General features: G+C 45.7%; 1 protein-coding gene across 1 annotated transcript; it reads left to right on the top strand.

Moving 5' to 3' along the window:
• The first annotated feature begins 38,374 nt into the window (after positions 1-38,374).
• On the top strand, positions 38,375-142,784 carry TRIM14 (tripartite motif containing 14). Its single transcript, XM_075338615.1, has 6 exons — positions 38,375-38,991; positions 98,847-98,942; positions 104,864-105,097; positions 126,515-126,677; positions 135,407-135,499; positions 139,586-142,784. The coding sequence occupies exons 1-6, from the start codon at positions 38,383-38,385 to the stop codon at positions 140,119-140,121; spliced, it is 1,731 nt and encodes a 576-aa protein (XP_075194730.1). The 5' UTR covers positions 38,375-38,382; the 3' UTR covers positions 140,122-142,784.
• Positions 142,785-144,179: the final 1,395 nt, after the last annotated feature.

Genomic DNA, 144,179 nt, shown 5'->3' with positions numbered 1-144,179 from the left:
AGAACTTTTGGTGAATACTTTTTATGTTGGTAGACTCAGGATTCTGAATGGCATGCTACATAGTATTCCTTATCAAAGGTCATATTTACAGTGTGTGTTTGCACGTATCAATTTCCACGTCAGCGGGCGTCTAACAATGAACTACCTACAGCCCCAATGAAATATGAAATGACTAGAAGGGAAAGGCAATGGTTGACACTGAGCAAATTGACAGACTAGATATTCTAGCCTTATATTTATGAAATGACATAACTAAATATGGGGTTTACCATTAATGATATCACAGGAAAGGTTACTAGTGATCAGTCAGTACCTAGAAAAGTAAAAAGATGCAAAGAATAAAACAGACTTAACCGATTTATCGAATAGGTGCAGAAGATCTGCAACATCAAAAACTCTTAAGGGTGCTTTACACGCTGCGACATCTCTAACGATATATCGTTGGGGTCCCGTCGTTAGTGACACACATCCGGCGCCGTTAGCAACATCGTAGCATGTGACACCAAGGAGTGACGATCAACGATCGCAAAAACGTCAAAAATCGTTGATCGTTGACACGTCGCTCCTTTTCATAATATCGTTGGTGGTGCATGCCGCTGGTTGTTCGTCGTTCCTGTGGCATCACACATCGCTATGTGTGATGCAGCAGGAACGACGAACATCTCCTTACCTGCGTCCACCAGCAATGAGGAAGGAAGAAGGTGGGTGGCATGTTCCAGCCGCTCATCTCCGCCCCTCCTTTGCTATTGGGCGGCCGCTTAGTGACACTGAGTGACGTCGCTATGACTCCGAACGCACCTCCCCCTTGAAGGAGGGATTGTTCGGCGGTCACTGCGACATTGCTGAAAAGGTATGTGCGTGTGACGCTGCCGTAGCGATAATGTTCGCTACGGCAGCAATCACCAAATGTCGCAAGAACGACGGGGGAGGGTGCTATCGCGAACGACATCGCTAGCTATCGCTAGCGATGTCGCAGCATGTACCGCACTCTTAAGTGGGAACATAGCCTTAGATACTGTACATCATTCTGGGATTGGCCATTTCGAAAGTGCTTTACTTTTCCAGGTATCTGGCAAATCTCAAAGTCAAAACCTTTTGTATGTGAGACAGAATCCCTAAATGAGCCACAGGTGGCAGCGTGGTTACAGAAATTAATATCTCTTCCTAAATTCTGAGGTGAAAATGGTCCTCATTGCATTAAGGGGATCCAGCAGGTGTATGATGTATTACAGGTAATGGTCGATAGGAAAAAAATATGAAAATTAATTCCTTTTTATATTGTTTCAAGGCTTTCCTATGAGTTCTATATTATTATAGCACAATTTTTACATGTAAAAAGGGGTATACATAAAACAAGAACAAAACTGATGAACAATACAAGGCACAGACAGGTGCAGGAGGAGAAAGGACCCTATCCATGAGGGCTCAGAATTTACAGGTATATTGACTACCTATAGCACTATATAGCAGATCATTATCATCAGGACAGAGCCAAATAACATACTTTTCCCACAAAAGCATTTTTGTAAAATTCTTTACATCAGATGGATCTCCATAATAAGAAAGACTACCATTATAGCTGCATCAAGAGCTGTATTGTAGTATGTATAGTTGAAACCAGAAGTTTACATACACTATCTAAAACGTTTTTCTCACTATCTGACATGAAATCAGAATAAAACTTTCCCGTTTTAGGTCAATTAGGATTACCAAAATTATTTATATTTGCCAAATGCCAGAATAATGAGAAAGAGAGAACGTTTTAAGGCATTTTTATTAATTTATAGAAAGTCAAGAACTTGCATACATTTCATTATTATTTGGTACCATTGCCCTTAAACTGTATGACTTGGGTCAAACGTTTTGGATATCCTTCCACAAGCTTCTCACAATAGTTGGTAGGAATTTGGGCCTATTCCTCCTGACAGAACTGGTGTAACTGAGCCATGTTTGTAGGTCACCTTGCTCGCACTTGCCTTTCCAGCATTGTCCATAAATTTTTAATAGGACTGAGATCAGGGCTTTGTGATGGCCGCTCCAAAATATTGACTTTGTTATCCTTAAGCCACTTTGTAACCAGTTTGGCAGTATGCTTCGGGTCATGTCCATTTGGAAGACCCATTTCTGCCCAAGCTTTAAGTTCCTGACTGATGTCTTGAGATGCTGCTTCAGTATTGCCACGTAATTTTCTTTCCTCATGATGAAATCTATTTTGTGAAGTGCAACAGGCATTCATGCAGCAAAACAACCCCACAACATGATGCTGCCACCCTGTGTTTCACAGTTGGGATGGTGTTCTTAGGCTTCAAAGCTTCTCCCTTTTTCCTTGAAATGTAATGATGGTCATTATGGTCAAATGGTTCAATTTTAGTTTCATCAGACCACAAATCATGTTTCCAAAAATTAAGGTCTTTGTTCCTGTGTGTATCTGCAAACATTAATCTGGCTTTTTTATGTTTCTTTTGGAGTAATGGCTTCTTCCTGGCAGAGTGGTTTTTCAGCCCATGTTGATACAGTGCTCGTTTGACTGTGGATAATAACACAATCTTACCAGCTTCCGCCAGCATCTTCACAAGGTCTTTTGCTTTTGTTCTTGGGTTGATATGCACATGTGTGACCAAGGCACATTCATCTCTGGTACACAGAACCCATCTCCTTCCTGAGCAGTATGATAGCTGGACATTTCCACCTTGTTTGTACTTGTATATAATTGTTTGTACAGATGAACGAGGCACCTTCAGTTATCTGGAAATTACACCCAAGGATGAACCAGACTTGTGCAAGTCCACAATTCTCTTCCTGAGATCTTGGCTCGTTTCTTTTGACTTTCCCATAATACTATACAAAGAAGCAGTGTGTTTCAGGTGTGCATTAAAATACATCCACAAGTGTGTCTCTGATTAACTCAGATGTTGCCAGTCAACATATCAGAAGCTTCCAAAGACATGACATCATCATATGGTCTGTCCCATATTGTCTAAAGGCATAGTACTCTTAGTGTATGTAAAGTTTTGACTATTCGTACTCGCTATACTCCTAAGGAGTACTGTCTAATACTTGCGTATTTATTCCGAATAGCGTGTGCAATGCAAGCCAATGGGGAAAAATTCGCAATGTAACAAGTAACCTGAATGCCATACTATTTGCTACTCGCAAAAAAGTGCCAGCGCTGTCACCAGTGAAGTATCTGCCCCCACTGTCGTGACTGCTATATGCCCCCACTGCTGTATATAACATCAACTTTCCCCAGTGCTGTATGTGCCCCCAGTGTCCCCAGTGTTGTATATAACCACAGCCCTTCTCCATGATGTTTATACCCCAGCGCCGATGTAGACTGTGCTCTTGTTTCTATTTACGTGAGATATGTATATGTAATGAAAAAAAAGGCAAATTTAATAAGACTGCATTACTTGTTTTTGCTAATAGGGGAATCATAGCCGTTTAGATTTTTTTATTATGTAAGAAAATATTAATGGCTTGCTAGCCCTTCCCAGTGATGTATATGTCCCCAGCATCTCCTGTGATGTACATGCACCCAGCTTTTCCTGTGATGCATATGCCATAAGCCCCTCCTCGATGTATATGCCTCAGTATCTCCTGTGATGTGTATACCGCAGTCCTAGCATCTCCTTTGGGATGTCTACGATTTACAAAACTTATTATCACAAAGAGTTGACTGTACTCCAGACTGACGCAAACCTGGAAAAGCAGTTGTGAGAAGCAATATGATTAATATCACAGCCGCACCAAAGAGAAACAGTTCCAGCCATCACAGTAGGGGTGAATTAATACATTATTTGCCCAAATATAGGAGGGTAATTTTCAAGTTGATAATTTTGTGCAGCCCCCGAATAATGGTAGAAATATCCAAATGGCCTTTGGCAGAAAAAAGGTTCCTCACCCCTGAAATAAAGGCTCAAAAGGATCTCTTAGGGTACCGTCTCACTAAACGACTTACCAGCGATTCTGACCACGATATGACCTGGTCAGGATCGCTAGTGCGTCGCTACATGGTCGCTGGTGAGCTGTCAATCAGGCAGATCTCACCAGCAACCAGTGACCAGCCACCAGCCAGCAGCGACTCGTGGAAACAATGCTGCGCTTGGTAACCAAGGTAAATATCGGGTAACTAAGCAAAACGCTTTGCTTGGTTACCCGATATTTACCCTGGTTACCAGTGCACACCGCTTAGCGCTGGCTCCCTGCACTCGTAGCCAGGGTACACATCGGGTTACTAAGCAAAGCGCTTCACTTAGTTACCCGATGTGTACTCTGGCTACGAGTGCAGGGAGCCAGCACTGGCAGCCTGAGAGCGGCGTACGCTAGTAACAGAGGTAAATATCGGGTAACCAAGCAAAGCGCTTTGCTGCTTAGTGTCACACACAGCAAGATCGCTAATGAGTTCACTGGTACGTCACAAAACCTGTGACTCAGCAGCGATCTCGCTAGCGATCTTGCTATGTGAGAAGTACCCCTTATGCCAGGGGTGGGGATGACATTTAATGCGGCCCCCGGGCACATTCCAGGCTACCCCAGTGCTCGAGCGGCACTTGCGCTTTTGCCAGCCGCCGGCCCTTTAAAATCCCAGTGCGTTATGGGTAGATGCTAGAATGTACGGGCTATTTACAGATCCTGATTGCAGCCCGTACTAGAATGTACGGGCTCTTTTCGGGACCTGACTACAGCCCATACATTCTAGACTGAACCCGGGACTGTGCTCGCATGCTGAGGGTTTACCTTGAGGGCGGGGTAAACAGCGCGCTGTGCTCCAGTCACAGCAGAAGAGGTGCAGCAGATGCCTTCCTGCTGTACATGCCTCCCGGACCTGTGCTATGTGACTCATCCTCCTCCCCTTGTACTGTGAGTATGCAACCCATCGCTGCCCCCCCATCCAGTGCTGTGTACCCCCTAGTACTGTGTGTAGCCCCAAGTGCTGTGTACCCCCCAGTACTGTGTGTAACCCCTCAGTGCTGTGTAATCTGTGCAGCCTCCTAGTGCTGTCAGTGCTGCCACATCGTGCTCTCCCTGCTGCCTCCTAGTGCTGTCACCTAATGCTCTCCATGCTGCCTTTTAGTGCTGTCACTGTCAGTGCTCTTTGTGCTGCCACCTAGTGTTCTTTGTGCTGCCACCTAGTGCTCTTTGTGCTGCCACCTAGTGCTCTTTGTGCTGCCACCTAGTGCTCTCTGTGCTGTCACTGTCAGTGCTCTTTGTGCTGCCACCTAGTGCTCTCTGTGCTGCCACCTAGTGCTCTCTGTGATGTCACTGTCAGTGCTCTTTGTGCTGCCACCTAGTGCTCCCTGTGCTGCCACCTAGTGCTCCCTGTGCTGCCACCTAGTGCTCCCTGTGCTGCCGCCTAGCGCTCTCTGTGCTGCCGCCTAGCGCTCTCTGTGCTGCCCATTGTGCCACCTAGTGCTGTCCATTGTGCCGCCTAGTGCTGTCCATTGTGCCGCCTAGTGCTGTCCGTTGTGCCACCTAGTGCTGTCCGTTATGCCGCCTAGTGCTGTCCGTTGTGGTGCCGCCTAGTGCTGTCCGTTATGCCGCCTAGTGCTGTCCGTTGTGCCGCTGCCTAGTGCTGTTCGTGCTGCCACCTAGTTCTGTCCGTGCTGCCGCCTAGCGCTCTCTGTGGTGCCGCCTAGCGCTCTCTGTGCTGCCGCCTAGCGCTCTCTGTGCTGCCGCCTAGCGCTGTCCGTTGTGCCGCCTAGTGCTGTCCGTTGTGCCGCCTAGTGCTGTCCGTTGTGCCGCCTAGTGCTGTCCGTTGTGCCACCGCCTAGTGCTGTCTGTGCCCGCCACTAGTGCTGTCCATGCTTAGCATCTCCTGTGATCTATACGCTCCTCCTGTGATGTATACGCCCCAGCCTGTCCTGGGATGTATATGCCTCAATGTTTCCTGTGATGTATATGCGCCCCAGTGTCTTCTGTGATGTATATGCCCCAGCTTCTCCTGGGATGTGTATGCCCCCAGCCTCTCCAGACCAAGACAAACCTGGAAAAGCAGTTGTGAGAAACAAAATGATCAATATCACCGAACATCACAGCCGCTCCAGCCACCACATTAGGGGTGAGTTAATTAATTGTTTGACCAAATATAGCCTGGTCGTTTTCAAGTTGATAATTTGGTGCGGCCCCCGAAGGTTGGTAGAAAATTCCAAATGGCCCCCGGCAGTAAAAAGGTTCCCCACCCCTGCCTTATGCTTAGCTGAGCCCTGTATGAAGTGAGAGATAGTGGGGGTTAAACCACTATATGGAGTGAATAGATACAAAGGGTGTTAATTGTATATAAATACTTTTATGGTACTGGTGCCTGGGAGTAGGTGAATCTGCTCTGAAGTCAGTGGCCACATGTGGTGCTCAAAGCAGCATTGTAGTGAGACAGCTGAGCGGGGGTATGCGGCAGGCACTCAAGTGGCAGGAGCAGGTGCTCAGGCGGGTAACTTACTGTCAGCTAAGGGTGCTTTCACATCAGCGTTTTTTTAACTGTGGCACAAATTGATTTTTTGCCGCAAAGGATCCTTTAGAAATGCGTTGTCATTTCAATGCATTTGCAATGGAATTGTGGCAATATGCGGTCACATGCAGTTGTGTGCGGCACACACTGGATCCGTTGCTTTGCGGTATTTTACATTTTTTCAAAAACGCTACTTGCAGCATTTTTGTCCTCGGGCAAAATACTGTATGTCAATGGATCTGTTAGATTTCTGCGGTACCTGCAATGTATTTCAAAGGGCGTCGGATACTGCTCTACCGGAAGTCACCGCATTCTGTTAGGCAGGATCCTGTTTTCTGTACTGAGCATGCCCAGAAAGCAGCCTGGCATGGTCAGTACAGAAATATCTCTCGCTCTTTCTCTCTCAAACAGAAGACCAGGATCGTGGAGGGGTGAGAGGGAGTAATAAATCTGGAGTCCCTAAGTCTGTGTATTTATTTCTAATAAAGTATTTTTTCTCTGTGTGATGTCTTTTTCTTAACCCTTTATTGGAGATTCTTAATGAACGGGGCAAACTTGGCCTGACATTAAGAATCTCGGGCTTTATACCAGCTGGTAAAGCAAAGTTGGTATTAACCCCTTATTACCCAGTGTGCCACCCGGCACCAGGGCCGCTGGAAGAGTTGGATACAGCACCAGAAGATGTCTCTTCTATGAAAGTGTTATTTTCTGGGGTGGCTGTGGACTGCAATTCGCAGCTGTGGGGCCCAGAAAGCTTGGGCCACCCTGCGCTGTGGATTCCAATTCCCAACTGCCTATTTGTACCTGCCTGGACACAAAAATTGGGCAAAGCCCACGTCGTTTTTTTTATTATTTCATGAAATTCATTAAATTATTAAAAAAAGGGCTTTCCTATATTTTTGTTTCCCATCGCAGCAGCCATAAAAAGTAGAAGGATCCGGTAAAATAACAATTGCAGTTGCATGCGTTGCACATTCAATCCACAAGATCCGGTCATAAGTGGTTTGCGTTTTTTTTTGCCTACAGGCAAAAAAACGCTCATGTGAAAGCACCTTAACATGTGCAGGGGAAAGCAGTGATGTCACTAGCTGACAGGCTGGGATTGCCTGTACGGGGAGCACAGAGGCAAAAAACGGACGCATTTCAAAAGCCTGTGGGATTTCTTCATCAGGGAGTATCCATAAAAAAAGTGCCAAAGTCTTAAATAGCCACATCAGGGGACCACGTAATTAGGGTGGAAAACACATTTCTTTCTATATTGTGAATATATTCCCTAAGACAAGGAGCAGAAGATCGGGACTCATTATGCAGTTACTTGGGTCCCATGTTAACCATACATCTCAAGCTTATGGAGTCTGAGGTAAAAATGTAAAATACTACTATCAGGTAAAAACTCATGTGGCACTACTAATACAGAACTATAATAAAGGTTTGGACTTCATTTAGAAAGACATTACTCAATAATATTTATAGAATAAGAATAAAAAAAATTGAAATAAGAATAAAAAAAATCTTAATAGAAAATTTATTTTGTTTATTAAAAGTACAATATCAAAAATTAATTGCTATGAAGTATATATAAATATATATAAAACACGCATACACATATATACATACTGCATATATATATATACATGCATACACAAAAAACACTTCTTTTTTTTCCCCTCTCTTTTCTCTTTCCTTTCTTTTTCTTTTTTCCCTTTCTTTCCCTTTCTTTTTCTTTGCATATTTCATATTACAACATTTACATCAATCCATAAAATAAAGTTGTTGTTTTTTTTTTTGAGTACTGTATATGAAAAGTTGATCAATAAATTACATGTGCCCCAAAATTGTCATAAAAAAAGCAAAAAATGTATACTCGTCCAGCAAAAAAATACAAGACGTAAGATTCTGAGGATGAAAACTGTTGGTCATGACAGCCGTACCAGACTGGAACACGGTGTTCACACTATGTATAAATGCTGTAGATTTTTTCTGATGCTATTCATCCACATATCTTCTGTAGGTGTCTGTTCTATAATACACAATGATATTATCTCTGATTACTGCACTTTCGCTGCATTTTCCACATAGTTTGATGCATTTTTGGTGCAGATTTGAAGCAGTGTTTTATACAAAAAAAAAAAAAGCTTTGATTCTGTACAGGAGCTTTTTACATGCATTTTTTTCAGGCTCCTTGTGGAAGCCTGCAGAGAAAAAAAACCATTAAAAAATGTAAAGTTCAACAGTGCCTTTAGACGCACAGCGTTTTCATGAGATCACATACACCTTGCTCTTAGGCTGTGTGCCCACGGGGCAGGGGTTAACCCCTTCAGCCCCCGGGCATTTTGTGTTTTTCCGTTTTATTTTTTTCCTCTCTTTCTTCCGAGAGCCGTAACATTTTTATTTTTCTGTCAATCTTGCCATATGAGGGCTTGTTTTTTGCGGGACGAGTTGTACTTTTAAATGAAACCATAAGTTTTACCATATAGTATACTGGAAAACTGCAAAAAAATTCCAAGTGTGGAAAAACTGCAAAAAAAGTGTGATCGCACAATAGGTTTTGGGATATTTTGTTCACCGTGTTCACTATATGGTAAAACTGATGTGTCGTTGTGATGCCTGAGGTCAGTGCGAGTTTGTAGACACCAAACATGAATAGGTTTACTTGTATTTAAAGGGTTAAAAAAAATTCACAAGCTTGTCCAAAAAAAGTGGCGCACGTTTTGCGCCATTTTCTAAAATCCATAGCGTTCTCATTTTTCGGGATCTAAGGCTTAGTGACGGCTTATTTTTTGTGCCTCGAGCTGACGTTTTTAACGGTACCATTTTTGCGCAGATGCTGCGTTTTGATTGCTTGTTATTGCATTTTGCGTAAAATTTGCGGCGACCAAAAAAACGTAATTTTGGCGTTTGGAATTTTTTTGCCGCTACGCCGTTTACTGATCAGATTAATTGATTTTATATTTTGATAGATTGGGCATTTCTGAACGCGCGATACCAAATATGTGTATATTTTTTATTTTTTTAACCCTTTAATTTTCAATGGGGTGAAAGGGGGGTGATTTGAACTTTTAGGTTTTTTTATTTTTTTTAAATTTTTTAAAACTTTTTTCTTTACTTTTTTTTTATTTTACTAGTCCCCCTAGGGGGCTATAGCGATCAGCAATCCGATCGCTCTGCCCTATCTGCAGATCACAGCTACAGAGCTGAGAACTGCAGATTTGGTGCTTTACTTTCAATGCCGGCTGTATTCCGGCATTGAGAGGAAGTGACTCATGTTAGCTACAGGCATCATCACATGACCCTGTGCTACCATGGCAACCACTGAAAGTCTTGTGATCATGTCACGTGACTTCCGATGGGGCGGGGTAAGTCACTGTCATGGTGCGCGCATATACATCTCTCTGCCAGATTTTGGCAGTAAGATGTAAGGGGTTAATGGTCGCGGGTGGAAGCGATTCCACCCGCGACTAGCAGGCACACATGTCAGCTGTTGAAAACAGCTGATATGTGCGCGGATCGCCGAGACCTGCCCACGGCAGGGGGCGGGGATTAACCTCACACGATCCATGACATACCCAGTACGTTATGGGTCATTAAGGGGTTAAATGTACTCGTCGCCGGGTCCGTGATGTCGGGTATGTGATGTTACGGGTGGCCCTGCCCAGCTTCGTGGCCAAGAGGTGTATAATGAAAGGGAGGAGGATGGAGCATGGGATGATGGTGGGATGATGGAGGTGGAAGAGGTTGGGAGTAGTAGTTGTCTCATGACGCCACCTGTGGTACGCGGCCAATGATTAACCACCACTGCAGGTGATGTCCTCCGGGGCTGGTGGTGTCTCAGCAAGGATGGATCTGCTCCCCACAGGTGGAGCGGGCCCCGGGAGGATGATGAGGGCTGTAATGGCCGTTGGCGCCGGAGTAGCGTGAAGGTAGAGAGAATATGCCTGGACCGAAGTCCCAACTGTGTTCCTCAACCCAAGCTGTACCCGGGGCTAACTGACTATGTGTGAAGATGCTCCTTCCTTTTCCCCAAGTGGTGCCCGCCCCCCTGTGGTTGTCCTAGTGACTGGGAAAGTCCCATGCCTCGTGATGGCCACTCCTCTGTCTACCCCAGGCCAATCCCAGTGGGAAAGCACCTGACTGTGTGAGGTTTGTGAATGTGGGAAACACCAGCAATTAACCTCTTCCTTACCCGAGATAAGTACCACACCTTAGGTGAGGTGCAGTACCCTGTGGTGACTAAAGCCTTAGGGGCGCCACACAAGCGAGAGACCGCAGCGCACTGAACCCTGATCGTGGTCATGAGCAGCTGTGGTCTCCTGTGTTCTCCTGCAGAGGAGTCTCGCAGCCCCGCAGGTCAGGACCCGCACATCCAGGACGCAGCAAGTCCTGATCGCTGAACGTACCCTAAAGGCGGCATTACACGCTACGATTTATCTGACGATATATCGTCTGGGTCACGGATTCCGTGACGCACATCTGGCATCTTTAGCGACGTTGTTGCGTCTGACACCAACGAGCGACTCCGAACGATCGCAAATAGGTTGAAAATCGTTGATCATTGACACGTCGCTCACTTTCAAAATATTGTTCATCGTTTGGAACACAGCAGACATATTGGTACGTTTGACACTCTACAAACGACGAACAACATCCACACGGCCGCCTTGGTCAAACAATATATCGCTGAACGAGTTTGCGTCGCTTGTGAGATCATTACGTGTGACTGCTAATAAACGACCTATGAGCGATCTTGGCATATCGTAACTACGATCTGGGCGTGTCACATCGCTAATGAGATCGTCAGATAAATCGTAGCGTGTAAAGCGGCCTTTACAGTTAAATGCAGCAGATTTTCTGCACACAAAAATGCAGTGGAAATAACAGCATTTGTTCATGTTTGAACATAGCTTAAAGGGTCAAGAATACTATACTAAGCCTTCCTGTGAGTGGAAACTACTTTCCAAAGTTTACCTTTAACCTAGCAATATATTTCAGGGTTTTTTTTATAGAACTCTATCCACAAATAGCATTTTAAGCAGTTTGTAAAATGATTATTAACCAGCACTGCAAAGAAATCTAGGGGGACTTCTTTAACACTCTGGTCACCGTGCTCTGTTTAGATCCTAAAATGTACTTTTATGATCAGTGCACTGGGTAGACTTATGAACTTTGCTTTTTTCTTATCTTGTACAGTTACATTTCCTGATAAGGAAGCCAAGGCTATAAAAAAATAGTTTCAGGCGTTACAACTTTTCCTTTGTCTAATGCTGAAATATATTAAGTGACTGAATTCAGTCTCAGGATATTTTCAATAATACCTCCTTTATCTTCCATTGCTTGTATACATTCCAAATCCCAGCCAGCATCATGTATCATCATGCAAGGTGTTAAAAGGAACCTGTCATCAGAAATTTAGCTTGAAACCTAAAAGATTCCCCCTCTGCAGCTCCTGGGCTGCATTCTAGCAATGTTCCTGTTGTTTATGTGCCCCCTTTCTGACCAAAATAAAGACTTTGTAAAGGGGTACCTTTTTGCATTCAGATCTTGATAATGGTACACGGGGGTGGGCTCTCTGGTGGCCGTTAGTCTGCCTCCTGTCGCTTTAGGCCATCCCCCATCGCTCCATTCCATTCTTCAGGACGCCACCCACTGCGCCCGAGGACCCGTGCTCGCGAGGACTTCTGGTCACGTGTGCGCAGGCACGAGATTATGGGCGGTGCTGTGATTGCATCGCAAGTGCCCGCCCATCATCTCATGGCCACACTCTCCCCTCTGCCTCCAGCGTTCTGCGCAAGCGCTGGCCAGATGACCCAACGTTGGAACGTTCTGCGCAGAACGCTGGAGGCAGAGGGGAAAGGGCGGGCACGAGATGATGGGCGGGCACTTGCGATGCAATCACAGGTACTTCCTGCAGGGTGCGCGTCATCGCTGCTGAGGACTGCAGAGTGGGAGCGTAACCTACCATCATCATTTTCAGTGACGCAATTAGTATAATAGCAACCATGGGTCTTAGGGTCGCGGTGAGTTAGCGCCCGTGCAGAATAAATCAGCGGTCTAGTTAGTGTGTAAACCTGCATGGGTGCCATGTAGGGGAATAAAGAGTAGGAGAAGGTAGTGGACAAGGAACAGAAAGTATGAGCAGACAGTATTGGGTATATTTAAACAAGAATAAAGGCTTTAAATCTAAAAATGCTGTAATAGTTTATGCCAAACATGCTTTAGAAGAAAATGTAATGTACATTGAATAGACCACTAATATTCAATACAATAGACATACTGTACATAATAGTGCTATAAAAGTATAGTTAATCATTAACATAGCGATCAGTGTGGAGGTTTAGAGGAAAAAGATTGTCTTAGGGAATAATCCCGTAGGGAAAGGGACAGAGTAAAATAGGTTAGATATAAGGCAGGACAGACGCAACCTAGGAGAAAAGAGATTAGTTTCCCTAGTCTACTCACCTACCAGGGCCATATGGGAAGAGGGACTGGAACCCTCATGGCTCTTGGAGCTGTGGCTAGGGAATAAAAGGTTAGCCAGTCTATTTCTCAACCCTTTAGGGCAGGGTTCCCCAACTCCAGTCCTCGAGGGCCACCAACAGTGCATGTTTTCAGGATTTCCTTAGCATTGCATGGGTGTTGGAATCATCAACTGTGCAGGTGGTTAAATTATCACCTTTGCAATACTAAGGAAATCCTGAAAACATGCACTGTTGGCGGCCCTTGAGGACTGGAGTTGGGGACCCATGCTTTAGGGGATAGAGTTTGTAGTGTGTAGATCCAGTAGGTTTCCCTCTGTTTAAGTATACGTACTGTATATGATTGCCCACCCCCGGGGGTCTGGGTATCTGTTCTAATAATTGAAATAGTAACTGGGCTACTGAATGTCTGGCTTCCTTGAAGTGGTGTGGTAATGGTAACCATGACCATGTCTTATTACACTGTATGTGTACCGCCCCCGTGTCAGCGGCCGAGCCGCTCGGATCCGGAACCGCGGTGGCTCGAGGGGTCTCCGGACCCGGGAAGGGGTCGTTCGGACACTCGAATTTAAAAGGGGGGATATGTACAGGGGAGTTAGAAGTTCGTGACGCCACCCACGGTGCGTGGTAAGATGGAGTACCAACGCTGCTGTTGGGAGCGCCCGGTGGCGGTGGTATGGCAGCAAGGTGTTTAACCCCTCTGTGGGTAGGGGTTTTGCCTTGGGGCCCGGTGATGGTAGTGAAGGGGTGCTGTTGGGGAGGAGAGGGTTTTCTGCATACTCACTCAGTCCAAGAATACTGACACCGACACCTTGTAAACCAGAATTCTGAGCACCGCTGCAGCAGGGAGGAAGGACGCGTGGATCCGTGCCCCTTGGTGTTGCTTGTTAGCCTGTGACCTTTTCCGTGGCACTCTCTTCACTATTTGGACCCTGTAGTGTGGAACTAGTAGGGTCCCGCTCACCCGTATGGCTAACGGAGTGAGCTTGCTCTCAGGGTTCATGCTTGGGATTTTCTGGACTGTGGATTGGGAAAGTCCTATCCCCTTGTTGCGCTAGTACCCTGGTTTTGGAGTGGGTGAAGGATGAATCTTGAAGACTTCACCCTCGTCAGGTAAATTACCGAGCTGCGTAAAGCTACTTCCTGGCCTAGGGTCCACGTACCCAGTCATGCCCTGGACCCTGCCCGGAGATGGCTCAAGGCCACCGGCTGCCCTCCTCAGCAGATCCGTCCCCCTTGACCAGTTCCCCTGCGACCGGGATTCCAGCTCCTACCAGGCCCAGACCAACGTCTGCCACTTAGTATTCTACAGGGAGCCCTGCTCCTCACCTCCTCCAACTACTTGTGACCTCTCCTCACGAGACTCACCGCACACTCTACTGCTCCTAACACCTCTCACTCTCCCCTACCAGGTCCCCCAATGTTGTGTCTGGTGGGTGTGGTGCAGAGTGTTCCTAGGGTTTTGACTGGCTCTGCTGTTAGCAACACCGAAGGACAGGGACCCGTAACCAAGGAGGATTTGGATACCGTGCAGAAGGGCAGATTGCACATAGGCCAGGCGTCACATATGTTGGACATATGACTGGTGATCTGATCTTTAATGTGTTGGGCAGTCTCACCTACATAAAGAAGTCCACATGGACACTTTACTACATAGATGACGAATTTAGAGTCACATGACAGAAAGCCTCTTATTGGGTATGATTTTCCCATCCTAGGGTGAATTTTCTCTCCAACCTTAATGATGTTCGAACAAGCTGCACAGTTCAAACAGGGGAAAGTGCAGAATCTCTGGGTGTTTAGTAAAAGTTGTTTGGGTAATTTGAGGGTATTGCCAACATCGGCCCTGACTATGTTAACTTTTAAGTGTGTGGTTTCAGGGGCAACATCGGTACATACCTGAGACGATCAGATTGAGAGTACTGCAACTCGTTCATGACTCGAAGATAGCTAGACACAGAGGAGTTCCAAAGACCCAAGAGTTCCTTTCTCATTTCTTTTGGTTGCCCACTTACAGAAAAGATGTTCTAAATTACGTTACTTCTGTGATGTCTGTGCGAGACTCATGACACCAGGTTATTCGCTTACAGGTCTATTACAGCCCCTACCCATCCCATCCCGTCCATGGGATTCCATTGCAATGGACTTTATCGTAGAATTGCCAACCTCAAAAGGGAAGAACACTATTTTGGTGGTGGACCGTCTAACAAAGGCAACTCATTATATCCCCTGTGTCTGCTTACCCACTGCCATTTTTGGCATAAGCTTTTAACGACCGCTGGTAGTAATATTACGTCCCTGCGGTCATAGTGTTAATCCTGCTGCTGTAGGCTGCAGGCGGGGATCTGCGCACATGTCAGCTGATTTGTACAGCTGACATGTGTGCCTCGCAGAAACGAGTGGAATCGCTATCCACCCATACCTGTTAACCCCTTAAACGGCACTGTCAAGATGTGACAGTGCCATTTTAATGGCGATCGCGGCAATTGCATGCTCACAGGCTTGCACCGGAAGTCACATGACGTGATCACAATAATCTGATGATTGTCATGGTAGCACAGGGTCTTGTGATGACTACTGTAATTCACATGACTCAGGTTCTGTAAGAAACAGCTGAATACTGCCTGTTACAAGAGATGATCATTTCTCTCTCGGAAAAATGAATGAGCGATCAGACTGCTGATCCTTATAGTCCCCAAGGGGTACTAGTAAAATAAAAAAAAAGTTTAAAAAAAAGTTGTGAAAAATTAAAAAAAAAAATAAAAAAACCTAAAAGTTAAAATCACCCCCCATTCTCCTCTTTGACAATTAAAGGGTTAAAAAAAATACACATACTTGATATTGCAGCATTCAGAAATGCCCGATCTATCAAAATATAAAATCAATTAATCTGATCAGGAAACGGAGCAGCACCAAGAAATTCCAAACGCCAACATTTTTTTGGTCAACGCAGATTTTGCGCAAAATGCAATAATAGGCACTTAAAACGTAGCATTGGAGCAAGAGTGATACCATTAAAAACATCAGCTCGAGATGCAAAAAATAAACCATCACTGAGTCATAGATCCTAAAAAATGAGAACGCTTTGGGTCGCAGAAAATGGCGCAAAAAGTACGCCACTTTTTTTGGACAAACTTCTGATTTTTTTAACCCCTTAGATAAAAATAAACCGATTTATGTTTGGTGTCTACGAACTTGCACCCACAAATCGGTTTTCCCATATAGTGAACACAGTGAATAAAATATCTCAGTGCAATCACATTTTTTTGCAATTTTCCAGTACACTTTATGGTAAAATTCATAGTTTCATTTAAAAATACATCTCATACATAAAAAGTTATGGCTCTCGGAAGAAGGAAGGCGAAAAAAACCACGAAATCCGCTGGTCGTGAAAGGGTTAATCTGTTTATTCCCTTGGCCATCTTTTTTCCTGTTCTGCTGCACACACCTTCCCTTCAATCAATATGGGTTCCTCAGCTTCTACATTCCCGCCCTGTATTCTGTCAATTACCTACTTAAGCCACCTCAGCTGATTGACCAGTGCTTCTGAATCCTGTTTGTAGCCTGTGTTTTACCTGGTCTCCTGAAGGCTTGTGGATAGGAATGGGCGAACCCGAACTGTAAAGTTTGGGGTCCGTACCGAACACATGGTGTTTGTGCACATGATACCGATCACGAGCTTTCCTGGTAAGCTTGTGTTACAGTTTGGGTCCAGGGGCTGTAAAAAAAAGCACATTATTAAAAAACATTATGATCATACTTACAGGTCCCACGATGCGTCCTGTAGACTCTGTCTCCTGGCCGCTTCCACGTCAGTCTGATCATTTCTGCTTCTTCCATGTAACCACAATGACCAAAGGACCTTCCGTGACGTCATGGCGATGTGATCAGTCAGGTGTGCATGTTGTATTACCTCATTGGCTACAGACTGGTCACATGACTATGATGTCATCAAAGGTCCTAGTGCACCGTGATGCAAGTGTCGCATCGCATCACGATGCACAATCTCCTGACAGCAGCGGGTCAGCTGCGTTTATTTCCATGCAGCTGAGGCGCTCCTGTTCTGAGAGTGGGGTGATGCAATGCGAGATGCAAGTGCAATCTTACCCTCACTGACAGCCTGCTTCGCGCTCTGTGCAGAGTGATATAGCAGAGCTGACATGGGTATTTTTGCTTCTCACTCTGTATAGACACTGTCTGTGCACTGTCTGTGTGTGATGAAGCAGAGTTGACATTGCTGTCCCTGTGGATTACGTCGGACTAAGGATTTTTTTTAGAATAAAGATGGAGTGCTAAATGTTGTTTTGTTTTATTTCAAATAAAAAAATGTTTCTCTGGGTTGTGTTTTTTTTACCGTTTCCTAGAAATTCATGGTGGCCACGTCTAATTTGGCGAGACACAATGAATTTCGGGCTTAGTACCATCTGAGAATACAAAGCTGGTATTAACCTCTTTATTACCCAGCATGCCACCCAGCACCAGTGCCGCTGGATGAGCCAGGTAACGGGCCTGGAAATGGCGCTAACAAACAATGCGACAATCCCAGCCCCCAGCTGCCTGGCCTTACCTTGGCTGGCAATCAAAATACAGTGAAGCCTATTTTTTTTTTTTTTAGTTTTTTAATTAATTTTTTAGTTATTTAAAAAAATAATTAAAAAAAAATAATGTGTGGGCTTTGCCATATTTTTGTTTGCTAGCCAGGTACAGCAGGCAGGTACGGGCTGTCCCCAACCCCCAGCTGCCTATTTGTACCCAGCTTGGAACCAAAAATATAGGGAAGCCATTTTAATTATTTCATGAATTTCATGAAAGGGATGAATTTTATGAAGGGATCAATGCCCTTCATATTCCACAGTTAAGAACTGGGTTGCAAAATTTAAAACAGGCCACTTCAGCACCAATGATGAGGAACGTTCTGGACAACCAAGAGTGGTTGTTGTTTCGGAGATTGTCGATGCTGTGTGTGCCGCCCCCATGCCAGCAGTCGGGCTGCTCGGATCCGGATCTGCGGTGGCTCGAGGGGTCTCCGGGGTCGTGTGGCCACTCAATAAAGGGAGAATATGTACAGGGGATTTAGAAGTTTGTGACGCCACCCATGGTGCGTGGTAAGATGGAGTACCACCGCTGCTGTTGGGAGCGCCCGGTGGCGGTGGTATGGCAGCAAGGTGCTTGACCCCTCCGTGGGTAGGGGGGATGCCCCGGGGCTCTGTGATGGAAGCAGGGCTGCCATCAGGGCATTACTACTGGGACTCCTGTACTGGGCCCGGTGAGCAGCAGGCAGGAGGGGGGGCCCGGACACGCTGACAGGCCCCTCCCCTTTCAATCCTCTGCTCACCGGGCCCTAGGGCAGGGGGCGTTGACAGTACATTTCGCAGGGCGGGCTGGTCGTGCAGTGAGCAGGAGGCGGGACCCGGACACGCTGACAGCCCGGGCCCCTCCCCTTTCATTTCTTTGCTCATCGGGCCCCATGGGCACAGGGCGGAGACGTTGCACTTACAGCACCTGCAGCCACACAGGGGCCCCAAGCGGGAGCGGGCCCCTAAAGCCTGAAAACGTGTTAACCCCTTAGCAACCTATGACGTACTGGGTACGTCATGGCTCCCTGGTACTTAAGGACCCATGACATACCCAGTACGTCATGGTGAGATCACGGCACTGGAGGCTGTGATCGCTGCAAATATCCTAGATTCGGGGATGAGGGGCCCTCTGCCTGACTTCAGGAGGGGTGGTGTGTGGCGCCCTGGACAAGCCAGGACGTCACAGGTACTACAACAACACACCCCACACCCCGGTTAGGCACATCAGTCATACACACAAATCCTTGTTGCCTCCCTCCAGGGGCTGATGTCCACTCCAGGTGGGGTGGACCAGGTGGTTGGCCCCACCCACAGAGGAGTTCACAGTCCTGGAGGCGGGAAAAGGAGGGCAGAACAGTTTGGAGAGTTGAGGGAAGTGGTAGTGGAGCAGACTGGCCGTGTCCGGGTACGTGGCCCGAGGACAAACAGCAAGGTTGGCAGACGGTGGTGACCGTCTGCAGGCGAGGCCGATCGACACACAACCGTAAGGACCGGGGATGGGCGGTGGCCTGCCGGTACCGGACCGGGGAGCGAAGAGAAGCCAGCACCATTCGGCAGGGCCTACGGACCCCGACCAGGCTTGGATTCGCCGTTAAACCGGTCAAATCCGTCAGCGACGGGAACCTCCGGGGTTTCCCAGCTTCAAAGACCTGACTGAAGGCAACCGCTCAACCGTGAAGGGAAATACAGCTACCGCCACAGCTAGAGTTCCCAGGGCCAGAGCCTGCGGGCATAAAGGGGCTCCTCTGGCAAATACACCGCTGGGAAGCGGGTTACTGGTGGGAAGCCATCGGAGCCGACAACACAACACAGGTGCAGGGAGAGACAGTCACCGCCAACCTACCGGGAGTGGCCATCGCAGCCGGCTGCGGGACCCATCCCTCCAGCCGTTTGTTTTACCAGAGACTCCGTTTACATCATTGGCTGAGTGAGTACCATCGTGCCGTCTGGCGCCGCGCTACCCTCCCGCGACCCTGCACCTCACCAACCCCGCCATCCACCTTTCAGTCACCATCATCGGGCCCCGGGACTACTAAATCCCCTACCCACGGAGGGGAGAGAAAAACATCTCGGCTGCTCCCTGTCATCGCTCCCGGGATCCCCGTCCAGAGCAGCGGTGGTGTCCCCAACCTCACCACAACCGTGGGTGGCGTCACGGACTGACTTCCCAAACTCAAAAATTATCCCCTTTCACTCACGGGCGAGGAGCGCCGCTCAAGTCCCCGGATCTGGCCCACCGCTCGAGCCACCGAGCAGCAGCAGCAGCAGCGCCGGACCCGAGCGTGGTGAGCGCAGCGACCTCCCCGCCCGCGACAACTTGATGTCACAAACAGGATCGGACCCCTCTACATACCAGTAGAAGTACGCCTTGTGTCCCGCTGGAGGTGTCCGGCCGAAAATTTTCAGAAGCCGCCATCTTGGGCGCGAAAAGTTCCCCGCTCAAGCGTCTTCCCGAGCAGTGGTGGAGGCGCGAAAGCCGAAGCTCCGCCCCTGAAGAGGAGGTGCCGGAAAGAAACCAAGGGGGGACGGAAACAAGATGTCTGCGCCCGACGGAGCCGCTGGAGGAGCGGTGGACGTGGCCGCAGAAGTGCCGGTAGATGGAAATGAGCCCGGCCGTGCTCTGGCCGCAGGAGCGGGAGGGGCCGCTCAGGTGATGCCGTTCTCCTTGCCCTATGTGCCCGGAGCTACCTGGCTGCTGCAGAACGACGGGAAACCTGACACCTTGCAGGTCTTCCGAAAGAAGCTTAGCCCGCTCCTAGAACTGTATCCCCTGACTGATAAGCAGCGTGCAGCGGTAGTGCTGGGGCAGCTAACCGGCGCGGCTGAGCAGGAGACGGAGACCTGGGCCGAGGGGGACTGGTCCTCCATGGCCACTATCTTCGAAAAGCTATAGATTGCCTTTGAGACTCGCACCGGAGCTGAGCTGCGAATGCAGTTTTACCAATGCCGACAGCGACCTACCGACAGTATCAGAGACTATGCCCTGCGTCTGCAAACTTCTCTCCGTACGCTGAAGCGGGTGGATACCATCAATGATGCTGACAGTAACAAAATGCTGGTAGAGCAGTTTGTGCAGGGGATGAGATCCCCAGAGGACCGCAAATAGCTTCGGTTATGGGCCTTAGAGCACCCTGATGTGGACTTTGCCGTGTTGAAAGAATGGGCGATTAAAGCTCTGCAGCCCCTGGCGTCCGATGTCCCTGGAGCGGCCCCGTGGCCAGCTGAGACGGCTCCCATCGTAATAGCCCCTTCTCCCCCAGCTCCCGCAGCGCCTGCAACTTCTGGCGGAATGATGGAGGAACTGGCTGCCCAAGTCCGTCGCATGGATGGAGACCTCGCCAGAATCCTCGCCGCACTTCGGCCTCCAACGAGGCCCAGGCCCCCGGGGGAGTTACAGCTCGCCGACCGCCCAGATGACGTCCCCTGGATGCAGCGGAGGAGGGCTAATGATCCACGGTATGGACCCCCAATCTGTTACAGGTGCAGCAAGCCCGGCCACTACTCCCGACGGTGTCCGTTAAACGAGCAACACCTGGGGCCAAGGGCCAATCCTCAGGAGTAGAACCCAGTGGCCCCCCCAACTGGCGGGACCGGTTCATCGGGGCCCGCCCCATCATCCCTCTGGCTGTGGACGGCGGTCCGCTGATGGCGCTCCTGGACACTGGATCTCAGGTAACCACGATGCCATATACACTGTATCACCAGTATTGGGGGGATGATGAACTTGCCCCTCCAGACGGCAGCATGACATTGATCGCTGCTGATGGCCTCCCCTTGACTCAAGTGAGGGTACAAACGAGTGGCTATGACTGTGGGGCGGACCGAGCTGCAGCACCAAGGAATGATCGTGATAATGAATGACCCCAGCGATCATAACCCGAAGGTAGTGCTAGGAACTAATGTAATGGAGCATTGCATGAGTGAGGTGCTGACCCTACTACAACAGCTGGCCGCCACCGCAGCAGGAGGCCGACAGAGGGCTGTGCAGCGCGAGATTCGGGCCTTGATGTATCGGCAGCAAGTAAACTCTGCGGGAAGAGAGATTGGGGGAGTGAGAGTGATGGATGTGGCCCCTTTAATTGTGCCTCCCCGGAGCGAGATGATGATTTGGTGTAGGGCAGCGGTAGGTCCCCAGGGGCGTGATTAGAGCCTATGCTCTCCGAACATTGGCCCACTGTAATGGTCGCCCGGGGAGTGGTAGACGTTAAGAAGGGGAGAGTGCCCGTGAGGGTGTTAAACTGTGGGGAGGAAGAGGTTAGGCTTCCCCGGTACGCTACCCTTGCCAAGCTGCTTACCCTGGACCCCCACGCCATCCAAGAGGCTGTGTCCCCGACCTCCCCACCTGCTGCCAGTCACCACCCGTCCCCTGAACGGTTAGATGAGTGGTGTCGAGAGTTACACATAGGCACTGACGATACCCCCACACATCACAGAGATGGGGTATACCGGGTAGTGCAGGAATATGAGCAAGTTTTCAGCAAACACCCGCTGGATTTTGGGCGGATTAGAGGGGTCCAACACTACATCCCCACCGGCAAACTCCCCCCCATTAAGGAGAGGTATAGACCTATCCCGCCCGCACACTATCAATGCGCCAAAGACATGTTGAAGAACATGAAAGAGGCGGGGGTTATTCGGGATAGCTGCAGTCCCTGGGCAGCTCCGCTGGTGCTGGTTAAGAAAAAGGATGGCACCATGAGAATGTGTGTGGATTACCAGAAGATTAACCAGATAACGCATAAAGATGCCTACCCTCTGCCCCGTATTGAAGAATCTCTAGCCGCGCTGAGAACCGCTAACTACTTCTCTACCCTTGACCTCACCAGCGGGTACTGGCAGGTGGCCGTGGCACCCGATACCATGAGAAGACCGCCTTCGCTACTCCCATGGGGCTCTGCGAGTTCAACAGCATTCCGTTCGAGCTGTGCAACGCCCCTGGAACCTTCCAACGGCTAATGGAATGCTGTCTGGGACATCTGAATTTTGAGACCGTCTTGTTGTACCTGGACGATGTAATCGTGTACTCACAGACGTATGAAGCCCACCTGGAGCACCTAGCTGAGGTGTTCGCGTCCCTTGCCAAGTATGGGATGAAGTTGAAACCCTCTAAGCGTCACCTGTTGAAGCCCAGGGTGCAGTACCTCGGACATGTGGTGGGCGCGGAAGGCGTCGCCCCAGATGCAGAGAAGATCACTACCATACAAGACTGGCCGAGACCAACCACGGTGAGGGAGGTGAGACAGTTCCTGGGTCTGGTGGGCTACTACCGCCGCTTCATCAAAGGGTACACGAAAATGGCTGCCCCCATGCAAGACCTCCTCGTGGGACAAACCAAGGGTGGTAGACCTCCTGGAACCCCGTTGGCGTGGGGGGAAGAGCATGAAGAGTCTTCCGCCAGCTGAAGACGGCTTTGACCGGGGAAGAAATCCTAGCGTACCCCGACTACAGCCTCCCATTCATCCTCTACACCGACGCCAGCAATGTGGGCTTGGGGGCGGTTCTATCCCAGGTCCAAGGCAGAAGGGAGGAAGTGATCGCTTATGCTAGCCGAAAACTCCGACCTACGGAAAGGAACCCTGAGAACTACAGCTCTTTCAAGCTCGAGCTCTTAGCACTGGTGTGGGCTATCACCGAGCAGTTCCGCCATTACCTAGCAGCCGCCAAATTCACCACTTACACGGACAATAACCCATTGACCCATCTGGATACAGCTAAGCTGGGTGCATTGGAGCAGCGGTGGGTGGCCAGGCTAGCCAATTACGACTTCACCATCAAATGACCGGGCCGGCCGTACAAATGCTAATGCCGATGCACTCTCCCGGATGCCCCACCTGTCGGAAGAAGGGCCGGATGATGATGACCTCGAAGAGATCGAGTTGCCTGCTTTTCACCGGCCACTAGTTGAGAAGTTGCGTGTCCATCAGCAACAGGTGAACCTAGACCCGCTGCCCAGCCAAGGGTGGCAAGAAGCTCAGGACCAGGCACCTCCTGTACGCTTGGTCAAAACCCTGGTCGAACGGGGCTCTGCTGGGATAGACCCTGCCGCCCCTGCCGAGGCCCAACGCCTGTGGCGGGAATGAACCCGGCTGTACCTGCACCAAGGGAAGTTGTACCAGGAGTTAATCAATCCGAAGACCCACGAGAAGGTTCGCCAGCTGGTGATTCCCCAGGCTAACGTGCCCACTGTCTTGCAGGCATACCATGACGGGGCCGGGCACTTCGGATGGAAGAAGCTGGAAATGCTATTGAGGGAGCGGTTTTATTGGAGTGGGATGCGGGAATCGGTGGAGGCCTGGTGCCGAGAATGCGGTCCCTGCGCACTGAGAAGAAGGGACGAGGCCAGCCAGAAGGCCCCTCTACGCCCAATCATTACGCATCAACCGCTGGAGATGGTTGCCCTCGACCATGTGAAGCTCACTCCTAGCTGAAGTGGGTATACTTATGCTCTGACTATTGTGGACAACTATTCAAGATTCATGGTGGTTGTCCCAGTCAAGGACCTGACCGGCCGTACCGCCGCTAGAGCGTTCCAGGCCTATTTCTGTCGGCCGCATGGATACCCAGAGAAGGTGCTTACTGACCGGGGCCCGGCCTTTGAAGCGGAGGTATTCCAAGAATTCTGCCAGTTGTACGGTTGCAAGAAAATTCGGACCACGCCTTACCATGCCCAGACCAATGGCATGTGTGAAAAGATGAACCACTTGGTCTTGGGCCTCCTCAAGACGTTACCGCTGGAAGAGTGGAATCTGTGGCCGGAGAAGTTACCTGACCTGGTCGATATGTACAACAACATCCCTTCCAGCTCTACGAAGTGCACACCGGCATACCTGATGAGAGCTCGGCCCGGTCGACTGCCAGTGGACCTAGAAATGGGTTTGGAGGCCTCGGAAGCACTCCCTTCAACTGCCGGATGGGACGCTCGGCGAAGAGCGCAGTACCGACAGGTCCAGGACTATGTAGAAAAGAACTTGTGTCGGAGTCGGAGGCAGCAGGAGCAGTGCTTCAACAGGAAGGCGTCTGCAGGTCCCTTTCAGCCAGGGGATGTAGTCTTGAAGCGAAAGCAAAGGACCCATAAACTGGACGATCAATGGGAGAAGACCCCGTATGTAATACAACCCACCGATTGGGAGGATGGGAAAGCCTACCAGATCAGCCGTGACCAGGGGAAGACTTTGGCCACGGTGTCCCGAGACCACTTGAAGAGGTGCCCACCACCATTGAGGACGGCAACTGAAGCCCCGGTCACCGAATCGGCTGAGGAGAAGGAAAAAGGGGTAATCCACACCATGATGGGCGATTTCCCGGCCAATTGGCCTACACAGAACGGCGCAGTGATTCTTCCAGTGATACTGTTCCCACAACCCGTGGAGGAAAAAGAGATGGAAGTGGCCGTTAATGACTCAGCGCCCAGGGATGTGCCTGTACCCAGCTCCCCTATGCCTCTGCCTGCCCCACACGATAGCCGGGGGGAGGAACCAGCTGTGTCCTCTGCCTCACTGCCTACCACCACAGACATTGGGCCACGTAGGTCCACACGCCCCAACCTAGGTCGACCCCCGCTTAGGTACAGGGAGACTACCATTTAGGGGTGTGATCTGTTGAATGTATGAATAAGTAACCGAATGATAAGATTGAATCAGCCGGAGATGTTATCCGATTTGCAACCGTGATTGAACCGGCCGTTGCCGGCAACTAGTCCCCGTTGGGACTTTCTGCACCGTTTGCGTAAGGAACTGCTTACTGACACGCCCGAGAACTTGCAGAGCAACCACAAACTTGTGGCATGTAAATAATTGTTGGCATACATCCGTTACCGCCTCCGGAGAGGCAGATTGGAGGAAGGGCCTGCAGCAGAGTAGGCTGGGGCCCGGTCACCACCTGGACTGGTGGCCATCCTCCGGGGGTCAGGGGTCCCCCATGGACGTGGGTCCCCTGAAAGGGACCGAACCCGCTCGGGCAGCCTGGTGATGGACTGGGGCAAGGGGTGCTGCCCACTTCTTAGGGGCAGCATCAGGGCCAGGTTGTTTGGGCGGGGGGAGAGCGGAAGCCGTATGTTTTAATAAAAATTGACTACCGTTAGTAACGTTTAAGTACCGTGCCTCCCGTTAAGGGAAGAGTTATAACATGCTTATGTTCAATGTTTTATATGTTTCCCCTGTTTCTACAGTTACAAAATAAAACAGGTGATGGACGGGCAGCCCGCGGACGGTCTGCATTTAACCAAGGAGGAATGTGGCGCCCTGGACAAGCCAGGACGTCACAGGTACTACAACAACACAGCCCCCACCCCGGTTAGGCACATCAGTCACACACACAAATCCTTGTTGTCTCCCTCCAGGGGCTGATGTCCACACCAGGTGGGGTGGAGCCAGGCGGTTGGCCCCACCCACCGAGGAGTTCACAGTCCTGGAGGCGGGAAAAGGAGGGCAGAACAGTTTGTAGAGTTGAGGGAAGTGGTAGTGGAGCAGACTGGCCGTGTCCGGGTACGTGGCCCGGGCACAAACAGCAAGGTTGGCAGACGGTGGTGACCGTCTGCAGGCGAGGCCGATCGACGCACAACCGTAAGGACCGGGGACGGGTGGTGGCCCGCCGGTACCGGACCAGGGAGCGAGGGGAAGCCAGCACCATTCGGCAGGGCCTACAGACCCCGACCAGGCTTGGAGTCGCCGTTAAGCCGGTCAAATCCGTCAGCGACGGGAACCTCCGGGGTTTCCCAGCAGCAAAGACCCTACTGAAGGCAACCGCTCAACCATGAAGGGAAATACAGCTACCGCCACAGCTAGAGTTCCCAGGGCCAGAGCCTGCGGGCATAAAGGGGCTCCTGTGGCAAATACACCGCTGGGGAGCGGGTTACCGGTGGGAAGCCATCGGAGCCGACAACACAAAACAGGTGCAGGGAGAGACAGTCACTGCCAACCTACCAGGAGTGGCCATCGCAGCCGGCTGTGCGACCCATCCCTCCAGCCGTTTGTTTTACCAGAGACTCCGTTTACATCATTGGCTGAGTGAGTACCATCGTGCCGTCTGGCGCCGCGCTACCCTCCCGCGACCCTGCACCTCACCAACCCCGCCATCCACCTTTCAGTCACCATCATCGGGCCCCGGGACTACTAAATCCCCTACCCACGGAGGGGAGAGAAAAACATCTCGGCTGCTCCCTGTCATCGCTCCCGGGATCCCCGTCCAGAGCAGCGGTGGTGTCCCCAACCTCACCACAACCGTGGGTGGCGTCACGGACTGACTTCCCAAACCCAAAAATTATCCCCTTTCACTCACGGGCGAGGAGCGCCGCTCAAGTCCCCGGATCTGGCCCACCGCTCGAGCCACCGAGCAGCAGCAGCAGCGCCGGACCCGAGCGTGGTGAGCGCAGCGCCCTCCTCGCCCGCGACATGGTGTCTCCTTCCCGGACCTAAGGAGGCTGTGATTGGCTGACGAACGCCGCTCAGCCACTGTAATATTTCAGCCATTAAAAATGGCTGAAACATTAAAATCCAGCCATGTTCAGTGCAGCTGTAGCACCGATCATTGGCAGGAGCTGGGTGACCTCAGGTTCACCCACCCCCAGCTCTGATTGGAGAGACCGGCCTTATGACCGCTCTCTCCAGTCACTGTGGATCTGGGGCCGGTGACCGCCCTCTTAGCTTCACTCCAGCATCTGTGGAAAGTGAAGGGAGTGATCGGTAAGTTACAGACACTGTCTTCTTTCAGCCACCGCCATTGCCCCAGCCCCCACCCATCAGCCGCCGCCATTGCCCCAGCAGTCACTGCCCCTGATCCAGCGTCACTGAACCCATCTGCTGCGTCCCCTCCATTTGCCACCGCCTCCCCCATCAGCCGCTGCTCCCCTCCCTCATCTGCTGCCCCCTCTCCCACCTCTCACCTTCCTCCACCTGCTGTGACCCCCCCACCCGCACCTGTTGTGACCCCCCCACCTGTTGTGACCCCCCCAACCCCACCTGTTGTGACCCCACCCCCACCTGCTGTGACCCCCACTCCCACCTGCTGTGACCCCCCACCATGCTGTGACCCCCCCACCTGCTGTGACCCCCTTCACCTGCAGTGACCCCCCCACCTGCTGTGATCCCCCCACCTGCTGTGATCCCCCCCACCTGCTGTGATCCCTCCCACCTGCTGTGATTTCCCCCACCATCTATCCGTCCCTCTGTCCATCTGTCCCTCTGTCCATCCTTCTCTCTGTCCATCCGTCCCTCTGTCCATCTGTACCTCTGGCTATACGTCCCTCTGTCTATCCGTCCCTCTAGCTATCCATCTCTTATCTATATGTAGCACCCACGGGGCAGGGGTTAAATGTTAATCGTCGCCAGGCCGGTGATGTCAGGTCAGGGATGTCACAGGTGGCCCTGCTCAGCTTCGTGGCCTCAAGGTGTACAATAAAAGGGTATTTGGTCATAGAGTTGAGCAAATAGTGAAAAATCGAGAGAGAGAGAGAGAGAGAGAGAGAGAGAGGGACCCCTTGGGGATCCCGGTTTGTGTAGTGTTAGCTCCTGTCCCGTGTGTAGGTGATGTGGGGCCGCTGTGGGGCTTGACTGTAATCATGACTCAGGACCCTATGTGGAACTGTGCTCCGGGATCTCGTGGTGGTCAGAGGGACATGCAATCCCCCTGTCCTGCAGATTCTGGTGATACAAGGTGAAGTCTATTCCACCCTAATGTTCTGCTCCCTGAACCGCACCAGTCCCGCTCCTGTTCTCTCCTGCTGGAGAACACCCTAAGGGGCACTTTGCACGCTGCGACATTGCAGGCCGATGCTGCGATGCCGAGCGCGATAGTCCCCGCCCCCGTCGCAGTGGCGATATCCTTGTGATAACTGCCGTAGCAAACATTATCGCTACGGCAGCTTCACATGGACTCACCTGTCCTGCGACCGTCGCTCTGGCCGGCCACCCGCCTCCTTATTAAGGGGGCGGGTCGTATGGCGTCACTGCGACGTCACACGGCAGGCGGCCAATAGGAGCGGAGGGGCGGAGATGAGCGGGATGTAAACATCCCGCCCACCTCCTTCCTTCCTTCCGCATATCCTACGGAAGCCGCAGTGACGCCGGTAGGAGATGCTTCTCGCTCCTGCGGCTTCACACACAGCGATGTGTGCTGTCGCAGGAACGAGGAACAATATCGGGCCGTCGCGTCAGCGTAATCATGGATTATGCCGACGCTGCACCGATGATACGATTACGACGCTTTTGCGCTCGTTAATCGTATCATCGAGCCTTTACACACTACGATATCGCATGCGATGCCGGAAGTACGTAATTTTCAATTTGACCCCACCGACATCGCACCTGCGATGTCGTAGTGTGCAAAGCCCCCTTAACTGTTTTGTAAGCTCCTAACTCCTCCTGGTGGCTGCTCATCCCCCGGTTCCCTGTCACTAGTGGGTGGATGCCCCCCATGTTTAGTGACTACCTTAAGACCCGACCCTAGCCTGCTCCCTAATGGGGAGGGCAACCTGGTTGTGTATATGAGTTTGTGTTGTGGAACTGGTACTGACCTCCTCTGGATCCAGGATGAGTACTGCACCTTAAGTGAGGTGCAGTCCCTGTCATGACTGAAGCCTCAGGGGCACCACATATCCATCTATCTATCTATGATTCTATCTATCTAGCCATCTATCTATGATTCTATCTATCTGCTGAAAGAGCCTTAAAGTGAATCAGCAGGTTTTTGCTCCCCCATCTGAGAGCAGCATAAAGTAGAAACAGATATCCTGATTCCAGCGGTGTCACTTACTGGGCTGTTTACTTTCATTGTGATAAAATCAATGTTTTCTCTGCTGCAGATCTAGCAATTATACAGACCTTACGAATATGCTGGACTACCTGCACCATGACGAGTAGCCCTGTAATGATAATCTCCTGCTGATTAACCAATGATGTTATCAAAACTATACTAAGCAGCCCAATAAGTAACAATTGCTGGAATCAGGATCTCTTCTGCTACATTATGCTGCGCTCAGATTAGGTGTTAAAAACCTGGTGACAGATTCCCTTTGAAGGGGTTGTCACGTCAGGTCTAAATCCACAAGTCTGCATTATTAGAAGTTGGTTTCAATTACTTTAAAAACTGTATGTGACACATTCCCTTAAAGAAAAAAAAATAGATATACCAAAAATAAATATATACCAAAGAAGTTAGATTTAAAAAGAAAAAAAAAAGTTAGAGTAAAGTAGGGCCCGGCCAAAAGAGTAGCAAAGAAAAGTAAGTGGGACTCAGCACCAATGCGAATAGATAAAAATCTTCATGCTTTATTTGAAAAAAGTTAAAATTAATAAAGGGTCACAGATCTTTCCAAAAACGCCATGCGGCTTGCCATGCGGCTTGACGCGTTTCGGACACAAAAAGGGGAATTTAAAAGCAGTCCTTAATCATAAGCCATGTAAGATAGAAGGCAAGAAGTATATATAGCACTTTAAAGGTAATGAGACACAAAGGCAAGATGGGAAACAGGAAGGGAGTTCACTCAGAAAATGCAAATTAGTGAGAGGGGTAGTATGTCATTAGACTCTATTAACCCCATACGTTGTATGCAGTAGAATAAGCGCGTGTTCATACATATATGTGCATGCATTTGAGAAACAGAAAAACAATTCATCAGAATGTGAAGAGGGCCCCACAAGAGCAAATTTTTGTGCGTCCATGCATATATATGTATGTATCGATCCTTTCTTTTGTCTTATTAATTTATATATGTCAATATTCTAGTTTAAAAAAAAACAAAAAAAAAACCAAAAAACAACTTTTTATTTATTTATGTTTTGTTTTATTTTATTAATATATATATATATATATATATATATATATATTTCTGCAAGGAATATTGGTATCATAGTAAATGGATGTGCTTCATATGAATGGATTTTGAAGTATATATATGAAGATGTGTGCGCATATATATGTGCACACATGAGTATATATATATTATATGAATGTAGGACAGGAATAGACTAGTTATGTATGTATGCAAATTAGATATTAGATAATTTCAGGGCAAATACATGTTTGTGTGTTAAAGATAAATCGACAAACCACGTTCTACCTATGGAGTATATATCGCATTAAATTATATGTACATATATGTACACTATCAGGAACACACAAAACATGTAGTACCCAGGAATCCAACAATAAAAATTACATTATATATCGAAACATGAATAGTTCATTAATTTATTAAATTCTCCGCTCCTCTGCTACACTTGTTTATCCTTGTTTATTTATTATATGTATATAATTATTTACTTATTTATTTGTATATTTATCAATTTTTTATTTTTATTTTTTATATATTTCTTATCACCTCTACTTTATTTATTCATTCATTATTTCATTATACTGTTATAATGTGTTATTTATTGTTTATTATTTTACAATTATTCCTTTCCCTATACATTTATTCATACTAAATTGTTTGTATATATTTAATTTATTTATATGTATTTATTATTTCTGGTTTATTTTCCTATGTATATTTATTGCTCAAAATGTTTATATGGCCATTGGTGCTAAAGGAAAGAAAAGGAAAAAAAAAAAAAGTAGAAAGAAAAAAAGGGACAGAAAAAACATCATATAACATAGCGTAAATCAGAACGTTAATTGAGTCCTTTAGGGTGCCGGGTATCCAGCCGCAGTATCCACTTAGCTTCAGTATAGAGAAGTTCACGGAACCAATCACCTCCTCTCAAAGGTTTTTTCACTTGCTCAATACCTACAACATTCATAGTAGAAAAGTCTCCATTATGAAGATCAAGAAAATGTCTGGTGAGGACAGAAACAGATCTTTTATATTTCGGGGAATTCAAAGAGGAGGTTGGAAGTGGAATGTGGGTATGCTCAGATATTCTTTTCCTGAGAGGCCTGGAAGTGCAGCCTATGTAATCTTTCAGACATATAGTACAGGAAGCTTTGTATATGACATATGTGGTAGAGCAGTTTATAAAAGCAGAAATATTGTGGATGATGTCACCCACTGGAAAAGATAATGTTTTCTTCATGAATTTGCAAAGTCCACACCGGGGCAGGGCACACTTATAGGAGCCTTTTGTGCTGAGCCAGGTCTCAGTTCTATTTTGGGAGATAAATAGGCTTGGAGATATCATATTGCCTATGGTCTTAGCCTTTCTGGCCACCACATTGACACCATTGGATAGTATTTGAGCTAACTCCGGATCCTGATGAAGAAGAGGGATATAACGTAGAAAAACTTCTTTTATTCTAGAAAAATCAGCACTATGAGGGGTGGAGAAAACGATGGAACAATTCCGATTATCAGATGCGTTCTTATTAAAAAGCAGTTCACTGGACTCGGATAAAAGCTCAAATATTGCTGAGGGTGCGACTTTTAAGAAATCAAAAAACGGAATGGCCACAGAGGAGGAAGGAAGCACCAGAGGTGCGGTAAAATTCACTCCTCGACACACCAACAGAAACCGGCATCAGAGATATTAAATATACCTAATCATACTGAATTTTCTGTTATAAACTTATCTGCATGCTCCATCAGCTCTTGTCAACTGCAAGTCCTCAAGAAAGGTCTGAATTTTGCCCCTACATCTCGGGCTGATTTGTTTCAGACCATCAAGGACATCAATATCTTTATCAGAAACCTCACGGTTAAAAAACATTTTTTTTCATCTGAACAGAGCCATGCAGATATTCCTTCCACCTCTAATACTACCATTGAAGTACCCTCCTTTCCACTACACATGAGTCTTAAGGAGCATGTCTCCACGAAAATTCTGTCTGAAATGGACAATTCTAATAATCCTGAACTCCACATTCCTCCTTTCAAAACTGCCAATAAGGACTTTTATCCAGTGGCCTCACGTGTTCCCATTATCGACACATACCAGGATCTAATGGAAACTGAGATTAAAAATATTATTTCTTCAAGTCCTGTGTCCCCCAATAATCTTACCATCCAAGAGTGCAAAGCTCTTAAGGATTTGAGTAAAAATCCTTACATTACCATAAGAGCAGCAGACAAGGGTGGCTCAGTGGTTATTCTCGACAGTTCACTGTATGAAAGGGAAATCATGAATATGTTGGAGGATGCTGCCACTTATAAACGGCTTGCTTCTGATCCCACGGAAGTTTTTTCCAAGAAATTGAATACTATCCTTGAACAAGGACTGTCTTTAGGCATCTTTGACAAACATACATGCGACTACCTGACTAATGACACTCCTGTGTGTCCAATTTTCCAAGGACTTCCCAAAATCCATAAGGGCCTCTTTCCACCACCCTTATGACCTATTGTAGCCAGCACCAATTCTCTCACCAGTCGGATTTCAGACTGGCTGGATAACATCTTACAGCCCCTAGTTAAGGATTCTGCTGGCTACATCAGAGATTCCAAGCACATTTTACAAACTCTTCCTGACCTCACTTGGAATGATGATCTGTTCTGGGTCACGAGTGATGTTGCATCGCTATACTCATGTATTCCACATACATTAGCCCTCAAATCTCTATCTCACCACTTAAGTCAGCTGACTAACCTGAGTGACATATTTAAAGACTATGTCATCCTGATTTGTGAGTTTCTCTTGAAACATAATTTCTTCAGCTTTAACCAGAAATTATTTTTACAAGTCAATGGTTGCCCTATGGGTGCTAGTTTTTCTTGCGTTTTAGCTAATTTATACATATTTTCTTGGGAAGCCATGTACATACATACGCCTGACAATCCTTTTATGGACCAAATCTTTTGGTATGCGAGATACATAGACGATCTCATAATGATCTGGAAACGCAAGAAACACGCACCCCTAACCAACCTACCTGATACCTTTCTCTCCTATTTGAATTCAAACCACATGAATTTAAGCTTTACTGTGGTATTTTCTGAAAATTCTACTCCATTTTTGGATGTATACCTCACTGGTGACCCTGAAACTGGTTGCATCAATACCTCCTTATACAGGAAACCGCTCAGTGGGAATACCATTCTGCATGCAAATAGTAATCATACCAAACATACTATAAACAATCTACCCCTTGGTGAATTTCTCAGAGCACGCCGCCTCTGTTCCACAGATACTGCTTATTTCTCTGAATTGGAAACCATGAAAAAGCGGCTACAATGCAGAGGCTATAAGAATAAGATCCTTTTCCGTGCTGAAAAAAACGCTGGAAAGAAAACCCGCAGTGAACTACTTTTTAATAAGAACGCATCTGATAATCGGAATTGTTCCATCGTTTTCTCCACCCCTCATAGTGCTGATTTTTCTAGAATAAAAGAAGTTTTTCTACGTTATATCCCTCTTCTTCATCAGGATCCGGAGTTAGCTCAAATACTATCCAATGGTGTCAATGTGGTGGCCAGAAAGGCTAAGACCATAGGCAATATGATATCTCCAAGCCTATTTATCTCCCAAAATAGAACTGAGACCTGGCTCAGCACAAAAGGCTCCTATAAGTGTGCCCTGCCCCGGTGTGGACTTTGCAAATTCATGAAGAAAACATTATCTTTTCTAGTGGGTGACATCATCCACAATATTTCTGCTTTTATAAACTGCTCTACCACATATGTCATATACAAAGCTTCCTGTACTATATGTCTGAAAGATTACATAGGCTGCACTTCCAGGCCTCTCAGGAAAAGAATATCTGAGCATACCCACATTCCACTTCCAACCTTCTCTTTGAATTCCCCGAAATATAAAAGATCTGTTTCTGTCCTCACCAGACATTTTCTTGATCTTCATAATGGAGACTTTTCTACTATGAATGTTGTAGGTATTGAGCAAGTGAAAAAACCTTTGAGAGGAGGTGATTGGTTCCGTGAACGTCTCTATACTGAAGCTAAGTGGATACTGCGGCTGGATACCCGGCACCCTAAAGGACTCAATTATCGTTCTGATTTACGCTATGTTATGATGTTTTTTCTGTCCCTTTTTTTCTTTCTACTTTTTTTTTTTTTTTCTTTCCTTTAGCACCAATAGCCATATAAACATTTTGAGCAATAAATATACATAGGAAAATAAACCAGAAATAATAAATACATATAAATAAATTAAATATATACAAACAATTTAGTATGAATAAATGTATAGGGAAAGGAATAATTGTAAAATAATAAACAATAAATAACACATTATAACAGTATAATGAAATAATGAATTAATAAATAAAGTAGAGGTGATAAGAAATATATAAAAAATAAAAAATAAAAATAAAAAATGGATAAATATACAAATAAATAAGTAAATAATTATATACATATAATAAATAAACAAGGATAAACAAGTGTAGCAGAGGAGCGGAGAATTTAATAAATTAATGAACTATTCATGTTTCGATATATAATGCAATTTTTATTGTTGGATTCCTGGGTACTACATGTTTTGTGTGTTCCTGATAGTGTACATATATGTACATATAATTTAATGCGATATATACTCCATAGGTAGAACGTGGTTTGTCGATTTATCTTTAACACACAAACATGTATTTGCCCTGAAATTATATAATATCTAATTTGCATACATACATATCTAGTCTATTCCTGCCCTACATTCATATAATATATATATACTCATGTGTGCACATATATATGCGCACACATCTTCATATATATACTTCAAAATCCATTCATATGAAGCACATCCATTTACTATGATATCAATATTCCTTGCAGAAATATATATGTATATATATATATATTAATAAAATAAAATAAAACATACATAAATAAAAACAAGTTTTTTGTTTTTTTTTAAACTAGAATATTGACATATATAAATTAATAAGACAAAAGAAAGGATCGATACATACATATATATGCATGGACGCACAAAAATTTGCTCTTGTGGGGCCCTCTTCACATTCTGATGAATTGTTTTTCTGTTTCTCAAATGCATGCACATATATGTATGAACACGCGCTTATTCTACTGCATACAACGTATGGGGTTAATAGAGTCTAATGACATACTACCCCTCTCACTAATTTGCATTTTCTGAGTGAACTCCCTTCCTGTTTCCCATCTTGCCTTTGTGTCTCATTACCTTTAAAGTGCTATATATACTTCTTGCCTTCTATCTTACATGGCTTATGATTAAGGACTGCTTTTAAATTCCCCTTTTTGTGTCCGAAACGCGTCAAGCCGCATGGCAAGCCGCATGGCGTTTTTGGAAAGATCTGTGACCCTTTATTAATTTTAACTTTTTTCAAATAAAGCATGAAGATTTTTATCTATTCGCATTGGTGCTGAGTCCCACTTACTTTTCTTTGCTACCTTCCTGGAACACGGACCTGCCTGTCCGAGGGACTACGTGCATTCACCGCAGACTGGAGGACACTATTTGGGTGAGCTGAATACCTCTCTTTTTCCTTCCCTGCCAAAAGAGTCTACCTTGTCATGGAGGCAGGCTTAAAAAAATCTTTTGGCCAAAACAAAATATGATGGCTGCATGTGTGATACGGTGTTCAATGTAAAGGGTTAATGTGTGATTGGTGAGGTTGTAGTGCAGAAGTGAAGTTTTCCAAGAGTGGCGGTGGGACTGTGAAAGATTCGCAGAGCTGGGGCGGAGTCGGAGCTGGAGTGGAGGCGGAGCTGGGGCGGAGCCTCAATGGGCCCCGAACTTTTGCCAGTATGGGGCCCTGAAATTCCTAGTGGCAGCCCTGGATGGAAGGGGGGAGACTTGAGCTGTAGGCCTGGGAGACAGGGAGCAGAGAAACTCACAGTTGGTAGTCGTGGTGCTGGATGAGGCTGTGCTGATTTGGTAGGTCAGTAAACACACAGTCTGTGATTAAACCAAACGTCCTGCAGTACCGCTGCCACTGACGGGGTGACCGTCCAGTGATATTACTTAGTGTGCTTTGGTCTAGTCCGACACTCCTAGAGTCTCCACTTCACAGCCCCTCACTCTCTGAGGCTGCTCTCTCTCGATGTTATGGGAGCTCCAACTCCCCAGACTGCTCTTCTCCTGAGAGCTACTTGAGAGCCCACTGCTCTCCTTGCTTCCCTGCAGATGACTAACTAGCCACCTCCCCCCCAGCCTGCTTAACCCTTCGGTGGGCGGCCCTTTCCTCACTGGACCTTCCCACCAGCGTGTGTGTGTGTGGGGTTTGCATGCTGGTCTTAGCACATCACTGAGTGGCACCTGCAACCAAGGGAGAGATGGATGCTGCACGGAAAGGAAAATTGTACAACACTCTGTGACGGCCTGATAGGCCAGGGTGTCACACTGTGCACAACCTCTTACTGGAGAATCGACAAATTTCAGCTAAAGCAAAAGCAGACATTATGAGGATTTCCTGTGAACATGTTTGTGTCATTATCCATGAACATTTGGACATGAGGAAGCTATCTGCAAAGCGGGTCCCCAAATGTTTGACAACAGATCAGAGAAACATGTGAGTTAAAACTTCCCAGTCCATTTGTCAGCATTTACGGACTGATAAGAACTTCCTGGATCGACTGGTCACTCACTACGGATGAGACCTGGATTTATTTGTATGACCCTGAAAACAAGGAGCAGTAAAAAGAGTGGAGGCACAGTGGTTCTCCTCATCCAAAGAAGTTCAGGGTGCAAAAATCAGCCACTAAGGTGATGGCGTCTGTGTTCTGGGATAAGGAGGGTGTGCTGCTAGTGGACTACCTTCAAAAGGGTTCCACCATCAATGTAAGGTATGACATTGAACTTTTGGACCAATTGAAGGCAGCTCTGAAGGCCAAAAGATGCAGCAAGCTGTCCAATGGAATCTTGTTCCTGCAAGACAACGCCTTCGCTCAAACTGCACAAGCAACCACAGCAAAACTAGCAGAGCTGGTTGACCATCCACCTTATTCACCAGATCTAGCTCCCTCCGACTATCATCTGTTTCCAAACCTGAAGAAGCACCTCACGGGTACCAAATTTCACACCATTTCTGATGCCATGGCTGCTACGGATGCTTAGTTTGAGGCACAACCAAAATTCTTCTTTTTACTAGGCTTACAGAACTTGGAATACCGATGTAAGAAGTGTGTTGACATCAGTGGAGAGTATGTGCAATAAATGTAAAGTTTCATCATCCTATCTCGTTTCTTTCTGGGTAAAGCCAAAGACTTATCAGCAGCCCCTCATATGTAGGCTGAAATATCAATAAAAGATACATTTCTTTTACTGCTACTTTTAAAGTTCAGAGGTAATTTTCTATTGTAGACATTGTTAGGGAAGACCAAGTAAAGTTTAGAGAAGATCACATTAAGTTCCCCTGAAAAGGTTGGAGGGCATTTTAGGATCATCCTGAAATTTCCCTAACTTTTTGTGAGCAGTTTATTTTGTTTAATTAATGTATTTCAATAATGGCACCCAATCATGTACAACAAGGCCTTTTATATGAGGTTCAGATGGATCCTAGAAATGTTTTGATATATTAATAAGCATTGCACACTATATACAGTAAAAAAAAAGAAATCTAAAGTGAAAGGGGAAACTGAACTGCAACTGGCTAGGAAGAGAAAAGATATATTAATTAAATTATGGGAGATGAAAGGAATAACATTGCTGTGAAAAATCTGCATAAAATTCTATAAGAAGTAAAGCAGAACTTTGAGTACTAGCTGCTCATCTACAACATGGTACATTTTTTTCCTAAAGGAGTAATGAAAGGGTTAGTCAGTGCTACCTGTCACGTGCGATGAGAATCTAGTTTCATTTCCTGGTGACAGAAATCAGTCGTCTTCTCTTCAGAACAACTTGAAGACAAAGCCATCATCGCTTTCGAAACACAAGCGGATACAGGTTTTACAAGATTACCCAAGGCTGCAGAAATTGGAACCCAACACTGACTGGCTATAGCAGTTTAATACAGCAGACATTCACTATTTGGCCACCTTGAGAAACAGGTGAGTGAGGAAACATCAAGAAAACGAGTCATAATGGACATTCAAGAAGAATGTGATATGTTTCGGCCGGGTTTGATTTGCAAGACAGATTCCCAGATGATGCCCGCAGCTGCCTCTGGCTTGTGCCCAGCAGTCTATCAGTGTGGAATATGTGATTCTAGATGCCCGACACCTGTCTTAATGGTGTCTTGCGGGCACCGCTTCTGTCTTCGTTGTCTAGAACATTTTTGGCATAACCTTCCTAATTGTGAAAAGACATGTCCTTCTTGTAAATTACCGAGGGAAGAGAATGCAACAGTGTACCCACAGCCAATACAGTGTGACCTATGTCCACCTCATAGTCCATGCACTGCCCAATGGAGCTGCTTAACTTGTGCACAGTCATATTGTCCCGAGCACTTTCAACCACATATACTGGACGAGAGTATATCCAACCATCAAGTGTGTAATGCAGATGGAGAAGAGTCCAGAAACATGAGGGAAACGAGGAGAAGGACTCACTGGTGTGTCCAGCACAGGGAAAGGCCGGTGGAGCTCTTCTGTACGGCATGCCGAGTATGTGTATGTACAATCTGCCCCCTAATTGGAGCGCACAAAGGTCACCCGGTGACATTTATACAACAAGAAGTCACACACAAGAAGGTACCCTATTGTAATTAATGAATAATATTGCTTAAATTGTAGTTTACGGGAACCTAACATCTGGGAAGCATGAATCAGGCTCTGGCTGTGTTATTGTAGCCACATATGTTTTACTCTGTGGCGTTTCACAGATAATATTCATGGGTCTGAAATGACTAGTATGTGGCAGCTTCTCTCTCTTTGGAGGCACAGAGGAGTGAGAGAAGCCACACGGGATATGCTTTGTACTAGTCATCCAAGACGCATAATCCCCAGACAGCTTTTCTAAGTATGTTTTCATTGGCGATAATTCAGCCACACTCTGTTTCATGCTGATTGTGGTTCAGGCAGAATGAGCCACATGACAGGTTCCCTTTAATGCGCACTGTAATGGTGGAATATGGGGGATTGTGTAGAATTGTGTGTAGATTTGTATATTAGGCGTGGTGTTCTATCCATTCTGTGTTCTTTGTGTGTTCATTGTACTGTTTGCAGGTTTAATCACCCCCTGCAAGGCTATTGTCACTAAGTCTGGAGGAGAGGGGCCTGGGATCCACCTAAACTCTCTGTTTTACCTGGAGATTAGTCAGTCTGGCTGAGCAGGAGAAGGGAGAAGGAGTCTGTTTGAGAACTTCAAGAGAGTAGGAAGAAGATTGATCCTCTGGGCTGAAGCTGGGGCTTCTCAGAGAGACCTGGACATTTATCGCTTTCTGCACTAAACTGTATTTGTGTTTCTAGACTATTTTACCCCCCGTGTGGTGTATTATGTTATGGACCGTTTAATTTGCTTGGAATAAATATTCTTTGGATTGCTCATTCATCTCTCGCTCTGTTGATTGTGTGATATGGGAGAAGGACCCCATCACATGCACCAATCACCAGGATTTTCTTATATAACCTGAAGCCAGTGCTACACTGGCACTATCATGCTGATTCTATACATACCATAACTATGAATACTCACCCCCCCCCCCCCCCGCCATTATTTGATCCCCAGCTGCTGTCACTGAAGAAGCTGGTGATTTTATAAACTTTACTTTCTTGGATTTCAAAACCTAAACATCCGAGCTGAACACTAGTGGTATGTTAAAAATCTGCCTGATAGTGCCAGTATAGCATTGGCTTTAGGTTATATAGGAAAAACCTGGTGATTGGTTCCCTTTAAACAGTCATTTGAATGAGGGCTTAAAGCGAACCAATCACCAGGATTTTCGTATATGACCTAAAGCCAGAGCTATATTGGCACTATCAGGCTGATTCTATATATACCTTTAGTGGTCAGCTCAGATATATAGGTTTTGAAACACAAGCAAGCAAAATTTGTAAAATCAGCAGCTTGTTGAGTGACAGCAGCTGCAGCAGCTGATAGCTGAGGTGGATATTCATAGTGATTCCCTCCCCCTGTTATTTATGCTAATTCTAATACACAATCATTTTACTTTGTGACTAAAAGAACCTGTGCTGATGTCTTACCCATGTGATCAGAAGGAGTGGGGCCTCAGCCAGTAAACTAATGCTGCTTCCTGGTATAAGCTATGTTGGCTGAGGCCCCACCCCTTCTAGTCACATGGGTATGACATCGGCACAGAAGCTTCTAGTCACAATGTAAAACAATTGTATAATAGAATTAGCATAAGTGACAGGGGGAGGGAATCACTATGAATACCCACCTCAGCTATCAACTGCTGCAGCTGCTGTCACTCAACAAGCAGCTGATTTTCCAAACTTTACTTTTTTGTGTTTGAAAACCTTTACATCCGAGTTGACAGCTAAAGGTATGTATAGAATCAGCTTGATAGTGCCATTATAGCACTGGCTTTAGGTTATATATTAAAATCTTGGTGATTGGTGTGCTTTAACCCCTTCACGACCTTAGACGGATCTATCCGACATGGATTGTGTCCAGTTAAGCCCCGCGGCGACGGTCGGCACACATATCAGCTGTTTTCAACAGCTGACATGTGTGCCTGCATTTTGCGAGTGGAATCGCTTCCACTCACAACATTTAACCCCTTAAATCTCGCAGCCAAAGTCTGGCAGCGAGATCTATATGCGCGCGGCCATGTTTTTTACTTACCGCCGCCCCCACCGGAAGTCACGTGAGTGATCACGTGACTTTCGGTGGTTGCCATCATAGCACAGGGTCATGTGATGACGCCTGCAGCTACGAAGTTTCACTTTAGTTTTTCCTCGGCACGGAGCAGAGGGAAACAGGAAGTGATTGAATCTGCTGTTTACAGCTGTATAGCTGTGATCAGCAGATAGATAAGAGTGATCAGATTGCTGATCGTTATAGCCCCCTAGGGGGACTAGTAAAATAAATTAAAAAAAAAGTAAAAAAAAAGTTTTTAAAAAAAAACAACCTAAAAGTTCAAATCACCCCCCTTTCACCCCATTGAAAATTAAAAGGTTAAAAAATAAATAAATATACACATATTTGGTATTGCCGCGTTCAGAAATGCCCGATCTATCAAAATATAAAATCAATTAATCTGATTGGTAAACGGCGTAGTGGCAAAAAAATTCCAAACGCCAAAATTACGTTTTTTGGTCGCCGCATGTTTTACGCAAAATGCAATAACAGGCGATCAAAACGTAGCATCTGCGCAAAAATTGTACCTTTAAAAATGTTAGCTCGAGACGCAAAAAATAAGCCGTCACTGAGCCATAGATCCCGAAAAATGAGAACGCGGTATGTGTTTCGGAAAATGGTGCAAAACGTGCGCCACTTTTATTGGACAAACTTGTGAATTTTTTTTAACCCCTTAGATACAAGTAAACCTATACATGTTTGGTGTCTACAAACTCGCACCGACCTGAGGCATCACATAGATACATCAGTTTTACCATATAGTGAACACGGTGAATAAAACATCCCAAAAACTATTGTGCGATCACACTTTTTTTGCAGTTTTTCCACACTTGGAATTTTTTTGCTGTTTTCCAGTACACTATATGGTAAAACCTATGGTTTCATTTAAAAGTACAACTCGTCCCGCAAAGAACAAGTCCTCATATGGCAAGATTGACGGAATAATAAAAAAGTTACGGCTCTCGGAAGAAAAGGAGCAAAAAACAAAAACGCAAAAACGGAAAGTGCCCGGGGGCTGAAGGGGTTAATATTTGATCTGACAATGTCTAGACTCTATTTTACTCACTTACAGTATATAATACCATTAATTTTACTGAAATTTCTAGCCATCATCATCGCTGTCTCCATTGGGGTTGACATCTAAATTCCCTATCAGTATGTCCTTGGAATGTGGGAAGAAACCACAGAAAAACCACACAACACAGGGAGAAACCCGTATCAGATGTTGTCCTTGGTGGGATTTCAACCCAGGACCGGCTTTACCACTAAGGCCAGAATCACACTTGCTAGTGCTTCGCGTGTAACTCGCGCGAGTCTCTCATGGTAGAACCCGGCATGGCCGCACACTCTCCTGACAGGAGCTGGTCGGTTGCATGTATCTCTATGCAGCTCAGACGCTCCTGTATGCATAGTGTGCGGCCATGCCAGGTTCTATCATGAGAGACTCACGCGAGTTATACGCGATGCATTAGCAAGTGTGATTCTGGCCTAAGTCACCGTACTGCCCAATAGTGAAAAAAAAATTGGCCGCAATATATCTGTAATAGTTGTACTAATCACTACTGGTATATACACACATATTTATAAATACTAAAAATATACTGCCTATTAATGTCATGTACATTATGAAGTACTTTCCTGGTTTATTAGTAAACCAGTTTTTTACACCTTTAAGAACGTTTTTTTTTTTAACAAACTTTGCATAAATCAATAGTACAGGTAAATGTAATAAACTTTATAATATATGTTATCAGAGAAATACGCTTCCTTCCCCACTTATCAGTCACTTCTTCCTTTCCATCCTGAACATAGCAGCAGATCTTGATGATTTGTGGCCAAGTCCACTCAGTGCGGTAGAAACATTCCTCAGATAACCATGATATCATGCCAAGTTGTGTAAGTGTGGGTACTTCTGCACGTGGTGTTTGTACTCGACACTGAATCAATCGAGTTATTTTGAAATTGTTTTTCGTTCTTTCATCACTTGAAAATCATTAACATGTCTATCTGTAATTCCATGAGTTTTTTTTCTTATTTCAATTTCAATGTGGAGTGTGTATGTATATATATATATATATATATATATATATACATATATATATATATATATATATATATATATATGTGTGTGTGTATATATATATATGTATATATAGATATAGATATATATATATATATATATATATATATATAGATATATATAGATGTATATATAGTATGTATTTATACACAATGCCTTGTAAAAGTATTCACACTCCCTGATCATTTCCGCCTTTACTCACTTTCAACCCTCAAACCTAAATATATTTCATTGGAATTTTGTGTGATATACCAGAACAAAGTAGCAAGAATTTGTGAAGTTTAAAGCACATAAAGGTGGCTTTACACACTGCAACATCGCAAACGACATCGCTGTAACGTCACCGGTTTTGTGACGTAATAGCGACCTCCCCAGCGACATTGCAGAGTGTGAAACACATCAGCGACCTGGCCCCTGCTGTGAAGTTGCTGATCGCTACAAATCGTTCAGGACCATTCTTTGGTCCTTTGTTTCCCGCTGTGCAGCATGATCTCTAGAAAGTCTCAGTGTGTAAAGGGGACTTTACAGCGACTTCGTTAGCGACTTCCCTTTGAAAAAGCTGCTTTACAATGTCCCCAATGACTAGCTAGGTCGTTCTGCAGGTCCGGATCGCTGTTGCATCGTTGGCCAGGTCTGCCTGTTTGACAGCTCACCAGCGACTCACCAGAGACTTTGTAGCGATCCCGGCCAGGTTGGGATCGCTGGTGGGATCGCTAGAAAGTCTCAGTGTGTAAAGGGGCCTTAAATACATGGTTTTCAAAGTATTCTAGTAATATAAATGTGAAGTTTATGATATGCATTTGTATCCACCCCCCTGAAGTGATGGAAAGCGTCTGTGAACAGCAATTTTTGAAGTTTTGCCACAGATTTTCTATGGGCTTTAGGTCTGAACTGTGATTGCGTCATTCAAAACATGAATATGCTTTGATCTAAACCATACATCGTAGCTCTGGCAGTATGTTTATTGTCATTGTTCTGGTGGAAGGTGAACCTATGCCCCAGTGCCAAGTCTTTTGCAGCATCTGTGGCGCCCTGGCCTAGCCAGGTTGTCACAGATAACATACAAACACCCCCACCCCCATTAGACAGGGACACCAGCCAAACAAAAACCCTTTTTGCCTCCCTCCAGGTTCTGATGTCCACACCAGGTGGGGCGGAGCTAAGCGATTGGCTCCACCCACCAAGGAGTTCACAGGCCTGGAGGCGGGAAAAGTGACAGTTAGTAGTTGGAGTTGGAAGTGAGAGGAGTGAGCACTTGGGTGTCTGGGTTTGTGGCCCAGGCCCTGACAGCAAGGTTGGCAGACGGTGGTGGCTGTCTGCAGGAGTGGTGGAGCAACGCGGAACCGTAGGACCGGGGATGGGCGACGACCCGCTGGTACCGACCGGGGAGCGAAGTGAAGCCAGCACACACAGGCAGGGCCATCGGACCCTGACCAGGCTTGGAGCCGCCGACAATAGTCAGATCCGAATGTGACTGGAACCCCAGGGGTTTCACAACAGCAAAAGTCCCGATTGAAGGCAACAGCCCACACCGTGAGGGTATACAGCTACCACCTAAGGCTAGAGACTCAAGCACCAGCGTCTGCGGGCAAACGGGCTCTTCCGGTACCCATACACCGGGGAGCGGACTACCGTTGGAAATCCACAGTAGTCAGAAAGAGAACATTAAGGTGCAGGGAAAGACAGCCGCCATCACCTGTCCGGAGAGAAGCACTGCAGCCGGCTGCGGGACTCGTCCATCCAGCCGTTTGGTTTACCGATCTTGCTGAGTGAGTACACCCGTGCCATCCGGCACCGCGCCGCGCTGTCCATGCAACCCTGCACCTCACCAACCCTGCCTCCCCGTCACATCATCGGGCCCCGGGACCACCAACCCCTACCCACGGAGGGGGAAAACAACATCCCAGCTGCTCCTTACCATCGCTCCCGGGATCCCCGTCATCAGCAGCGGTGGTGCCTATCTTCACCACGACCCGTGGGTGGCGTCACGGACTAAATCCCCCAAACCAACCACCCCTTTCACTCACGGGCGAGGAGCGCCGCTCGAGTCCCCAGATCCGGCCCACCGCTCGAGCCACCGAGCAGCCGCAGCAGCGCCGGACCCGAGCGTTAGCGAGAGCGCAGCAGCGACGGCGTCCTCCCCGCCCGCGACACATCTAATAGGTTTTTCTCCAGGGTTGCCCGTATATAGCTCCATACATCTTCTAATAAACTCTGGTCAGCTTCCCCGACATTGCTGAAGAAAAGCATACTCACAGCATGATGTTGCCACCACCATGTTTGATGGTCGGGATATGTTTTCTGGGTGTTAGTTTTCCGCCACACATAGCATTTTGTATTTAGCCCAAAAAGTTAAACTTTGGTTTCATCTGACCAGAGCATCTTCTTCCACATGCTAGCTGTGTCCCTACATGGCTTTTTTGCAAGCTGCAAATGGGACGTCTTGTGTTGCTTTCAAGAAAGGCTTTCTTCTTTCTAGTCTTTGAGAAAGAAGGCCAGATTTGTGTAGTATACGACTAATAATTGTCATGTGGACAGATTCACCATCTGAGCTGTGGATCCTTGCTGTTGCTTTAGAGTGACCATGGGCATCTTGTATAATTTCTTCTCTCCATGCGCTTTGGATTTCTGTTTTGGTTGGACGGCCATGTCTTGGTAAGTTTGCAGTTGTGTCATACAAACCTCTGAGGCCTTCACATTATAGCTGTACTTATACTGAGAATAAATTACACACAGGTGCAGGGGTAGGCTAGGCTGTGGGGCAGGGGAGCAATTGCCCCCTGGGTTGGTCTCCTAGCAGCAGTGAAGCAGCCCTCGGGATCTTGGGAATACTCATCACCAGGCCGGCGAGGGTCAGGGGATGTCACGGGTGGCCCCGCCCGGTTTCGTGACCCCGAGGTGTCCACGAAGGGGATAAAGGGTGGTGGGAAGATGAGGATGAAGGGGTTGAGGATGTTGGGAGTAGTTGTCTCGTGACGCCACCTGTGGTGTGCGGCCAAGGATTAGCTGCTGCTGCTGTTCTTTGGTTTTGGTTTGATTAGCTGCTTAGCGGGTGCTGTTCTTTGGGGCGGAGGAAAACGCAGCTTGGATGGTTCAGCTCCTCACAGGTAGAGCTGGGCCCCAGGAGGATGATGGGGGGTAGTAGTGGCCGGTGGCGACGGCACCGGCCGGCAATGATGGGCTGACACAGTGGACGCGGTTCAAGGTCTTTTACTCACTGTTAAGTCATCACCTTTGGAATGCCGGTTTCCGCCGTGATGGGCCCCAGCGGATCCTGGATGATTCAGAGGCCACCACCGATGTTGTGAAGATATGAGACCTTCCTTCCTTGCACTCTGTAGTGTGGATTCCTGTGGCATGAAGCTACTTAGAGACCTCACTGTCCTTGGGTTTAGTTCCCGTCCTGTCCACAGACAGCACAAATCAAATGTGGGCCCGACCGTGGTCTTGACTCCTGACTCTATGTGCCGCTGTGCCCCGGGACCTTTGTGGTGGAAAATGGGACATGAAATCCCCCTTCCCGGCAGATTCTGATGGCGCAACGTGGAGTGTATGCCACCCTAGGGCTCTGCACCCTGACTGCGCCGGTCCCAAAAGGGCTGTTAGGCTCACTCCTCAGCTACCATGTTGCTCCTTCATCTCTCCTGCTCCTTCCAGTCGGGCTGGCTCTAACTGCGGAAGCTCTGAAGCACTCTCCTCAGCAGCCTGTTCTTCTGTGTCCCAGACTATTCTGAGGTAAAAGTCTGTGTGTTCTCTCACTTCCCCAGTGCTGCCCCTCCCTCCTGATGACTCAATAGTGGTTGGGAAAGTCCCATTGCTATGGTGACTACCTCTAGCCCAGTTCAAGTGGGAAAGCACCTAAGCTGTGTGTGTGTGTTGTGTAAGTGAACACCAGTTATTAACCTCTTCCTTACCCAGTTTGAGTACTGCACCTTAAGTGAGATGCAATACCCTGTGGCGACTGAAGCCTCAGGGGCACTACAGCAGCTATGTGCTGCTTAGCCACGCCACATTGTACCTTTAAATGATCTTCCGGGGGGGGGCGTTCCCTGACTGGAGATGTGAGAGGACGCAGGGAGAGACGGCTCCGGGACCTACAAGAGTTATTGCACCCCACTGGGCCGTGACGGAGCGAATTTAACCCCACATCACCTCCGGTATCCTCCCTGCACTCACCAGGATCTTTAACCGGCTGTTACATGGCAGGAGGAGCGGGGAAAAGGCAGAAGGAGGCAGCAGCAGGAAAAGACTGGGACTCTCAAGATGGCGCCGCTGTACACACACCAGGTACCAAGGCAGGGAGAGCAGCGGCGGCACATGCTGAAGAGCGGCTTTGTAGAATGTGCCAGGGGATCAGAGAGGAGCGTCCACTCCTCAAACAAGGAGCAGGAAACTTTGGACACTGTAAAGAACAGCTCCCAAGTTACACAAAGGGAGGATGAGGGTTGTAGTGTCATCCCCCTCCCACTGCATTCCAGTGTGCAGGTCAGAGCTGAATTTACCATTCACCACAACCCATGGATGGCATCACGAACTTACAATCCAAACCAAACAACCGCGGCCCAGGCCGTGGGACTCCTCATCTAAGTCCCCTCGTGTAACGCCAACTCCCTTGCAGAGCGATGTGACCCCTGGGCCCGTGAGAGGCTCGAGCCACCACCCACAGTTTGAGCAATGATCCGAGCGGCTCGGCGGTCGCAGCCGAACCCGCGGGGCGGTACAAAACAATGTGAGGGTGATTGGAGTGCCAGAGAAAACAGAGGGAGCCAATCCGACTGCTTTCTTTGAGAAATGGCTGCTTGAAATCTTCGGCGCAGAGGTCCTGTCCCCACTTTAGGCTGTGGAAAGAGCCCATAGAGTTCTTTCCAGACCCCTTCCGCTGGAACCTCCACCAAGACCTGTCTTAATGAAGTTACTTCACTACAAAGACCGGGATGCCATTCTCAGGGAGGCTAGAAATAAAGGCTATATAACAGTGAATGTCCACAGGATTTAATTTTCCCTTACTATTCTGTTGAAATATCAAAAAGGAGAGCCCAATTTAGGGATGTAAAACGACGCCTGAGAAACACACAAATACCCTATGTTATGCTGTACCCGGCAAAGCTCCGGATGGCTGTGTGGAATGAAATCTTCTTCTTTGAAAATCCTAAAGACGCTCTCCGGTGGCTCGACACTAATGAACAGTGGCTCAGACATGAACAGCAACGTTGATATATATCTCCTTAAGCTTTGTGCCATCGATAAACAATCGATTGTCTGTTGACACCATGTACACTTGGCCTAGTGGACAGATTATTTTGGTCTTCATTATTTGGTCCCGGTGGTTCTCTACAGAGACTGTTCTCTTACTTTGTTTTTACATTTTCCGGTTTTGGGTTTTTGAACAACTCCATTTTTGGTTTCAGGATGGACTGGTGCCTTTACTGCAACTTTAGGGTTGCAAGTGGTTTGCTGTTTGTTTGTGGGATGGGGGTAGGGGGGATATGGTTTGTGCAGCTCTAATCATTTTATCTTGTCTTTATATGACATTGGTTTCCGCGCTGTTCCCAGAGGACATGAAGATGGGAAACATCTGATTGTTTGCACCACATGTACACTTTACCATAATGACGGGTAAAATTAATATCCTTTCCTGGAATGTTCGTGGCCTGGGGGATGTCACCAAGAGAGTGGCGGTTATGGAATATCCCACTTTCCCGTGATCGTTTGCCTTCAGGAGACTCACCTGGAAGGCGATAGAACATCACTCATGAATCGTTCGTGGATGAGCCATGGGTACCATTCAACTCATACAGGGCACTCTAGAGATGTTAGTATTCTGGTCCACAGAGCTATCCCCTTTGAACTTCTCGTCCACAGTGTATCAGGAGGGTAGATATGTCTGCATTCATGGTAAAGTATTCAATAAGGAGCTGTTATTGATAGTAGTATATGTCCCCCTCCATATAATAACACTGTTATGCAAAAAATAGCTGGTATTATTAGTAAAACCCCAGGGGTGCAGGTGATATGCACTGGAGACTTCAATAACATCATTCATCCATATTGCGATAAATATAATGCAGATGCTCGCTTAGAAAATCACCCTAATTCTAAATTTGGGGATCTGGTGGCAGAACTCTTGTTGTCGGACCTGTGTTGAATTAAGCACCCCAAATCCAAGCAATTCTCGTGTTACTCAAAAACACATAATCTAGAATAGACCTGGCCCTTGGTTCGGTAGAAATATTACCAATAGTTGACAAAATTGAATACCTGCCCACAGCACTATCGGATCACTCACCAATATTAATCAGTTTTAATTTCCTGCCTGGTCTGTATCCTGTCCATGGTCGTTTAACCCATTTTGGCTACAGATTATAGACATAGACCTGATCTCGTTGACCCTTAAACATTACTTTCAAGACAATAACACTGATGAGGTGTTGCTTAACACGATATGGGATGCCATGAAGGCCTGTCTGAAAGGGACCTTAATTCAGGGGGTTAAGTAGATCTAAGATTAAGTCTAATCAGTTCAGGGTGTTCCTTAGCGATGTTGCTTAGTGTGACGGGGCCTTTAGTGAATGAGTCCAGGAGACAGAACAACAATACATTTCTACAAAGGTGGCACGGGACTTGCTGGTATGGAAGGAGGCACAAAAGGCGTATGATATTCATATTAAGGAACGGGGTATTAACAAGAGAATGTTCTCACAGCAAAGATTTTTTGAAGAGGGTGGAAAGGCAGGACACTTATTGACGGTTATTGCCAAGGCACAAAGAGGGAACATATTCGTAGGGGCATTAAGGGACAAAAGTGGAGCAATAGTTAACCAACCAGACCAAATTTTAACAGTTATTTTTTGGAATTTTACAAAGAACTCTATAGTACTAAGTTACAATTTGACAAAGAACAAATAATATCATATATAAACGATATCTCATTACCCACACTCTCAGAGACAGACCGGACATATTTAAACAGTCCACTCCAACTAGAAGAGTTACAACTGGCGGTCACCTCCATGTCCAATAGCAAATTGCCGGCATCAGACGGTATCCCTACAGAAATGTATAAAAAATTTTGAGATATTTTACTCCCCCAGCTGCTAAAAAACCTTTCAGGGGGCTGCTGAGAGCGGTTCTTTACCCCATCAATGCAAGAGGCGGTGGTTGTGGTTATCCTCAAACCTGGCAAGGATCCCCTCCTATCCGATTCCTATAGGCCCATTTCACTGTTGCCAACGGATATAAAACTTATAGCCAAAGTACTGGCATCTAGATTGAATAAAGTGATACTCTCTTTAATTCATACAGACCAGTCCGGGTTCATGCCCTTCAGATCCACAGAGGTAAACATTCGCCAATTACATCTCAACTTACCACTACCAGCTAACAATTCGCGAGATAGAGTAATCTGCTCCCTTGATGCCGCCAAGGCTTTTGACTCTATTGAGTGGGAGTTTCTATGGACAGTACTGCATTAATTTGGGCTGGGGGAGAATTTCATATCATGGGTAAAGCTTCTATATAACTGTCCCAAAGCAAGAATTAAAGTTAACGGACGTCTTACCCCACCCTTTAGACTAGGCAGAGGTACCCGTCAAGGATGCCCCCTATCCCCATTGTTATTCGCTATGGCCATCGAATCGATGGCTGCGCTGATTAGATCCAACCCAAGCATAAAGAGGTTCCAACGAAGGGGACAGGAAGAAAAAATTGCGCTATACGCTGACGACACACTGCTTTTCCTGGCCAACGCATCCATCGTGCTGCCAAGAGCTATGGGGGTGATTCAGGACTATGGGAATTATTCTGGTCTAACGATCAACTGGGATAAGTCGGCGCTTCTCCCGATTAACGGCGCGGACAACGCCACTAACTACGCTAAATCGGGCTTGCAGGTGGTCACTCAATTCGAATATCTAGGGGTACAGATTACAGCACATGTCAAAGACTACGAGAGCCTCAACCTAACACCCATTCTTTCTAAATTTAAGCTCAAAAAAGACATTTGGTTACGCTTGCCTTTGTCAGTGGTGGGGTGAACTAATTTGATCAAAATTATCTGGATGCCACAATTACTATATATGCTACACAACTCCCCACAATGGGTGTGTCGCGGGCGGGGAGGGGACGCGGCGCTCACCACGCTCGGGTCCGGCACTGCTGCTGCTTCGCTTGCTGCTCAGTCGGTGGCTCGAGCGGTGGGCTGGATCCCGGGGACTCGAGCGGCGCTCCTCGCCCGTGAGTGAAAAGGGGAATGGTTTTGGGGATTTATTGTCTGTGATGCCACCCACGGTGTGGTGAGGTTGTGACACCAACGCTGCTCTGGACGGGGATCCCGGGAGCGATGACAGGGAGCAGCTTAGATGTTGTTCTTCCCCTCCGTGGGTAGGGGGTTGGTGGTCCCGGGGCCCGGTGAGGGAGGAATGGCAGGTGGGTTACGGGGCCTGGTGAGGTGCAGGGTTGCGGGGGCAGCGCGGTGCCGCACGGCACAGTGGTACTCACTCAGCCAATGATGAATGCAAAGTCTCCGGTAAAACAAACAGCTGGATGGACGGGTCCCACAGACGGCTGCGGTGGTTCTTCTCCCGGTAGGTTGGCGGTGACTGCCTTTCCCTGCACCTGTGTTATGTTCTCGGTTCTGGTGGCTTCCCACCAGTAACCCGCTCTCCAGCTTGGATGGATGCTGAGGGAGCCCCTTTTGCCCGCAGGCTCTGGCCCTGGGAACTGTAGCCTTGGCGGTGACTGTATTTCCCTTCACGGTTTGAGCGGTTGCCTTCAATCGGGTCTTGACTGCTGGGAAACCCCGGAGGTTCCCTTCGCTAATGGATTTGACCGGTTTTACGGCGACTCCAAGCCTGGTCGGGGTCCGTAGGCCCTGCCGAATGGTGCTGGCTTCTCTTCACTCCCCGATCTGGTACCGGCGGGCCACCGCCTGTCCCCGGTCCTTACAGTTCACGTCAATCAGCCCCTCCTGCAGACGGTCACCACTGTCTGCCAACCTTGCTGTATGTGCCCGGGCCACACACCCTGACACTGTCAGTCTGCTCCACTACCACCTCACTCTTCCACTCTCCAAACTGAACTCTCCTCTCTCCCTTCCGTTTCCCGCCTCCAGGACTGTGAACTCCTCGGTGGGTGGGGCCAACCGCCTGGCTCCACCCCCTGGTGTGGACATCAGCCCCTGGAGGGAGGCAACAAGGATTTTTGTCTGACTTTAATGTGCCTAGCCAGTGTGTGGGGTGTGCTGTTGTAGTACCTGTGACGACCTGGCTTGTCCAGGGCGCCACATTCCCCCTCAGTAAAATGCAGACCGTCCGCGGGCTGCCCGTCCATTACCGGTTTTATTTTTTTGTTAACTGCAAAAGAGTAAAAACAACATTCAAAAACACAAGCATTTTTAGTCAAACTTCCCATAACGGGAGGCACATTCTTAAACGTTGCTAAACGGTATATGTTTATTAAACGGTACGGATTCCGCTCTTCTCCCACCCAAACAACCTGGCCCTGATGCTGCCCCTAAGAAGCGGGCAGCACCCCTTGACCCCAGTCCAGAACCAAGTTGCCCGAGCGGGTACGGTCTCTTTCAGGGGACCCGCGTCCATGGGGACCCCTGAACCCCCGGAGGATCGCCACCGGTTATGGTAGTGGCGGGCCTGGGCCATCCCTTTCCTCCAGGCCCATCCTCCAAATCAGCCTCTCCGGAGGCGGTAACGGTTGAAGCCAAATATTTACATCCCACAAGTTTGTGGTTGCCCTGCAAGTTCTCGGGCTTGTCCGTAAGCAGTTCCTTACGCAACGGTTGCAGAAAGTCCCTACGGGGACTAGTTGCCGGCAACGGCCGGTTCAATCACGGTTCCAATCAGATAACTTCTTCGGTTGATTCAATCTTATCATTCAAACTTGTATCTATACTGGTGGTCCCAACGGGGACAACTGCCGGCAACAGTGGACCGCTGACTCACTTCAAATCCACGGTGTCGGCCGGAGGAGGGGGCTGGGCTGGTATTCGGGCCTCTTGACTGCCCCTCAGCTTAGGGTCCAGAGCAAACTGGGAACTGTAGCCTTGGCGGTGACTGTATTTCCCTTCACGGTTTGTTATGATCCGGAATCATGGAAGACCACCACAAATCATTGGCAAAAGGTGACAAGAGCATTGGCAACTAATCTGGCCGCCATCCCCTTACTAACCATCACAACTAGAAGTAGCCGAGGGGTGAACTAACATCCTGTGCACCGTGAACCCAGCCGGAGAACTAGCTATCCTAAAGGAAGGAAAGATGAATAACTCTCTGCCTCAGAAAATAGACAAGAATAGCTAGCCCCCCACATTCAAAGACTCCGGTGATATAGGAAAAACACAATACACTGGTAGATGACAGGATTAGCAAAAGGTGAGGCCCCCGCTGACTAAAATAGGAAAGGACAGGAAAGGGACTGATGGTGGCCAGAGAAAAACCCTGCAAAATACCAACTTCCTGATAGTACAAAAAGGCCCTCAGATCGCACGATCTGAACTCCGTCCTATACCAGGTGCTCTTGTCATACTAATGAACAGAAAACAAGAATCATAACAAAGTCAACAAGCCACAAACACATGGACCCAAAGGAGCTATACTCCACACAAAACTGCAGGGAGTTCCTCAACAATCCACTGAGGGGCAAAGTCCCTGCAAGCAAACAAACTGAAACCAACCACAGCAAATGACAAACCCAGATAAACAAAAGAACCAGACAATAAATAAAGAGCAAGCACTTATCTGGGGAAGATGTGGTGTAGAGCAGGATTAAGCAGGCTGGAGATACAAAGAACAACTGGTATCCGGCAACAGCCTGCAATCAGACCAGGATTTAAATTAGCAGAGAGTTAGCAAAGGAAACACCTACTTCACAACACACCTGGTCCAAGTCCAAACCATTCCTGGCCACCAGAGGGAGCCTCCCAGCAGCCAAAACATAACTAACATTCACAACAGGTTGCCTTCAATCGGGTCTTGACTGCTGGGAAACCCCGGAGGTTCCCTTCGCTAACAGATTTGACTGGTTTTACGGTGACTCCAAGCCTGGTCGGGGTCCGTAGGCCCTGCCGAATGGTGCTGGCTTCTCTTCGCCCCCCGATCCGGTACCGGCGGGCCACCGCCCATCCCCGGTCCTTACAGTTCACGTCAATCAGCCCCTCCTGCAGACGGTCACCACCGTCTGCCAACCTTGCTGTATGTGCCCGGGCCACGCACCTGGACACGGTCAGTCTGCTCCACTACCACCTCACTCTTCCACTCTCCAAACTGAACTCTCCTCTCTCCCTTCCTTTTCCCGCCTCCAGGACTGTGAACTCCTCGGTGGGTGGGGCCCACTGCCTGGCTCCACCCCCTGGTGTGGACATCAGCCCCTGGAGGGAGGCAACAAGGATTTTTGTCTGACTTTGATGTGCCTAGCCGGTGTGGGAGGTGTGTTGTTGCAGTACCTGTGACGTCCTGGCTTGTCCAGGGTGCCACTGGTGCCACAGAAATTTTTCTTTAGAGAAGAACTGATATGGGGCCCACGGGTCAGGCTGGAGACCTTACAGCAAGGAAAGAGTAACAGGGGTCTGGTTGTCCCCAATCCATGGGTATATTATATGGCAGCTCAGCTTCAGCATATCCGTGGTTGGGAGGACCCGGGGGTGCTCAGTGGCAGCTTCTACAAGAATACTTTGGCTCCCATAGTCTATACGAGGTATTGGAGTCGGGGGGCTTCGGGACGTTGACGCATGATCCCCTACTCTGCTGTTAATCCACAAATTATGGGATAAAATAAAAAGATACAGAACATTCAGGGAGTCTTTCAATATACTGTACCTCAATTTAGAGGAACCATTGGCTCTCTAACCTGTATCGATTGGAGGGGTTTGAAAGCTGGGCCCGGAGAGGGATAAGTAGATTTGGACACATAGTAGATGGGGATCAGATCAGAGAATTTGCATATCTACAAATGGAATTGGGATTCAGAACTCAAAATTCTACAAGTATTTACTGTACAAATGAGACATGCATATCAAGCAGAGAGTCTTATTGTAGGTAGACCGATTCAACAAAATAAGATTATACAGCGTATTGCAATGTCTATTGGCTCAGCAGGGGTTATCTCCTATTTATACTGGGACATATTATATTTGGTGCTTCTGAATCACCCAGTGAATGCGAAGGAGAGGTGGTAACGGGATATAGGGCCAATTGAAGACAGTCTATGGACAGAAATTTTAGAGAGGGTTCTGGGTCTCTTGGTCTCTCTCTGGGAAAAGCTCACCGCCTGTCTCACTTATATGTAATTCATCAGGTCTACTGTACACTCAAATTTTTGTTTGATGTTGGAGTCAGATCCAATCCTCTCTGCCCAAGGTGCCACATAAACACAGCTAATCTACTACATATGGTGTGGTCGTGCCCAAATCTTGAAGTATTTTGGAGAGGGGTAACCGGGATAGTTAATAGAGTGTATTTGATTGAGCTGAACCTAACGCCCTTTGTTTGCATTTTGGGGTACATTGAGGATCTACTGATTGAGGAGGAGGGGAAGCTGGCCGTATCCAGAATGCTTTTCTTGGCCAGAAAATTGATAGCTCAGTATTGGATTTCTGATCAAGCCCCTACAATTGCTGAATATATGCAGTCATATGAAAAAGTTTGGGCACCCCTATTAATGTTAACCTTTTTTCTTTATAGCTATTTGGGTTTTTGCAACAGCTATTTCAGTTTCATATATCTAATAACTGATGGACTGAGTAATATTTCTGGATTGAAATGAGGTTTATTGTACTAACATAAAACGTGCAATCCGCATTTAAACAAAATTCGACGAGTGCAAAAGTATGGGCACCTCAACATAAAAGTGACATTAATACTTTGTAGATCCTCCTTTTGCAAAAATCACAGCCTCTAGTCGCTTCCTGTAGCTTTTAATAAGTTCCTGGATCCTGGATGAAGGTATATTTGACCATTCCTGTTTACAAAACAATTACAGTTCAGTAAAGTTTGATGGTCGCCGAGCATGGACAGCACGCTTCAAATCATCCCACAGATGTTTAATGATATTCAGGTCTGGGGACTGGGGTGGCCATTTCAGAACATTGCAATTGTTCCTCTGCATGAATGCCTGAGTAGATTTGGAGTGGTGTTTTGGATCATTGTCTTGCTGAAATATCCATCCCCTGTGTAACTTCAACTTCGTCACTGATTCTTGCACATTATTGTCAAGAATCTGCTGATACTGAGTTGAATCCATGCGACCCTCAACTTTAACAAGATTCCCGATGCCGGCATTGGCCACACAGCCACAAAGCATGATGGAACCTCCACCAAATTCTACTGTGGGTAGCAAGTGCTTTTCTTGGAATGCCGTGCTTTTTTGCCTCCATGCATAATGCCTTTTTGTATGACCAAACAACTCAATCTTTGTTTCATCAGTACACAGGGCCTTCATCCAAAATGTAACTGGCTTGTCCAAATGTGCTTTTGCATACCTCAGGCGACTCTGTGGCGTGCTTGCAGAAACGGCTTCTTTCGCATCACTCTCCCATACAGCTTCTCCTTGTGCAACGTGCGCTGTATTGTTGACCGATGCACATTGACACCATCTGCAGCAAGATGATGCTGCAGGTCTTTGGAGGTGGTCTGTGGATTGTCCTTTATATAAGGATAAGGCTGCACATCAAACTTAGATAATGGTATAATGCCTCAAGCATATGGAAAAATATTGGAATATACAATGAAAAATGCTACTTGCTAATTTGAACATGTGAATAATGAATTGCATACCTGCCATGGACATTAGGAAAAAGGAGATATTTAGCAATCGCATTGATCAATGTAACTGAGCCCCAAGACCTCGTCAAGGTATATCTCTATATTGAGGTCCCTAGCTCTGTGACCCTAACTGTGTGTCATCTCATTGCAATTAAAAACTGCTGTGGGTGGAGAGGGGTAACTAAGGACTTTCTTATATAGGAGATGGAAAAAACATGGCCGAAAGGGGCGGAGCTGTGTTCACATTCAGAAAAAAACTACATATAACTGAATAGGATAACTGAAGTGAGCACTAATATATATATATTATGAGTGCAAGCCAAAAAATACATACTAGATAAGGCTGCACATCAAACTTAGATAATGGTATAATGCCTCAAGCATATGGAAAAATATTGGAATACACAATGAAAAATGCTACTTGCTAATTTGAACATGTGAATATTGAATTGCATACCTGCCATGGACATTAGGAAAAAGGAGATATTTAGCAATCGCATTGATCAATGTAACTGAGCCCCAAGACCTCGTCAAGGTATATCTTTATATTGGGGTCCCTAGCTCTGTGACCCTAACTGTGTGTCATCTCATTGCAATTAAAAACTGCTGTGGGTGGAGAGGGGTAACTAAGGACTTTCTTATATAGGAGATGGAAAAAACATGGCCGAAAGGGGCGGAGCTGTGTTCACATTCAGAAAAAAACCACATATAACTGAATAGGATAACTGAAGTGAGCACTAATATATATATATATTATGAGTGCAAGCCAAAAAATACATACTAGATAAGGCTGCACATCAAACTTAGATAATGGTATAATGCCTCAAGCATATGGAAAAATATTGGAATACACAATGAAAAATGCTACTTGCTAATTTGAACATGTGAATATTGAATTGCATACCTGCCATGGACATTAGGAAAAAGGAGATATTTAGCAATCGCATTGATCAATGTAACTGAGCCCCAAGACCTCGTCAAGGTATATCTTTATATTGGGGTCCCTAGCTCTGTGACCCTAACTGTGTGTCATCTCATTGCAATTAAAAACTGCTGTGGGTGGAGAGGGGTAACTAAGGACTTTCTTATATAGGAGATGGAAAAAACATGGCCGAAAGGGGCGGAGCTGTGTTCACATTCAGAAAAAAACCACATATAACTGAATAGGATAACTGAAGTGAGCACTAATATATATATATATTATGAGTGCAAGCCAAAAAATACATACTAGATAAGGCTGCACATCAAACTTAGATAATGGTATAATGCCTCAAGCATATGGAAAAATATTGGAATATACAATGAAAAATGCTACTTGCTAATTTGAACATGTGAATAATGAATTGCATACCTGCCATGGACATTAGGAAAAAGGAGATATTTAGCAATCGCTTTGATCAATGTAACTGAGCCCCAAGACCTCGTCAAGGTATATCTCTATATTGGGGTCCCTAGCTCTGTGACCCTAACTGTGTGTCATCTCATTGCAATTAAAAACTGCTGTGGGTGGAGAGGAGTAACTAAGGACTTTCTTATATAGGAGATGGAAAAAACATGGCCGAAAGGGGCGGAGCTGTGTTCACATTCAGAAAAAAACTACATATAACTGAATAGGATAACTGAAGTGAGCACTAATATATATATATTATGAGTGCAAGCCAAAAAATACATACTATATAAGGATAAGGCTGCACATCAAACTTAGATAATGGTATAATGCCTCAAGCATATGGAAAAATATTGGAATATACAATGAAAAATGCTACTTGCTAATTTGAACATGTGAATAATGAATTGCATACCTGCCATGGACATTAGGAAAAAGGAGATATTTAGCAATCGCATTGATCAATGTAACTGAGCCCCAAGACCTCGTCAAGGTATATCTCTATATTGGGGTCCCTAGCTCTGTGACCCTGTGTGTCATCTCATTGCAATTAAAAACTGCTGTGGGTGGAGAGGGGTAACTAAGGACTTTCTTATATAGGAGATGGAAAAAACATGGCCGAAAGGGGCGGAGCTGTGTTCACATTCAGAAAAAAACTACATATAACTGAATAGGATAACTGAAGTGAGCACTAATATATATATATATTATGAGTGCAAGCCAAAAAATACATACTATATAAGGATAAGGCTGCACATCAAACTTAGATAATGGTATAATGCCTCAAGCATATGGAAAAATATTGGAATATACAATGAAAAATGCTACTTGCTAATTTGAACATGTGAATAATGAATTGCATACCTGCCATGGACATTAGGAAAAAGGAGATATTTAGCAATCGCATTGATCAATGTAACTGAGCCCCAAGACCTCGTCAAGGTATATCTCTATATTGGGGTCCCTAGCTCTGTGACCCTAACTGTGTGTCATCTCATTGCAATTAAAAACTGCTGTGGGTGGAGAGGGGTAACTAAGGACTTTCTTATATAGGAGATGGAAAAAACATGGCCGAAAGGGGCGGAGCTGTGTTCACATTCAGAAAAAAACTACATATAACTGAATAGGATAACTGAAGTGAGCACTAATATATATATATATTATGAGTGCAAGCCAAAAAATACATACTATATAAGGATACCATTATCTAAGTTTGATGTGCAGCCTTATCCTTATATAGTATGTATTTTTTGGCTTGCACTCATAATATATATATATTAGTGCTCACTTCAGTTATCCTATTCAGTCATATGTAGTTTTTTTCTGAATGTGAACACAGCTCCGCCCCTTTTGGCCATGTTTTTTCCATCTCCTATATAAGAAAGTCCTTAGTTACCCCTCTTCACCCACAGCAGTTTTTAATTGCAATGAGATGACACACAGTTAGGGTCACAGAGCTATGGACCCCAATATAGAGATATACCTTGACGAGGTCTTGGGGCTCAGTTACATTGATCAATGCGATTGCTAAATATCTCCTTTTTCCTAATGTCCATGGCAGGTATGCAATTCATTATTCACATGTTCAAATTAGCAAGTAGCATTTTTCATTGTATATTCCAATATTTTTCCATATGCTTGAGGCATTATACCATTATCTAAGTTTGATGTGCAGCCTTATCCTTATATAGTATGTATTTTTTGGCTTGCACTCATAATATATATATATTAGAGCTCACTTCAGTTATCCTATTCAGTTATATGTGGATTGTCCTTGACTGTTCTCACCATTCTTCTTTTCTGCCTTTCTGATATTTTTCTTGGCCTGCCACTTCTGGGCTTAACAAGAACTGTACCTGTGTTCTTCCATTTCCTTACTATGTTCCTCACAGTGGAAACTGACAGTTTAAATCTCTGAGACAGCTTTTTGTATCCTTCCTCTGAACAACTATGTTGAATAATCTTTGTTTTCAGATCATTTGAGAGTTGTTTTGAGGGGCCCATGATGCCACTCTTCATAGGAGATTCAAATAGGAGAACAACTTGCAAGTGGCCACCTTAAATACCTTTTCTCATGATTGGAAACACCTGCCTATGAAGTTCAAAGGTTAATGAGGTCACAAAACCAATTTATTTATTTAGTAAGTCAGTAAAAAGTAGTTAGGAGTGTTCAAATCAAGAAATTGATAAGGGTGCCCATACTTTTGCATCGGTCAAATTTTGTTTAAATGCGGATTGCACGTTTTCTGTTAGTACAATAAACCTCATTTCAATCCAATTCTTTTTGTTTGTTTTTTTTTACTGCCCCATTCTATGTCCTGTTGTGTATAAATATGTGACTCTTCAGATTTTGTGTTATACCATGCCTGATGAAGAGACCTGAGTAGTCTCGAAAGCTTGCAATTATTACCATCTTTTCAGTTAGCCATTAAAAGGTATCAACCACTGAGGACTTCAGTTCTTTTAAACAAATTTTTTCATTTCAATCCAGAAATATTACTCAGTCCATCAGTTATTAGATACATGAAACTGAAATAGCTGTTGAAAAACCCAAATTGTTATAAAGAAAAAAGGTTAACATTAATAGGGGTGCCCAAACGTTTTCATATGACTGTAAATAAAATTAATTGACTGATAAATTTGGAGAAAGGCATATATCGTAAAAGGAATTGTGTTCTCAAATTTGAAAAAATATGGGCACAGTGGATTGATGGGTCAGGGCTAGCCTCGAGAAAGCTGGCTAGATTTCGTCTGGGTTTATTTTAATAAAGAGCTATTGAAGAGGTGCAAAGTCTGAACTTAATGGAATTCACGCTGTAAGGGACTGGTGTGGTGAACAGCGTGGAAACTGTAATTACTAAACCTATAGCAATAATCTATCTTAATCTGAACTTGTAAATTGTTACTGTACGTTGGTGATTATCTGACTAGCGGTATTTACTACACAGGGCTGCATGAAAATGTTTCTTGGGAGTTTTTAAGTTGGGGGGTGGGTTGGGTGTGGGAAAGCGGCAAGTTTGCCTCCAACGTGGTTTTGTCTGTATATTGAAAATCTTAATAAAAACATTCTAGTTAAAAAAATAAATGATCTTCCATCCATCAGCATCACAATGATTAGGGGCCAGAAGAAGCTGCTGTGTCCATCCTGCTTTCTGATTGGTGGAGCAGTATTCATTGGTAGAGTTGCAGTCACTAGAGGTTGCAGTGTGCTGCCTCCCTAATTAAAGAGCAGGAAGCAGAAAGTGCTGCACTGCTGATGATGCTGCTGGCTGCCCCACACCATGTGTATGAACCTTCATACAAAAATGTGAGAAGCATCATTCAATTAAGGCTGGTTTCAGACGTCCGTGTTTTAGGTACGTGTGACATCCGTTTTTAAAACGGATGCCACATGTACCCATGTTATTATTTGCTGTTACTCACACGTCCGTGTTTTCACACGCACCGTGTGACCTCTCATGACCCCACAGACACACACGCAGGCATGTCCGTTTTTTCTCCAGCAGCACGGGTTTCACACGGATCGCACACTGATATGATCTGTGACATCAGTGTGACACGTACCGGAGAATACATGGGTCTTTTTAATAAAAATATTTTCTATATTTACCTCTCTCCAGCAATGCTGTCTCCGGCACTGCTGCCTCCCGCTCCTTATCGCCGCTCATTATACTCACTGAATATTCAGTGCCCTGTGGAGCTGGAAACGGGGACAGCGCTGGGGACTTCAGTGCCGGGGACCACAGCAGTGTGTGTGTGTGTGTGATCAGTGTCTACATGTATGTGCGCTATGTGTGTGTATGTGCTCGGTGTATTATCGATGTGTGTCTGCTATGTGTGTATACAAATGTGTGTATGTGTGCTCAATGTATACGTGTGTTTTTGTGTGTGTGTGTGTGTGTGTGTGTAGTGAGAACCTGGAAGCCAGATCATCGCGGGGACAGCATCGAGGACTCATCACAGTTTCTAATGAACTCTGATGAACCTGTGAAGCTGTAGCGCGAGTGTCGTGGGGGTCATCAGGATGTCATCAGAGTTCATTGGGAACTCCGATGACCTCCTGGATGTCACTGTGCTTGCAGTATACTCACCTGTCCGGTGCTGTCCTCGGCGGTGCTGTATCCAGCGCTGTCCCCGCGATGCTCTGGCTTCAAGGTCCTGAGTGCGGTGAATAATCGATGAAGATAATGAGGCTTAAGCAGGGGAACATGTCTGGCATTGCAGGATCTGAGTCTCTGGCAGCATAGTGTGTTACTGATGATAGCCTTTGTTACAGTGGTCCCAGCTCTATGCAGGTCATTCACTAAGTCCCCCTGTGTAGTTCTGAGATTTTTGCTCACCATTCTTGTAATCATTTTGAACCCACGAGGTGAGATCTTGCGAGGAGCCCCAGATCGAGGGAGATTATCAGTGGTTTTGTATGTCTTCCATTTTCATATTATTGCTCCCACAGTTGATTTCATCACACCAAGCTGCTTGCCTATTGCAGATTCAGTCTTCCCAGCCTGGTGCAGGGCTACAATTTTGGTTCTGGTGTCCTTCAACAGCTCTTTGGTCTTCATCATAGTGGAGTTTGGAGTGTTACTGTTTGAGGTTGTAGACATGTCTCTTTCATCCTGATAACATGTTCAAACAGGTGCCATTACTACAGGTAATGAGTGGAGGACAGAGGAGCCTCTTAAAGAAGAAGTTACAGGTCTGTGAGAGCCAGAAATTTTGCTTGTCTTTAGGTGACTAAATACTTATTTTCCACCATAATGTGCAAGAAAAATCTTGCCAAATCAGACAAGGTGATTTTCTGGATTTGTTTTCTCATTTTGTCTCTTATAGTTGTGGTCTACCTATGATGTCAATTACAGGCCTCTCTTATCTTTTTAAGTGGGAGAACTTGTACAATTGGTGGCTGACTAAAATTTAGCTTCAGTATATATTTTTTTTACACAAAACTGCTTCCTTCAGCTGCGTGTGTAACAACTGAGCGCTGCTCCTGCAGACGGTACAATGTGAGGCCTCCGACACACATCCGTGCCGCCGGTACGTGTTTGCCATTTTTTGCACGTACCAGCGGCACGGAGACACGTTCAGCAATGCTACCCTATTGTAGCAGGCACACACACGTAAAACCACACGGAACGTGTGTCCGTGTGCGTATGTACATGTGTGTGCGTTTTTCTACACGCTGACATGTCCACGTTTTCTCCGGCAGCACGGGTGTCACACGGCCCGAACCCGTACCACACGGATGTAGTGTTGATGCGGTCCCGTGTAACACGTGCCGGAGAAAACACACGTGTCAGTGAAAAAAAAACAAACATTTACTCACCTTCTCCAGCCCTCCTGTCTCTGCCGCTGCTGCCACTTGCTGCCGACCGCCGCTCATTATGCTCATTTAATATTCACTTCACTGCGGCCGGCAGCAGCAGCAGCAGCGGGGAGACGGCAGGGCTGGAGACCGAAGATCAGCACCACGGTCAGCAGGAAGGACCACGTGAGTATGCAAATTACCAGATCTACGTGTGCTATCGCGGATAGCACACGTAGAACACACGTGGACCGCACGTACCCGAGACATGTACTTACCACACGCAACACGCAGGGGAAATACGTGTCTCGCGGCACGTGCGTGTTTTTAACGGACGTGTGTTTCAGGCCTGAGGCACAGCAGTATGTGAGAAGAGCTCCCGGACAGGACGGCTATCCAGTACAACCGTGGCCAGGAGCACCATAGTAACCATAACCATGGAAACATAAGCTGCAGTGCCCTGCATATGAGGAAACTGACATAGGTTATCAGGAGAATGATACTATATTTGATAATATTATTATTGTTACTCCTATTACATAATGGGATGGGATCTTCGAGATGGGAATACCCCTTAATGCAAAGTATGCAAAAGACCGCCAATTTAAAGGCAATCTATCACAAGGTACTTCATCTAAGCAGCATAATGTAGGCAAAAAAGACTCTGAATCAAATGATGATTCATTTAGTTTACTTGGTATAGCAGTTCTGACATAATCAGAGTTTTTAGATTCAGCAATGCAGCAGAGCTGAGAAAGCTGGCCCTGTGTGTGTGCAGATGTAGTTGAGTTGTGTATGTGATTCTGTATTGTACAATGTCTATAGACAGTGAGTTGCTAATCACAACAAGGGGAGTGCAGGACTAGTTGACTAGTTCGGGAATGATAATTTCCTATAGCTAAAATAAGCATTGCAGGTAAACAACAGCACACAGTGTATTAAGAGGCACATCACTTAAATCTGTGTGTTACCCCTTACAGCATGCTGTATTTAGATTACATACTGTAGCAAAAACCTGCTGACAGATTTCCTTTGAGCCTGGTGTTTCAAATGTCTGTCTTAGTGATGGTCGTGTAGGAGGTAGGAGTACGATGCACCTAATTCATTAAGCATATCTCATCACTGATGTACACCTTGCCAGAAGTCTGGTATAAGTTAGGCCACTAAAGTGGCATAACTTTTCCAGAATTTGGTGGGTGAACTTCACCGTGACCCTTCCCGCCCATGTTCTTTCCACTTTAGTGTATCTAGCCAAGACTAGGTGAAAACTGCAAAAGGCACAACAATTTTGAACAATTTGAAGTTGCGCAAAAATGTTGTTGTGACGCCCCTGGACTATCAGGTCGTCACAGGGTACTGCACAAGCTGCCCTTCCGTGCAGTATTCCACCTCCCTCTTGGTTCTGGGTCCCTAACTAAATGCTGTTGCCTCCAACAGCAAATCAAATCCTAGATACACCCTGCACGACACCCACCAGACACACCAGTGGACGGCTTGAGTGGAATAGAGTCGCCCACCTGGGGGGTCAGGGAGGTGAGGTGAGGAGTGAGTCAGTTGGAGTGAGGAGTTGAGAGTTGATTGAGGGAGGTTGGGAAGTAGCCCTCGAGCTGTAAGGAGCTCAGAGGAAGTCGGGAGTAGTGACTCCTGAAGGAACTGTCTAGGTTGCAGACGGTGGTCTGGCCCTAGAGGAGTCGGACCCCCAGTCGCAGGGGATTGTGGCAAGGGGCCTGGAACTGTCGAGGAGGACAGCCGGCAGCCTAGCACCATCACCGGTCTGGGACAACACCTTGCTGCCCCACTTCATCACCCCGGGTACTCCCAACGGCAGCGGCGGTACTCCTAATTACCGCACACCACGGGTGGTGTCACAAACTTTATACTAACTCCCCTGTAAATACCCCCTTTCATGTGAGTGGCCGCGCGACACCTGGGTCCGGAGACCCTCGAGCCACAGCGAACTCGGATCCGAGCAGCTCGGCTGCTTCCACGGGGGCAGCAGATTGTAACTTTTCAAAGTGTATTGTGCTAGAATTCTGGCAAAAACATTTGGATGAATTGATGCCTAAGTGTATTAGTAGATTCAGTACACAGTGAAGCTGACGTTTCTTAAGCAATTGTCATGTCTGTATCTTACTCTTAGGCAGGGGCGTACATAGAAATCATGGGGCCCCATACCAAAAGTCTAAATGCCCCCCCCCCAAATAAAAAAAAAATACAATAAAATATTAACATAATAAACAGCATATATGTTACTGGGGGGCCATACAAGTTACTGGGGAGCCAGTGTGGGGAGGGGGAGTATAAAAGTTACTGGGGACGCATATACACATTATGGATTAATCTTTATCCTAGCCAGGCTATACATCTACCAGTCCAGTAGACTGACGGTCGCTGGGCAGCGCAGGGCCCGACGGTTGCTGGGCAGCGCAGGTCCTGACGGTCGCTGAGTAATGCTGCGACAAAATAGTCATACAATTACCAAATAACACATTATATAGTATTATTGAACTGCACCCACCATACCAAGACCTATAATACTACTATACATTGCAAAATAATGCCGCCACACTCTGACCAAATATTATCACCACATGGAGTCTGAATATAACCACCGTCCTGTACTGAGCAAAGGCCACTGCACTAAGACCAGTGGGTTCACACCACAAATCCCCCAAAAAAAATCTGCAGTGTGTGAACGTGGCCTAAAGTAGCAATGTCCTCCATTGTGCCCCTCACCGCACACACAATATAAATTTTCAGATGTCTCTCCCATATAATAGTAACAATTATGACCCTCTTTATAGCTTTAGGTACCATAATAAATCACAGCACAGGGAAATAACACACAGTGATGTCACAGTACAGGCATAACACACACAGTGATGTCACAGTACAGGGATAATACACACAGTGATATCACATTACAGGGATAATACACACAGCGATGTCACAGTACAGGGATAATATACACAGCAAAGTCACAGTACAGGGTTAACACACAGTGATGTCACAGTACAGGGATAACACACACAGTGATGTCACAGTACAGGGATAACACACACAGTGATGTCACAGTACAGGGATAACACACACAGTGATGTCACAGTACAGGGATAACACACACAGTGATGTCACAGTACAGGGATAACACACACAGTGATGTCACAGTACAGGGATAACACACACAGTGATGTCACAGTACAGGTATAATACACACTGTGATGTCACATTACAGGGATAATACACATAGCGATGTCACAGTACAGGGATAATACACACAGCAATGTCACAGTACAGGGATAATACACACAGCAATGTCACAGTACAGGGTTAACACACAGTGATGTCACAGTACAGGGAAAACACACACAGTTATGTCACAGTACAGGATAATACACACAGTGATGTCACAGTACAGGGATAACACACACAGTGATGGCACAGTACAGGGATAACACACAGTGATGTCACAGTACAGGGTTAACACACACAGTGATGTCACAGTACAGGGTTAACACACACAGTGATGTCACAGTACAGGGTTAACACACAGTGATGTCACAGTTCAGGGTTAACACACAGTGATGTCACAGTACAGGGTTAACTCACAGTGATATCACAGTACAGGGATAATACACACAGTGATGTCACAGTACAGGGTTAACACACAGTGATGTCACAGTACAGGGTTAACACACAGTGATGTCACAGTACAGGGGTAATACACACAGTAATGTCACAGTAAAGGGGTAATACACACAGTGATGTCACAGTACAGGGGTAATACACACAGTGATGTCACAGTACAGGGGTAATACACACAGTGATGTCACAGTACAGGGGTAATACACACAGCGATGTCACAGTACAGGGGTAATACACACAGTGGTATCACAGTACAGGGATAATACACACAGCAATGTCACAGTACAGGGATAATATACACAGCAAAGTCACAGTACAGGGTTAACACACAGTGATGTCACAGTACAGGGATAACACACACAGTGATGTCACAGTACAGGGATAACACACACAGTGATGTCACAGTACAGGGATAACACACACAGTGATGTCACAGTACAGGTATAATACACACTGTGATGTCACATTACAGGGATAATACACATAGCGATGTCACAGTACAGGGATAATACACACAGCAATGTCACAGTACAGGGATAATACACACAGCAATGTCACAGTACAGGGTTAACACACAGTGATGTCACAGTACAGGGATAACACACACAGTGATGTCACAGTACAGGATAATACACACAGTGATGTCACAGTACAGGGATAACACACACAGTGATAGCACAGTACAGGGATAACACACAGTGATGTCACAGTACAGGGTTAACACACACAGTGATGTCACAGTACAGGGTTAACACACACAGTGATGTCACAGTACAGGGTTAACACACAGTGATGTCACAATTCAGGGTTAACACACAGTGATGTCACAGTACAGGGTTAACTCACAGTGATATCACAGTACAGGGATAATACACACAGTGATGTCACAGTACAGGGTTAACACACAGTGATGTCACAGTACAGGGTTAACACACAGTGATGTCACAGTACAGGGGTAATACACACAGTAATGTCACAGTAAAGGGGTAATACACACAGTGATGTCACAGTACAGGGGTAAAACACACAGTGATGTCACAGTACAGGGGTAATACACACAGTGATGTCACAGTACAGGGGTAATACACACAGCGATGTCACAGTACAGGGGTAATACACACAGTGGTATCACAGTACAGGGATAATACACACAGTGATGTCACAGTACAGGGATAATACACACAGTGATGTCACAGTACAGGGATAATACACACAGCGATGTCACAGTACAGGGGTAATACACACAGCGATGTCACAGTACAGGGGTAATACACACAGTGATGTCACAGTACAGGGATAATACACACAGTGATGTCACAGTACAGGATAATACACACAGTGATGTCACAGTACAGGGATAACACACACAGTGATGGCACAGTACAGGGATAACACACAGTGATGTCACAGTACAGGGTTAACACACACAGTGATGTCACAGTACAGGGTTAACACACACAGTGATGTCACAGTACAGGGTTAACACACAGTGATGTCACAGTACAGGGTTAACACACAGTGATGTCACAGTACAGGGTTAACTCACAGTGATATCACAGTACAGGATAATACACACAGTGATGTCACAGTACAGGGTTAACACACAGTGATGTCACCGTACAGGGATAATACACAGTGATGTCACAGTACAGGGATAATACACACAGCGATGTCACAGTACAGGGTTACTACACAGTGATGTCACAGTACAGGGTTAACTCACAGTGATATCACAGTACAGGATAATACACACAGTGATGTCACAGTACAGGGTTAACACACGGTGATGTCACCGTACAGGGATAATACACAGTGATGTCACAGTACAGGGATAATACACACAGTGATGTCACAGTACAGGGTTAACATACAGTGATGTCCCAGTACAGGGTTAACATACAGTGATGTCACAGTACAGGGTTAACACACAGTGATGTCACAGTACAGGGTTAATAAGGAAAGAAGCCGGATGCACAGCCCTAATGATGCTATAAATGAAGCAAAATATGGCTGCAGCGTCCTGCATGAAAGGCAAGCAATAATGGTTTGGAAGAAAAAAAGCTCATGCATAATGGACACACACCCTCCCCTGACAAAGCTGTCCGCAGCGATACGCGTGGGGTCTTCCACGTTCCCTCTGGTATCACCATGACCTCCTTTCCCTGCTCCACACTTGGGGTGTTCTGTGTATTGTAACGGTTTAACCTCTTTTACTTATGCTGGGTGGTAAGACTGGTCCGTACAATCTCTACAGGGCATCTCTCCGGTCTGGTCCACCACAAGGGCTCATACTGGTCATAGGTCAACCACCTCTTGGGGTTACATTCTCAATTACCGCAGGGCTCTCTCTCATGCTCAAGGTGGTTTTTGCATCAGATCTGGCACTGTCCTTGCTGCTAGTAATATTGCACTAGTAACACCTGTGTGTGTCATATACTTGGTTACATGTTATTATTGATACATATTTATGTGTCTTTTTGGTCTGATAGCATTACCCGGTTTCCCCTTGTCATTTGCGTTCTGTACTTATTATATTGGCTCCAGACTCTAGAAACATTCTGTACATGAATATTGTGGTGTTTTGTACACTGTGACTTTCACATGCAATTGTAATGTACATGAGCCCTGCCTTGTCATATAATTATACTTTAGGATTTTAGGAGGTATAGAGAATTATTACCAATTGCATTTTGATCATGTTATTATTATCTTTTTGCATTACTCTCTCATGAATGGTGATATCCTGTCCATCTCCGTAGGGAAGACGTTTTTGTACCTGTGTATTCCTTGCACATTTTTGAATTGTTTTTAATGTACACTTGTGTGTGTCTCTTTTTTGGACCTAATAAAAGTTGTTATTTACGTGGACCAAAGTTACTATTTATTACAATTGGGGTTGCGCGTCCATTATGCATGAGCTTTTTTTCTTCTAAACCATTACAGTACAGGGTTAACACACAGTGATGTAACAGTACAGGGTTAACACACAGGGATGTGACAGTACAGGGTTAACACACAGGGATGTAACAGTACAGGGTCAACACACAGGGATGTGACAGTACAGGGTTAACACACAGGGATGTGATAGTACAGTGTTAACACACAGGGATGTGACAGTACAGTTTCTTTCTGTAGTGTTACAGGCAGGCATTTGCACATTATTATAATCACCTGCTCCTGTGCTATGAGAGATCATGTTAGTGGCAGCCTCCGACCTCATGCTGCACTTCCTGTCAGTCCTCCTGGCTGTGCTCAGATCCTGTTCTTTGCTTTTTCTTGCTATTCTTTCTGTTCTCGCTTCTCCTCATTTTCTCTGCTACTTCTGCCTCTTTTCTCTACGTGCAATTCTCAGATCTGTGCTCATTCCTTCTGCCCTTCCATATTTTCATTCTCCCGCGCTGTAATGAACAAGCTCCGCCCCTTCTCCTGATTGGCTGTTCTCCTCCTGGCATCTCTGACACCTCTCAGATTCGAAGAAGATGCTGCCTGTCCATTCCCTCCTCTTCAGCAGTGGGCGCGCGGTGTGCAGTGTGGGCGTGTCTGCTCCTCTGTGTTGCGGTGGACTGCAGCTGTACAAACAGTGTGGGCCCCCTGCTGCCTTAATCAGCTGCTTGGTGACCGGGCAGCCCATGCTATGAATAAGGAAAGAGAAATCACAGACACAGGGGGCAGCCGTCATTGGTCCCATTTCAGGTCATGGGCCCCATAGCAGTGGTGTGGCCTGCCTCTATTCATGGTACGCCACTGCTCTTAGGGTATGTGCGTACGTTGCGTTGTGTGCAGTGTGGAGAAGAACACACCCTCTGGCAGACTGGACAACTGTAAGCACTGCGTTTGTCAAAAAAAATGCACCTAAAATGCATGCATTTTGGATGCATTTTGCGTCGGCTACATGCCCGCTGACAGCAGACACAGACAAAGTCGAGCGATAACAATGAACTCGGATGAACTTCACCCGACATCATCGTCATCCCGCAGCTCTGTTTGTGTGTCACGTCCTGATTAGCGGTCACCCGTGAAGAACTCATAGGTGACTGCAAATTCCCTGAGTAACTGAAGTGAGCAGCGCGATCAACGGTGCCGTCACTCAGTTTAACCGCAGCTAGCTGGAGTCCTCCACCCGAGACCGCAACTCACCTGTGACGTCATCGCTGATCGCTCAGCTCACTTCAGTCACTCGGGCGACTTGAGGTCACAGTTGGAGGATCCAGCGGCGGCCATGGGTCACCTGAGTGACATCATCGCTGATCGCGTGACTCAGTTCAGTTGCTGCGTGGAGCTGACAGAGACCGGTCGTGGTCTGTGGCCGCTCCTGTCAGCTTCATTTAGCAGAGCTGAAAGCGTCGTGGGGCGTCCTGTGGATTACGTCGGACCTGGATGGGTGTTTGGGGATTAATAAAGTGGAGAAAGACGGTGTTTTTTTCTCTTTTATTCCAAATAAAGGATTTTTTGGATGTGTGTGTTCATTTTCTTTAACTTACAGGTTAATCATGGAAGGTATCTCGGGGAGACGTTTGCCATGATTAACCTAGGACTTAATGGCAGCAATGGGCTGCCATTAACTCCTTATTACCCGGATTGCCACCGCACCAGTGCAATTCGGGATGAGCCGGGTATAGTCCCGGGGATTGTCGCATCTAATGGATGCAGCAATTCCGGGCAGCTGCTGGCTGATATTGTTATGCTGGGGGGCTCCACATAACATGAAGCTCCCCATCCTGAGCTTACCAGCCTTCAGCTGTGTGGCTTTACCCTGGCTGGTATCAAAATTGGGGGGGACCACACGGCGTTTTTTGTTAATTATTTATTTATTTATTTTACTGCACGATATAGACCCGCCCCCCGGCGGCTGTGATTGGTTGCAGTGAGAAAGCTGTCACTCAGCGTGGGGGCATGTCTGACTGCAACCAATCATAGGCGCTGGTGGGCGGGGGAAGCAGGGAATATGAGATGGAATAATGAGCATTTTCAAAATAGGAAAAGCCGCTGGAGCTTTGTGACAGCTGTGCAGCGCCGTGCCCGTGATCGGTGAGTATGAGAGAGGGGGAGAGACCGTCCGACGGACAGAGAGATTGACCGACATCGACAGACAAAGTGGAGATTGACTGACATCGACAGAGAGAGACTAAAAGACCTGCGTTTTGTTTGTCAAAAAAGCATGCGGAACGCAACAAAAATGCAGTCCAAGTGTATTTTGGCTGCGTTTTGACCCACATCATTGATTTCAATGGGTGGAGAACGCAGATACAACGCACAAAAGAAGTGACATGCTGCTTTTTTATCCGCAACGATTTTTGGCATCCAAAACGCTGCATTTAAAAACGCAGCGTGAGCATTGAATTTTCGGACTTCTCTTAGACTTTGCTGGGGACGCAGAATGCATGCAATTTGGCACTGAAATGCTGGAGTTCAAAACGCGGAAAAAAACGCAACGTGCGCACACAGCCTTACACTATGTGTGACTGCGCACACTGGGGCATTACAGCATGGGGCATGTGATTATAAATGTAAGCAGGTTAAGGACGGGGTCCTGGGGTCTCAGGAAGCATTTGTTGTGTGTAACACATTATAGTAAGGCAGTAAAGAAGACGATTCAGGTTGAGTTGTGTAAAATCACTTATTGAAGCCACGCCTCAAATTCGCACTACACTTGCCGAATTTTATGTGAATTCTTAGGCCTAAAATATACGGCATGAAAATCGGTGCAAGTGGAATGGGATAAAACATCGCATTCCACTCGGACCAATATTAGCCTGTGTGTCAGCACCCATGAGCGATTATTTTCTCAGCCCTAATCGGACCGAGAAAACAATCGCAGCATGCTACGACTGTAATGCATTCCTTTTTTCTCTCGCACCTATTCAAGTCTATGGGGCGAGAGAAAAATCGCACTGCACTCGCGGTACACCAGTACCGCGAGTGCAGGGCGAGAATGGCAATAGCCGGCTACGGAGAAGAGAGTGAGATAAATCCCTCTCTCTCTTCTACAGCGCTGGCCCGCCCCACCTGAGTGCCAGCCCGCCCCCCGCAGCTGAGGTCCAATCGCATGATCGGACCTCAGTCGCAGTGACACTCGCATGACACTCGGCCGAGCTGTGCTGCCAGCGCGAGCCGAGTGTCATGCAAGGGGAACGATCGCACTAGTGCCCCGTGTGGCCCCGGTCTAATTGTAAAGATTGGTCACAACTCCCAGGCCAGTGCTTTGTGTTTGCCCCAAGACAAAATTTGCCAGCCAGCCATAGGCGGAATCAAATTTACTAATTAGGTGACTTCTGGAGGCAATTGGTAAAGGCACTTTATATATATTTATATATACATATATACAGAGAGCGAGAGAGAGAGAGAGAGAGAGAGAGAGAGAGAGAGAGATACTGTGCATATATATATATAATATATATATATATTTATATATATATATATATATATATATATATATATATATATATATATATATATATATATACAGTACAGACCAAAAGTTTGGACACACCTTCTCATTCAAAGGGTTTTCTTTCTTTTCATGACTCTGAAAATTGTAGATTCACATTGAAGGCATCAAAACTATGAATTAACATGTGGAATGAAATACTTAACAAAAAAGTGTGAAACAACTGAAAATGTGACTTATATTCTAGGTTCTTCATAGTAACCACCTTTTGCTTTCATTACTGCTTTGCACACTCTTGGCATTCTCTTGATGAGCTTCAAGAGGTAGTCACTGGAAATGGTCTTCCAACAGTCTTGAAGGAGTTTTCAGAGATGCTTAGCACTTGATGGCCCTTTTGCCTTGACTCTGCAGTCCAGCTCACCCCAAACCATCTCGCTTGGGTTCAGGTCTGGTGACTGTGGAGGCCAGGTTATCTGGCATAGCACCCCATCACTCTCCTTCTTAGTCAAATAGCCCTTACACAGCCTGGAGGTGAGGCTCATTGTCCTGTTGAAAAATAAATGATGGTCCAACTAAATGCAAACAGGATGGAATAGCATGCCGCTGCAAGATGCTGTGGTAGCCATGCTGGTTCAGTATGCCTTCAATTTTGAATAAATCCCCAACAGTGTCACCAGCAAAGCACTCCCACGCCATCACACCTCCTGCTCCATGCTTCACGGTGGTAGCCAGGCATGTAGAGTCCATCCGTTCAACTTTTCTACCAAGACACGGTGGTTGAATCCAAAGATCTCAAATTTGAACTTTCCAGACCAAAGCACAGATTTCTACTAGTCTAATGTCCATTCCTTGTGTTCTTTAGCCCAAACAAGTCTCTTCTGCTTGTTGCCTGTTTTTAGCAGTGGTTTCCTAGCAGCTTAGCAGCTATTTTACCATGAAGGCCTGCTGCACAAAGTCTCCTCTTAATAGTTCTTCTAGAGATGTGTCTGCTGCTAGAACTCTGTGCGGCATTGACCTGGTCTCTAATCTGAGCTGCTGTTAACCTGTGATTTCTGAGGCTTGTGACTCGTATAAAGTTATCCTCCGCAGCAGAGGTGACTCTTGGTCTTCCTTTCCTGGAGCGGTCCTCATGTGAGCCAGTTTCTTTGTAGCGTTTTGATGGTTTTTGCCACTGCACTTTGGGACACTTTCAAAGTTTTACCAATTTTTCGGACTGACTAACATTCATTTCTTTAAGTAATGATGGCCACTCGTTTTTCTTTACTTAGCTGCTTTTTTCTTGCCATAATACAAACTCTAACAGTCTATTCAGTAGGACTTTCAGCTGTGTATCCACCGGACGTCTGCACAACACAACTGATGGTCCCAACCCCATTTATAAGGCAAGAAATCCTACTTATTAAACTTGAAAGGGCACACCTGTGAAGTGAAAACCATTTCCGGTGACTACCTCTTGAAGCTCATCAAGAGAATGCCAAGAGTGTGCAAAGCAGTAATCAAAGCAAAAGGTGGCTACTATGAAGAACCTAGAATATAAGACATATTTTCAGTTGTTTCACACTTTTTTGTTAAGTATTTCATTCCACATTTGTCAATTCATAGTTTTGATGCCTTTTATGAGAATCTACAATTTTCAGAGTCATGAAAATAAAGAAAACTCTTTGAATTAGAAGGTGTGTCCAAACTTTTGGTCTGTACTTTATATGTATATGTATATATATATATATATATATATATATATATATATATATATATACTAGCTGTAGCATCCGGTGCTCCCCGGGATAGTAACTGTCTCTCTGTTTCTCTTCCAGTCTCTGTCTGTCTCCCTCTCTTTCTGTCTCTCTCTGTCTGTGTCTCTCTCTGTCTCTCTCTTTATCTCTTTGTCTGTCTGTCTTTTCTCTGTCTCTTTCCCTATTTGTCTCTTTCCCAGTCTGTCTGTCTCCCTGTCTGTCTCTCTATCTCTTTCCAGCTGTCTCTATATCTCTTTCCATATCTGTCTGTCTCTTTCCCTGTCTGTCTGTCTCTCTCTATCTCTTTTCCTGTCTGTCTCTTTCCCTGTCTCTTTCCATATCTTTTTGTCGGTCTCTGTCTGTCTCTTTCCTTGGCTGCATTGTGACATGCAACATTGCATTCAAGGGCGTGGCTGTGCATTCTTCTGAAGTTCTGACGGCATTGTGGCTCCCAGCTCCATTTAATGGACTTTAATGGAGGCAGATTTTTTGGTGAATAACTGTAAAGCGCAGTGTTAAAATTGCCCCTCAAAACATAGTCTATGACATCCCCTGAGTCGAATGGAGTGTCTGTGCAAAATTTTGTGATTGTTATGCAATGGTGCGGATTTTTTTAGCAGACATACACACATATGCACACACATACATACACTCATGGTCGGGTACAAGGATGACGCTGCTGTCATGCACAGTGCCGACCATGATCTCATGCCGGCGGGAGTGAAGTAAACTGTTTTTATGCTCGGCCCGCGATAGGGGCAGAGAAAACTGTGCCTGCGCGAGACTTGGACAGCAGCGTGGGATGATGACTGTGGCGCCATCCTTGTCATGACAGGACGGCAAACAAGGCGACAAGGAGGGACAAGAGCCGAAATAGAGCCCGCCCATCTGGCCAACATCGCTCATTAGCATACAACACGGTGGGATTTTATAAAGTTCTTTTTGGGGTCTGCAAGGGGGGTCAGCAACAAGGTGCACCTTCATAGAATGCAGCACAGGATCTGCAGAAGGTGACACTTTTGGTTTAATAGTAAAAAAACTGGTGACAGGTATATATACTAGAAGGTGGCCCGATTCTAACGCATCGGGTATTCTAGAATTTATTGTATAGTTAATGTATGATTTTTGTTATATATATATAGATGTTGTTGTGTGTAGTTGCCAAGTGTTTGTGTAGGGGCTGTAAATGTTCTGTGTGTTGTCTGGGTGGGGGTGTGTGAGATCGGTGTTGTTTGTGTGGAGCGCTGTGTGTGTGTTGTGTTGTTTGTGGAGCGCAGTGTGTCTGCAGTGTTGTCTGTGTGTGGTGTTGTGTGTGTTGCGCGGTTGGTGTGGGTGTGGCTGTGGGGTGCATGTGTGTGTTTTGGGGGGAGGTATGTTTTGTTCAAACTAGAAAGAAGTTATTTTTAGAGGCAGTATATCAATTTTTTACCAGCAATTCTACCTTCATTAAATATTTAAAAACATCAATTTTTATTGGATATATATTAAAAAATAGAACTTATCCCACACCGTGAGTAAATACACACAACCAACAAAAACAAAAAACGGACACAATGAGGCCACAATAGGAGCCTCTTGAAATGCGGAGTTGTTGTGGAAATCGGGGTACTGTCGATTTAGGGCAATATGATCTAAATGCACCCTATCTCGGTCTGTCCGCTACCTATCAATGGAGATATAACTTATGTTACACGCACCCTAAAGTTAAATTGGTGCCCCCATTCCACGGCGGCTAGCCCTTGATAGCTGCCCCTAAACTCCCTCACTACTTTAGATACAGGCAGTTCAGAAAATAGAATGATTATTCAGAATATTCACTTATCTTAAGTATTTTTGCAGCGGCTTTTCCACATAGATACAGTCCGCAAATAGTCCAAAAAGAAAACTCGACGCGTTTCTCCCCACTAATATGTATTGGGGTTCATCAGGAGTTTTAAGGCACAATCGCCATTCTGATGTTCAGCTGCATACAGTTAGGTCCAGAAATATTTGGACAGTGACACAATTTTCGCGAGTTGGGCTCTGCATGCCACCACATTGGATTTGAAATGAAACCTCTACAACAGAATTCAAGTGCAGATTGTAACGTTTAATTTGAAGGTTTGAACAAAAATATCTGATAGAAATTGTAGGAATTCTACATATTTCTTTACAAACACTCCACATTTTAGGAGGTCAAAAGTAATTGGACAAATAAACCAAACCCAAACTAAATATTTTTATTTTCAATATTTTGTTGCGAATCCTTTGGAGGCAATCACTGCCTTAAGTCTGGAACCCATGGACATCACCAAACGCTGGGTTTCCTCCTTCTTAATGCTTTGCCAGGCCTTTACAGCCGCAGCCTTCAGGTCTTGCTTGTTTGTGGGTCTTTCCGTCTTAAGTCTGGATTTGAGCAAGTGAAATGCATGCTCAATTGGGTTAAGATCTGGTGATTGACTTGGCCATTGCAGAATGTTCCACTTTTTTTCCCTCATGAACTCTTTGGTAGCTTTGGCTGTATGCTTGGGGTCATTGTCCATCTGTACTATGAAGCGCCGTCCGATCAACTTTGCGGCATTTGGCTGAATCTGGGCTGAAAGTATATCCTGGTACACTTCAGAATTCATCCGGCTAGTCTTGTCTGCTGTTATGTCATCAATAAACACAAGTGACCCAGTGCCATTGAAAGCCATGCATGCCCATGCCATCACGTTGCCTCCACCATGTTTTACAGAGGATGTGGTGTGCCTTGGATCATGTGCCGTTCCCTTTCTTCTCCAAACTTTTTTCTTCCCATCATTCTGATACAGGTTGATCTTTGTCTCATCTGTCCATAGAATACTTTTCCAGAACTGAGCTGGCTTCATGAGGTGTTTTTCAGCAAATTTAACTCTGGCCTGTCTATTTTTGGAATTGATGAATGGTTTGCATCTAGATGTGAACCCTTTGTATTTACTTTCATGGAGTCTTCTCTTTACTGTTGACTTAGAGACAGATACACCTACTTCACTGAGAGTGTTCTGGACTTCAGTTGATGTTGTGAACGGGTTCTTCTTCACCAAAGAAAGTATGCGGCGATCATCCACCACTGTTGTCATCCGTGGACGCCCAGGCCTTTTTGAGTTCCCAAGCTCACCAGTCAATTCCTTTTTTCTCAGAATGTACCCGACTGTTGATTTTGCTACTCTAAGCATGTCTGCTATCTCTCTGATGGATTTTTTCTTTTTTTTCAGCCTCAGGATGTTCTGCTTCACCTCAATTGAGAGTTCCTTAGACCGCATGTTGTCTGGTCACAGCAACAGCTTCCAAATGCAAAACCACACACCTGTAATCAACCCCAGACCTTTTAACTACTTCATTGATTACAGGTTAACGAGGGAGACGCCTTCAGAGTTAATTGCAGCCCTTAGAGTCCCTTGTCCAATTACTTTTGGTCCCTTGAAAAAGAGGAGGCTATGCATTACAGAGCTATGATTCCTAAACCCTTTCTCCGATTTGGATGTGAAAACTCTCATATTGCAGCTGGGAGTGTGCACTTTCAGCCCATATTATATATATAATTGTATTTCTGAACATGTTTTTGTAAACAGCTAAAATAACAAAACTTGTGTCACTGTCCAAATATTTCTGGACCTAACTGTATGTGGCAGCAAGTGTCCCTCAAAGACGGTGCTTGTGGCAGACCACAAGCACCGTCTTTGAGGGACACTTACTGTATCTATGTGGAAAAGCCGCTGCAAAAATACTTAAGATAAGTGAATATTCTGAATAATCATTCTATTTTCTGAACTGCCTGTATCTAAATCAGTGAGGGAGTTTAGGGGCAGCTATCAAGGGCTAGCCGCCGTGGAATGGGGGCACCAATTTAACTTTAGGGTGCGTGTAACGTAAGTTATATCTCCATTGATAGGTAGCGGACAGACTGAGATAGGGTACATTTAGATCATATTGCCCTAATCTAGAGGTATAGTACCCAAATTCTTACAATAACGATTTCTCCTTTTTGGACTTTTTGTGGACTGTATTTATGTTGAAAAGCTGCCGTGAAAATATTCAACATAAGGGATCACCCTGATTAATCATTTATTATCTAAACTGCCTGCATCTAAAGTAGTGAGGGAGTTTAGGGGCAGCTATCAAGGGCTAGCCGCCGTGGAATGGGGGCACCAATTTAACTTTAGAGTGCGTGTAACATAAGTTATATCTCCATTGATAGATAACATAAAGATCCAGAAATTATAGGCAACAACTCAATAATGCATTTAAAACACAGAACACAAGAGTCTTTAAATTCACCAAGGTATGAAAACACCCCATAGACATCGTAGTACAAATGTATAAAACATTTTATTAATAATAGTGCACAGGGTATTACAAAATTACAGAGCAACAATCAGAGTAACCGGAATGGGTAGTGAAGGAAGAGGGGAGAACCCCACATGACCCAGGATAGATGTCAAGTATTGAAAACAGGACCTGCTAAACAGATATATATGTATAGTAGCCTCTTGTCTATAGAAAGGCCCAATGTGTCGCTAGTTTGTCGCCCAAAGCATAGACATATGGCCTTCTAACGGGTCATACATCAAGTATAGCTAGAGGCCTATGTAGAAGAGACTGACACCATGGCCAAAATTCGCTACACAGCTAGGCTATAACCGCATAAACAAATCAGAGGTGCCCAGACTGTATAGTTTAATCAACTATCTATAGGACATGAGGGCTTACCAGTGACAAGCAGAACGTCCGGGAGTCCTGAGGGGCACGACGGTCCCCTCTAGCTATACTTGATGTATGACCCGTTAGAAGGCCATATGTCTATGCTTTGGGCGACAAACTAGCGACACATTGGGCCTTTCTATAGACAAGAGGCTACTATACATATATATCTGTTTAGCAGGTCCTGTTTTCAATACTTGACATCTATCCTGGGTCACGTGGGGTTCTCCCCTCTTCCTTCACTACCCATTCCGGTTACTCTGATTGTTGCTCTGTAATTTTGTAATACCCTGTGCACTATTATTAATAAAATGTTTTATACATTTGTACTACGATGTCTATGGGGTGTTTTCATACCTTGGTGAATTTAAAGACTCTTGTGTTCTGTGTTTTATCTCCATTGATAGGTAGCGAACAGACCGAGATAACGTGCATTTAGATCATATTGCCCTAAATAGACAGTACCCCGATTTCCACAGCAACTCCGCATTTCAAGAGGCTCCTATTGTGGCCTCATTTTGTCCGTTTTTTGTTTTTGTTGGTTGTGTGTATTCACTCACGGTGTGGGATAAGTTCTATTTTTTAATATATATCCAATAAAAATTGATGTTTTTAAATATTTAATGAAGGTAGAATTGCTGGTAAAAAAAAGAGAGGTATGTTTTGTGCAATGTGTGTGTGTTGCGTGGTATGTGCGTATATTTGTGTATGCTGCGGTGTTTGTGTGTTGGGTGTTGTGTGTGTGCGGCGTTGTCTGTGTGTGTGGGTGTCTGTGTAGGGCGGTGTTTATGGTTCCCAGTGTGTGTATGGTGGGTTGTGCGGTACGCGTGTGGCAGTGTGTGTGTCTTTTGGGGAGAGGTGTGCACCCCCATTGTACTCCATCCCCCATGCTGCGCACCCCCATTGTGCTCCATCCCCCATGCTGTGCACCCCCCATCGTGCTTCATACCCCATGCTGCACACCCTCCATCGTGCTCCATCCCCCATGCTGCGCATCCACCATCGTGCTCCATCCCCCATGCTGCGCACCCCCCATCGTGCTCCATCCCCCAGGCTGCGCATCCCCCATGCTGCACACCCCCCATCGTGCTCCATCCCCCATGCTGCGCACCCCCCCATCGTGCTCCATCCCCCATGCTGCGCACCCTCCATCGTGTTCCATCCCCCATGCTGCGCACCCCCCCATCGTGCTCCATCCCCCATGCTGCGCACCCTCCATCGTGTTCCATCCCCCATGCTGCGCACCCCCCATCATGCTCCATCCCCCATGCTGCGCACCCCCCATCGTGCTCCATCCCCCATGCTGTGCACCCCCCATCGTGATCCATCCCCCATGCTGCGCACCCCCCATCGTGCTCCATCCCCTATGCTGCGCACTCCCCATCGTGCTCCATCCCCTATGCTGCGCACTCCCCATCGTGCTCCATCCCCCATGCTGCGCACTCCCCATCGTGCTCCATCCCCCATGCTGCACACCCCCCATCGTGCTCCATCCCCCATGCTGCGCACTCCCCATTGTGCTCCATCCCCCATGCTGCGCACTCCCCATCGTGCTCCATCCCCCATGCTGCGCACTCCCCATCGTGCTCCATCCGCCATGCTGCGCACTCCCCATCGTGCTCCATCCCCCATGCTGCGCACCCCCCATCGTGCTCCATCCCCCATGCTGCGCACTCCCCATCGTGCTCCATCCCCCATGCTGCGCACCCCCCATCGTGCTCCATCCCCCATGCTGCGCACTCCCCATCGTGCTCCATCCCCCATGCTGCGCACCCCCATCGTACTCCATCCCCCATGCTGCGCACCCCCCATCGTGCTCCATCCCCCATGCTGCGCACTCCCCATCGTGCTCCATCCCCCATGCTGCGCACTCCCCATCGTGCTCCATCCCCCATGCTGGGCACCCCCCATCGTGCTCTATCCCCCATGCTGCGCACCCCCCATCGTGCTCCATCCCCCATGCTGCGCATTCCCCATTGTGCTCCATCCCCCATGCTGCACACTCCCCATCGTGCTCCATCCCCGATGCTGCGCACTCCCCATCGTGCTCCATCCCCCATGCTGCGCACTCCCCATCGTGCTCCATCCCCCATGCTGCGCACCCCCCATCGTGCTCCATCCCCCATGCTGCGCACTCCCCATCGTGCTCCATCCCCCATGCTGCGCACTCTCCATCGTGCTCCATCCCCCATGCTGCGCACTCCCCATTGTGCTCCATCTCCCATGTTGTGCACCCCCCATCGTGCTCCATACCCCATGCTGCGCACTCCCCATCGTGCTCCATCCCCCATGCTGCACACTCCCCATCGTGCTCCATCCCCCATGCTGCACACTCCCCATCGTGCTCTATCCCCCATGCTGCGCACCCCCCATCGTGCTCCATCCCCCATGCTGCGCACTCCCCATCGTGCTCCATCCCCCATGCTGCACACTCCCCATCGTGCTCCATCCCCCATGCTGCGCACTCCCCATCGTGCTCCATCCCCCATGCTGCGCACTCCCCATTGTGCTCCATCCCCCATGCTGCGCACCCCCCATCGTGCTCCATCCCCCATGCTGCGCACTCCCCATCGTGCTCCATCCCCCATGCTGCGCACTCCCCATCGTGCTCCATCCCCCATGCTGCGCACTCTCCATCGTGCTCCATCCCCCATGCTGCGCACTCCCCATCGTGCTCCATCTCCCATGTTGCGCACTCCCCATCGTGCTCCATCCCCCATGCTGCGCACTCCCCATCGTGCTCCATCCCCCATGCTGCGCACTCCCCATCGTGCTTCATCCCCCATGCTGCGCACTCCCCATCGTGCTCCATCCCCCATGCTGCGCACCCCCATCGTGCTCCATCCCCCATGCTGCGCACTCCCCATCGTGCTCCATCCCCCATGCTGCGCACCCCCCATCGTGCTCCATCCCCCATGCTGCGCACTCCCCATCGTGCTCCATCCCCCATGCTGCGCACCCCCTATCGTGCTCCATCCCCCATGCTGCGCACCCCCCATCATGCTCCATCCCCCATGCTGCGCACTCCCCATCGTGTTCCATCCCCCATGATGCGCACCCCCCATCGTGCTCCATCCCCCATGCTGCGCACTCCCCATCGTGCTCCATCCCCCATGCTGCGCACCCCCCATCGTGCTCCATCCCCCATGCTGCGCTCCCCCCATCATGCTCCATCCCCCATGCTGCGAACTCCCCATCGTGCTCCATCCCCCATGATGCGCACCCCCCATCGTGCTCCATCCCCCATGCTGCGCACTCCCCATCGTGCTCCATCCCCCATGCTGCGCACCCCCCATCGTGCTCCATCCCCCCATGCTGCGCACTCCCCATCGTGCTCCATCCCCCATGCTGCGCACTCCCCATCGTGATCCATCCCCCATGCTGCACACTCCCCATCGTGCTCCATCCCCCATGCTGCGCACTCCCCATCGTGCTCCATCCCCCATGCTGCGCACTCCCCATCGTGCTCCATCCCCCATGCTGCACACTCCCCATCGTGCTCCATCCCCCATGCTGCGCACTCCTCATCGTGCTCCATCCCCCATGCTGTGCACCCCCCATCGTGCTCCACAGTCACACATCAGACAGTATACACGCACACATCTGATCGCATACACTCACACCCCACTTCTGCCTGTGCTCTCCGGTGGGCGGTCCCAGCAACTGTGCTGCACGCAGTGCTCTTCTGCCTTCTGCCGACACTCACACATCCGATCGCATACACGCACACATCCGATCGCATACACGCACACATCCGATCACATACACGCACACACCCAATCGCATACACGCACACACCCGATCGCATACACGCACACACCCGATCGCATACACGCACACACCCGATCGCATACACGCACACACACGATCGCATACACGCACACACACGATCGCATACACGCACACACACATTGACAATATCGCACATACGCGCTCACACTCACAACATCCGGAGATATCACATGCTTCCGGCCATGTGATCCTCCGACAGGTCCTGGAAGGTCACTGCACGCACAGTATCGCTGCCGAGAAGCAAGCGATATCACTGGATGTTGTGAGTGTGTGGATGCGATCTGATGTGTGTGTGAGGTGTGTGTGAGAGTGAGTGTGATCTGATGTGTGTGTTTGTGTGTGTCTGTTCTTATGTGTGTGTTCCGCCGCTGCAGGACCTTGATGCGCTCACTGTGTACGCTGGTAACCACGCTACACAATAATAGCCGATGTGTACCATGGTTACCAGCGTACCCCGCCCCCCGCACGCACGGGAGCCCACACCAGTGTATGCCGGCAACCCCAGCAATGCGAGGGTATGTGTCGGTTGGGTTGCCGGCGTACGCTGGTGTGGGCTCCCGGGGGTACAGCACTCACCTGGGAGTCGGGGCTCCGTGTCGGTTCGGGGAATGCGTGCGGGGGGCGGGGACAGAGTGAGCAAGCAATGCGTGAGGGGGGCGGGGCGGGGCCGAGTTGCCAATGCGTGCAGGGGGCCGGGGCAAGAGGCCAATCCATGTGGGGGGCGGAGCCTGGGCGAGCGGTCAATCCGTGCGGGGGGGCGGAGCCGAGGCGAGCGGCCAATGCGACGCTTGTCGCGGTAACGACAGAATTTTGGAGCAAGACAGACAGACAGAATAAGGCAATTATATATATAGATATATATATAATCGCTATGTACTATTTTCAAACAAGACCCAAGTGTCTGGTGGAACACTAGCTCTTTACTTGTTGTAGGGTTAAATCACTAGGAAATTGATATACAGTTTTGCATTATTTCCTACAAGTTTATATATGTTTTTGGGTAGGTTATTAATGCATTCTTAATAGAAGTAAGGCAGCTTAGCATATAACCCCCAATTCTATACCTTAGCTACTTACTGATTCAGTTTACCCCATTTTTATACCAAGCTAGTGATGAAGTGCTGTTGGCAATGCTGAGCGCAGTAGCAGGACCTGTTTATTCTGTGTGAGTTTTCATAACGCCTATGTAAGCAGAATGTTCTCACGGTCTCAGCGGAGACACTACTTTGCAGAGCGCTGGCTGTCTACTGACATCTGCTGGATCTTTTGAAATATGAAATACAAAGGTATGAAAGATCTGGCACTTAAGCTGAGAAAAGTATTGGCAATTTGCCATAGTCTCCCATTATTATTTAATTTTAGGTTTGTAATTAATGACCGCCACATGCTAAAAAAGGAACCTGCTTAAAAATGCTGACGATTGTGCAGCGGGATAGCAAAACTCCTCCTGTTAATTGGCATCCTTAACGTACTTTCAGGACAAGTATCTTCGTTAAAACAGATTATCTAGAAAGAAAATGCTAATTCAGCAATCTCTTTTACTTAGAAGCTATTTTAATGTATCCCCTCTTATCAGAGATTACAGAAGACTATTTTTTTAATGGATGAAGTTTACTTTTTAATTTAAAGTTTAATCCTAGAACTGTTGTATGGAAGCTTCGTGCCCTTTCACCTGCGCAATAACAAGGTCATATAATACGCAAGTTACCAAACGTATATATGAAAGTATAATATTAAAGAAAGTACACCTGCTACTTGGAATTGTCTTGAGGAAAGGAGCAATGCATAACACATTTTCTGGGGTAGGAAAATTTGATTTTGGATAATGGATATTATTTGTATATTTTTCATCCATTTACAAAATTGCACACAGGACACATGACCCTATTCCAGGATCTTTTGGTCCGTCTACGTTACTAAATGATTGGCACCAAGTTCCAGCAAAAAAGATCCCCTGTGTAGAGTTAAATCTTGCCGTTAGGAACAATGCATATGGTGTGATTACCCAATAACCTATTCAACTCTATTATTGATAATACCCATGTGCTTAATATTACAGCCTCATTCAGACTTGTTTTTTGGGGTAGGAGGAAAAAATAGATCATGTTTTTATCAGTGCATTAGATTCATTTTGATCCTTTTTTATTTGTTTTCTCATATTTATAAAACATATTTCCTACCCATTACACAGTAAAATATGAATAGCAGTCAGATAAGGCTCAGATGACATTCAAGTGCTATGTGATTTTTTTTTTTTTGACCGACCTACACTGTGCATAATTATTAGGCAAATGAGTATTTTGATCACATAATAATTTTTATACATGTTGTCCTACTCCAAGCTGTATAGGCTTGAGAGCCAACTACCAATTTAGTAAATCAGATGATGTGCATTTCTGTAATGAGGAGAGGTGTGGTCTAAGGACATAAACACCCGATATAAGGTGTGCTTAATTATTAGGCAACTTTCTTTCCTTTGGCAAAGGATCAGAAAAGAGATTTGAGGGGCTCTGAAAAGTCCAAAATGGTGAGATGTCTTGCAGAGGGATGCAACAGTCTTGAAATTGCCAAACGTTTGAAGCGTGATCACCGAACAATCAAGCGTTTCATGGCAAATAGCCAACAGGGTCACAAGAAGCATGTTGGGCAAAAAAGTGCAAAATAACTGTCCATGAATTGAGGAAAAGCAAGCGTGAAGCTGCCAAGGTGCCATTTGCCACCAGTTTGGCCATATTTCAGAGCCATGGCCAAGATAAGGAAGGCTGAAAAACAACCACCTTTGAACAAGAAACATAAGATAAAACGTCAAGACTGGGCCAAGAAATATCTTAAGACAGACTTTTCAAAGGTTTTATGGACTGATGAAATGAGAGTGACTCTTGATGGGCCAGATGGATGGGCCAGAGACTGGATCAGTAAAGGGCAGAGAGCTCCACTCCGACTCAGACGCCAGCAAAGTGGAGGTGGGGTACTTGTATGGGCTGGTATCATCAAAGATGAACTTGTGGGACCTTTTTGGGCTGAGGATGGAGGGAAGCTCAACTACCAGATCTACTGCCAGTTTCTGGAAGACAACTTCTTCAAGCAGTGGTACAGGAAGAAGTCGGTATCGTTCAAGAAAAATAAGTTTTCATCCTAGAAGCTTCTGGCAGCTTCTGGAAGTCCTGTAGAACTATATAAACCAGCCAGAGCAAGCGAGGTGCTGAGCGTGCGAGGTACTGAAGCGAAGTGTGCAGGATTTGAAGATAAGTGTGGCATAGTTTCAACACAATTACATAGTGGTGATAACTGTAATTGTTTAATTTCATTAGGGAATAGTTTGTCTGTTTGTCTGTGATACTGTTAAAAAAGCAAAAAAAAAAGTTTGACTTGGGATTTAATCAGTAGCATTAGTCACACCTGTTTCTAGAAGCTTCTGGCAGCTTCTGGAAGTCCTGTAGAACTATATAAACCAGCCAGAGCAAGCGAGGTGCTGAGCGTACGAGGCACTGAAGCAAAGTGTGCAGGATTTGAAGATAAGTGTGGCATAGTTACAATTACATAGTGGTGATAACTGTAATTGTTTAATTTCATTAGGGAATTGTTTGTCTGTTTGTCTGTGATACTGTTAAAAAAGCAAAAAAAAAAAGTTTGACTTGGGATTTAATCAGTAGCATTAGTCACACCTGTTTCTAGAAGCTTCTGGCAGCTTCTGGAAGTCCTGTAGAACTATATAAACCAGCCAGAGCAAGCGAGGTGCTGAGCGTGCGAGGTACTGAAGCAAAGTGTGCAGGATTTGAAGATACGTGTGGCATAGTTTCAACACAATTACATAGTGGTGATAACTGTAATTGTTTAATTTCATTAGGGAATTGTTTGTCTGTTTGTCTGTGATACTGTTAAAAAAGCAAAAAAAAAAAGTTTGACTTGGGATTTAATCAGTAGCATTAGTCACACCTGTTTCTAGAAGCTTCTGGCAGCTTCTGGAAGTCCTGTAGAACTATATAAACCAGCCAGAGCAAGCGAGGTGCTGAGCGTGCGAGGTACTGAAGCAAAGTGTGCAGGATTTGAAGATACGTGTGGCATAGTTTCAACACAATTACATAGTGGTGATAACTGTAATTGTTTAATTTCATTAGGGAATTGTTTGTCTGTTTGTCTGTGATACTGTTAAAAAAGCAAAAAAAAAAAGTTTGACTTGGGATTTAATCAGTAGCATTAGTCACACCTGTTTCTAGAAGCTTCTGGCAGCTTCTGGAAGTCCTGTAGAACTATATAAACCAGCCAGAGCAAGCGAGGTGCTGAGCGTGCGAGGTACTGAAGCAAAGTGTGCAGGATTTGAAGATAAGTGTGGCATAGTTTCAACACAATTACATAGTTTGACACAAGAACATAGTTTGAATTTATCCTTATACATTTCCCATTGTTTTTTTGTTTTGTTTTTTCTCGTTTTTCTACTTTAACGTTTATCCCCATTTAATAGGTGCTCCATGGACAATGCTACCAGGTGTGTATCTTGTCAGATGTATGCATGCCTTGAGCAGCCGTTCGAGGGTGAATATGTCTGCACTCGATGCAAGCATGTTGCGTGTTTGGAAGCCGAGATAACTGATCTAACTAAGCAGCTTGTAACACTCAGGAGCATTGCAAACCTGGAGAGGAGTTTAGAGCTCACTGAGCTTTCTCTGGCTGGGGCCAGTGATATGGAGGAGGGTGGAAGTGGAGAAGATCAGGACCCAGAGGTAGGTAGTTGGGTAACAGTTAGAAGAAGAGGTAGGGGAAAAAGTGTCAGGGAGCCTAGTCCTTACCTGGCACAACCTAGTAAATATGCCTGTTTGGCTGATATTAGGAATGAAGGGCCAGGACTAGGGTCACTACAGCAGGACGTTGCTCCTAGCAACCAGGAAAACAACTGCTGTAGGAAGGAGGGAAATAGGAGTGCAGCAAAGCCCAGACAGATGTTAGTGGTAGGGGACTCTATAATTAGGCGGACAGACAAGGTCATCTGTCGCCGAGACCGTGAATGCCGAACAGTGTGTTGTCTGCCGGCTGCTCGGGTTCGGCATATTGCGGATCGGATAGACAGATTGCTTGGTGGGGCTGGGGGAAACCCAGTGGTCATGGTGCACATTGGTACTAATGACAAAGTTAGAGGCAGGTGGAAGGTCCTTAAAAATGATTACAGGGAACTAGGAGAGAAGCTGAAGTCCAGGACCTCCAAGGTGGTGTTTTCAGAAATACTACCGGTGCCACGAGCGTCACTAGAAAGACAGCGGGAGCTTAGGGAGATAAATACGTGGCTTAGAAATTGGTGCAGCAAAGGAAGGGTTCGGGTTCATGGAGAACTGGGCTGACTTCTCAGTCGGCAACAGGCTCTACGGTAGGGACGGGCTGCACCTCAATGGGGAAGGTGCAGCTGTGCTGGGGGAGAAAATGGTGAAACGGATGGAGGAGCTTTTAAACTAGGATCTGGGGGGAGGGAGGGTAGTGGAGCAAAAAAGGGGATAGATAGAGCAGATAGAGACAGTGAGATGGTAGGGGTCAATGAAGGATTAGGGGGGGATGGGACATGCAAGGAAGGTAGGGAGGCTAGGAGTAATAAAGGTGTTAATAGGATTAAATGTCTACTGGCAAATGCAAGAAGTCTTGCAAACAAAATGAATGAATTGGAGACTCTTATGTCAACCATGGATTATGATGTGGTGGGCATTACGGAAATCTGGCTGGATGAAAGCCATGACTGGGTGACAAACATACAGGGTTATAGTACATTTAGGAGGGACAGGAAAGACAAAAAAGGTGGTGGGGTGTGTATATTTATCAAATCTAACCTAAAACCTGTGTTGAATGATGACATTGGGGGGAACTGCAACAATGTAGAGTCGGTATGGGTAAATGTACATGGGGAGGGGAATAATGGAAAAATGCTAATTGGAGTTTGCTATAAGGCTCCTAACATACCTGAACAAATAGAGGGTGAAATGCTGGAACAAATTGAAAAGGCAGCTAATAATAATAATCGGGTTCTTATTATGGGGGATTTCAACTATCCAGACATACAGTGGGACATAGAATCTTCTGGTTGTGCTAAAAGCTGTAAATTCTTATCTACCATTCAAGACAATTACCTCTCTCAGATGGTAGATGAACCAACGAGGGGAGATAATTTGCTAGATTTGGTCCTGTCAAATAGACCGGATACAATTTCAGATCTACAGGTCCGGGAGCACTTGGGCACCAGCGATCATAATATGGTAAGCTTCAACGTAATATTCAATAAAACATTTCAAAGGGGAAATGCTAAAACCTGGAATTTTAGGAAAGCTGATTTCAACAAATTAAGGGAAGAGCTTAAATGTGTAGATTGGGATAAAGTCATGGTAACTGGGGATACTGAACATAAATGGGGAAAGTTTAAGGATATACTGCTAGAGTCCTGTAAAAAACTTATACCCTCTGGTAATAAAACGTCCCGGAATAAAAAGAAACCACTATGGCTAAATAAGACTGTACAAAGTATAATAAAACAAAAACAAAGGGCGTTTAAAATCTTGAAGGCTGAGAATACAGAAATAGCATTTCAGGAGTATAAAGATATCAATAGGCAATGCAAAAAAGAAATCAAACAAGCAAAACTAGCTACTGAAACAAAAATCGCCAATGACATTAAAATAAATCCCAAAACCTTTTATAAATACATTAATGCCAAAAGGAAAACAAAGGATAGTATTGGCCCCTTAAAATATAATAACAAGTTAGTTATAGAGGACAAACAAAAGACTGAGATATTAAATAGGCATTTCTCTTCTGTGTTCACCAAGGAACTGACTGTACCAGGCATCATTCAACAAGTGAAAAATCAAAGTTCACCACCCGATATAATTAATTTAACACAAGAAGAAGTACGCCTACGTCTGAGTAAATTAAACATTGACAAATCCCCAGGGCCAGATGGCATTCATCCACGAATATTGAGGGAATTGAGCTCCGTAATTGACAGACCGCTGTATCTTATCTTTTTAGACTCACTTGTAACAGGGTTGGTGCTTCAGGATTGGAGGATTGCTGATGTGGTACCGATATTTAAGAAAGGTAAGAGGGTAGATCCAGGCAACTACCGTCCAGTAAGCCTGACATCAGTAGTATGCAAAGTTTTTGAGGGCATTTTAAGGGATGACATGCAAAAATATGTTGCAGAAAATAATATAATAACTGACAGACAGCATGGATTCATGAAAGATAAATCGTGTCTAACCAACCTGTTGGGGTTCTATGAGGGGGTAAGTGCAAACCTGGATATTGGTAATGCAGCTGATGTGATTTATTTGGACTTTGCAAAGGCATTTGATACTGTACCACATAATAGCCTTATACTAAAGCTCAAGAAGCAAGGACTAGGGGAAACTATATGCAACTGGGTAAGGAATTGGCTAAAAGATAGGAAACAAAGAGTAGTCATAAATGGAACATTCTCTAAATGGGCCATAGTCAGCAGTGGGGTGCCGCAGGGATCTGTGCTAGGACCAATTCTTTTTAATCTCTTTATTAATGACCTTGTGGATGGGATTGATAGTAAAGTGTCAGTCTTTGATGATGACACCAAACTATGTAGGATATTAAAAACTGACCTTGATAGTACAATATTACAAAAAGATCTGGATAAGATGTCAGAATGGGCAGATACTTGGCAAATGAGATTTAATGTTGATAAATGTAAAGTAATGCACCTAGGACGGAGCAATCCTATAACTGCGTATATATTAAATGGAAGTAAACTCGGGACTACAGAACAGGAGAAGGACTTGGGTATTCTCATTACAAATAAGCTGAGCAGCAGCACTCAATGTCAAGCAGCAGCTGCAAAAGCAAACAAGATTCTAGGGTGTATAAAAAGAGAGATTAGATCCCGTGATCCCAACGTATTGTTACCCCTCTATAAATCACTTGTAAGGCCACATCTGGAATATGGGATTCAGTTTTGGGCTCCACATTTTAAAAAGGACATTCAGAAGTTAGAGTCAGTTCAAAGGCAGGCAACTAGACTACTACAAGGAATGGAAGGCCTCCCATATGATGACAAGTTGAAAAAGTTAGATATGTTTATCTTAGAAAAAAGACGTCTCAGAGGAGATCTCATTTATATGTATAAATACATGTGTGGTCAATATAAAGGACTGGCACATGACTTATTTCTTCCGAAGACAATACTAAGGACCAGGGGGCATTCACTGCGAGTGGAAGAAAAGTGATTCCGACAGCTAAATAGGAAAGGGTTCTTTACAGTTAGAGCAGTCAGACTGTGGAATGCCCTACCACAAGAGGTAGTAATGGCAGATACTATAACAGCTTTCAAAAAAGGGCTGGATGATTTTCTCAGTACACACAACATTGTTGGTTATAAATGACTTTGTAGAACTGGTGGAGGAAGGTTGAACTAGATGGACCTAGGTCTTTTTTCAACCTTAGTAACTATGTAACTATGCAGGACAATGCTCCATCACATGCATCCAACTACTTCACAGCGTGGCTGGCCAGTAAAGGTCTAAAAGATGATAAAACAATGACATGGTCCCCTTGTTCACCTGATCTTAACCCCATAGAGAACCTATGGTCCCTCATAAAATGTAAGATCTACAGAGAGGGAAAACAGTACACCTCTCGGAACAGTGTCTGGGAGGTTGTGGTAGCTGCTGCATGCAATGTTGATCGTAAACAGATCAAGCAACTGACAAAATCTATGGATGTTAGGCTGTTGAGTGTCATCAGAAAGAATGGTGGTTATATTGGTCACTAATTTTTTGGGTTTTGTTTTTGCATGTCAAATGTTTATTTCTAAATTTTCTGCAGTTATGTTGGTTTTCCTGGTGAAAATAAACAAGTGAGATGGGAATATATTTGTTTTTTATTAAGTTTCCTAATAATTCTGCACAGTAATAGTTACCTGCACAAACAGATATCCTCTTAAGATAGCCAAATCTAAAAAAAAAAACCACTCCAACTTCCAAAAATATTAAGCTTTGATATTTATGAGTCTTTTGGGTTGACTGAGAACATAGTTGTTGATCAATAATAAAAAAAATCCTCTAGAATACAACTTGCCTAATAATTCTGCACACAGTGTATTCACTTGAATGGACATGTTTGATGTGCATATCAAATCAGACGGAAGTGTATCCATTTTTTGGTAAAAATCAATCCACAAAAAAGAATAGACATGTGGGTATGCATACAGGCTATAATAGATACCGTAGGTACTATATCTTTGAAACATAAGTATAGAGTGCGTACATGAAAAACCGACATTTAAATTGTGCCTAACAGTATAACTTCTTATGGGGCACAGCGCAAAATGGAGAATGAGATCTCAATTGCATGTATTGGCAGCATATGCCATCTGGACCTTCTCATTATACACAGTGTATATACTGAAAAAATATATAAATGCAACTTTTGTTTTTGTTCCCATTTTTCATGAGCTGATCTCAAAGATCTAAGGGGTACTTTGCACGTTGCGACATCGCTAGTATCGGCTAGCGATGCCGAGCGCAATAGTACCCGCCCCCGTCGCACATGCGGTGATTGCTGCCGTAGCAAACATTATCTCTACGGCAGCTTCACACGCACATACCTGCTCGGCCAAGTCGCTGTGACTGTTGAACTATCCCTCCTTCAAGGGGGAGGTGCGTTTGGCGTCACAGCGACGTCACCGCGACGTCACTAATCGGCCGGCCAATAGAAGCGGAGGGGCGGAGATGAGCGGGACATAACATCCCGTCCACCTTCTCCCTTCCGCATTGCCGTCGGGACGCAGGTAAGGAGATGGTTGTCGCGGATGCAGGTTTACACACAGCAATGTGTGCTGCCGCAGGAGCGACAAACAACATCATACCTGCGGTCGACCCGACATTATCAAAATGAACTACGCTACACAGATCACCAATTTTCGACGCTTTTGCGATCGTTTATCGGCGCATCTAGGATTTACACGTTGTGATGTCGTTACCGGCGCCGGATGTGCGTCACTAACAACGTGACCCTGACGATATTTCAGAAGCGATGTCGCAACGTGTAAAGTCCCCCTAAGACTTTTTCTTTGTACACAAAATACCTTTTTCTCTCAAAGGGTATGTGCGTACGCTGAGTTCTTGTGGCAAAAAAACGCACCAAAAAATACATGCTGTATTAGCGCATTTTTTATGTGTTTTTGTTCCATGGATTTTTTTAGTGAAATCAATGGCTGGAAGGGATACAAAGCGCAGGAAAAAAACGCACCAACAATTGACATGCTACAGATTTTTTTGTACCCAAAACTGCAAGGAAAAAAGAAGCAACTTGCTCACAGTGCTTCAGAATTGTCATCGACTTTGCTGGCATAAGGATAGACATGCGGATTTGGGCCACAAACTGCACCAAAAACACATCAAAAATTGCATCAAAAACACAGCGTGCGCACAAGGCCAAATATTACTCACAAATTTGGCTAAATCTGCGTTAGGTCTCTGTTCCACTTGCATACAAATAATTGCTCCAATACTCATCCTGAAATGTGGGAAGAGTGTTGTACGCATGGTCTTATGTATGTCATGGGAGTGTAAGTTTTTTTTCTCGCCTTGAATCCGAATGATATGCAAGTGTCATGCGAGTGCTATGCGAGTGTGTAAGTTTTTCTCGCCTAGCATCTCTCTGACATACGTATGTAATGTCGTGCAATATTTTTCTTGCACCCATAGACTTACATTGGCCATACACAGAATGCTGCGATTTTATCTTCAGCACGATAAGAGCTGAGGAAAAAATAGTAGAAGGACACTGCCTGATTGATTAACACTGGTGCAAGCGCAATCTGATGTGTTATTGGATTGCACTCCTCCGTGAAAATTGCAAGTGAAACCGAGGACTTAGGCCAGTTTCACACATCAGGTTTTTCGCTGGTTTGTCAGATTCGGCGCACGCCAGTGCAGGGTATACAGTACAATGGCAGCGCCGCAACTTCCGGGTCACATGCTCCAGTCACATAACAGCATGTGACCGGCACTTGAGGCGCTGCCATTGTACTGTATACACTGTACTGGCGTGCGCCGAATCCGGATGTGTGAAATAAGCCTAAGGGTATGTGCGCACGTTGCTTTTTACCTGCTTTTTTGCTGCTTTTTCTTCTGCGCTGTTTAATGCCAAAATGGATGTGTTCTTCTATTCAAGCAAAGTCTATGGGAATTTGGGTTTCTTGTTCACACTATGTTGTTCAAAATGCTGCCTTTTTGTGGCAGAACTTTGGTCAAAAACTCAGCTTTTCAAAGAAGCAACATGTCAATTGTTTTTGCCATTTGGGTTTTGCACTGCAAAGCTGAGTTTTTGACCAAAGTTCTGCCACAAAAAGGCAGCATTTTGAACAACATAGTGTGAACAAGAAACCCAAATTCCCATAGACTTTGCTTGAATAGAAGAACACATCCATTTTGGCATTAAACAGCGCAGAAGAAAAAGCAGCAAAAAAGCAGGTAAAAAGCAGGTAAAAAGCAACGTGCGCACATACCCTAAAGCCTGCTTTACACGAGTCGATCTATTGTGCGATAGCACGAGCGAACGTACCCGCCCCCGTCGTTTTTGCATCACGGGCAAATCACTGCCCATGGCGCACAAACTCGTTTAACCCCCGTCACACGCACTTACCTTCCGGACGACCTCGCTGTGGGCGACGAACGTCCACTTCCTGAAGTGAAAGGGACGTTCGGCATCACAGCGACGTCACACGGCAGCCGGCCAATAGAAGCGGAGGGGCGGAGATGAGCAGGATGTAAACATCCATCCCACCTCCTTCCTTCAATTAAGCCGGCGGGTGCCGTGGGACGCAGGTACGCTGTGTTCATCATTCCCGTGGTGTCACACGGAGCAACGTGTAATGCCACGGAAGCGATGAACAACCTGCACCCTGCATCTAGGGTATCTAGCCAGACTGAAAGTGACCTGGCTGTACATGTTGCAGAAATGGCTGGTTTCAGTGCCCCAGCAGAGGCTTCCCAGGTTTTACGCAGGAAGGCATCCGCTTTACGGTCTAGAGGGTCTCGTAGAAATCCCATATCCTCGAAAGGCAAGGCTGATTTTTTAGAGGATTTTGCTACTGCCACATCTACCTTCGGTACCTTGCACCATTGGGATAAGTCTGCATCATCAAAGGGGTATCTCCGTTTTGAGGAAGACGGGAGAAACCCACGATGATCCTGTTTCTGCCACTCCTTGCGAACAAGGGTTTTTAGGGCCTCATTCAGAGGAAAGGATTTCCTTTTCTTCTGAGTGAGACCAGCAAACAGGGAATGATCAGCAGTCTTGGTGATTTTTTCTTCTGCAATCCCCATGGTTGACCGAACAGCCTTTACCAATGTGTCCATCCCATCCAATGAGAAACATGCCTTTCCAGCCTCGTCAGAAGAGGATGAGGTAGAGGCCGAAGAAGCATCACTCTGGCTGTCAGCTGAGTCAGATGGGGGGGAATCACGCTGACGGTGAGACTTCTTAGATTTCTTAGAGCCGTGCAGGGACTGAAGAGAAGCCTGTATTTCAGTACGTATCAGTTCCCTGAGATCCGGAGGGGGGTTGGTAGAAGCTGAAGCCTCCCCCCGAATAGCTTGGATACAGGACCTACAAAGCTTCTGTATATAGTCCTTGGGGAGGGGACAGGCACACAGTGGGCACTCCTTATTATTAGTTTTAGCGGTGCTTTTCTTAGGGCCCTGGAACAGAACCGGAAGGGAACATCAGTATAGGGTAACATTCACGAAGGTCACTCACCCATACCAGTAAAGGAACGGATACCGGCTTTGGAGGCGGGGACGAACGATTTGTCCGGTCCTTGGAGGATGCAGAGTCCTCGGTCCTCTTACGACCCGTGGAACTCCTGGTGTCACTTGAGTCTTTACGTCCAGCATCCCTGGACGGAGAGGTGTCCCGGGCAGGGGAGTCGCGGGGACTTCCCATCTTTGTAGAAGCGGCCTGTTTCTGCCACTGAATGCAGTTCTGTAACGCTGAGGCAACGAGTGCTGACGCAGCAAGTCCCGGACACGCCGCCCCCCGCGCGCGTACACGTTACTGCACGCACGTGGTGCAGGGGAAGCGCCAGACTCGCCGCACACAGCAACTCACCGGCCCGTTGATTACTCCAGACACGTCATCAGGAGGAGTCCACAAGTCTCCCAGCCATCCGTTCTCCCGGAAGTGTCCTTTCACTTCCGGGTCCCTGCAGGAAGTCGCGCGTGAGCTGCGTGGCAGTATCCGGACACGCCCCCCCCCCCGGCACATGCTCCACAATCCCGAAGGAGCTGGAATCATGCAGCACAGGGAGAGCACCGTTCCACAAACAGCCTACTTACCGGCGCGATCCTGCAGGCGCCATTTCCCCGGAGGATCAGGCCATGCCGAGGGAAAGAGGACGGGATGCACCGGAGGATGGAGTCCACGAGGGGAGCTCCACCGACCGTGCTTCTGGAATCCTGAGCTCCGCCGTTCCCTTAGACACCGCACGGACTCCTAGACCCAGGTATGGTAGGTTCCGATCCTTCCAGGACAGGAAACCAACTGATGAGGGAGGGGGACCGCCCCTTTTTATCTGTAGGTTTCCTGTCCTGAAGGGGGCGGATCCCTCTCTCGTGGGTGCTGTCGTGGCGAAAGGAAAAATAAACGATATGAAAGTTAACAACGAGTACACGACTCACGATTTGTGAGCGATACTGCGTCGCTCACAGGTGTCACACGAGACGACGTCGTGCGCTATGCCGGATGTGCGTCACGAAAACCGTGACCCCGACGACATATCGCACGATATATCGTCTCGTGTAAAGCCCGCATTAGTGAGCACTTCCCCTTTGCCGAGATAATCCATCCACCTCATAAGTGTGGCATATCAAAATGCTGATTAGACACCATGATTACTGCACAAGTATGCCTTAAGGGGGCTTTACACGCTGCGACATCGCTAATGCGGAGTCGTTGGGGTCACGGAATTTATGACGCACATCCGGCCGCATTAGCGATGCCGTTGCGTGTGACACCGATAAGCGATTTTGCATCGTTGTAAAAACGTGCAAAATCGCTAATCGGCGACATGGGGGTCCATTTTTAAAAATCGTTACTGCAGCAGTAACGAAGTTGTTCCTCGTTCCTGCGGCAGCACACATCGCTGCGTTTGACGCCGCAGGAACGAGGAAGCTCTCCTTACCTGCCTCCCGGCTGCTATGCAGAAGGAAGGAGGTGGGCGGGATGTTACGTCCCGCTCATCTCCGCCCCTCCGCTGCTATTGGGCGGCGGTTCAGTGACGCTTCAGTGACGTCGCTGTGACGCCGCACGGACCGCCCCCTTAGAAAGGAGGCGGTTTGCCGGTCACAGCGACGTCGCCGGACAGGTAAGTATGTGTGACGGCTCTGGGCGATGTTGTGCGGCACGGGCAGCGATTTGCCCGTGTCGCGCAACAGATGGGGGCGGGTACCCACACTAGCGATATCGGGACCGATATCGCAGTGTGTAAAGTAGCCTTAAGCCTGGCCACAAATTTGTGAACAATATATGAGGAAAAAAAAAGGCATTTTGTGTACATAGAAAAAGTCTTAGCTCTTATAATTTACCTAATGAAAAATGGGAGCAAAAACAAGTGTTTCATTTATATTCTTTTCAGTGTAATATATACAGTATATACACAATACATAGTGTCCATGAGGATGTTTTGAGGTCCTGCTGACTTGGGAAGAGCTCAGAATTATTTCTGATGGGGCATAACTTCCTTTTCTAGATGAGCTTTCAATATGTTCTCAATATGAAGCCCTATGGATTTCCAGACGCACTGTGCATGAGCCCTGAAGACATACTGTACAAATGTGTATTTGAACTCTAAACCTATATAGTAAAACCAACACCGCTCACCAGGCTTTTCTCTCACTCGCTTTGCTACATGAAAAGTAAGGCAAACTGACTTGCAAAACATTTTGCTATGCTAATAAACTTCTTCCCATTTCTTGCAGAATCTGACAAGCAGATGCCTGGAGCAGCTTGATCAAAAGAAAAGAGATGTACTTGGCAACATATATCACATTGAGCAAGCTGCCACAGATCTCAAGGTACGAGGCATCTAAAAAGCAAGAAACACTGTAGGGTTATGTTCAATGCACAAATGTTATAAACTCTGTGTTTGTGTAGCACTGAGACGAGGCATTCGTATTCCAGGGCTTTCCAATACAATCAGTGACATCCATTGGCTGCTCCTGACACAATTCATAATTGAATGTAATGAATGGGTGAAGCTCAGACCGCAATCCTTCAAGTCAATGATCTCTTTCAGACATCTGACTGCCAATACATGTTAAAATGCAATATTTCTGCATATATAAATAAACTAAATATTCAATAATTTACAAAAATACATAGCAAAAAAAAGAAATATATCTTCAATAGCCGAGATTTTCACAGTTTTCTAATGATGTATTATCAAAAACGCACCATTCCTGGCTCCCGGCTTCCTGGTTGTCAGGGGGCCTTGTGCTCCTGAAGATTGACAGGTGGAACCAGAGTCAAGATCACGCTGCTCATCCAAACTGTGCTCTCCCAGGCTGGTAGCAGAGGCAGTTTTACTTCTTCAGCATGGGAGAGCTGTAAAGGCATTGAGGCTGGTCAGATCCAATGTTAGAACGTTGCGAGCAGGCTCTAAAGCAGTGGTTCCTGACCTATCTGACCATGAGGGCCACATTCAGCTCTGAAAGAGGGTCGCAAGCCACATTCAGTTCCTACCCTTCTCACAGTAGTGAGACCCAGAGCCTTCATTACCAGTATAAGGACAGCCAAACGTTTTCTACAGAAATCACAATGAGACAGTATACCATAGTGATCAGCGAACTCGCAGATATCTGGGATCAGTGGGACTAACCGGACTTAAAAAAACAAAATCTGTTCTGGCCCGGAATTGGTCCTGGATATATGGCCAGACATCGGTACCCATATAAGTCTATGAGGACCAGAATCTAGCTCTTGAAAATGGTGGCAGAAGGGATAGGGAGATTAGAGCAAGCATACTATAGTTACCAAATTTCCGGCACGGTTGTAACTGCTTCTGGACTGCTCATTTGCCTCATACAGTGCAGACCAAAAGTTTGGACACACCTTCTCATCTACACTTCGTTTTATAAAATTATTTATTTAAATAATAAAAAAAGCCACATGTGGTTCTTATTTTGATACACAGTCAAGATAAGCGCACGGCCGGGGGCTGCAGCCTTTAGCCGTATGCTTTATCTGTGCTGGGTATCATAATATGGGGGGAACTTACGACAATATTTTTTTAAAATGTATTTTTACACCAATCTATAGTGACCTGCAGACAGGGTCTATGATTACAAGCAGTCAGATACGTTGTCACACAGGCTGGGGGTGCGACTGATAGCAACTAATCACACCAGAACTGCTGGTTGGTGGGGGAAGCAGTGATTGTGTACAGTACAGACCAAACGTTTGGACACACATGCTCATTCAAAGAGTTTTCTTTATTTTCATGACTCTGAAAATTTTAGATTCACATTGAAAGCATCAAAATTATGAATTAAAACATGTGGAATGAAATACTGAAAGTGTGAAACAACTGCAAATATGTCTTATATTCTACATTCTTTAAAGTAGCCTCCTTTTGCTTTCATTACTACTTTGCACACTCTTGGCATTCCCTTGATGAGCTTCAAGAGGTAGTCACCGGAAATGGTCTTCCAACAGTCTTGAAGGAGTTCCCAGAGATGCTTAGCACTTGTTGGCCCTTTTGCCTTCACTCTGCGGTCCAGCTCACCCCAAACCATCTCGATTGGGTTCAGGTCTGGTGACTGTGGAGGCCAGGTCATCTGGCGTAGCATCCCATTACTCTCCTTCTTAGTCAAATAGCCCTTACACAGCCTGGAGGTGTGTTTGGGGTCATTGTCCTGTTGAAAAATAAATGAAGGTCCAACTAAACGCAAACCGGAAGGAATAGCATGCCGCTGCAAGATGCTGTGGTAGCCATGCTGGTTCAGTATGCCTTCAATTTTGAATAAATCACCAACAGTGTCACCAGCAAAGCACCCCCACACCATCACACCTCCTCCTCCATGCTTCACGGTGGGAACCAGGCATGTAGAGTCCATCTGTTCACCTTTTCTACAAACACACGGTGGTTGGATTCAAAGATCTCAAATTTGGACTCATCAGACTAAAGCACAGATTTCCACTGGTCTAATGTCCATTCCTTGTGTTCTTTAGCCCAAACAAGTCTCATCTGCTTGTTGCCTGTCCTTAGCAGTGGTTTCCTAGTAGCTATTTTACCATGAAGGCCTGTTGCACAAAGTCTCCTCTTAATAGTTGTTCTAGAGATGAGAAGGTGTGGTCCAAACTTTTGGTCTTATGGTATATAATGTCTCTCCACCCTGCATATTCCAAACTGGCACCCTTTAGTGACTTTCATGTGGCACTGAAGGTGTTTAGCCTTGTATTTAGCCAAAAAAATAAATTGAATTTTTAAAAAAATGATGTGGGGTCCCCCCCATTTTTGACAGCCAGCTAGAGTAAAGCAGACGACTGTAGAGCCTGTAGACAGCAGCTGGCAGCTTTACCTTGGCTGGTAATCCAAAACAGAGGGCAGCCCACGCTGTTTTTTTAAATTAATAAATGAAATCAGATCCGCCATAATCCATTTTGGAGGTCCCACGACAACTATGGACCTTCCAGAATATGGGGTTCACACTCAGCGAACGTATCCACCGTGTCCTGGAAATGCAGGCACTCCATGTGAGGAGTGTGGGTGCAGTAGTCTCAGTGAGAACACCACAACCACACTCCCTGGGTTCACACCAATGTGAACTGCAATAACCTCACTGTGCACAGGGAGCCGGCTGAGAGCTGCTTTCTGAGCATGTGGCCACCATCTTTTGACAAGGAGGAGGAGGGATTGCGGTTGATCAACGCTGCAGGATGTACCAGGGAGACCGTGGGAGACTAGGGGGCGACAGGGGGGAGACCTGGCTGGACCTGAGCAGGACTTTTCTGTCTCATCTGACATGTCAGATGCGACAAAAACCAGAGGAGGAAAATGAATGCAGTGTGCGCTCCACTTGTGTAGCCGCCATTTTAGATGATCGGAAGGAGGACCTGGGGGGCACTTTGGCAACATATGGGGACCTGGGGAGGACATTTATCTCCCATCTGACATGTTTGATCATGCCATACGTTTTGGCAAAAAATTGCAATTTCTTGAGCTGCCTCGCCACGTCACGGCAAATCTCATTTGAGGCAGTCCTACACTAAAATATTTTTATAAAATGTGCCATACGGCCTCACATATGAATAGTAGAACTGCTCTTAGCAGCACTCACCTGGTCTATTTCAATCCCGTACCCATGACTGAGTCATGGCTGTGGGCGGGACACGTCCAAGCAAATGCTGCATGAAGTAAATAGCCTGTGGACAGGGCCTGATGACTGAATGTGAACAGTCGCCAACTGCCAAAATCTAGACAGGTGGAATACATCCCAAATTGGGGTGCATAGCAAGGTGGGGGTCAGCCACCGACCAATTCAATGAAGAAAAAACAAAAACAAAAAGCCAGCACTAAATGTGCACTTCAGCACTAAAAATTCCAAACTGTACTTATTATAAAAATTTTGAGATTTTTGGCAAAAAATTGCAATTTCTTGAGCTACCCCGCCTCGTCACGGCAAATCTCATTTGGGGCAGTCCTACACTAAAATATTTTTATAAAATATTTATTTTGTGCCTTACAGATCATATATGTCACTGCAGATTTTTTTTGTGTGCAAAAAACACCAGAAAAAAAACAGCAATAAATGCAGGAAAAACCTTTATGTGAAAGCTGTACACTTTAATGTGCTTTGTATGGCAATCACTAAGTAATGTAGTAGAACATGGAACTATACAGCTACGATATAAAATAGCAATCACGTATATCTTTGCATTGCTAAATTTGGCATAGGAGATGTGAAGAGAGCTGTGTATTGGAGGGAATGCTGTAAAAAAGCATACCCTTAGAAAATGCATCCACTCGATTTCATTGTGTTCATTTTAGTAATTACTGGTGAAATTTCAAAGTAATTACCAAGATGATATAGAAACAGAAGTTGTTCAGTGCCATGTAAAGCAGCATGAGGGTGCCTAACAACCAATTAAATGCCACCCTGGGTGTCACTGAGCACTTCACTTTGCGATATCGTCATCTAAACCAGGAATTTTCATTTCTTGTATATTTAATCACAATAATTGAAGTACATATGTCCATTTATGAAAAAAAATGACTACCGTCAAATTTAAAGGGGTTGGCCACTTTATCTTTATTTTTAAAAATACATTTATGACATGGTTTTGTGCCACCTACTAATATATGTGTTACAAGTTTTTTTCTCGCTTGTTACTGCAGCCTTCCTCACACACTGCACAACTCTCCTGTTCTCAAAATGACTGCTGAAGGAGGAGCATGTGACCACAACCATCCATCAGTGTAAGCCTTACTACTGTAGATGTTAAAGCGGCAAACAGGAGTGGACACACTGGACCACAAGGGGAACCCGGACTTACCTTTTAGCAGGAGGGGCTTGACTAAGTGTCTACCGCAAGGAAGACGCCAGGTGCCTCTCCCAGGGCAGTGACTAAGATTGTGGCAGCTGACCCCCAAGGCAGGGGCGACATGGGAACAAACAGGCAGAATCTCTAGTGCAGTAAGAACCACCAGGAAGTCTGAGGTAGATGGCACGGCTGGGGTAGCATGACACAATCACTAGTAAAGCTGGAACCAGCAGGGTAGCAGAGACAGATGGCACAGACAGGAAGGATGGACACCAGGGAAGTGACAGAAAAGGGAGACAGGCAAGGACACTGGACACTGTAATGGGGAAGCACAGTTGATAAGGGGACCTGAAATCTAGCTGGCTAGGGAACATATCGCTAACTAATAACGTTGATCAGGCACCTCTCCTAGTGGGAGAGTGCCTTATGTACCCAGTGCCTGTCAGCAATAGACTGAGAGGCACTTCCAGAAAATGATGCTCTGGCCCTTTAAAAGAAGGGTAGCAGAGTGGCATAGGAGCACTCCCGGAAGGACTGTGCAGCGTGCACAGGTCCCAGGAAGAAGAAACAGAGAACACCCATGTGGAGGGCCACAGGGAAGCTATGCAGCATGGTGTGGGCTGTCCGCAGTGGTGAGTGAGTGGGCGTCCCTGGAAGGAGGAGGGCAAGTGGTGCAAGGACACTGTTGCTACAATAAGTCTCCTCCAATTGAAAAACACTTCACATCAATGTTGTTTTTTAATTGGAGGATGGTCATGGACAGGTCTGGTCACATGGTCCTCTTTCCATTTTGAGAACAGGACAGTTGTGCAGGTAGTGTGGAAGGAGGAGAAACAGTAATACTAATATATTAGTCAGTGTTCTGAGAAAGGTACTGTATATAGGCTTGCCTGGGCTCTTGGTGTGGCTGCAGCTTTATTTGTAAAAAAATATAGCTATGGTAACCAAGCTATCCCTACCGTATGACCCAAAACTCCTTCCACAGGTCTGCACAAAAGCTCCTTGTATAGGAGACCATAGAACAAGCCATTTGACATCCACGGAACCCTTGGAGAATGGTGGCCATCCTGGGAGGGCTCACCCCCTTTGCTAACTCCGAGTCGTTCTATTTTATTAAATAGATTTAGACAATTTCTCTAAGAAATGTTGTGAAAATAATATTAGTCCAAGTCTTTAGAATAAGAACCATTTATTTTACATGAAAAGAAAATCCTGAAATCGTGTAGTTCGCAGTTTCTCCCACACGGCACCTTGCAGTCACTGCCAGACATGACATTGTTGACTTGTCTGGTGTATTCAACAGACAGTGAAAGAATTTTTTTTTTTGCTCTAGCCTTATCAGTACAAGTCAGCTGAAAAGCTTAACAAAGCTCCAACATTCGCTGTGAATGAAACATGATATGCTTCCTTTTGATTCCTGACACTTTCCTAACACTCCCATCTGTGTTTCTAGGCCCACACGTTGGCAAGCAAAGATACACTGACAGTGAAATTTACAGAGCTAAGACTGCTCCTGGATGAAGAAGAAAAATTAGCAAAGAAATTTATTGAAGATAAGACAAAGTTGGCATTGTGGGCATATGATGGTCAGATAGAATCATGCCGTGCCCAGATAAGCGACATCGACAGATTTAAAGATCAAATGAGAAGAATATATCATCAAGCCGACGCAGTACAACTCATTCAGGTAATCTGGCTATGAGTAAGCCACATCTGAGAAGTGAGGAAACCAAAATGTAGGTGTGAGGAATATTCTGAGATATATTATTAGAATATGACAGAGGTCAGTCAGCTGTCCCTGTACATCCACCCAACCCCCCTGAAGCACAGTCAGAAGAACTCACATCCTGCTGTTGTGAATTGCATCAGAGATGATGCTGTCCCTGGGAGTATTTCTGGACTCCCTCTGGTGGTTAGTGCTGGTAGTGAATCTGATTCTGCATCTGTCGCTCAGACAGGTATAGAAGGTGATTGCTGTTTCAGCTAGCCTATTGAGTCCTGCCTGGGGGTATAAAGGAAAGCTGTCTCTGTCTGACCTTTGCCAGTGATAATTGTTCTGCCTTCTTTCACGTAAGAGTTCAGTAGTCTTGATTTTTTAGCTGGTAACATGAACTTGATTGCAGGATATAAGGAGTATACGATGCATACAGAATATCCAAGATACAAGGTGAATATGGGTAAAAACTATAACAAGAAAGTGTAAGTCAGTACGTAGTTAAATAAGATGTTAACATAGCATAACATTAACATAAGAGGCACTTGTATTGAGAAACTAGGGTAAAGGTCACCTGCAGTTACCTCACACAGACAGAATCTTATCTATATAAGCAGGGCAAGGACGGCACTAAGGGGTACTTCACACACAGCGAAATCGCTACTGAGATCGCTGCTGAGTCACGGTTTTTGTGACGCAGCAGTGACCTTATTAGCGATCTCGCTGTGTGTGACACTGAGCAGCGATCTGGCCCCTGCTGTGTGATCGCTGCTCGTTACACACAGCCCTGATTCATTTTTTTATTGTTGCTCTCCCGCTGATAAGCACACATCGCTGTGTGTGACAGCGAGAGAGCAACAATCCTGAATGTGCAGGGAGCAGGAGCCGGCATCTGACAGCCTGCGGTAAGCTGTAACCAAGGTAAACATTGGGTAACCAAGGTGGTTACCCAATATTTACCTTCGTTACCAGCGTCTGCAGCTCTCACGCTGCCAGTAACGGCTCCCTGCTCCCTGCACACGTAGCCGGAGGACACATCGGGTAAATAAGCAAAGGTTTGCTTATTAACCCGATGTGTGCTGTTGCTACGAGTGCAGGGAGCCAGCGCTAAGCGGTGTGCGCTGGTAACTAAGGTAAACATCGGGTAACCATACCCGATGTTTACCTTAGTTACCAGTGTCCGCAGCTTCTAGACGCCGGCTCCCTGTAAGCGCAGCGTCGTTTCCACGTCGCTGCTGGCTGGGGGCTGGTCACTGGTCGCTGGTGAGATCTGCCTGTTTGACAGCTCACCAGCGACCATGTAGCGACGCAGCAGCGATCCTGACCAGGTCAGATCGCTGGTGGGATCGCTGCTGCGTCGCTGAAGTGTGACGGTACCCTTAAGTGTAGAATTACAACGTATAATGCATTGATTACACAGTCTTCTATCTAAGATTCAAACACAATAACACATGTGATTTGCCTCTGACTCACCGGATTACACAAGGCAGGGGTGGATGTAGAAATAAGAGAACAATACAACAGGTCTTCTCCTAACAATCCCAAGTAGAAAAATGGCTGCAAGCCTCTCCTCAGAGTACAAAGGGGGTGTTTCTTTACCCAGAATATAAAAGGTAACAACGACCTCTAGGAGTTGTAACAGAAATTGTAATGAATGAGATTATCAGGTTGCCATACATGGCAGAACAATAATTGTTTTTGCCTCATGGGAAGATGTCCTGAATCCTTGTCCTCCAGCCTTTGGGCTTTTGCCTGACTCTTTCGGTTTTTGTTTTACATTTTGAGTCTTTTTTGGGTTCTCCAGGAATGCTTTCAACGGTGATTTTTCATTCCTTTGTATCGGTTCTGTTCCCATGTCATCCTGAATCTGCAGCAATGCTGGATAAGTATTTTGTTCTCTTGGTTTGGGCTTGGTTGGGACTGAATTTGCACTGAAGGGCTTTTCTGCTTGACTTATGCCTTTTCCTGAACCTGTGTTTGAGAATATTATCTTTTGTTTCTTCCTGGTGAATAAGTGCTTTTCCTGCACCATTTTTGGAGATCGATTTATTCCCAGCAAGAAAGGGAGTTGTTACTCCCTGTCTGATAAAGATTTGTATTTTTGTATCTCATGTGTTTTTTGGTATTTATGATTTTTTATATTACATTTGCATTTTCCATTTAAATTTATTTGCACAAGAGTTCCTGATATAGTTGGAGGAGGATCGTGTGATCATTCAGGGAATAATTTTTATTATAACACTTGGAAACCAATTCAAAAAGGTAGTATATCATTAACTTTCACCCAGGATGCTACCTCAATTTGTATAATATAAAAACAATTTTATTGAAATTCATTAAAACATTCAGCATTCCACCTGTGAAAAAAATGTGACACATAAACAAAATCCCAGGACCATGGGACAGCTCCAGTAGATCCTACCAGAAGAACGAAAACAGTTGTTCCACAGAAAAATCACATTAATAGTACTGCCAGGGGAATAGTTTTTAAATGACCCTTGCTCTCTCTTTCCTCTGCCTGCCAATGGAGATGTAACTTAGGTCACGCACACCCTAAAGGTAAAAAGGTGCCCCCATTCCTCGGTGGCTTTCCCTCCTAGGATATCCCTGATCTCCCTCTTAATCGGGTAGAATCTGCGGGGTTATTCCATCAATAGTGAGGGAAAATAGGGAAACGACACTTATCTGAGAAATGTTCAGTTCAAAAGGTCCCTTAGCAGTATTTTTCTCTTAACGTGAAGGTGTCCAGGCTTTCCATGGTCCTCAACCCACTAATGTAAAATCACAAAGCCTCGACGCGTTTCTCCCCATATAACTAATTGGGGTTCATCAGGAGACAGTATTAAATAGATGGCGCAATCGACTGTGGAATAAATAGATATAAAAAAAAAAACAAATCTAAACCATCATGCAGAATATCCTTAAAATGTTAAAAGGCAGGGATTATGTACCAGAAAGCTGTTAAGGGGGCTTCTCATTCTGCAGCACACAACTCTCCATGTAGATGTACATCATGGACGTCTTGCCCTGCAGCTAACCATCCTTAAATACCCCCATGTAAAGGTTAATTGGCCAGGTGATTGTCCCCGGGGACGCCCCGTTACCATAGAAACCCTGTATGTTTATCATAAAAACAATCACCATTCAGGGAGAAACGGAGCCTGCGCCGGATGTAAATAGTCCCACATGACCCGTCCGGGTCACATGACCGCACAGGCTACGTCACCGGGTTGTCACAGGTTAGTTACAACCAGCGTGAGAGACCCGGATATGACGTACGATCCCACGCACTGTGTCCCAGCTAATGCTGCCCCCGTGGGCGTCACCCCTGGAGTCACCTGACAGCATAGTCCGTCCCCATCAGCTCCGAGGTGCATCCCCGCCCCCCTCAGCGTCACATAGGACCGTAGCATTTATCCATTTAGAAAATCTCTATCGATTCACATCATTCTGATATTATACATGTATATACTCATATAGATGAGTGGCAGTTTTTGTTTTGAGGAGGGAAAGGGGGAGGGGGGAAATACCCCAGTCGCAGAAGAGCGCACTGCTCTTGTCATGTGAATGGCTGGTCCTGTTCAATACAGGATCCCCTCTGGATAGAGGGATTTAAAATTAATTATTCCATTAACCAGCGAATCTAAAGGTAAATAAGGGCAGCCAGACGAACATATAATCCTCCCATTAGGTTGGTTCTACATGCACCAACAAAAAGACACTACATGGGTTCAGATATGGGGTAATCATAGATAGAGAAAAGACATAAATTCAAGATATCTTATGGAGGTGAAAAAATGATTTCACCATTACAGACATGGTTTATTCCTTTACGGAATTATATTAGCCCGACGGGTATAGATCAATATTTATTTTGATGCAGTCTAAGGTGTCTCCGTTTCCGGACAGATGCCTCTTATAGAAAACAACCACATGTCAATTGTTCATTCAAGCCCTTAGGATATACGCAATCAAAGTGGTATAATCACTTGCTTTCCTTTTGTAGAAGGAGTTTGTTCCAGTTACCCTTTCTGATTGGCTCTGGGACAACTTCGATGATTTTAAAGCTAATGGAATTCAAATCTCCACCGTGGACCTGTTTAATATGTCGTAAGATCGAAGTATCTCTCTCATTCCGTACGTCTCCCAGGTGTTCCCCTATCCGCTTTCTCAGTTCTCTTTTTGTCTTTCCAATGTAGTCCAGGAGGCAAGTACATTTAGCCACATAAATGACCCCCTCAGTACTACAATTGGCGAAATCTCGAATCTCATTTTCACGGTGCGTACATGCGGACCTGCTTCCCCGGTGAAATCCACTTGCAGAACTTACAGCGTCCGCATCTATAAATTCCATTCACCTTCCTATCTAGCCATGTCCCTTCTTTTTGGGGCGCCTGATTGAAACTATGTACCAGCCTGTCCTTGAGGGACCTCCCCTTTCGGAAGGTGATTGTGGGCTGTACCCCAATGAATTCCTTCAGATTCGGGTCTGCCCTCAGAATTCCCCAGTGTTTTTCCAGGATGGTGTAGACCTCCCGATTATGGTTGTCAAAAGTACCAATAACCCTTATGATTTTCTCTAGCTCTTCCTTTTGTTTAACCACTAGTAGTTCCTCCCTATCTCTTAGTACCGCATTTTTATATGCTTTTTTTTAGGGTACCAGACGGATACCCCCTCTTAGTGAACCTCTGGCAGAGATCTCCCGCTTGTGTGTGAAAGTCTCCATTTGTGGAACAATTCCGCTTTAGTCTCAAGTATTGGCCTCTTGGTATCCCTCTTTTTAGGGGTTCAGGATGGTGACTCATCCAGTGTAGAAAACTATTCATCGCTGTCTTCTTCCTAAAGACTTGGGTTTCTATTTGACCCTCGGTTCCCCTCATCAGAAGGACATCTAGGAAAGCCAATTTATCAATACCTATATCATATGTGAATGACAGACCAATGTTGTTCCTGTTTAGATCTTTAACAAATTCCTGGAAGGAGCCAACCGTCCCGGTCCAAAGGACCAGGACGTCATCAATGTAGCGGCCCCAGTAGGTGATGTGTTTAACCCATTCCGAGTGTGGTTCTGGGAACACCATTGTATCTTCCCACCAGCCCAGGTACAGATTTGCATACGATGGGGCACAGGAACACCCCATCGCGGTGCCCCTGAGCTGGTGGTAATACTTCCCATTAAAGATGAAAAAATTGTGGGTCAAAATGTGTTCCATCAACTTCAAAGTGAACCTACTGTGTTTCTCGTAATGGGTGCCTCTGCTGTCCACAAAATACTTTAATGCTTTCAGACCTAACTCATGCAGGATAGAACTGTATAAGGCCTCTACATCTATTGAGGCAAAAATGGTTTCTTTGTTAATCACAACCCCGTTAATTTTTGTCAAGAGGTCACTCGTGTCACGAAGGTAGGAAGACAAGGAAACCATGAATGGTCTGAGAATGGAGTCCAGGTATACACCAACGTTCTGTGTGAGGGAATTATTCCCCGCTACAATGGGTCTCCCTTTTAGAGGAGAAGTCCTCTTGTGAACTTTATGTAATGTGTAGAACGTTGGTGTAACCAGAAACCTCTCATGCATAAAATCCAGCTCATTTTGTGAGATAAGACGATCTCCAAACCCTTCGGACAAAATATCAGCCAATATTTTACTGAACCTTACAGTTGGATCTCGTTCTAGGGTCGCATAGCCGTCATGATCACGTAGAATAGAATAGCACATTTTTTGATAAATGTGATTCATGACAACTATATTCCCCCCTTGTCCGAGGGCTTGAAGACCAAATCCTTCCTATTAGTAAGTATCGACAGAGCATCCATTTCAGTTTTTTTCAGATTAGGGGGAAAATTGGATCTCACGTCAGACAGTATTTTTAAGTCCTCAGCAACCACTTTAAGGAAGATATCCACACTGTCCAAGTCCCCTCTGGGAGGCTGTTTCTCACTTTTTTTCTTAAGGGTAGTAAACGGTCCCTGTCCTGGTTGTCTAAGACATTCATTATCCAAATCTATCAGATTTTCAAAAGTTTCCCTGTCTTCTGAGGTAATACCCAGGAGATTATACTTAGATGATTCCGTTGTTTTGAAAAAAAAATTCCATTTAAATTTCCTACCAAATAAGGCAAGATCTTTGGTCCAGGTGAATGGGTCAAAACGCTCAGTGGGTACAAATGACAAACTCCTGCTTAGGATATTTAAATCCAAGGTGGTCAATGTCTATCCTGATAAATTGATAATGCGATTGTCTACCTCCTGTCTCTCCTGTTCGGGTTGGTAAACTGTTCCCGAGGTCTTAAATCGTACGGTAGGGTCCTCCCCTCTAAAAAAGAGGGCGGACCACCCAAAACAGAAGGCCCAGAGGAAGAGACAGAGGCCAAAGGAGGTGCTGTGGATCCCGCTCCCTGCCATCTATACCTATTACGTCTCTGTCTTCTTCCACAAGAGAAATTCCTAACGTCACCTGGTGCCCCCTTGTATCTTTCTGAATCCGACGATTCTAAATCGGAAGAGGATGGGTCAGCTCGTGGCCCTGTCCCCTCAGTTAGGAACCTATAGGCCGTTTTTTCTTTAAATTCGCCGAGATCCTTGACAAAGTTGTTGTGTTTCCTAACTTTCAAAGTATTATGGAATTTTTCCACAGAGCTTTGTAGGAACCTTTCCCTTCTCTCCCTTCTCTCAAAATCAGGGTCGGTATTATGTTTTAAAACCGCCTCTCTTTGTTCAGCTAGCTTGGTTGAGGTCCTTGTCAAGGTCAGCCTCTCCTCCGTAAGGAGTAATTGCATGAACCGTATAGATGTCGCTCTTGATTCACTTTCCCACTTTTCAAGTAGGCCTGCACTTCTTGATCTAACTGCTGGGGCCACGGTGATTCGCAGACCTTTTAGTACAATCCCTTGTTTAATATAATTCTCAAGGGATTGCACCTCCCACCATGATTTGATATTTTCCCGATAACAGCTATAAAGCTCGTTGAACAGTTGTTTCAGATCGATGACTCCCCCTGAATATGTGAACACCTGGGAGATGTACGGAATGAGAGAAATACTTCGATCTCAAGACATATTAGACAGGTCCACGGTGGAGATTTGAATTCCATTAGCTTTAAAATCATCGAAGTTGTCCCAGAGCCAATCTGAAAGGGTAACTGGAACAAACTCCTTCTACAAAGGGAAAGCAAGTGGATATACCGCTTTGATTGCGTATATCCTAAGGGCTTGAATGAACAATTGACGTTTGGTTGTTTTCTATAAGAGGCATCTGTCCGGAAACAGAGACACCTTAGACTGCATCAAAATAAATATTGATCTATACCCGTCGGGCTAATATAATTCCGTAAAGGAATAAACCATGTCTGTAATGGTGAAATCATTTTTTCACCTCCATAAGATATCTTGAATTTATGTCTTTTCTCTATCTATGATTACCCCATATCTGAACCCATGTAGTGTCTTTTTGTTGGTGCATGTAGAACCAACCTAATGGGAGGATTATATGTTCGTCTGGCTGCCCTTATTTACCTTTAGATTCACTGGTTAATGGAATAATTAATTTTAAATCCCTCTATCCAGAGGGGATCCTGTATTGAACAGGACCAGCCATTCACATGTCAAGAGCAGTGCGCTCTTCTGCGACTGGGGTATTCCCCCCCTCCCCCTTTCCCTCCTCAAAACAAAAACTGCCACTCATCTATATGAGTATATACATGTATAATATCAGAATGATGTGAATCGATAGAGATTTTCTAAATGGATAAATGCTATGGTCCTATGTGAGGCTGAGGGGGGCGGGGATGCACCTCGGAGCTGATGGGGACGGACTATGCTGTCACGTGACTCCAGGAGTGACGCCCACGTGGGCGGCATTAGCTGGGACACAGTGCGTGGGATCGTACATCATATCCGGGTCTCTCACGCTGGTTGTAACTAACCTGTGACAACCCGGTGACGTAGCCTGTGCAGTCATGTGACCCGGACGGGTCATGTGGGATTATTTACATCCGGCGCGGGCTCCGTTTCTCCCTGAATGGTGATTGTTTTTATGATAAACATCTGGGGTTTCTATGGTAACGGGGCTTCCCTGGGGACAATCACCTGGCCAATTAACCTTTACATGGGGGTATTTAAGGATAGTTAGCTGCAGGGCAAGACATCCATCATATACATCTACATGGAGAGGTGTGTGCTGCAGAATGAGTAGCCCCCTTAACAGCTTTCTGGTACGTAATCCCTGCCTTTTAACATTTTAAGGATATTCTGCATGATGGTTTAGATTTGTTTTTTTTTTTATATCTATTTATTCCACAGGCGATTGCGCCATCTATTTAATACTGTCTCCTGATGAACCCCAATTAATTATATGGGGAGAAACGCGTCGAGGCTTTGTGATTTTACATTATTGGGTTGAGGACCATGGAAAGCCCGGACATCTTCACGTTAAGAGAAAAATACTGCTAAGGGACCTTTTGACCCAAACATTTCTCAGATAAGTGTCGTTTCCTTATTTTCGCTCACTATTGATGGTATAACCCCGCAGATTCTACCCGATTAAGAGGGAGATCAGGGATATCCTAGGAGGGAAAGCCGCCGAGGAATGGGGGCACCTTTTTAACTTTAGGGTGTGCGTGACCTAAGTTACATCTCCATTGGCAGGCAGAGGAAACAGAGAGCAAGGGTCATTTAAAAACTATTCTCCTGGCAGTACTATTAATGTGATTTTTCTGTGGAACAACTGTTTTCGTTCTTCTGGTAGGATCTACTGGAGCTGTCCCATGGTCCTGGGATTTTGTTTATGTGTCACATTTTTTTCACAGGTGGAATGTTGAATGTTTTAATGAATTTCAATAAAATTGTTTTTATATTATACAAATTGAGGTAGCATCCTGGGAAAAAGAATATTTTTTATTATCAGGTATTGGTATTTTTTCAGGGTTTTGCTGGCTGCAACCAGTAATCTATCCTATTCTTTTGTATCTAGCTAGAAGGGCCTCACTTTGCTTAACCCTATACTTTCCATCTGTGTGTTGTTTTTTCTTACATCACCGTTATTATATGTTGGGGGCTTTTACTTTCCTTTGGGGCACTTCCAGGCAAGTCAGGATTCCTCATTTCATCTTTAAGGTTAGCTAGTTCTCCGGCGGTGACGAGGCGTCTAGGATGGTTAGGAATGCTCCATCGCTACTTCTAGTTGTGTTGTTGTAGTCAGGGGATTGCAGCCAGCTAAGTTTCCAACTACTCTTTGTGCATTATCATCAATCTTTTAATGGTTTTCTTGTAGATCTTTTTGCAGTCTCCTGACCATAACATCCAGCTCTGCCAGAGATCAGCCACTGGTGCTGGTGACAAATCCAATTGTCAGTTCCTAAGCAGAGCAGGCCCTCCTGCTGAGTGAATTGTCCTGCACAGGAGGTGGGAGGAGAACTCCAGGTTTACAACCTATCTTCTAAAGGTCCAGTCACACTAAGCAACTTACCAGCGATCCCAACAACGATAGGGATCGCTGGTAAGTTGCTAGGAGGTTGCTGGTGAGATGTCACACTGCGACGCTCCAGCGATCCCACCAGCAACCTGACCTGGCAGGGATCGCTGGAGCGTCGCTACACAAGTTGCTGGTGAGCTCACCAGCAACCAGTGACCAGCCCCCAGCGCCGCGTGGAAGATGCTGCGCTTGGTAACTAAGGTAAATATCGGGTAACCAACCCGATATTTACCTTGGTTACCACCGCACGGAGCTACACGTGCAGAGAGCAGGGAGCAGCGCACACTGAGCGCTGGCTCCCTGCTCTCCTAGTTACAGCACACATCGGGTTAATTACCCGATGTGTGCTGCAGCTAAATGTGCACAGAGCAGGGAGCAGCGCACAATGCTTAGCGCTGGCTCCTTGCTCTCCTAGTTACAGCACACATCGGGTTAATTAACCCGATGTGTGCTGCAGCTACATGTGCACAGAGCAGGAGCCGGCACTGACAGTGAGAGCGGCGGAGGCTGGTAACAAAGGTAAATATCGGGTAACCAAGGACAGGGCTTCTTGGTTACCCGATGTTTACATTGGTTACCAGCCTCCGCAGAAGCCGGTTCCTGCTGCCTGCACATTTAGTTGTTGCTGTCTCGCTGTCACACACAGCGATCTGTGCTTCACAGCGGGACAGCAACAACTAAAAAATGGCCCAGGACATTCAGCAACAACCAACGACCTCACAGCAGGGGCCAGGTTGTTGCTGGATGTCACACACAGCAACATCGCTAGCAACGTCACAAAAGTTGTTCGTTAGCAGCGATGTTGCTAGCGATGTTGCTTAGTGTGACGGGGCCTTTAGGATCAGCTCCAGAATCTTTGGAGCCGTTAGAAGAATTACAATATTTAGGAGTGTGTTGCTCCCACAAATTAGATAGGCATATTTTCAGATTCCTGACAGCAAGACACACACCACTCACTTTTCGGCAAGATTGCGCGATGTGCATAGCAGGCAATAATTAATAAGTTCCTGAAGGAAGTCCACAGACATATATTTACTGTCTATGGATAGATCCAATAATAAGGAGAAATATAATATTCATATAGTTCGTGTGAGATACTCAGCGACAAAGATATGGGTATAACTGTAAATCCATAGTTCCCTGGACAAATAAAAGGCCAGCCCAGTCTGAAGTCACAGGTAGGAGGGGACATGTAATGTGGCCAGATTGATAACCACAGTGCGGACATTTTGGGTTGATCTTCTTCGGGTGGTCTCGTGTGATACACCTGGGAGAAGTCCCAGGAAACTTGTGGCTCCACAGCGCCCCCCTGTTTCAGCTAGGGAATAAGGTAATTGACCCATCTGAATATCTGTTTGTAATCCATACCGTATCTGTAAATGTATTTCTGACATATATATTCTTTAAATCCCATCTTGTATATGGTGTATTATCTAGTGTGCCCTTAAGGTGATTAATATATAATGTAATCTTGGGCTGGTTCTTTTATCTCAATTTTCAAATCCCATGTCTGTGAGCCTTGCTTAGTTTTACATGATACCTGGGCTGATTTCTGGCCCGATATAGTCCTGCTAACAGACCAGGCCTATATATAACGAGGAACTAGTGGCAGTCTACCGCACTGTACCAGACCAGTAGGATTCAGTTCCACTAGGACTAGTAAAAAGTTCCTGTCGACCTGTCAGGGTTGTAGGAAAGCTGGAGGTTGCACGGCATACATGGTTACATTCCCCGTGCTTCCCTGTGCCCGCAGGGACAAGAGGCATACCTCCCAACTTTTAAAGAAGGAAAAGAGGGATAAAGTTTGCGGCGCGCGTAGCGCGCCGCGGCAAATTTTTAGGCCACGCCCCCTAACCACACCCATTTCACAGTCACGCCCATATCCACTCCCCATCCACACCCATTCAGCACGGACACGCAGGCAGCCGGCGGGCCTCCAGCACAGACACGCAGGCAGCCGGCGGGCCTCCAGCACGGACACGCAGGCAGCCGGCGGGCCTCCAGCACGGACACGCAGGCAGCCGGCGGGCCTCCAGCACGGACACGCAGGCAGCCGGCGGGCCTCCAGCACGGACACGCAGGCAGCCGGCGGGCCTCCAGCACGGACACGCAGGCAGCCGGCGGGCCTCCAGCACGGACACGCAGGCAGCCGGCGGGCCTCCAGCACGGACACGCAGGCAGCCGGCGGGCCTCCAGCACGGACACGCAGGCAGCCGGCGGGCCTCCAGCACGGACACGCAGGCAGCCGGCGGGCCTCCAGCACGGACACGCAGGCAGCCGGCGGGCCTCCAGCACGGACACGCAGGCAGCCGGCGGGCCTCCAGCACGGACACGCAGGCAGCCGGCGGGCCTCCAGCACGGACACGCAGGCAGCCGGCGGGCCTCCAGCACGGACACGCAGGCAGCCGGCGGGCCTCCAGCACGGACACGCAGGCAGCCACAGTGAGGCGGCCGGTCGCCCGCACAGTGAGGCGGCCGGTCGCCTTCACAGACAGGCGGCCGGCCGCCTTCACAGACAGGCGGCGGGCCGCCCGCACAGAGAGGCGGCCAGCCGCCCGCACAGAGAGGCGGCCGGCTGCCCGCACAATGAGGCGGCGGGCCGCCCGCACAGACAGGCGGCGGGGGGCGCCCGCACAGACAGGCGGCAGGGGGGCGCCCGCACAGACAGGCGGCAGGGGGGCGCCCGCACAGACAGGCGGCAGGGGGGCGCCCGCACAGACAGGCGGCAGGGGGGCGCCCGCACAGACAGGCGGCGGGGGGCGCCCGCACAGACAGGCGGCGGGTGGCGCCCGCACAGACAGGCGGCAGGGGGGCGCCCGCACAGACAGGTGGCGGGCCGACCGCACAGACAGGCGGCCGGCCGACCGCACAGACAGGCGGCCGGCCGACCGCACAGACAGGCTCCGGCCGGGGGTGAGGGGGGAGGGAGGGAAATCAGCGCTGGGGAGATTAGTTTACTGTACCAGCAGCAGCACAGGCAGCGCTCCTCTCTATGCCACGTCTACTAGGATGGTAGGAGGGAAAAGCAGGGAGGCGGAGAGAGAGTGGGTGGGCGGAGCCCGGGAGCCGGCCGTCCCGCCCGTGGCAACGGGACAAACAACGTAAAGCGTGAAAGTCCCGCTGTATCCGGGACGGTTGGGAGGTATGCAGCATGTTAGAATGTGGATATAAGATCCCGCTGGTGGTGGCCGCAGCTTATAGGCCCCAAATCTGGTGACAGGTTCCCTTTAAAGTGAACCTGTCAGGTGCAATATGCACTCAGAGCCAGGAGCAGTTCTGGGCACATATTGCTAATCCCTGCCTAACCGTCCCTGTATACACTAGCATAGATAAAGAGATCAAGAACAAATATTTTTAAAGATCTTATATCTTATGCTAATGAGCGCGGGGACTAGTCCGAAGGGCGTTACTTCACTTGGCTAGTCGGCTCGCATAGCATGTTAGCATGTTATTACGCCCCTGTGTGAGTACTAATACGCTATGTGAGCCGACTAGCCAAGTGAAGTAACGCCCTTGGGACTAGTCCCCGCGCTAATTAGCATAAGATATAAGCTCTTTAAAAATACTTTTTCTATAGATGCCTTTATCTATGCTAGTGTATACAGGGACGGTTAGGCAGGGATTAGCAATATACACCCAGAACTGCTCCTGGCTCTGAGTGCAGATTGCACCTGATAGGTTCCCTTTAAAGGGAAACTGTCACCAGAAATTTAGCAAAAAAAATAAAAGATTCCCCTCTGCAGCTCCTGGGCTGCATTCTGGAAAGGTTCCTGTTGTTATTGTGCCCACTTTGAGACCTAAAAAAATACTTTATGAAGTCTTACCTTTTTGTATGCAAATCTGTTTTTATGGTCACGGGGGCGGGCTGCCTGGCGTCCGTTATTCCCCCTCCTGCCGCTGTACGCCGTCCCCCATTGCTCATTTCCATACATGAGGACGCCTTCCTCATGTAACTGTCCTCCTGAAGTTTTGTGCATGCCCAGTGCCACTCTCGCGGGACTGAGCACTGTGCAAAGTGTGAACGCTTTTGAGGTGATTGCGCAGGCGCGAGATTATGGGCGGCGCTGTGATTGTCATCAGCAGCGTCATCCAAGTACCTGCCCATAATCTCGTGCCCGCGCTTCTCACTCTGCCTCCACCGTTATGCGCAAGCACTGTCCATATGAACCATGTTACCTATTACCATGGGCGCGAGATTATGGGCGGCGCTGTGATTGTCATCAGCAGCGTCATCCAAGTACCTGCCCATAATCTTGTGCCCGCGCTTCTCACTCTGCCTCCACCGTTATGCGCAAGCACTGGCCATATGAACCACGTTACCTATTACCATGGGCGCGAGATTATGGGCGGCGCTGTGATTGTCATCAGCAGCGTCATCCAAGTACCTGCCCATAATCTCGTGCCCGCGCTTCTCACTCTGCCTCCACCGTTATGCGCAAGCACTGGCCATATGAACCATGTTACCTATTACCGTGGGCGCGAGATTATGGGCGGCGCTGTGATTGTCATCAGCAAAGTCATCCAAGTACCCGCCCATAATCTCGTGCCCGCGCTTCTCACTCTGCCTCCACCGTTATGCGCAAGCACTGTCCATATGAACCATGTTACCTATTACCGTGGGCGCGAGATTATGGGCGGCGCTGTGATTGTCATCAGCAAAGTCATCCAAGTACCTGCCCATAATCTCGTGCCCGCGCTTCTCACTCTGCCTCCACCGTTATGCGCAAGCACTGTCCATATGAACCATGTTACCTATTACCGTGGGCGCGAGATTATGGGCGGCGCTGTGATTGTCATCAGCAAAGTCATCCAAGTACCCGCCCATAATCTCGTGCAAGCAGTAATAGGTAACATGGTTCATATGGCCAGCACTTGCGCATAACGGTGGAGTCAGAGGGAAAAGTGCGGGCACGAGATTATGGGCGGGTACTTGGTTAACGCTGTTGATGACAATCACAGCGCCGCCCATAATCTCGTGCCTGCGCAATCACCTGAAAAAGCGTTCACATGCGCAAATCTTCGGGAGGACAGTTACATGAGGAAGGCGTTCTTGTGTATGTAAATGAGCAATGGGGGACTGCGTAAAGCGGCAGGAGGGGGAATAACGGACGCCAGACAGCCCGCCCCCGTGACCATAAAAACACATTTGCATACAAAAAGGTAAGACTTCATAAAGTATTTTTGTAGGTCTCAAAGGGGGCACAATAACAACAGGAACCTTTCTAGAAGCAGCCCAGGAGCTGGAGAGGGGAATCTATTACTTTCATTGTGAAATTTCTGCTGACATGTTCCCTTTAACTGGTAGGGGAGCCAGGATAAAGCAGAGCTGAAGCTGTTGGGAAGCTAGGACCCAGCAGCTCTACAGGCAGGAGACCACTGATCGGTAAGCTAATAGAAGCCTGCAGATGTCACTCTGCATAGGTTATTACTGGCCAGTGCTATCTGCAGGAGAGAGGAGTGCTGATTGCACGGTCTCCTCAGCGTCCTGACTCCCCGCGTGTCTGCAGCAGTGAGAAGCCGCACACGGGGAATCAGAGAACAGCTGCAGACAAACGCAGGCTCCAGGACTGGGGGGGTCGGCTCTGGGGGAGGGGGGATCGCTCTGCTGCAGGGAGGGGTCGCTCTGCTGCAGGGGGTGATTCATACCTCAGCAGCAGTCACAGGAGTAGGTGCGCGGTCGGCTCTGTAATGAATAGAAGGGAGAAACAGCGAGGCGGGGCTACAGTGGGTGGGTGGAGCCCGGGATAAACAGCCTCACGGGCGGGACCCGGGATCAAAGGCTCAGAAGAGGGACTGTCCCGCTGTATCCGGGACGGTTGGGAGGTATGCAAGAGGTGTTAGTGCAGCATTGTGCCAAGCGACCTTACACACCCCTTAGGGGTGTAAAATGTCACGTGTTGGCTGCAGTGATGAGATCATATTGCGTGGCTCCGACGTATTAGAGACATCAGGGTGGGGCTGCAAGGTGCGGTTTCGTCACAGATTGACAGGTTTGTCCGAGTGACACCCAGCCCGATCCATGACAGTAGGCAAACTCCAAATTGCTTCTGTTCTGAGCATTAAGCCGAATATATGCAGCAGGAAAAGCCCAGTAAACTTTAACGGTGCCCCCATTCACCTACCAGTCACACTTTTTTGTTTGGCCGGTATGCATCTCCATACCAAATATTTCACTGTATAGGAAAGTGCAGCAGACTGTTCTTATTTACATACCGTATATACAAAAACTATATCTGCAGTTTACAATTTGTTTTTTTGCAATGGTGGACAGATGGATCCACTCACACTTTGGCCACTGTCGGATATATAGTACTATTAAAATTTTAAAACATCTCAATTTATTCAGTATCAAATATGAGTACCACGCTCAGGAATATACACACTTATATGTCTTAACATTCTGTCAATGACGTTATTAACAGTTGAACAAGTAAAAAGAAAAGTCCAGCTCAATTGAAAAATTGATTATTGATGCATACGCCATTATAGCAGTTTCTTTGTAGCTGGATGGATGTACCTACTATCACTAGTCGCAACGGCGTGAGTTTCCTTGGCTAGTCGGTCCACTTAGCATGTAAGCACGCCTCTGTGGGCATACTAACATGCTAATGAATGCGCAACTTCGCCACACATACCTCAGTCCTGATGGCAGCCAGCGAAGGAGGGTATGCGCACTGCGCATGATCTGGAGTGCCCAGGACTTCTGGACATGTGCACTATATATCACTGAAGCCGGGAAGCTTACACCCGGCATCAATTTAGTGCGCATGATCGGAAGTCCTGGGGACTCCAAATCACATGCAGTGCGCATCCATCCTCCGCCGGCCGCCAAGAAGAGTAATGTATGTGCGGCGAAGCTGCTCATTCATAAGCATGTTAGTACGCCCCCAGGGGCATGCTAGAATGTTATCTGGACTGGCTAACCAAGAGAACTCACGTCTTTGCGACTAGTAGTGGGCCTCATTAGCATATAATCGATTATTAGAAATACTTTTTCTAAAGATCTCTTTATCTATGCTAGTGCATACAGGGATGGTTAGGCAGGGATTAGAACTGCTCGTGGCTCTGGGTGCATATTGCACCTGACAGGTTCCCTTTAATCCATTGAAGACAAAAACAGGACTCCATTTCAGCCTTCATTGCTCCAATCAAGGCTCCGGTCTCCATCTAAAGAACTTGTGGGCATTGCTATGAAGCGACCGTTATAAGGGAACATCACACCCATCCTACTCCTGTGATTATAGTGTGGGTTGACATAATGTATGATAGCCGGACCCTTCTGGTCTTCATTCTATGTACACTAAGGGGCACTTTGCACACTACGACATTGCAAGCCGATGCTTGAGAAGCCGAGCGCGATAGTCCCCGCCCCCGTCGCAGCTGCGATATCATGGTGATAGATGGCGTAGCGAACATTATTGCTACGCCAGCTTCACATGCACTCACGTGCCCTGCGATGTCGCTCTGGTCGGCGACCCCCCTCTTTATTAAGGGGGCGGGTCGTGCGGCGTCATAGCGACGTCACACGGCAGGCGGCCAATAGAAGCGGAGGGGTGGAGATGAGCGGGATGTAAACATCCCGCCCACCTCCTTCCTTCCGCATAGCTGGCGTGAGACACAGGACGCAGGTAGGAGATGTTCCTTGCTCCTGCGGCTTCACACACAGAGATGTATGCTGCCGCAGGAACGAGGAACAACATCGTAACATTGGTCATTTCCAAATTATGGAAATGACCGACGCTACACCGATGATACGATTCCGATGATTTTGCGCTCGTTAATCGTATCAAAAAGGCTTTACACACTACGATATCGCCTGCGATGCCGGATGTGCGTCACTTTCAATTTGACCCCACTGACATCGCACCTGCGATGTCGTAGTGTGCAAAGTGCCCCTAACAACTTGGCCAGCTCAGCCATTTCACCAACGTGCCCCCGGAAGCTGTTTTTCCACACAACAATGTCAGGCCACATTTGGTTTGTGCTACTGGGAGCAGCCTGCATTGCCTAATCATACAAACAGGAGGAAAGGGAGTTTATATGTGTTTAAACATTTCTTTAATCTTAATGAAAAGGTGGTGATGCACACATAAAAACAGTGAATATAAAACATATAAAGGGACACCGATGTCTACAGAAGTAAATGGTGTATGATAGCACAAAGACAAACATTCAATTGACAATGGCGGTAAAAAGTCATCGCATGTATCTCAGGCTTTAAACATGGTAAAACTAAAAAAAAAAAATCTTTACTTTTATATAGCGCTAACATATTCTGCAGCGCTTTACATACATCAGGAACACTGTCCCCATTGGAGCTCACAATCTAGAGTCCCTATCAGTATGTCTTTGGAATGTGGGAGGAAACCGGAGCACCCAGAGGAAACCCACGCAAACACGGGGAGAACATACAAACTCCTTGCAGCTGGTGTCCTTGGTAGGATTTGAACCCAGGACTCCGGCGCTGCAAGGCTGCAGTGCTAACCACTGAGCCACCGTGCCACCCATGGTATGTACAAGAGACACATATTTCAGAGGTAAGCATATATTTAGGGAATAATTGTACATTAAATTAGTATCCCAGGATAATTACTCCATATAAACCCTTTTATAAAGTGCCTAGTGCAGAAAAGCAGCTTGTCAAATGACAGGGAATATGTCTATACATAATTTCCCATACATACAGATTGATAAGTGCCTAGTGCATATAAAGAGTATCAAGCATCCCTGCCCCAGAACAGGAAAGTTCTCGGCTCATAGTCGAACCTGAATAAATAGCAACGTTTAGAAAATTTTGGTTCCATTCTTTCAGGATTTACACAACTTTATCATGTATATCCATTCTGTGATTTTCATAATTTCATGACTTTTTCTGTTTGGTGGCGCGTTTTCGATGTTGAAAAGTGAATAAGTCGTACAGTATGGAAAAAACAATTGTGTGAAGCCTAAACCATCCATGTCATGTATCTTATGTCTTTCATGACATTATTGAATGTTGTAAACAACCACCAGAATAAAATGGCTCTTGCACTTGCATGGTACTACTACTCACAGATGTATGAACGCTAACATAATTTTGAAAGTACTTATCTATGTAAATAGTCCTATGCATGAAATACTAGTCACAAAACACAGAACAGTCTTTCAATTATAGTTTTTCTCTGTATCTTCCACTCCTGTCTTTGGCTTACAAACACTGATGCAGAAATACTGATGTGTGACTAAAGCCTTATAGCAAGTACTATAGAATCAGGTCCCCAAAACATCTGTTAAAATAAAATTGTACAACCCCATGTAAGGTTCCATACAACTCGCAAAAGCAGCCTTCGGTATTCTTCATCATTGCACTCATTTTGTACTTTCATTATTTCTAAACTTTCTCAAATTTAGTCAAGCCAAGTCACTTTTCTCTTTTGTTTTGTGCTGTACATTGCTTTTTTTTTTTGCACCAAATTCATAAAATTGGCAGACACGGTTCATGAATTTTGGGCAAAGTAAAAAATGGTCTTTTATGTTTGTCGTTAATCTTGTTTGCAACTTGTTAGTGCAAAAAAAAAAAAACGTTAGTTGACTCCATGTCACATAGATGTAAAGCAGTTATCAGAAGTAAAGGTTATATAACAAAATATTAGTTCACTGGTTAACAGAAAAGCTCAAACTGTAAACTAATTTCAGTTTATACTGTAAATATTCGAGTTTGTAGATGAAAATGCAGACACTGCTATTTTTTTAACAGATTATTATTCCTTTTTCTTCATTTTTAGTTTAAAAATTGATATTTTGTTCATGTTTTCATTTGGAATTGAGTATGCAGTTCTGGGTATATGGAAATAAATGCTATTATGAGGATTGAGCTTTTTTCAGTTACTTTTATCACATTGCTATTATTTTGCACATAACTGTAGATGCAAAGCTTGCCGTCTTGTAGTAAAGTTTGCTGTTTTTATTTAGTAAAGCTTACTTGTATATGGTAATAAAGCTTACTGGTGTCTTGTGAAAAGCTTATTGGTGCAACCCCCATCTGTGTGTGTTATCTTGACGCAGTTTTTTTTAGTTATTTAAATATATAATTTTAAAAAACAGTGTGCGGTCCCTCCCAATTTTGAAACCCAGGCAAGATAAAGCAGACAGCTGGGAGCTGGTATTCTCAGACTGGGGAGGTCCATGGTAATTGGGCCCTCCCCAGCCTAAACAAAGAAAAGAAAGTCCAGCTCACCGATCCACCTGCTATAGAATTAGTGTGTCCTGCGCTCAGAATGGTGCAGCATCCAGTAGCAATTGAAGGAAAAAGAAGATCCAGCGTTGGACATATTATTTTAAAAAATCCATTCTTTTATTTGGAAATTATTAAAATCCAGCAGGTGAAAAAGAAATATAAGTACATCATGGGAGGCTAACAGAACAACGCGTTTCAACGCTCAGGTCTTAATCATGTTCACAGGTCCATGGTAATTGGGCCCTCCCCAGCCTAAAGTTGCAGCCGCCCAAGAATTGGCGCGCCCATTAGATGCGCCAATCCTGGTGCTTTACCTGGCTTATCCCAATTGCCCAAGAGATTTGGCAATCGGGGTTATACAAGGGGTTAATGACAGCTTTGATTTGTAAAAAAAAAAAATCACAGGTGTCATAAAGCCTGAGGTTAGTAATGGGGAGGGGTCTATGATACTCCCCATTACTAACTGTATAAGTAAAAATAAACATAAAACCTAAAAAAATCTTTTATTAAACCTCCCTTTTCCAATTTATTAACCCCCAAAATAACCTTGCAGGACCGACAATCCCAACTCTGTTACATCTGTGGTCGCAGTGCATGTGACCGATTACTGCGAGCTATAGGATAAACTGACAGAGCCAAAGCTGTGATCGGTGATGTCAGTGAGTACACCTGAGGTCATAGCTGATGATCCCAGGGTACCCCAGCTGTGACCTGAGGTGAACTGACCTGAGGTGAACTCATTGAACTCAGTGACCTCACCTCAAGTGACGTAATTTAACTCAATGCTGAATTACTCCAGATTAGGAAATGTGCATGTTGAGTATTTGATTGCAGACATTTCTGCACTAAATCTGCATCTCCTGGCTTTGTTGCGGCTTTCATGGGTTTTTCTGCTAGAAGATGCAGATTTGGTGCAGAAATGTCTACAACCAAATACTCAACTTGTGCACATTGCCTAATCCGATAATCTGGCATTGATGACTTAGCCTGAGTTCACAACTGGGGTACCGTGGGAACCACCAGATGTGACCTCAGGTGAACTCCCTGACATCATCACTCACAGCTGGGGGTCCGTCAATGTGTCTCTGATGCCGCAGTGTTCAGTCATGTTTAATAAAGTTTTGCTATTTTTAGATGAAAATACCAGACGTCAGCTGTCTGATGTATCTTGGCTGGGTATAAAAATTGGGGGAGAGGCAGGCATGCCGGCTTTCAAGTCATTTATTTAAATAATTTTAAAAAAAGCCACGTGAGGTTCCTAGTATTTTGATACACAGCCAAAACAGTGTCTTATAGTTAAGCTTGCTGATGTCTTGTAGTCACGCTTTCTGGTGTCTTGTAGTAAAGCTCACTGGTGTAAAGCTCACTCGTCATTTGTAGTGAAGCTTACTGGTGTCTTGTAGTAAAGCTCACTGATATCTTGTAGTAGAGCTTGCTGGTGTCTTGTAGTAAGTAAAGCTTACTGGTCACTGGTAGTGAAGCTTACTGGTGTCTTGTAATAAAGCTTGCTGGTGTCTTGTAGTAAGTAAAGCTTACTGGTCACTGGTAGTGAAGCTTACTGGTGTCTTGTAATAAAGCTTGCTGGTGTCTTGTAGTAAAACTTACTACTGGTGTCTTATAGTAAAGTTTATTTGCATGTTCTAGTATAGACTGCATTATCCTGCAGTTATTCATTATATAAAAGACTATACTTTCATTTAGGATTTTACCTCAGTTGAAAGAGAAATGAAGAATAAGTCAGTTCCGGCTGAGCAGTTGCATCCAATCCCCGTCAAATTTGAACATATCGAGGAATACTATAGTGCCTTCATAGAAAACCTCAAGTCTTCAATCAAAGAGCCGCCTGCAATCCGTCTTCAAAAAGGTAGGGAGTCACCTCTTAAAAAACACCTTTTTTTAAGAAAACCGCCCCTGATCTATACCAGATTTCTGTCTGTCATTGCTTGTCTCCTTATTTCCTTATTGGAAAGTATACTGCCTCTTTCTGTGATATATCTCATACTTTCTGAATGGTAGAAGAAATATGGCAGAAGTCAGCAGCAGCACATAGTTAAAAACTATATTAGTAAATTTAAATAAAAAGTCCTAACTCCAAACTGTACATTTGTCTTCCTAAATGTACAGGAGCAAACTGTGAAATTCAGGGTTAGAGTTCTCACCTCCAAAATTTTTTTTTTTGCCACATCCCCTGCTATTGCCATTTGATAAATGTTATGTGGGGGGTCATCATGTCATCATTATCATTCATCTAATCAAGCATTTAAGAACAAAGGCAGATTGCCACTCACCACCTCAAAAGTCGTTATGTCCTGAATAGCCCCTGAACCCTGGATTAGGCATGTGGTAGTCCTATGCAAGACTGTATAACTGTGTTATGCTTTTTTGAATAAGGTCAAAATCTGTCTGGGAAAATCTTTTGAATTAGTTTAGATGTAACCATGTTTGCCCAGTCTCCTTCTATTTAGACTACTCACCTCCTTTCTTCTTTAGGGTCCCTCAGCAAAGAAGGATTTTTATTTATTGTCTGCATGAAATCAAGGGGTCTTATTGTACAATTTTTCTCTCATTTATCTTCTGTTTATCAAGTACATTGTATATGTATTAAAGAGGTTTCTCAAAATGTAATAGTCAATGTATTTCTATCTAATTTTAAAAAGTAATCATTTTCCTACTGTTCCCTTTCTATGTCAATTTCCGGTTTAATAATCATTTTTCACTTCTAATGACATTCCATTTGTGTATCACAGCATGCACTAGGGAGTCTCATAAACATCAAGTGGCTAGGGCTGCGGTCTTTTACTGTCTTGAAGTGGGGCATCATCAGTGAGGTCTGTTTCAAGGGCTGGTCTTTCCTCTGCTCTACTGAGCATGTGCCATCTGTCAGTTCTGGCACATGCTCAGTATGTTTTTCCTGATTGCTCTCCTTTCTCCATTTCAAGGGACGAGGATCATCAGTGCGCATAGAAAGGGAGAGCACGACCATCCGAGATAGCATACTGAGCATGTATAAACCTCTATGGGGAGTGAGCCCAGCTTTAGCTCGCTGATGACGCTCTGTTTCAGGACGCTTAAAGAAGAGGGGAAGTGACAGCAGACCTAGCCCATAGATGGCATTCTATTTCAGACTGACGAATGCATACTCGGAGACATTGGAAGGAAATCAAATATTATAAAATAGGAAGTTGGCATAGAGCGGGATCAATAGGAATTTTCAAAAGATATGAATTGCAAAAGTGATTTGTTCTTAATATTAGGTAGTCAGATGTCAGACACTGGTCATTTGGTTTCAGACAAACCCTTTAAATTATAACAATCCCTCACTATCATTCATCAATGCTGGACAACAGGCTATTATAATTTTATTACTATATAATGGCTTTTTTAAAGGATTAATAATTGTGCTCAGACTACTGTAATAATCTCGGACTGGGGTTCCTTGAGCCCATCAGAGAAAATTATTCTAAGAGGGCAAACTCCAATCTAGACAGAATCCCTACTGTTATCATTGTACACACAGAACCTACAAAAACATTAATATTTTTGAAAATACTGAGATTATTTAGAATAACTATCCTCAACTGTATTTTTTTTTTTTTTTTGTATGGTCAATGCTCTTACTCCACATGTATAATGAATGTTTAGGCATTATTTCTTGTGTGACACTGCCTGGTGTAGATGTTAGGCTTTTGGGGATTCAGTTAATTTTAACCCACACGGGAAAAGACTGTAAAGGCCATGCCACACGCAAATACATATCTAACAATATATCGCCGGGGTCATGGATTCCGTGACGCACATCCGGCATCGTTAGTGACGTTGTTGCGTGACACCAATGATCAAAAATACTCACCTTATCGTTGATCGTTGACACGTCGTTCATTTTCAAACAATCGTTGATTGTTGCAGGACGGAGGTTGTTCGTCGCTCCCGAGGCAGCACACATCGCTATGTGTGACGTCGGGAACGACGAACTACAGCTTACCTGCGGCCTCCGGCAATGAGGAAGGAAGGAGGTGGGCGGGATGTTACGGCCGCTCATCTCGCCCCTCCGCTTCTATTGGGCGGCCACTTAGTGACGCAGCTGTGACGCCGCATGAACCACCCCTTTAGAAAGGAGGTAGTTCGCCGGCGACAGCGAAGTTGCTAGGCAGGTAAGTCCGTGTGACGGCTCCTAACGATTTTGTGCACCACGGGTAGCGATTTACCCGTGACGCACAAATGACGGGGGCAGGTGCTTCCACCAGTGATATCGCTGCATGTAAAGCCCCCTTTACTCTTAATATTTTTTTTTATGGGTCAAGTCCAATATGCATCTAGAATGACGAGCAGTTCTGGGTGCATATTGCTAATCCCTGCCTAACCGTCCCTGTATACAATAGCATAGATAAAGAGATCTTTAGAAACAGTATTTCTAAAGATCCTTTATGATATGCTAATGAGTGTAGGGAGGGACTAGTTGAAATGGTGTTAGTTATCCCAACTAGTCCGCCGTCTTAGCATGTTAGCATGATAATGAGTCCAAACACACCTTCAAGATGACCACTGCCTTGCTAAAGAAACTGAGGGTAAAGGTGCAGGACTGACTAAGCATGTCTCCAGACTTAAACCCTATTCAGTATCTGTGGGGCATCCTCAAATGGAAGGTGAAGGCGCACAAGGTCACTAACAGCTGCCAGCTCCGTGATGTCATCATAAAGAAGTGGAGGATTCCAGTGGCTCATGTGCAGCTCTAGTGAACTCCATGCCCAAATGAGTTAAGGCAGTGCTTGAAAATAATGGAGGTGACACAAAATATTGACACTTTGGGCACAATTTGGCCATTTTCACTTAGAGGTGTACTCACTTTTGTTGCTGGCGGTTTAGACATTAATGTTTTTGTGTTGAGTTATTTAGGGTGCACACCAAATTTCTAATGTTATACAAGATGTACATTGACTACTTTACATTGTATCAAAGTGTCAGCTCTTCAGTGTTGTCCAATGAAAAGATATGAAAATATTTACAAAAATGTGAGGGGTGTACTCATTTTTGTGATACACTGTAACTGTATATTTTTATTACAAAATGCTGAACTAAAAATACATAAACAACAACGAATCATTCTTTTAAAATAAAGAAATAACAGAAATAGAAATGATTATGAGTGCAATAAATACTGACTGTTTTTTCCCACAGTTGCAGCATTATAACGAAATTAAGAGATGTTTTTAATATTTATCCAAAATAAATTTCCAATTTATAAATTTCCCACTTTTTATTTGTGTCCAAAAATAGGTCATAGCTCTTACAGAAAAAGATCTGCTGCTCAGAAAGTGGAAATGAACTCTATTACATGTTGTACTGAATTGGTGCAAAACCATCCCCCTTAAGCGGGCTTTACACGCTGCGACATCGCTAATGCGGAGTCGTTGGGGTCACGGATTTTGTGACGCACATCCGGCCGCATTAGCGATGCCGTTGCGTGTGACACCGATAAGCGATTTTGCATCGTTGCAAAACCGTGCAAAATCGCTAATCGGCGACACGGGGGTCCATTCTCAATTATCGTTACTGCAGCAGTAACGAAGTTGTTCCTCATTCCTGCGGCAGCACACATCGCTGCGTGTGACGCCGCAGGAGCGAGGAAGCTCTCCCTACCTGCCTCCCGGCCGCTATGAGGAAGGAAGGAGGTGGGCGGGATGTTACGTCCCGCTCATCTCCGCCCCTCCGCTGCTATTGGGCGGCGGTTCTGTGACGCTTCAGTGACGTCGCTGTGACGCCGCACGGACCGCCCCCTTAGAAAGGAGGCGGTTCGCCCGTCACAGCGACGTCGACAGACAGGTAAGTATGTGTGACGGCTGTTGTGCGGCATGGGCAGCGATTTGCCCGTGTCGCGCAACAGATGGGGGCGGGTACCCACACTAGCGATATCGGGACCGATATCGCAGTGTGTAAAGTAGCCTTTAGACCATGCTACCACGATCGAAAACACTGCATTTTTCCCCACTGTGTTTTTTATTGATATAATTTTGGAGTATATCCAGCATTAAAATTAGGGAGCTGAGATATGGCGGACATAGTCTGTCATAAGTCGTTATGTTAATAGGTTAAAATCACAATTATTTGAAATTTTCAGGCTCCTATAAAAGCCTATATTAAATATAATAATGCACCAAAAAATGCACAGTTCTGAAGTATCTTTAATGTATACTGGGCATTCATATTCAAGAAATCACATCCAGTTTACCTTAACTGATAAAAAGACAAAGGTAAAGAAATGCAGTCTTCTTGCTATGTGGGAACATGACTTAATGCCTGATCTACACATTACTGTTTTTGGTCACTATTTTGCATCAGTATTTGTAAGTCAAAACTAAAGCTTGGTTTACACGCTACGATATCGTTAACGTATTATCGTCGGGGTCACGGTGTTTGTGACGCACATCCGGCGACGTTAACGACATCGTAGCATGTGACATGTACGAGCGACCTTAGTCGATCGCAAAAGTGGCCAAAATCGTTTGCCACGGAGCGGTCGTCCTGAATCAAAAAATCGTTAATTGCATATTAGCGGTTGTTCGTCGTTCCTGCGGTAGCACACATTGCTATCTGTGACACCGCAGGAGCGAGGAATATCTCCTTACCTGCCTCCACCGGCAATGCGGAAGGAAGGAGGTGGGCGGGATGTTACGTCCCGCTCATCTCCGCACCTCCGCTTCTATTGGCCGGCCGCTTAGTGACGCCGCAGTGACATAGCTATGATGCCAAACGCACCGCCCCCTTGAGGGAGGGATTGTTCGGCGGTCATAGCGACGTCACTGCACAGGTATGTGCATGTGACACTGCCGTAGCGATAATGTTCGCTACGGCAGCGATCACACAATATCGCACGTACGACAGGGGCGGGTTCTATTGTGCTCGACATCGCTAGCCGATGCTAGCAATGTCGCAGCGTGTGAACGCCGCTTAAGAGTGCCTCCAATACAAAGAGGTGTAATTCATTAATTTATACATTTTCTTTCTGTAGGTTCCACTGCAGATTTTGGCTTACAAATACTTATGCGTAAGTCACACTTTTAATACATCAGTCACACTTTTATTGTACTAGTTTCTGTTATTGGTGCAAGCATATTTTTGAAATTCTAAGGAAGATCTTATAGAGAAAATGCCAAAAAATGGCATACCAAGAGAATGATGTGCTTGAAATAAACATCATAGTTAGATAGATGCTGAAAAACAAAATACTGTTAAGTAGCGTAACTAGAGTCCTAGTGTAGTTAAGTTCCGCATCCTGGGCCCCTTCAGTGTATATCATTCTTCCTTGGCTCCTTCCTGGTATATATGTCCCTCATCCTGGGCCTATTCCTGGTATAAATGCCCCCCATCCTGGGCCCATATAGCCCCCATCCTGAATCCCTTCCTGGTACATGTCCTCCACCTTAGGCTCCTTTCTGGTATATATGTAAGCCATCCTGGGCCCCTTCCAGGTATATAAGTCCTCCATACTGGAATATATGTCTTCCACCCTGGGACTTTTCCAGGTATATGTGTCCCCCATCCTAGGCATTTTCCAGGTATATATGTCCCCCATCCTGAAACCCTTCATGGTATATATGTCCCCCCCCATCATGGACCTCTTCCTGGTATATATTTCCCATATCCTGGGCACATTCCAGGTACATATGTCACCCATCTAGGCCCCTTCATGGTATAAATGTCCCCAATCATGTGCACCTTCCTCTTATATATGTGTCCCATCCTAGGCCCCTTCCTGATATATATGTCCCCCAACCTGGGACCCCACCAGAAATACATGTCCTCCATTCTGGGCCCCTTCATTGTATATACAGTTAGGTCCAGAAATATTTGGACAGTGACACAAGTTTTGTTATTTTAGCTGTTTACAAAAACATGTTCAGAAATACAATTATATATATAATATGGGCTGAAAGTGCACACTCCCAGCTGCAATATGAGAGTTTTCACATCCAAATCGGAGAAAGGGTTTAGGAATCATAGCTCTGTAATGCATAGCCTCCTCTTTTTCAAGGGACCAAAAGTAATTGGACAAGGGACTCTAAGGGCTGCAATTAACTCTGAAGGCGTCTCCCTCGTTAACCTGTAATCAATGAAGTAGTTAAAAGGTCTGGGGTTGATTACAGGTGTGTGGTTTTGCATTTGGAAGCTGTTGCTGTGACCAGATAACATGCGGTCTAAGGAACTCTCAATTGAGGCGAAGCAGAACATCCTGAGGCTGAAAAAAAAGAAAAAATCCATCAGAGAGATAGCAGACATGCTTGGAGTAGCAAAATCAACAGTCGGGTACATTCTGAGAAAAAAGGAATTGACTGGTGAGCTTGGGAACTCAAAAAGGCCTGGGCGTCCACGGATGACAACAGTGGTGGATGATCGCCGCATACTTTCTTTGGTGAAGAAGAACCCGTTCACAACATCAACTGAAGTACAGAACACTCTCAGTGAAGTAGGTGTATCTGTCTCTAAGTCAACAGTAAAGAGAAGACTCCATGAAAGTAAATACAAAGGGTTCACATCTAGATGCAAACCATTTATCAATTCCAAAAATAGACAGGCCAGAGTTAAATTTGCTGAAAAACACCTCATGAAGCCAGCTCAGTTCTGGAAAAGTATTCTATGGACAGATGAGACAAAGATCAACCTGTACCAGAATGATGGGGAGAAAAAAGTTTGGAGAAGAAAGGGAACGGCACATGATCCAAGGTACACCACATCCTCTGTAAAACATGGTGGAGGCAACGTGATGGCATGGGCATGCATGGCTTTCAATGGCACTGGGTCACTTGTGTTTATTGATGACATAACAGCAGACAAGAGTAGCCGGATGAATTCTGAAGTGTACCGGGATATACTTTCAGCCCAGATTCAGCCAAATTCCGCAAAGTTGATTGGACGGCGCTTCATAGTACAGATGGACAATGACCCCAAGCATACAGCCAAAGCTACCCAGGAGTTCATGAGTGCAAAAAAGTGGAACATTCTGCAATGGCCAAGTCAATCACCAGATCTTAACCCAATTGAGCATGCATTTCACATGCTCAAAGCCAGACTTAAGACGGAAAGACCCACAAACAAGCAAGACCTAAAGGCTGTGGCTGTAAAGGCCTGGCAAAGCATTAAGAAGGAGGAAACCCAGCGTTTGGTGATGTCCATGGGTTCCAGACTTAAGGCAGTGATTGCCTCCAAAGGATTCGCAACAAAATATTGAAAATAAAAATATTTTGTTTGGGTTTGGTTTATTTGTCCAATTACTTTTGACCTCCTAAAATGTGGAGTGTTTGTAAAGAAATGTGTACAATTCCTACAATTTCTATCAGATATTTTTGTTCAAACCTTCAAATTAAACGTTACAATCTGCACTTGAATTCTGTTGTAGAAGTTTCATTTCAAATCCAATGTGGTGGCATGCAGAGCCCAACTCGCGAAAATTGTGTCACTGTCCAAATATTTCTGGACCTAACTGTATGTCCACCATCCTAGACCACTTACTGATATATATGCTTCTCATCCTGGGCCCCTTTCAGGTATACATGTCTCCCATTCTAGACCCTTTCCTGATCTGTATGCCCCCCCATTCTGCTGCTGTTCTCGAACGCATATAAAACCCCAAATATTCTTCTCACTTTCCTCTAGGACGCAGATCCAGCTAAAATAGGCGATGGAGTCAGAGGGCCCCCTCCAGCACGAGTTTGGTTGTACCATATGCGACTGCGATCGCTAACCATCTGATTACACTATTATAAGTAACATCAGATCATAGTGTATTTGAACTAAATGAAAAAATTGCAATGCTGTTTTTAGAGCATGGTTCAAGTTCAATAGAGAACTCTATGAGTGGAGTAAAAAAAAACAAAAAAAAATTGTTTTGCAAAAAATGTCACAAACCCAAAAATTGGCATCAAAATGAAAAGCAAACACAGTGTGCATGTAGAGTTTTCAATGATATCCCCAAAACGTTAGGGGATGTGAAACGACGTCTTTTAGACACTAGCGATCCTGCATTCTTTTTGAAGTAGAAGATATCTCAGGAAAACGCTGACTGAAGCATCTTTTCTGATGTCTTTTACGCTCTGCTACTGGTCTCTTTTATTTAAATTCCATAAACAACAAAGTGAATGGACCAGTCACTTGTTTTGGCTGCTTTATTGCTTTCAAAGCCACAAGCTGTTAAAAGAAATGACAAAAGACATATTTGTAGGGCAAGTCGTTTAGACACGGCTATACATATGGTCATTCTTTTCGGCATTTTTTTTTTAGCTCTTTTTCAGGCGAGTTCCACGCACACTCTGCCTGAAAATGACATCATGGGCACATACTCTCGAAGATGCAGCATTTTTTTTTACACTTTTGTTAATTCTTAAAAGGCTAGAAAATATCTCCAAACCTCTGGTCCGATTTAAACCTCTATCCACCTGAATGGTCTAACCAAGAGAAATAGAACATTACCTGGTATTTCCTTTAGAGAAAGAACAGCTCTGTAATCAGCCCTTTGCTTTAGCTAATGAAGGAGTAAATAATAAAAGCCTGCAAAAATATATACAATATATACATGACCTTATTTTTTACATCTTAATACAGATGGAGTTGATGGTCCAAGCTCAAGATCAATCGAAAATCCTGGAAAGCTAATGAAAACAACATCTCATGGGAATAGGTCTTCACTCTTAAAATGTAAGTGGTACTGTTGTTTCTATGCCTGCTGTATACAACTCCATTAATTGTAGTTACTGCTTTACATTACATTGAGAGCATTTTTGTACATCTCCCATGTAGACTCTAGATGTCAGCATTGTAATGCACAGTACTTGAGAAGTCTATGAACTACTGAGCAGGCAGATGTAAAAGTACATTAATATAGTGACCTAGTCTTTTTAGCCATCAGTGTGTGGTTCTTAACTCTTCTCTGCTGGCATCTTCTTGAGGACCATTTCCTTATGGCTAACAAGATTAGATTTACATACAGGCAAAAGGAGGGCATACCAATAAAAATTCATTAGAACAATGGCATTTAGACTTCGTTAAAATAAAAAATAAAAATTATGGTGACAGGTCCTCATGAAAGGGGTTGTCCACTACTTGGACAATCCCTTCTCATTCCCATGTGCGCTCCCATAATAATAAAAAAAAGCCTATACTCATCTCGGGTGTTGGTGTGGTATCAGCGATGTCAGAACTTGCGTTCTTGGGGCTCACGTGACATTGTTATAACACACGAGTCTCTCGCACAATCAGCGCCGGCTTCAATCTCCCCACCTTCAGACACAGGAGCAATCAACCCAAAGGAGTTTTCCCCCATTAAGAAGAAAAAAAACATTTGGCATTGCTGCATTTATAAAAATCTTTCAGAATATAATTTAATTAACTCCACTGGTAAACAAACACCATAAAGACGTAGTGTGGCACAGGGTGGTACTCATGGGCAAAGTAATCGTCTGCCGCTACATGAATATGGATCTCCTGGCTGGGTTTGTGGTGTTTCACTCTGGAGGCGATACACCTTTCAAGGCCGCATGTTGCCGATGGTTTGGGCTGTCCTGGACCTGATTGTACATAGTTCATTAAGTGAACCACAAGTTAATAAAAAAAAAAAGTAGTTTTACTGAACATTAACTTGGCAACAACAATGTACATCCGATAGCGGACACAAATCATCTTGAACGTTTTAGTGTCACAGAGGATCATTAAGCACATATTCGTCAGTTGTTCCAACCTCCATAAGTCCTTTTCTTCCCAACACTACACAGCCTAGTACTACATCACAGTCCTTGGAAGTCATTCTCCTCCTCAAGCAGTTCCACGTCTTTTCCCTCTTAGAGGGATATTGCCAATATGGTCGCCGCCGACACCTAGCACTGATTGCCTGTGGTGCGGGGTGTCAGACCCTGGCCGATCAGACAAGTATGACCTATCCTAAGGATAAGCCAGTGTAAAAGTAGTAGCCAACCTCGTTAACTTCATCAGCTTGCTAAGCAAAGAACAAACTCTCACACAGCTCAATTGACAAAAAAATTAAATATTACAGGTTATGGAGAACGACAGCATAAACCCAAATAATTTGTTTTCTAATCGTCTACATTTTTTTTTAAACACTTTAATAAAAAAATGATGTAAAGTGTATCTGACTGGAGATCAGGCTGTTAGGCTCACAGAATTAAATAAATTACTGTTAATCCTATGATTAACTGTGTATTGTTCATACCTACTAAGCAGCACCCTGGCATTGGGCCATCAGTTAGCTTATGATACCTTATGACACTGTGAAATATATTAGATTTCCCTTACGTCAGTGACGTAAGTAAAAATTCTGGAGCCCTATATGAAAAGCCCTCTACCCCTCACCCATCCCCAAAAATATACAGCATAGAAGGCAATGCCCCTATAGTGCCCCCAGCACAGTATGATGCCTCCAATAGCCATAAACACAGTTCTCTCAGACATAATGAAGCTTCACAAGGTATAATGCCTCTCACAGTCTTCCCACCTACAGTATGTTTCCACAGCCCCACAAACAGTATGATAACCCAAACAGCCCCTCTCCCCCCACACACACTATAAGGAACCCCGCACACAGTATAACTGCCCTCACAATCTTCCCACCCACAATATAATGACCCCCATACTCCCCTCACAGTTTCAGTGAAGTACCTCATCATGATGCACAATTCTGCTTGGTTTGGGTTGTCATGCGCCCCTTTAGCGCTTGGTCCTCTCTGCGGTTGCACAGGTTGCACCAATGATATGTCTGCCCCTGATCTCCTCCTAGAACGGGTGGTTCTCCTTTCGATCCCTGTAAGGCCACCTTTACACGTTTGTGATTCCGGTAAGTATGACGTCCGTTTTCAAACGTACTGGAGACACAGACATACGCAGACCCATTAAAATTGATGGTTCTGCGCACACATCCGTTTTTTGTCATGGCCGTGTGTCCATGTGGGCCACACGTGTGTCCGTGTGTTCCACATGGAGACAAGTCTGTTTTTCTTCAGGAAAACTGATGTTACACGGACAGTACACTGATGTGATCCGTGTGACACGTACCGGAGAAAACATGTGTCTATACTCACCTGTCTCCAGCCCTGCTATCAATTTCTTCTATGCCTGCTCATTATGCTCATGAATATTCACTGCACCGTGAATCTGGAAGCAGCAGTGACGGAGACAGCAGCATCTTAGACAGCTGAGTATAGAAGTTCATGCTGTCTGTGTGCTATCACAGATAGCACACTGACAGCACACACTGAAAACACACACACACACACACATACGCACCTACACCACAGACCGTGCAAAACGTGTGGGTTTTGCACAGGCGTGTGAAAGAAGCCTAACCTGAAACATGGAAACATCTCTAGCGCATCATGTTGGATTCCACAATGCATAGAGGCTGCTGGGCACTTAGAATTTTATTAACTGAATGAGAAAGATCACTCAAATACAACCTAGGAGAGAGTATATCCCCACTGTTGGAGCTGTCTTAGCTACAAAACATACAGGTTAAGATAATACAAATGTCTTGATACAGTATGCTGATGAATAATATCACAAGCTATTGTGATTTGTGGACTCTAAGTAGGCACAAATGTCAATTGATTATTGATTTTATCTCCATTATTTTTTCTGCCAACATATGTGCACGGTCTTTGTTACGGATTATAGTATTAGTCCCGGAAAGAATCTAGTTAGGAGATTTCCGCTGTCGGAGACTAGATGTATCCTTATTTGCCTCTTATTGATAATGTGACTCAGTTACTGAATTTCTTTTATAACTTGTACGTTCACCCTCTGGAATATTTTTCACAACATGTTTGAGATGACATGATGTAGTGTAAAGAGTTGAATTGGTATCCGTATCTCTCCTCTAAGGTGTAATCATGATTCTATTAGGAAAAACTTTCTGACAGTGAGGCCAGTCTTGTAGTGGAACAGGCTACTGCGGGAGGTGGTGAGTCTCCATCAATGGAAATCTTCAAGCGGAAACTGGATAAACATATAGCTGTGATGATTTAGTAAAACCTGCACTCGCTGGGGATTGGACCCGATGGCCCTTGAAGTCCCTTCCAACTCTACCATTCTATGATGCCATTAGTTTATTTTAAAGGATTTAAAAACTTTTTACTCTAAAAAGATTAAAAAAAACTTAGCAAGACAAAAATAAAAAAACATTATGTATTAATTGCATGTGTCATCTTGATGATTGTGGCACAAAAAAACATCAGGAAAAAACCTGCAGATGCTGAAATGGACCAATAGTTTATGAATCTGAGATATTTGTAAAGAGAGTGCCCCGCCGCCCCTCTCTGCGGAGGCTGCCAGACTTATGAATGCCCATGACAAATCTGTGTGGTGTGTTCCTTCAGGATTTTTAGTAGCTCAATGGCACATTTACTTACCATAGCATTTTTGGGGGGCTACTAAGAGTACAGGCCAGTAGCGATAACATGATACCCTTAGGTAGGGAATCACATCAACAAAGGGGTTCATAACTTTTTCCTCCTTCTGAAAACAGTTTTCCACATGCTGCGTTTAAACCTGGCCAGGTGTGGTCACATACTCCCCCATCAACTGCCATTTTGAGAACTATACTTTCCATGTGGAAAGCTGCCCTAAGAAGCGTGTTTTGCTGTGTCAAAATATATCTAAATCTGTAAGATCTTTATATTTGTTAAAGTAGAGACAAATGGAAAAAGCCCTTTAGGCAGAATGATTTGCTTTAACCTTTCTTCTTTAACTCTGTACATTTCTTCCATTTGTTTACAGATGCAAGAACCCCCACCTTAGATGCGGACACAATGCACCCTAAACTGAGGCTTTCGGAGGACCTACTTACAGTACAATGTGCTTGGTTAGGAAAATTTAACTCTAGCCACCCACCAAGGTTTGATAAACTCATGCAGATTCTGAGCAGAGACTCCTACTTCTCTGGGAGTCACTATTGGGAAGTAGACGTTCTCCAGGCAGGACAAGGATGGTGGATCGGAATCACATACCCATCTATACAAAGGAAAGGAGACACAGAGTTGAGTCGTCTTGGGTGGACCAGTGGATCATGGTGCATTAAAAGATATGATTATGAGTACTGGGCCTTCCACAAAGGAGAGAGAAAAGCCATTCATCTTCAGAAGCCTCCAGAAAAAGTTGGGGTTTTCCTTGACTACGAATCTGGAATGCTATCCTTCTTTGACACCACATCTGGAATGAAGCATTTGCATACTTTTCGTTGTAGATTTACTGAACCTTTGCATCCAGCACTTCGATTATGGGATGGATCTATCACAATATGTAGAATGGCTTAACATAACCAGACTGTAGAGAACAAGTTAAGGCCAGGTTTACATACTGCCTTTTCTATATATAAGGAAGTGAATACACAAAGGATTGTTGGATTTTACTTGTGACTGGAAGCAACCAAGCCTATGTTTACAACGTCCTGATACACGTGAACACAGTCATCCAAACTACATGTCTGGGAGCCTCCAGATTTCCCACAAGATGTTGGGGTGTAGAAGTACATGTCATCTTGTATATCCATTCCTAATCTTTTAGCTCTTTGGAAAGAAGCCATCCACCACCTATATCTGTTGTCTTAATAAATTGCATTTGTATAGATTGTATAGAAGAATAGTTGCCAGTCAAGTAGGCATACATTTGGCAGCTATTGATCTTTATGCACCACTACTAAGATCCTTGGTTTCCAAATTTTGTACGGATACTATAACCTTCCTTGTCCACATTATCGCTAAAAACAAGAGATTATATTTGAGTAATGCGCAGACACTTGACCCTGGCTTGTTCGTCCTGTGCCAGTCCCTGCTATCAGGTGAAGCATGTCTTGCGTGATAGGAGCATTGATGTGTTTCAATTGAACTTTGGGATTTTCTCAGTCATGGTTCGCTCACATCTGCTTAAAAGTACATAGAGTGCAATATGATAGAAAAAAAAAATTGCATTGCACTTGCACTAATGTTATTCAATGCTTATCTGTGAATTTTTGCTCAGCTGTATTCAGCCTAAAGAAAAAATGGCAACATGTTGCATATGGCCTTGTAGATTGGACTAGACTCACCAATGCAAATCAATGTGTGTGATGAGAAAAACCCACAAGGCACACGGACTGGTCATATGACATCTGTTATTTTTATGGATCCATTACCATTCTGTAGCATAAAGCAGTGTGAATGGTCCTGTAAATGATTGAATAATAGCGGTTGAGTAAAACACAAGTCAAACGGATGCTAGGTGAGAGAAAAAAAACCCCACTCACAGGATGAAAATTAGTGCAATTTTTATACGCAGATATGAGAGAACCTTAATCCTTCAAACTTCTATGCGGAGAACACTTTTTTCAAAAACCTGCTCTCTTGGCCCATTTTTCTGCATTTCATCGCTTTTTGTGGGTGCAGATGACCTGGGTGCTTTGTCTGCAGTATAGTTTTATTCACCAAAAATCGCTGACTGAATTGACATGCCGCAGAATTAAAAAAAAAAAACGCTGCAGTTCTCAAATTTAGTCAGGAAAATAAAACTAAGTGTGTACATGAGATTTTTGAAATCTGTTTTTGCTGGTACTGTAAAAACAGCTTTCAATTTCCATGAAAAAAGCTTAAAAAAACCCCACTGCATGTGAACATGGCCTAAAACATAGGTAAAGGACTCATTTCTTTGTCATGGTATCAAAAATTGTTTCCCAGCACGTCAGCTGATCTGATGCGCCCATGTGTAGCTAACAGGCACAGATAGATCGTAGATTCATCAGTGCCTGCTCACTAGTTAAATCCCCAGTAGCGGAATTTAAAACACTCGAGAAGGGAGCGCTCCATGCCCCGCTGCCATCAGCAGCCTCATAACATGATCACAGGGCACCATTGGGGTGTCATGACAGCCTGGGGGGGGGGGTCATCTGATGACCCTTTTCACTGTCATGACATAGTTCCTGTGAATGCCAGCATTCACAGGCGATAAGCATTTTTAATGTACAGAGCGTTGCTGATTCACCCCTCTGTACAGTACAAGCCATCGGACAGTGCTACTTCAAGTCCCCTAAGGAGACTAGAAAAATAAGAAAAAAAATGTGTAAAATTATTTTTTTTTCTTTATATTTTTAAAAACAAGTTCAAATCACCACAATTTTGCCCCGTTTGAAATAAAAATAAATGCCCATTTGCAATGGTCATGTTTAGAAATGCCTGATCAATCAAAATTAATCTGATTATGCCCTTTACCAATGAGCAAAAGAAAAAAAAAAAACGCCAGAATTACTTTTTCTGTGTCGCGGTAATATTGCAATAAAATAAAAGGCAATCTAAACACTGTATATACCCAAAATGGTGTAATTAAAAATGTCCACACAAGACACTAAATAAGCCGTCAATGAGCCCCAGATTCCAAAAAATGAGACCGCTACAGGTCTAGGAAAATGGCGACGAAAGCGTAATTTTTTTTACATTTCGGATTTGATCATCACCATTTAAATAAAACTATATATGTTTGGTATCTATAAACTCGTGCTGACCCGGGGAATCATAATGCCAGTCATGTAGTGAACATGGTAAAATAACAAAACAGTGTCATGAAATTGTACTTTTTTTTGGCAATTTCATTGCACTTGGAATTTTTTTCCCATTTTCCAGTACAATATGGGGCAGAAAAAATGGTATCATTCAAAAGTACAACCTGTCCCGCAGAAAACAAGCACCCATATGGCAAGATTGAAAGAAGAAAAAAAAAAAGTTACGGCTCTTGGAGGAGAAAACGAAAAAAAAAACAACCTAAAAATCATCAGGTGGTGAAGGGGAAATGTAATTTATATTTTTCTTTATATACCTAATTTTTGGGAAATTAAAACATTTGTTTTGACTTTGATTTTGTTTTGTATTCCCATAATCAGCAATATCTTAACTGAAGAAAACACTCAAATAATGTTCAAATTAGATCAATGGTATCAATAAAAATCAGTGAAAAGAAAACATTACTCTGAATTGTATTGTTAGTGAGAATTAATCAGTCAGTTCTTTATTGAAAAGGTTATTTTCTTTAAAGTGACTTGAGGTTTTCCTTGCATATTGATGCCGGTTCTTGGGATAGTTGTGTTCGTGGCGACAGTTGATTACTAGTGAGGGGCGAGTACTAAAATGTTCGCTACTTGATTCGAGCTGGTCAGACGCTTGGACGAGCTCAACACGGGTAATGAGCATTTTGGAAAGTCAATGATTCGCCTGTTCCGGTGTCCACCTACATACACTTTCTGTTATGGCAATACAGCACTCCAGGTCTTACAGTCAGTGCTTGGATAGGGTCCAACCCCGTAATAATACAAAACAGCAAATCTGCCACTCAAAGTTAGTGAATAAGATGAAGATTTTATAGACAGGCGTGGTATTTGAGTAGCAATCAATGACGACATTTCGGTCAAATGGACCTTCTTAAAGATTTAGGCTATGTGCGCACGTTGCGTACTAGCCCTGCAGAAATTTCTGCAGCGATCTGAAGAGCACACGTGCGCTTCAAATCGCTGCAGAAAATGTCCGTAGAGAAAAAAAAAAAAAAGCCGATTCCATGCGCTCTGCCTGCAGCTCCTGCCATAGACAGAGCAGGGGCTGCCGGCAAAGCGCACGGAAGTAGTGACGTCACTTCTTAGAACGCAGCGCTTCGGGCAGCAGCCGAAGCGCTGCGCTCTAAGACGCCACGTGCGCACGGCCCCTGCACAATCTCCATAGACTGTGCAGGGGACGCAGGACGCATGCAGTTACGCTGCGCTACAAAGCGCAGCGTAACTGCATGTATTTACGCAACGTGCGCACATAGCCTAATACAAAATCAAAAAGGGCTGTGTTAATGTGGCAAACAAATACGTTTCTATGGTCTACTGAAATGCTGGTTTTCAGATAATACAAAATTTCAAACCGCCTGAGTCCTAGACAACTTCTGAGGAGAAGCTTTGTGGTCGTTGCTTAATGGACAAAATATCAGAGCACCTGTGATAATCAGCCAAGCTCTGCGAGAATCAAAGGACCCCAATGCTCGATACAGTAACGAGCACATTAGCCTATCACTATGATTACCAGTCTTTATATGCCTTGGTTTGTCCAAACAGTTTGGGGCTGATACACTTTTGTAAACACTGATGTATCACTAGTTTTGTCATGAAACTGCTGCGCAAAAATTTTGCATTTTGAAGTTTTCATGCTAGCTCTGCCAAAGTGTGCAAGGCATGGGCGTCCCATTCATAACCAGACATGAAACATCTTATGCCAGAAATCTTATTCCAGTCCCTGCCTGATTTACCATTTCAGGAGAAGTGCATGCAACTTAAAGGGAATCTGTCATTAGGATTTTTCTATGTAATGCATGCTGC

Source organism: Anomaloglossus baeobatrachus, chromosome 1 (genome assembly GCF_048569485.1).
Source record: "Anomaloglossus baeobatrachus isolate aAnoBae1 chromosome 1, aAnoBae1.hap1, whole genome shotgun sequence".
NCBI classification, from domain to species: domain Eukaryota; kingdom Metazoa; phylum Chordata; class Amphibia; order Anura; family Aromobatidae; genus Anomaloglossus; species Anomaloglossus baeobatrachus.
Note: the sequence above shows the minus strand (reverse complement) of the source record. Positions and strands in the feature narration are given on the sequence as shown.

What these genes read in the sequence shown, in the direction of transcription:
- TRIM14 (XM_075338615.1), top strand. Translation starts at nt 38,383, where the DNA reads ATGGACATTCAAGAAGAATGTGATATGTTTCGGCCGGGTTTGATTTGC. An exon ending in AAGCTGCCACAGATCTCAAG is followed by an intron (nt 98,943 to 104,863) that starts GTACGAGGCATC and finishes CTGTGTTTCTAG; the next exon opens with GCCCACACGTTGGCAAGCAA. An exon ending in TGCAATCCGTCTTCAAAAAG is followed by an intron (nt 126,678 to 135,406) that starts GTAGGGAGTCAC and finishes ATCTTAATACAG; the next exon opens with ATGGAGTTGATGGTCCAAGC.